Source organism: Podarcis liolepis, assembly GCF_965112155.1.
Source record: "Podarcis liolepis genome assembly, chromosome: 10".
Classification (NCBI taxonomy): Eukaryota; Metazoa; Chordata; class Lepidosauria; order Squamata; family Lacertidae; genus Podarcis; species Podarcis liolepis.
In genome coordinates this window covers 54678458-54822636 of record NC_139562.1, presented here as the reverse complement: position 1 = coordinate 54822636, position 144179 = coordinate 54678458, and the positions used below count along the sequence as shown (strand labels likewise).

Here is a 144179-nt window from a genome sequence, read left to right as displayed (position 1 = left end):
GTGGTTTCCATCAGATGGTATGCAGAGCATAGACGTCTTGGACACTGGTAGCCTTATTCTCTGTGAATTTGTCTAGCCCTCTTTCAAAGCCATTTAGGTTGGTGATCATCACTACCTCCTATGGGAACGAGTGCTATAATTTGCTCTTTTCCTTAATTTGAAGTGTAAACACATCTGCTTATTTTGGCAGCGCTTCAAGATTTATTAGCAATCTCTGTCTCCTTCTTTATGAATTTGGCAAACCACGCCCAACTTGCCCCTGTGCATAGGTGGGCTCAGCCGGTTGTGTGAAAACGTTGGCCTTCCGTGACAAAGATCAGCACACGTACTGTAAGCAAGTTACAACATGCAGAGCTGCCTGAAGATGGACAGGAATGAACAAGTTAAGAAGCGACACGTCAGGGACATTGATGTTTCTGAGAAAATTCTGTAAGAGCAAAGGACTGAAATTTAGCAACACAGTTCCTGACATTCTTTTTGTATTTTATAAAAGTGAATATTGACAGGAAGCAATGATGGGAAAACAATGGAAAATGAAAACACACACACTAAAAGATTTATTCAAAAAGAAGAAGAAAACCTTTGAGGAGAATAATTTATGACGCCAAATCAAGTATTTCCTTTTAAGATTAAAAGGCTGTGCAAATTGTCTATTCTATTTATGCTATTGTAAATCAGTCGCATATGCATATATGAAAATCATGCAAAATGGGATTATCATAACTCTCCTTCTACAAGCACAGAGCTTAACCCTGCTTATCCAAATAAGGGCAATTCATACTGTAACTGTTGGTGAACCTGCTGCAAGAGCAGACCAGGGACATTTCCTATTAGCGCCTCTTTCCAAATAACTGGGTAGAAGAAGTATAGCAGAGAGTGGGAGAAACTTGCTAAGGCACATCAGTATGTAGTTAGATCTCGAATTTTGCACTACATCCCCTTCCCACCCAAATCCAGCAGCTAGAAAGTGCAAAGTGCAATTGAAGTAAAAATAAACACTTCTGAGTCAATTGGGATTGTTACATTTTTCTCTTTCGTTCTGACATGGGAGTTTTGAGGCCTAATTACAACCTTATATGCAAATGTGAATATTTAACACCAAGGGTGGGACAGTTTTCAGCAAAGTGGCTCTGTGGATCAGGGATGGTGGGGAGGTGCTTAACCCTTTTTCTGCTTTCTGTTTTCCTGCTGTAACGCCATTTCCCCCTCAGCCACAGTATTCCATTCCTCCTACGGTGTTCCAAATGCACGCTTACATTTGCAGGCACGTTGTCTGAAGCCTTGTAATGAGAAAAGCAGGTGGGAGGTGGGGGGAGGAAATGCTGCAGAAAAGTGGGTGTGGAAAGGGGGTTAAGCACTCCTCCGCACTGCTTCTCTGTTAAAAATAAATAAATCACACCTTCCTGAAGCTGCTTATCCTTCACAAAAACAAACATGTATAAATTGTTGCTGACATTGTTTATGATAGCCATTATTAATATTATTATTATTCACATTTTAAAATGGTCTTTCAGTCAAAAGTTTCCCTAAGTGAAGTGTCACAATAAAATGCAACATAGCAAAACATTGGCATTAAAACTATTACTAAGAACAGTAAAGATTTTAGCAGAATTTGTCACCTGGTCCCTAAAATCCGGAAGGAACAGATACGTTTTAAACTGATATTTAAAACACTTATTTTCATGTAGTTTGGCTCTTAAGGGCCCTTAACATACACATGCTGGTAGCTTCGAGAACACTGTCCAACCATCTCGTCCTCTGTCGTCCCCTTCTCCTTGTGCCCTCCATCTTTCCCAACATCAGGGTCTTTTCCAGGGAATCTTCTCTTCTCATGAGGTGGCCAAAGTATTGGAGCCTCAGCTTCAGGATCTGTCCTTCCAGGCAGTGGAAGACAGGAGTGCCTGGCGTGCTCTGGTCCATGGGGTCACGAAGAGTCAGACACGACTAAACGACTAAACGACGACAACAACATACACATAGCTCAGTTGGTTAGAGTGTAGTGCTGATAACGCCAAGGTTACAGGTTTGATCCCCATACGAGACTGCTGCATATTCCTGCACTGCAGGGGGTTGGACTTTGATGATTTTCAAGCTCCCTTGCCACTCTACAGTTCTGTAATTCTAAGATTCTACTGAGTCACTTAATAAGATAATTCTTTGTAGTGGTATCTCACACATCTGTGTATGTATGAAAGAGGGAGTATTGCAAATCCAATCACATGAGTGGAGAGAGAGTATTGTACTAACAGGCATAATTTATGGGGCTTTGGTATTCACACAGACATACACACACTACAGCTGTGTTATACATCACAAAAGTGAAAAATCTCTTGTGTGGTTTGGCATGCTACGTGAAGAAAGACTTTGGGTGAAGTCCTACCACAAGCAAATGAGTAATACTTTTGAAAAGATCAAAAGAATTCTTGCTCAGCTGTAGCTATTACTATTATTTACAAATGCGAGGCACCCTCAAAGATTTTGCAATATTTGAACCTTTGGAGTTTTGTGGTCGTTTTGATTACTGGTGTCTGCACTGCTTTACAACAGCAGTTTGGGGCAAGGCAAGGATGATGGCAGAGCAAGAGAGACTATAAGATTCTCAGTACTGATGCTAAAATGTATTCTTTGCTGTTGCAGCTTTGACGAAGATGCTTTCTTTCTTAACGCAATACATTTCCAACCCGGGAACATTCTGATTTGCCGAACAAGAATTTAAGAAGCATCAGGATGCCTCTTAAATGCAGACAATGAAAACGCCTCACAAAAAGAGCAGAATGGTAGAGGTAATAACACCCTAAGAACTGAGAAAAGGATGGTGCCATGTGTTCAATCTGGATAATAATAATATATGTGGTTTGGACTGATACTTTTATGGAAAGTGCTATGGAAGGCTCAGCTGAGCTGCATGCACAGAGTCCAGATGTAACATCTGATGTTATTCCATTATCACTTCCAGAAAAGGATTATAGCTCCGTGCTGGAGCACCTAGATATGACCTGCTATAGCAGGGTTGCCATATGTCCTCTTTTTCCAGGACACGTCCTCTTTTTCATGTCGTCATAGTGATCCATAGTTAAAAAGAGGGGTTGGCAAATGTGTCCTCTTTTTTTGCTGCCCAAAATATGGCAACCCCAGCAGTGCTTTTCATTTTGGCAATCTACCAAAGAATTCAATAGCATATAATAAAATCAGGATTAAGGGGTTTTCTCAGGATGGTGGCTGGTGTGGGTCCTGTGTCCTGTTGGAGCAGTGGGGCCAATCTGCTCCTTTTTGATAGGAAATGCTTGGGGGTGAGGACAAAATGGGGGGAGTGAGGAAGATCAGTTCAAGGGGAGTAAGAAATGGCCCTATTTTCATCTGAGGAATGTTGGAGGGTATGCAGTTTGCTTATTCAGGTGCATGGAGTATCATTCTCAATGGCAGTTATATACAGTAAACATGAGCAGGAAGAATTGTTAGCAGTGAAGTCAGAGGGAAATGAAATTCAAAAGTTACAAACAGCGATCATTATGTTATTTACAGTTGCCATTGACACAAAATGGTTGCCAGTGATAACATAGACACCCTGGCATTCATACACTACTTAAGAAATGTACAGTGGTACCTCTGGTTACGAACTTAATTCGTTCAGGAGGTCCGTTCTTAACCTGAAACCGTTCTTAACCTGAGGTACCACTTTAGCTAATGGGGCCTCCCACTGCTGCCGGTGCACCATTTCTGTTCTCATCCTGAGGTAAAGTTCTTAACCCGAGGTACTACTTCCAGGTTAGCGGAGTCTGTAACCCAAAGTGTTTGTAACCTGAGGTGTTTGTAACTTGAGGTACCACTGTATTGGGGTCAAAAAGGACCTTCATCCCAATTCAAGCTGCAGGTAGTACCTTGGGTTAAGTTAGCTAATGGGGCCTCCTGCTGCCGCCACGCCGCTGCTGCGCGATTTCTGTTCTCATCCTGAAGCAAAGTTCTTAACCCAAAGTACTATTTCTGGGTTAGCGGAGTCTGTAACTTGAAGCATCTGTAACCTGAAGCATTTATAACCCGAGGTACCACTGTATTGCTGAACCTCTTGGTGATTTGTAATTCCACTGTTTCACATTGTAGTATCTTTCTTTGTTCAAGAAAGGCCACTTTAAGATTGGGTACAGAGTGGAAGGTTGAAATGTTCCTCCACAGTTCACCCCACCCCACCCCACATTTCATATTGCCATTTCTGATTTTAGATTTGTGTTGATTTATTTTTCTGCGAAGAGATTGACCTGTTTGTCCTAGGTAGAATGCAAACTGCATTACTGTCAGATGATGACAGATATCTTCTTTGGAGGATGAGCAATTAAATGAACCCTTGATGTTGTAGATAATATTATTAGGTCCTGCAATAGTGCTGCCAGAGTAGACGGTGTCTTTGGGCAAGTGAATTTTTGCTCATTGGCCAGCTGCCATCTCAGAACAAAAGTGATTAAGTCTGGAAATCCTGTTCATGTTTACCTGGGAGTAAGCACCACTAAACTCAATGTAAACATGCGTATGATAGCACTGCTATTTTGAAGTATGTTATTCATTTATTAATTTCATATCCCTCCCTTCCTCCCAAAGGAGGATTGGCACACACGTTTAGCTTTCTGTAATTAACATTCAGCAAAAGGCTGGTAAGCAATAAGTTAACTCCAGCGTCTTTGCAAACAGGCAGAGGACAATGCATTAGCTATAAACTGTCACATGCTTAATATGAGAAAAACAACACCTAAAATAAGCTAGCGATTTTTTACATTTCCAGCTGCAAAAGTAAGTGAAAATGATTCACATTGTAACCTATTTCCAAAGTGATATTGCGCCTAGTCCCATAAAACGTGAACAAGCGCTCTGCTTTCAGTCTACTGAGCAGCATTTCTTTGTAGGCAGACTGGTACAGCATGAAGTGTTATATGGTTATTTGTGTAACACACTTTTTGCTAACAGTTCTTCAAGGACGCAGAACAATATTCTTCCAGGTGTCATATGTGAATGGCTGCCCCTCGAACACTGGGTGTTATGTTGCAATTTCGCACTTACATACACAGCCTCTTCAGCTACATGTGCAAAAAGCAGGCTTAGAGAAACACCTCTGTGAAACAGGAAACCAAAAGTACAAGTTGCCTAGCTACTGAAGACAATACAAATCTGGAATGAATCTGTGAACAGAACAGAAGTCCAAGAAATCACACATGAGATATTGCAACAACTAACTGCACCAAAGAGGTGTGACAGTAATGCAGGTACAAAATTAAGTAACCCCTAACATATTTTAACCATATTTCCTTGATGAATTACAGAATTACAAGGATGGAAGTTTGTGACACTTTGATTACTTGCTTATAATAGGTTAAATAACTTGCTAGAAACAGATTCCTCAGAAGGCTTTGTGCCTTTTAAGAGCTGCAAGGCATGCGGGTGGTGCTGTAGGTTAAACCACAGAGCCTAGGACTTGCCGATCAGAAGGTTGGAGGTTCGAATCCCCACGATGGGGTGAGCTCCCGTTGCTCGCTCCCTGCTCCTGCCCACCTAGCCGTTCAAAAGCACATTGAAGTGCAAGTAGATAAATAGGTACCGCTCCGGCAGGAAAGTAAACAGCGTTTCCATGTGTTGCTCTGGTTCGCCAGAAGTGGCTTAGTCATGCTGGCCACATGACCCAGAAACTGTACGCTGGCTCCCTCGGCCAGTAGAGCAAGATGAGCACCACAACCCCAGAGTCGGTCACGATTGGACCTAATGGTCAGGGGTCCCTTTACCTTTTTAAGAATGATTATAATCTTGATTGAGGATTAATGTAAGTGAAGAGTTGGCAGAGCATGAGACTCTTAATCTCAAGGTTGGGGATTCAGGTCCCATGTTAGGCAAAAAGTATTGCATTGCATGGGGTTGGAATAGATGACCCTTGTGGTTCATTACAATTCTATGATTTGTTAAAGAATAAAAGCAAAGCAAGAGAATCCTCTAAGAATTATTTAACCGAATGCACCATTCAGTGTAAACATTAAGTGCAGAATTAAGTTCTTGAAAACACGTATGAATTTTATTTAACAAGGTCCACAAATGTATACATAAAGCCATATACCTTTTCAAAGTCCTGAACAAATGAGCTGCATGGATTTTGACACGGTTAAGATTGTTATATTTCTTTTCAGTCATCCATATTTTATATGGTTGTTTGACATGCTCTTATGTTTCGCAGACTGTTCTTTTGTTACCTTGTGTTGGAGTGCAGAGTTATGGTAAAAGCAGAATTGTTCAATTTTTCATTGACTTGTTATGGGAAGTATCGCTTGTTCTGCCTTCGTGTGTTGATTCTGTAAATAACAAAGGGGATTGTCCCATCTATCTTCTCTATGAAGTTCAAGAGTTAATAAGACAGTCAAGCATTTCCAGGTGATCTTATCAACTGAGGAATCGTATTCTGCACTGCCAAAAATGGCCAAAGGAGCCATCTTTTTCACTTCACTTTCTCACATACACAAATAGCTCCTTAACAGCTCCATCCTCACTCATCTGCTGTAGAAATGGCACATTTTAGCATGCACATTTATTTGGGGGAAAGGTGTGAGGTGTGCAAGGTGTGAGAGCCAGTGTGGTGTAGTGGTTAAGAGCGGTGGACTTGTAATCTGGTGAACCGGGTTCGCGTCTCCGCTCCTCCACATGCAACTCCTGGGTGACCTTGGGCTAGTCACACTTCAGAGAAGTCTCTCAGCCCCACTCACCTCACAGAGTGTTTGTTGTGGGGGAGGAAGGGAAAGGAGAATGTTAGCCGCTTTGAGACTCCTTCGGGTAGTGATAAAGCGGGATATCAAATCCAAACTCCTCCTCCTCCTCCTCCTCCTCCTCCTCCTCCTCTTCTTCTTCTTCTTCTTCTTCTTCTTCTTCTTCTATTATTAGAAAACAAGCTACAATTTGTGTTGTACTACAAGGAAGTCCAGTGAAATAGACATCTAGATTCTAGCTTCGTAGCATTTCCTGTTAAGGTAGTAGATTTAGGGTTAACAAGTTGTTGTTTTTTTGCAAAAAGAACACCCAAAGTTTCCCCTACAGCAGGAGTGAGGGGAACTGTAGCTTTCCAGATTTTCTTGCCCCAGTCAGCATAGTCAGTAGCCAGGGATAATGCAAGTTGTAGTGATGCAGTCCAACAACTCTGAAGGGTTACATGTTTCTCTCCCCTACCCCTACAGGCAATCATATCAGCCCCACACATTCCTGAAATCCATCCTTCTCCAGTCTGGTGCTCCTGCTATACTGGACCACAACTCCCATCAGCCTCTGCCATCACAGCCACATTGAATGAGACTGATGGGAGTTGTAGTCCGAAGCATCTAGAGAGCATCAGGCTGGGGAAGGCTGCTGTAATCACATGGGTAATGTAAATCTGTGTGGGCACAGATGCAGCTGGAAATAATTTCTGCTTTTTGTGGCAGCTGCCACAACAATTGGAATTACTTGTCACGTGCAGCCCGCTTCACATTTTCTGCATGCGATTGTAAGTATATGGACAAGAGAAGCTGCCACTTCTTTCATGCTGTAGGAAATGTGAGAATTGTTCCTTTCACTGCCCTTAACTTTCAGCAGCTGTCACTGCCAAGTAACATTGAAGCTGCTCAGGCAGAAAGATATTGCAGAGTTGACAGAGAGGGGGAGACATTTTCTGCAATGCAGCAGCTAATCCAGTCTGTGGAAGGCTTCTATGGTTTCATCATGTACAGGTTATGGGGAAGGTTTGTATGGAGGAGGAGAATACATTTGATGCATCCTCTCATGTCTTTTCTGTCTATGTATTTGCAAAATGGATGAAACAACTCTCATTTTGATTTAGTAATGTGTAACTCCAAAATTGCTAGTTTTTGCAGTTTTAAATAAGTGCAAAGATTTTGTAAGTCAATACAGTGGTACCTCAGGTTACATATGTTTCAGGTTACACACTCCGCTAACCCAGAAATAGTGCTTCAGGTTAAGAACTTTGCTTCAGGATAAGAACAGAAATCGTGCTCCGGCAGCGTGGCAGCAGCAGGAAGCCCCATTAGCTAAAGCGGTGCTTCAGGTTAAGAACAGTTTCAGGTTAAGAACAGACCTCCGGAACGAATTAAATACTTAACCTGAGGTACCACTGTATGTCAATATCAAAAGCAAGCACTCAAGAGACATTTCTTACCTTCAGTCATCCAATAGTCAAATACTAAGGTTGGCTTTAAGATTGCCTGGTAGTACATTCTTATGCATGTCTACTCTGAAGAAGTTCCACTGAGTTCAGTGGGGCTTACTCCCCGCTAAGCATGCTTGGATTGTATCCATGCAACACATACTGAAGAAGTAGAAAAGCAATCACCCAATAGTCTTTTCCCAGTAATGCCTTGTAATGCAACCCAATGTGTGTTTAATCAGATATCCTACTAAGATCTAAGGCTTTAGAATTTCAGTGTGAACTCACTTAGCTGGGTGCAAGTTTCATTCAATTCAATGTATAGGATTGTGCTGTTAGTCATTTAGTTTCTACTCCTATAATTTCATATGCATTGGCAAGAAATCAGTGGGGTCTTTTATGATATGTACTAGCTCCCAGTGGCATAGCACTGCAGGCTGTCTATCATTTTCTTGTAATTCAATTCAAGCAGTAGGAGAGAAATTTTCTGGGTTCAATGTTTATTAGCATTCAGTATTACCATTGCAAATTTGCTGCAGTGGTTTGGCTTTTGTTTCCTACAGCATCAAATAGTCCTTTTTTTGTTTCCACTGGCTAACTGGTGCTTCAGCTTGTAAAATAAGAGCAAGCTCTATCAAATCATGGCAGCGTCATAGATTTCTTTCCCTAATGAGGAGGCCAATTTCCATGTTGGAAAAGTGTACATTTTGTAACATCAGAATGAATATCTCTCTTTGCAGCTGATCTGGAATTCAGTATTTCTGTCGGCTTCTGAATCTGTGCATTAATGAGCTCATCTTTCAAATAGTACAAGATGTAAAGTTGAACAGTAGCTTGATTACTTTATAGGGGAGGGGGATGAAGTGTCAAAAATAAGCCCCTGTTCTGCCTGCCCATCTGCCTCATATGTATTTGAACCTCCAAGTTCAAGTCTAACTTGTATCTTAAACCTGCTAATAAACTCCCACTACCACAATAAGCATTTTAAATAAACACCTTCTTAAATTCACGTTTTTAAATAGTTGCCTAGTTAAGATCATATAGCTGTGAGATTGACCCATAACTGAAAAAACTTAAACAGGAACAAAAAATAATGTTTATTTTAGGGATCCATAAATGCACAAATGTTATTAATTGGAAGATTGCAGGATAATATATTGGCATAATATAAAATGCTACAACTTTAGATGTTATGCCTTGTATAAACTTGGTATCGTTAAGGAATATGGCAGTCATTTGCTTCATTAACCCTCTGTTTAAATGTAGGACCTAATTCTTCTATCTTCTTTGACCCCAGTCAGCACCCTTAGAACAGGTATGGTTTCTCGAATGAAGTTTTAGTGCTTCACGTTGACCTGTTGGATGTTTGGCCCCACAACGTCTTTCTGAACAAGTTTTTGCTTTAGTCAGGACCACCATCCTGAATACTATGGCTTCAGGTTCCCAGTTGTCTGCTTGCTGGAGCATCTCTGCTTTCCTAAGCACAACGCTTCTGGTATCCTCTGGTCGCTTGCTGTTATCTTGTGCCCCTTTCCCTTCTTTCTTCAGGCCACAAGTCTTCTGCTGAGGCTCAGCCACCTATTAGACTCCTCCTCAACTCTATCTTTCTGCTCTACCTCTTCTTCAATTTTCTGTCCACCTTTCTCGTGCACTTCTATGCCTTTCAGCTCTTAATTCCACCCCTCCACTGTTTGATCCATCCTTTAATTTTTTTAATTACCAATGGCTTTTGGTAATAAAATGTGGCCACTTCCCAGGATGTCCTTTTATTGGTCCTTATCTAATTGCCCATTAGAGTTATTTTATAGGTAAAGGCAAAGGACCTCTGAATGGTTAAGTCCAGTCAAAGGCAACTATGGGGTTGTGATGCTCATCTTGCTTTCAGGCCAAGGGAGCCGCCATTTGTCCACAGACAACTTTCCAGGTCCTGTGGCCAGCATAGCTAAACCGCTTCTGGCACAACGGGACACTGTGACTGAAACTAGAGCACACGGAAATGCCATTTACCTTCCCACCGCAGTGGTACCTATTTATCTACTGGAGTGCTTTTGAATTGCTAGGTTGGCAGGAGCTGAGACAGAGCAACGGGAGCTCACTCCGTTGTGGGGATTTGAACCGCTGACCTTCCAATCAGCAAGCCTAAGAGGCTCAGTGGTTTAGACCATAGTGCCACCCACGTCCCTGCCAGTTATTTTATACTGAACCTCGGAATACCAATTGGATCAGACGTTCCAAGTGTCCCTATTTTCCAGTGACAGTCCCAGATTTACAGAAGCCAGCCCGGTTTTTGATTTGATCCTGGAATGTCCTGTTCTTCCTTAGGACATCCCTATTTTCATCGGAGAAATGTTGGAGGGGGTTATGCCACCCCCCGAACCAAGGAGATAAGTAACTATACAACCTTTAGAAGATATCTGAAGGCAACCCTGTATAGGGAAGTTTTTTAATGTTTAATGGTGTTTCTTATATTTGTTGGAAGCTGCCCAGAGTGACTGGGGCAACCCAGTCATATGGGCAGGGTTGTGGTTGTTGTTGAATAGGATGTCCCTATTTTCATTGGAGAAATATTGGAGGGTATTGTCAGGGAACTGCCATCGGAGCATCAGGTGGTGGAGGGACTCAGGGAGGAAGAAAGAGACTCAACAGCTGAAGCAGGGACCAGCAGGGGGAGGAGTGGGTCTCTGAGGGAATGCGAGCAGGAGGGAGGGCTCAGGGACGCTTCCAGCGAGAACAGTGGGGAGGTATCTGAGTCTCCCATAGGGAGACCCACACCTCGCCGGAAACTGTCACGCCGTGAGTCCAGGAGACGCGTTTCCGTTAAGGAGCTCCTTTGCTGGAAACGCTTCCGCAGACAGCCACTGTCGGACTCTACTAGTGACTAGAGCAGACATGTCTGAGGAGCTCCGTCACACACGGAGGTTTGTGGGGTCGCACAAACTCTGAGGGAGCACGTTTTTACGCACAAGCAGCTAATCAATCCCTAACAGCAGTCCGACAGTCTCTGTACGCTGCCTGTGCAAGAGAAAGCATCATGAGCGAACCAACCGGAACCGGAGGAGCGGGGGCTGGAGCTGGTCCAAGCTTGGAAGATAGATACCGAGCGTTGGAGGTCCAACTGGCGCTGCAGACGGCGAGGCTGGAGGAGAGAAGGGCTCAGGATGCAGACAAGAAGGGGAGAGCCACTCAATTCCCCAGAAAGGTACCAGGATTGGTGCAAAAATTTGGGGGGGACCCCAAGGATTACCATGCCTTTAGGACAGAGATGCAATATGCCATTAATGTGCAGTTCGATGAGTTCCCTGATGAGGAATCGCGAGTTGCTTTCGTAATTGGGCATCTTGAGAAAGGGGCGAGAGACTGGGTTCGACCCCTAATGGCAACGCACAATGACATACTAAAGGACACGAGGAAGTTCTTTCGTGCAATGGATATCATGTTTTCCAGCGATATTGAGGAAGGGGCGGTGCGCAGACAGCTAATGGCTTGTAAGCAGGGAAGTCGATCTGTCCGTGAGTACTGGACTGAGTTTACCATGCTGATTCACAGACTGAGTTGGGATTTATCGGCGGCACCCATTCAAATGCTATTTGAAGAAGGTCTTTCTTCGGCGGTGAAAGACGAGCTGTCACGGAGCCCCAGGGCGGAGTCTATGGATCAGCTGACCAAATCTGCGCTGACCATAGGAGCGCGGCAGGAGGCAAGAGCCTTGGAGAGGCGGGAAGGGAGAGGGGAACGTTGGAAGGAGTTCCGCATTCCAGACATTCCTGAGCCAGCTTTCCCGCCGGCAGAGCCGATGGAAATCGGAACAGCGCGCGCGCGCGCATTTTCAAAAACCAGCGAGGGGGCTAAGAAGGAGGGAAAGGGCCCCCGGAAATGCTATCTCTGCCAACAGCCAGGCCACTTTGCCAGAGTCTGCCCCCAGAGGAAGGAATGGCAAGGGATGGTGGGAGCTGTTGAGGGGGGAGAACAGGGGGGAACGGAGCCGGTAAAAGCCAACGCCTGGTTGCCACAATCGGGGCTCTGCAGCCAGGCCAAAGAGCAGTGAAAGTGCCCGTGCCAGAAGCTCCTCGACCTGCTCTAGTGATTGAAGTGTCGCTAGAGCTGCAAAATGGGCACCCCCTAAAAATAAAGGCGCTATTGGACTCAGGCAGCTCCTGCAATTTTATGAGCAAGGAGTTTGCTGCTGAACACCAGATACAGACTATCCCTTTAAGCAACCCCCTGCAGGTGACCACGATTGATGGCAGGGAGTTGTTGGGAGGAGGAGTCAGCTTGCAGACTGTCCCAATGATAATGAGGGTGGCAAGGCACACAGAACTGATAGCTTTTAATGTGGCCACCCTGGGAGGCGCTCCCATTATTTTGGGAATGAGCTGGCTAGCTCTACATGATCCGCTGGTTGGCTGGCATCAAAGAGTGATGTCCTTTGGTTCAGCACATTGCTTAGAACACTGCAAAGGGGAAAAGGGTTCAGCAGGGGCCCAAGCCACCCTAGCAGGGACTGAAGTAATGGAGAAGGTGAAGGTACCACCACAGTATGCAGATCTCAGCGACGTGTTCAGCGAGAAGGAAGCTGACCAACTACCACCTCATAGACCCTTTGATTGCCAGATCAATTTACTCCCTGGAGCACAGCTTCCCGTGGGCAAGTTGTATGCCATGTCAGACAGAGAAATGCAGGAGTTGCGAGGGTTTATTGACAAGAACCTGAAGAGAGGCTTCATCAGAGAGTCCAAAGCAGCAGGGGGTAGCCCAGTGTTTTTTGTGGACAAAAAAAACGCGGACAAGCCGAGACTTGTATGTGATTTTAGGAGGTTAAATGCAGTGACTGAACCGGTGGCTTTCCCTATGCCCAGGATTGATGATATTTTGACCAGGGTGAGGAAGGGAAAGATTTTTACAAAGCTGGATCTAAGGGGGGCGTACAACCTGATACGCATAAGGAAAGGGGATGAATGGAAAACCACCATGTTTACCCCTTTGGGGGCATTTGAATACCTCGTTATGCCATTTGGATTACAAGCCGGCTCAGCGTGTTTTCAATCTTTTATGAACCACGTACTGGGCCCTTTGCTCTACAAGAATTGCGTTGCTTTCCTAGATGATGTGTTGGTGTATTCGGAGAATGAGGAGCAACATGTGAGAGACGTCAGAGAAGTGTTGAGCAGACTGCAAGCCAACAGGCTGTGGGTCAAACTGGAGAAGTGTCGGTTCCATACCAAGGAGGTGGAATTCCTGGGGTACCGCCTGTCAGACAAGGGATTGGCCATGGATCCCGGCAAGGTACAGGCAGTGCTGGAATGGAAAACACCCAAAACCAAGAAGGATGTGCAGAGGTTCCTAGGGTTTGGAAACTTTTATCGTAAGTTCATCCGCAACTTCGCCCATCTGACGGCGCCCATCACTGACTGTCTCAGCAGTAAAAAGAAGTTTGTATGGACGGCGGAGGCGGAGCGAGCGTTTGAGGAGCTGAAAAGGGCCTTCGCCTCTGAAGAACAACTTCTGCATGTGGATTTACGAAAGAAGCTAAGGGTTGAAACAGACGCATCTGACAGAGCCATAGGGGCGGTGCTTCTTCTGCAGCCGGGGAAGGAGGAGTCAGAGTGGCGACCGTGTGCCTTCTTTTCGCGAAAGCTGAACAAATCCGAGAGGAACTACACGGTGTACGACCGAGAACTTCTTGCTATTCATGAGGCGTTCCGGAGATGGAGGCATCTGCTAGTTGGTGCACAACATAAGGTGCAAGTGTGCACGGACCATAAAAATCTAGAGTATTGGAGAACTGCGCGAGTGCTCAACCAAAGGCAGTTGAGATGGGCCCAGGAGTTCTCCAAATTTAACTTTGAGATTTGTTACGTGCCAGGCCCAGAGAATGTTAGGGCGGACGCTCTCTCACGCAAGCCTGAATATTTGGAGGGGGAGGGAGCACCCGAAGAAACCCATATCATTCCAGAGGACCGCTGGGTGTGTGGGGCGACTTTGGTGGGGCAAAGGGAATTGGTAGAGGGTACGGTGCAGGATGCATACGCCCAGGACAAACTCAGGGATCTCAGGAGGGAGGAAGACAAATCCGGTGGTTTTGAGGAGAGAAACGGGGCATTGTATTATAAGGGAGCGTTATATATACCTGAAGGGGAATTGAGGGAGAAGGTACTCAAGCAGCTGCACGATAGCCCCACAGCAGGGCATTTTGGGCAACACAAGACCATGTGGCTGGTTACCAGGGAATTTTGGTGGCCCAAGGTCAGGGAAGATGTGCGGGAGTATGTGAGAGGGTGTGAACAATGCCAAAGAGCCAAGGGGGAGAGGCGGGCGCCGGCTGGTTTATTAGAACCACTGCCCACACCTGAAAGACCGTGGGAAGCAGTGGCAATAGATTTCATGACTGATCTGCCAAGGTCTAGAGGGAAAACAGCCATCATGGTTGTAGTAGACCTGTTAACTAAAATGGCCCACTTTATAGCCTGCTCACATGCGGTCACAGCAGAAGAAACAGCCAAATTGTTTGTAGAGAATGTGTTTCGGTTGCATGGCGCCCCCTTGAGGGTGGTTTCAGACCGAGGGAAACAATTTACTTCCAGGTTCTGGAGGAAGCTCATGAGCTTACTGCATGTCGAGGTTAATTTTTCAACGGCCCGTCATCCAGAAACCAACGGGCAGGCGGAAAGAGCAAATGGGGTTCTCCAACAATATTTGAGGTGTTATGTTAATGAAAGAGAGAATGATTGGGTGGAGAAGCTGGCGTTGGCAGAATTTGCCTACAACAATGCAGAGAACGTGTCCACGGGGATGAGCCCCTTTTTGGCTAATCACGGGTGCCATCCCAGAGCCTTCCCAGGGGGGGAGGGGGAGAACTGGAGCGTTCCAGCTGCAGAACAGTTCGTTGAAGAAATGGAAGCGATCCATCGCCAGCTCCAACTCAACTTAAACAGGGCTAAGGAGGAATATAAGAGGCAGGCAGACAAAAACCGAAGGGAAGGTGAAAGCATCAGGGTGGGGGACCAGGTGTGGCTGTCAACCCAAGGGTTGCCGTTCAAAGGAGGTTGTAAGAAATTAAGACCCAAAAGGCTGGGTCCGTTTGAAGTCATGCAGCAGGTCAATCCAGTGGCTTTCAGGCTCCGGTTACCGAACCACATGAAGCTGCACCCAGTTTTTCACAGGTCGTTGCTGTCACCGTATAGAGGAGACAGTGAAGGGAGGGTCACAAGGGGACCAGCAATGGAGGAGAAGGAACACAGCTACCATGTAGCGGAGATCCTCGATTCCAGGTGGAAGGGAGATCAAGTAGAGTATTTGGTAATGTGGGAAGGGGAACCGGAGTCGGAAAACACCTGGGTTAGGGCAGAGGATGTCAATGACGAAGTTTTAATAGAGACTTTTCATCAGAGGTTCCCACGTAAACCTCAGCCTGTAGCGAGGTTCCGAAGGGAATACTTTGCCACCACCGACGAGGAAGAGGAGTTGGAGGGGTTCCCAGATTCTGAAGAGGAAGAGGATTCAGCGAGCCAGGACGACGATCGATGGAGGGAATGGTTCGAGACGTCGGAAGATGAGGAAGATTCTTTTCGGGGTTTTAGCCCTTCACCTCCCAGGGGAGAGGAAATGGGAGGGGGTGAGGGGGGCCCTGGAGGGGAGGTGGATGTCAGGGAACTGCCATCGGAGCATCAGGTGGTGGAGGGACTCAGGGAGGAAGAAAGAGACTCAACAGCTGAAGCAGGGACCAGCAGGGGGAGGAGTGGGTCTCTGAGGGAATGCGAGCAGGAGGGAGGGCTCAGGGACGCTTCCAGCGAGAACAGTGGGGAGGTATCTGAGTCTCCCATAGGGAGACCCACACCTCGCCGGAAACTGTCACGCCGTGAGTCCAGGAGACGCGTTTCCGTTAAGGAGCTCCTTTGCTGGAAACGCTTCCGCAGACAGCCACTGTCGGACTCTACTAGTGACTAGAGCAGACATGTCTGAGGAGCTCCGTCACACACGGAGGTTTGTGGGGTCGCACAAACTCTGAGGGAGCACGTTTTTACGCACAAGCAGCTAATCAATCCCTAACAGGTATGTTAGATGTTCCTACTGAGTATAAATATCCAGGACATTCACTTTCTGTACCATGAGCTGCAAAAGGCGTTTCCTTCCTTAGCAACTGTAACCAAGGCTTTTGTTACCATTCTTGCTTGCACACTTGGTAACCGTCACAGAAGTCTGAGTCCTAATCAGATACAGTGGTACCTCGCAAGACGAATGCCTCGCAAGACAAAAAACTCGCTAGACGAAAGGGTTTTTTGTTTTTTGAGCTGCTTCGCAAGACGATTTTCCTTATGGGCTTGCTTCGCAAGATGGAAACGTCTTGCAAGTTTGTTTCCTTTTTCTTAACACCGTTATTACATTTGCGACTTGACTTCGAGGAGCAACTCATAGAACACAGTGTGGTAGCCTTTTTTGAGGTTTTTAAAGACTTTGGTGATTTTTGAAGCTTTTCCAAAACTTTTCCGACACCGTGCTTCGCAAGACGACAAAACTCGCGGAACGAATTAATTTCGTCTTGCAAGGCACCACTGTAGTTTTACATTATGTTTCATTGAACATGGAAGTATTCAATCACAGGACCAAAATTATATCCATTCCTAACTCTAATGGCCTGCCCTTTCACCTCAAGTAATGATGAATAGTTTCTTGCCTTGTGAAGACAACGTAAAACCATGTCTCATAGGCTTTTATCTGTAAGAATAAATGCTACACTGAATCAGTAGAGCCCAGGACATCTCCTTTAAAAAGTCCATTGAGCTTCTTATCAGATAGCTGATATGCACAATATGTTTCGTTACTCCTGAATTCTGTAAACACTTTGATATATTCATAATGGTTTTCCTAGCTGGTTGTCGAAAACGAACAAATGAAAATAATAAAAAATATCAAGATTATGCTAGACAAATAGCGGTTTCAGAAGCATCTCTACTGCTATGTGCGACAATTCCTAAGATTCAACAAAGTGCTTAAAGCTGTGTCTTATAAGGTGCCTGCAATGGCAGCATTTTCAGAAGTTGCAACAGAAAAAAGGACCCATGATGATAATTAATACCTAATGGTGTTTAAATGCTGCTGCTTCTGTCGTTGCATAGCAACTGACATATCACAGGCCTGCCAGTGTGCAATAAAAGAAAGAGGCACTAATAAAAGAAAGGAAAGAGTGAGGCACTATTCCCCTCTGCCCCTCAAACTAGCTTCCCCCTTTTGTTTTCTAACTGGACTTTTTCCCTATATGAGATCCCTCTGGAGCCCTAGCCCTGGTTTGTGGCATGGAAAAAGAAAATTAAACGGTGTGGGGAAACCTGAAAACCTATAGCTGAATTAAACAAAAAGGCTTTCTTCTTCTTCTACAAAATGTAGCTTTGGCCAGAAATCCACCAGTGATAGTATAGTTATCTTATTGTAATATTGCAGTCTTTCTCTTTTTTTTAAGGCTCCCTTCCTTTTTAAAAGAGGATTGACATTCTCTGCCCAAGGCTGGAACTGATCTTAACTCATGAGTTAAGATTATGGATTTAAGTGATAAAAAGTGTATTGATTTCTTTTGTTGTGGTTTAATGGCACTAAGCAAGACAGAGGATGTGAAAGGGTACAATTATTCCCGAAATGTGGCCTTTTCAAGCTCATAAAACCACTTAGCTCTTCATACTCTTTATTTTTTCTTTCTCCAACTATAGATGTGTTCAGGCTCTTATCTGGACATGTGAACCACGCAGTTGGGAGCAGTAGCACTCATGCAAGCTCTGCCTCCAATACCCCATGAATGCCACGCTGCCTGTTCAGTTCCCAACCATGATTGTGTTGACTGGGGACCCCGATAAAGCAAAGCCCCAAACTGTGCAAAGTGCTCATTCAAGAGAACACTAGGAGAAGCCCCCAGCATCTTGAGATCTTTCTGCAGGTCCTGCAAGACGGAACTGTTCCGCTTGGCCTTTGGGCTGGACTCAGTCTAAGCCCCCCTTACTTATTTTTTTGATGGAACCCCTTATATGGGATTTTGTATACAGTGGTACCTCGGGTTAAGTACTTAATTCGTTCCAGAGGTCCGTTCTTAACCTGAAGCCCCACTTTAGCTAATGGGGCCTCCCACTGCTGCCGCGCCGCCGGAGCACGATTTCTGTTCTCATCCTGAAGCAATGTTCTTAACCCGAGGTACTATTTCTGGGTTAGCGGAGTCTGTAACCTGAAGCCTCTGTAACCTGAAGCGTATGTAACCCAGGGTACCACTGTATAAATTTTCCCTTGGCTCTTTTTGCTGGCCCGTGTAGGACCAGCATGGATAGTTGGCCCCGGTGAATATTTGACGTTTTCTCCCCTTATGGCTTTAATCTATAGGCTACCACTAAAACGAGGCTGCATTTTAAGCTGCATTTTTAAATGTATTCTAACTTATATTTTAATCTACTGTTTGTTTTGAGGTTTTTGTTTTGTTTTTAATGTATTTATTTTTGGTGTTAGCTGCCCTTAGCCCGGTCTTGGCCAGGGAGGGTGAGGAGGGCGGGGTATAAATAAAAAAATACTATTATTATTATTATTATTATTATTATTATTATTATTATTATTTATTCGAATGAGGTTCACAAACATTTAGATGCATACATATAACTGATGTATAGATATCCATGCACATACATAATAGAATGTATTTTTCTGTTTCAAAAGCTGCCCTGGTGGATTGGTGATGTAGACCTCCTTCTGAGTGCATATTCCTTCCTCTGATTTCTGTGGCCCGGAGAAGTATGTTAGGTTCCAATGCACAAACCAAAATTATCAGACTAATTTATTTTGAAACATAGGGTCCCTTTGAACTCTACAATTCTATGTTTCTATTATTCTTCTGTAGTAAATAGATCCTAGGTTGTAGCCACTGTTTCTTGTGTTTGTGGCTGTATGCCTTCTCATGCACACAGTGTGACCGACTTCTCCATAAACATTCAAATGTTGTTGTTTTTAAATAAATTTTTATTGAAAGTTTCAAAAGTTTTTTTATCACAACAAAAACAAAACAAAACTATACAATAAACAAGACAAACATAAAAACATAAAACACATATAATTTCGAACCTTAATTTCTTGTATCTTACTTTCTCGACTTCCTCATACCTCCCCTTTCTGTATTCCAATTTCTAATTAATTGTTCAGCAAATCCTTACTTATTTTTGACTTAATTTCAATCTTACTATTTCTCTTTAACATATCCATTACCACTTATAACCATATATTTTCAAATCCAGCGTCATTTTAACATTCATTGATTTTGCAATATTTCTTTAAATAGTCCTTAAATTTTTTCCAATCTTCTTCCGCTGTTTCTCTTCCCTGGTTTCGGATTCTGCTCGTCATCTCTGCCAAGCCCATATAGTCTATCACCTTCATCTGCCATTCTTCCAAGGTGGGTAATTCTTGTGTCTTCCAGTACTTTGCGATGAGTATTCTTGCCGCTGTTGTCGTATAAACAGTTAAATGTTGCTCAACTCAAAATCTTGTTCTGGAGCTCTGTTGTACAAGCTAACAATTGAGATACTGCAGTTTCATCATTTGGGTACAAATGAACATGCAATTTTATTTTAAAGATTTATTTAAAAAGTTATTGGTGCCAGAGCCAAGGAACTCTAGAACATGATGCCATCAAGAAAACAGCTATATAGGCAGACTTCCTGGCTCACTGAGCTGCAGTCCTTTCTGTTCCTGGACTGGGATATTGTATGCTCTGGGATACATTGCCAGACCCTAAATCACGGTCAGAAGGAGGACTGAACCAAGGTTTTTGTTTCCCCGGGCAAAATTTTAAGCCTTCCTTAAGTCGCTGTTTCAGTCTTCAACTCCTTTTCTTTGTACAATACATCTATAGGTAGAGGTGGGTGGGCAAGAGAAAAGGAGAGAGAGAGAGATACAGAGAATCTAAGCTAGTGGTGTGTAGTTAGCCTGAAACCTATAGAAACGTAGTAGAAAGGGAGACTCTCTTCACATGTTCAAAGGTACTGAGCCCAAACTGTTAGATGCACAAGATTAAGGGGAGCCAGCATGGTGTAGTGGTTAAGAGTGGTGGACTCGTAATCTGGTGAACCGGGTTCGCCTCTCCGCTCCTCCACATGCAGCTGCTGGGTGACCTTGGGCCAGTCACACTTCTCTGAAGTCTCTCAGCCTCACTCACCTCACAGTGTTTGTTGTGGGGGAGGAAGGGAAAAGAGATTGTTAGCCACTTTGAGACTCCTTAAGGGGAGTGAAAGGCAGGGTATCAAGCCCAAACTACTACTACTACTACTACTACTACTCCTCCTCCTCCTCCTCCTCCTCCTCCTCCTCCTCCTCCTCCTCTTCTTCTTCTTCTTCTTCTTCTTCTTCTTCTTCTTCGGATACAATTTTAACATATTTAGGTGCAAAAGATCCTTGTTCATGCCCTGATCATGATTTGATTTGATTAGGCTAGTGGCGTAGCGTGGGTTGTCAGCACCCGGGGCAAGGCAAGTAATTTGCGCCCCCTAACCCGTGGATTTGTGCCCCCTAACCCATGGATTTGCGCACCCTAACCCTAACCCCCAGATGTTGCGCCCGCTGCGGCCGGGCCCCCCTGCACCCGCCACGCTACGCCACTGGATTAGGCCATGAAGGTCAGAACAAGCAATTACACATTTAGGATGACCCATTTGTGCCATTGCCTCAGAAATCTGGTAATGAAATATGGCAGGTTCTCTTGCTATTGAAGTCCAATATGGCCTCCACACCTCATTTTACCACACCACATGGTATGAAGGCTGTAATGGTTATATGGTTGTGTTTTATTTGGTGTTTGTTGCTTTGCTGTTCTTGGTTCATAAGATCACACCACCATTGTACAAAAGAGGCCAAGTATAAGCTCATGGGATGGGAAGGAGGACCTTTGTTGTTGAATTAATTATTATATATCCGATTAATTGATATTGATTGATTGATTGATTGATTGGTTGGTTGGTTGGTTGGTTGGTTGCATTGTTCATTAATTGATTACATTTATTACTTACCCTTCACCTAAAGACTCCAGGGCAGGTTACATCAAAAGATAAAACTAGAAAATACAATAGTTGAAATCGCAGTACAAATTACAGCAGAAGCAAATGCAAACCAGCAGAGTAGAAGGGGTGGTTCTGACTAAAATGCCATCTCACCCCACTCCTCCAAAAGCCTGGACAAAGAATGCACCTTGACCTGTTGTTGAAAGCTAAACAACAGCCTTTATCTATCTAGTATCTATCTTTATCTATCAGATGTTTTGGGCTATGTCTCCCAATAATCCCATTTAGCTCAAAACATCTGGGAGGCACCAGGTTGGCAAAGTTTGTTGTACAATGTTGGCACAAAGGGCTTCTTGGAGAAGACAGCATTCCACAACCTAGGGGGCTACCTCTGAAACTGTTTTCACAAACATTTCATTTTCACTTGTTTTATATTTTGATCTGTTACCATGTTGTGTTACACTGACTTTCATTCTGATACTTTGTGTTAATTGAGTCAATGTTTTCTGTTTTACTGTTAGCCACGTTGGACTTCCTTTGGTTAGGAAAACTGGAAGATAAGCAATAAATAAAACAAATTTTAAATCTTCGTTTAGAGAAACAAAGCCATGGAAGTGCCCAAGAAAGATGTTAAATTATTTTTGTATGCTACAACTGCTGCTCGTATTTTATTAGCTAAAAAGTGGAAAACCCAAGAATTACCAACGATAGAAGAATGGCAGATGAAGATGATGGATTTTTCAGAGCTAGCCGACCTAACCGGAAGAGTCCGTGACCAGAAGGAGGAGGAGTACCAGGAAGAATGGGAAAAAATTAATGATTATTTAATTAAATATGTAAAGTTAAATAACATGCAGATAACTACTAGGCTTAGGATTTTATGTAAGTTAAGTGATGAATCAATTTGTATAATTTCAAAAGGTAAAGATTGAAAGATGTTAAAGCTAAAGGTGCATTTTATAAGAACTGTGATTTGGAAAACCGTTAAATGGATATGCATAGAAATTCAACCAAGGGGAAGTGAGGAAGTCACTTAACAATGTTAATGAGTATAATTTCTAATAAGATTATGATTTGTGTTTGTTTGTTTGTTTGTCTTGTTTGTTTATAATTTTGTGAAAATTAATAAAAAAAAATTGGGGGGGGGAATGGAGAAACAAAGCCATGATATTAATATAATGTAACAAAACAAACAAACAAACAAACACATCCCTCTAGGCAGGGAAATATGTTGCGTATTGTCATCAACAGAGAAGCAATTGTGTTTCATGTCTTCTGGGACCTGGTCATAGCTTTCAGAGATTCAGTACAGTGCTTCATGTCAAAAATTGAATTGATCCATGATGGCTTTTGCTTTCCAGTCTTATGTGCTGGAAAAAAGGACCGTTCCCTTGTCTCATGGTTCTGTGATGGAGTTAACAACCTAGCAAAATAGTTTCATTAGGAAGTAAACCTCTCCCTGGTGAAGCATTTCTATATAGTGTTTCATTGCCAGCTCCCTAGCAGGGAGGTTTAAACCTGGACCTGAGGGAGTTAACTCTTCACTGTTAAAGAGCTCTCTTGACAGTTAAATAGATTAACTCCCCTGGATGTATTATTTTTCTTGGTAATGGAATTAACTTCGTCGCAATACAGTTTTGTATAAGGAAGATGCATCTCCACTGCATGACAAAATAGTTCTCTGAATACTTCAGTGATTGGTTCACTTCCTGGCTTAAGTATCGTTTTTAAAAAATGGGTCTTGAGGAAAAAAGGATGGCAGTTTTTTCTGTCTTTGGCAGCAAGGATATTGGCTTGCTAAGGCCATGGTTTCAAGCTAGTAGGTGGGCAGGTCAGTTATTCAATTTTGTAGTAAGAAATGTAACATTGAAGATAGGGTGGCCACATAGGTAAAGGTAAAGGGACCCCTGACCATTAGGTCCAGTAGCGGATGGCTCTGGGGTTGCGGCGCTCATCTCGCTTTACTGGCTGAGGGCGCCGGCGTACAGCTTCCGGGTCATGTGGCCAGCATGACTAAGCCGCTTCTGGCGAACCAGAGCAGCACATGGAAACGCTGTTTACCTTCCTGCCAGAGCGGTACCTATGTATCTACTTGCACTTTGATGTGCTTTCGAACTGATAGGTTGGCAGGAGCAGGGACCGAGCAATGGGAGCTCACCCCGTTGTGGGGATTTGAACCACCGACCTTCTGATCGGCAAGCGCTAGGCTCTGTGGTTTAACCCACAGCGCCACCCACTTACACATCGCCAAGAGAGAGATGACGAAAGAGGGCACAGATTTGCACAAAATCTGTGTATGCAGAGTTATATGTATAGATATAAATTTAGAAACAGTTACTTTAATTTAAACTGAAATACAATGTATCTCATCATGTCAAGATGCTGTTGATCAGCAACTTGTTCTCTCTTACATTTTTTAAAAATCTTTAAAGCAGACTTGGACTGGACAGGCCATCAAACAGCAGCCTGTTCCCTGTGAAGTCGGACACATGGGCAATTCTAGGAGTGGGGTGCACTGAACAAACATTGCTTGTTTCCTCCTCCCCACCTCCCCATACCCTGAAATTAGCTGTTCTAACATGGAACTAAATGCCATAAACTGTATGTTACATTAATGAGCACATATATGCCAGTTTAGCATTCTGTAAGGACATTCCATTCTCCCTACTCAATAGTTTCCTGCCCTCCCAATACAGCACATGCACAGTGCTTATCAGGCTTTTTTCGGGGGCGGGGTGGGTGGCGTAACCATTTTTCCCATGGTTATTATTTGTGCTTCAGCAAACCCTGGGTTTTCCTCTAGCTTGTTGATACCTTGTGTGCCTTTCTGACAACATCGTGTGGCACTCATGGCCTGAAAAATCAAAAATGGATAATTATATTTGCCAAGTTAATATGTAATCAAACTAAAGCATCTTCCTGGCTCCATTATTCTGCTCAGTGGTGCTGTCAAGAGTGGAATTTTGGGGCAGAAGGCCAGAACCCCATTCAACACAATGAGCAGGAGGACACCCGCGTCCCCAAATGCAGCAGGTTTGGCTTATGATATTCTAAAGTTAAGTGAAATACTACGCATTACCATATAAAGAGAGGGATCCTGCTCATATGACCATTAATTTCAGAGTCTAAAATTTGCAAACTGTATCACTGCCTCAGCTTCCTTCCTGGAGCTTTTTCGTGGATGGAGCCACAGTCCTATGCAGGCTAACTGAACTTCTTGGGGCTTGATTCTAAGTGAACTTGCAGAGGAGAGGATTTAAGGAAGGATCGCCATTAAAAAGTAGCAAAAGCTATACTAGTGAATGTATTGGCATGAAAATGCTTATCTTCTCCACTTCTGAATGAAAGTGTCTTTGATTATATCTGTCACAACAACATAATAAACTACTTCCAGCATTTCAATGATGCATTTGAAGCAAGTTCGCTGGGAGTGGATTTTAGCTGAAGTCCTGCTGGTTTGCCTAGTCCTTTAATACTGCTTTAGTGGAGATTTGAAAAAAGTGCCTCCCTCCCTAACAGAAATTATTTCTAAATCTGTCTTTTGTTTGGAAGAGGGAATGAATATTTAGAAGCTGACTGGAAAGTAGGGAGGCTAATCCAACATTCATTCTGGATTATGATATTGTCACGCAGTAAATCATAATTGTGAGTGCAATCCTATACCCACATACCTGGGGAGTAAACCCCACTGGATTCAACGGGGCTTTCTAAGTAGTTATATACTGTACATAGGATGGTGCCATAGTAAGACTTGTCATATCATTCTCTGAACTACAATGTATTTGGTGAGCAGTAACTATAATACAGTAAGAGAGGCACAACAGAGCAATTATTCCTGGGATTATGCAGGTAACTGAGCAATTAATATGCATATAACCAGATTACAATGACAATAGCAATGTTCTTTAAAATATGAAAGATCCAGCTAAAATAATAACAATCAAGTGGTTAAAAGTATGAATAAGGAATGTTCATGTGGCACTTTTAAAGTATTAAGAGTGGACAGCACACTTGAAGCATGGGGATATGGACAAGACTGTGACAGCATGAGTCATCATTCATTTCGCCAGTATGGACACCTGTCATATCAGTTGAGAGAGAAGCATGGTTGTGCTTTGCTTGGGAATTTGCTGCGAGTTCTATCTTCATTGTGCTAGCAGGCGATTTTGGACAAAGCATCAGAGGGGATATTTTTCTCAGGTCCACAGCAGAAAGAGGGTTAATTTCCTCATCTCCATCTGCTGCAAGCCTTATAACAATCACCTCCCATAAATGCTATTTCCTTTTTCAAAAAGTGTGCATGTTTAAATGCAAGGTATCTTCAACTCCATGTCTAGCTTGTCCCTTAGTAAAAGGCCTGAGTGGTAGCAGAGTGTTTTGCTTGGAAAGCTCAGCTCTTCAATAAAGTGACCGTGGTTTTGTTTCATTTTAAGTGAAACTGAAATGGACTGGACAAAGTATAAGGTCAGATATCCAAATGGAAGGATGGGTGATACTGTCGGCACCTAAAATACGGCTTTTCCTGTTCATAGAGGAGCGACATGGATAAGTTACTGTATTTTCTGCTGAGGTCATGGTGGCCCTGAGGTGGGAAAGTGCGGTTTTGTGCTCTGCCAAACCATGTTTGTAGAATTTAAACTTAAGGAGCATGTTGCTGATAATGCCAAGGTTGCAGGTTCGATCCCCGTATGGGACAGCTGCATATTCCAGCATTGCAGGTAGACTGGATGATCCTCAGTGTCCCTTCCACCTCTACAATTCTATGAATGGAGGGGAAGGGGAATATTATTGTTTCATGCCAGCTGCTCTGCTCTGGGTCCTTCTGGCGGGCGCGCACATGATGCGTAAAAGCCGAATCCTAGAATGCTTCAGAGAAGACCTGGTCCAGAAAAATCTGGGGAGCGCAACTAGAGTTCCTTGTCCGAGGAGAAGAAGCTAAAAAAAAACAACAACATATGGCCGCATGGGCCAAGACCAGAGCATCCCTCGCTCTTGGAGACCCGACCGGATCGCCTTCCCCGTGGAAGCGCCGACTGCAGGCAAACGGAATGGCAGGCGCGCGGCTCTTGAGGTTCCCTGGCTCCACCTCCCCGCCTGCGTTACCGCGCCCGCCCCGCTCTGGGAAGGAGGGAGGCGGGCAGGCGGAGGGGCGAAGCTGCTGCTCGGAGGGCCATCCTTGCCGGCGCCGAGGGGGTTAAGCAGCTGGGTTGTGCGGAGGCCGCCGCTCGGCTCGGCTCTGTTCTGCTGAGAGTCGGGGATCGCTCTGCCAGTGGGAAGATGGCGACGGAAGGAGCGAGCGGGGAGCCCGGCTCTGGCAACCGGGTCGATCCGGAGGCAGCGGTAGGCGAAGCGCGGGGCTTGCGGCGCGGGGCTGGAGGAGGCGGCTCCCTTATCCGCCGCCGCCGGGCTGAGCTCCGCGCTGGCTAGCTCTCGGGCTGGTGCTTTGCGCCCAAGCGGGAGAAGGCGCACCTCTCGAGGCTGGGAGAGCGGAGCGCGCCGAGCGAGCGCGGGCCCGGCGCGCGTTGTGGGGGGAAAGCGCGCATTGGGTATGGGTCTTTACGCAGAGGAAGGAGGGCGTCTTGGCTTCGGCGCCCCCGGAGAAATGGGGGCTGGAGAGCTCGGGCGCAGGCAGACCTGCAGTCCCCAGGGATCTCTCCTGCCTCGATCGCAGCCTGACGGAGAGAGAGATCGGGGAGGGGAAGCCGGACGGACCCTGGAGACGCCTGGAGAGGCGACCACGGGAGGCCCCGCCGCTCCGATCGTGCGCCCTTGGCGGGGATGGGTGGACATTGGCCGCCCCTCCGACGCCCCTCCCCTCGATCTGGGGATCTTTCGAGGAGGTCTTTGTAGAGGGAGAAGATCCCCTGCTTTTTCCAGGAGGCGGCTCCCTTTTGTTTTCGTGTGTGTGTGTGTATTGGGCTGTAGGAACGCGGGCTTTTCTCCTCGCTTGCGGGACGGGTGAAACACAAGGGTCCCCCCCCCCCACAGCCCTGGTGGGCTGGCGGCGCGTCACAGAGCATTGACAGCCACAGATCGCCCGCAACCATTTCTAAGGAGGGGGGGGGGCTCATCGCCCTGGAATTAATTCCCTCCCCTTCCATATGCGCTGCCTCCCCCGCCCCGCCAAGCCCCCGAATAACAAGCGTGGGATATTGCCAGAAGCATTATCGGGGGGTTGGGAAGGGTGCTGATGGTCACGTTTGGATTCCTACCTCTGTTGAAGACTTTATATTAGAGACATAGCTGGGTCACTTAAACTGGGAAATGTTTGGGATGCGGGTGGGCGTTGAAGATCAGGTGGTTCCCCCCCCCCCCGAGAACAATAAGCCTATTTTAATCCTCTGTTGTTCTTTCCCCCTCTTCTGCATCCAAGTGGTGGAACAAGAAAGATCTATCTTGTTCTCTTTTTTTGCTATCGTTGCTGGAGGCTCTCTCTCACGCGTGTACAAGAGCTGTTTAAATTTCCCCCAAGTAAAGACCGATTTTAGGGTTTGCCACTTCTCCTGACAGGCTGTTTGACAGCCTTTCCTAGCTAGACTCCCCTACCGCCCAACCACAGTTGTCACGGATGTGCCCTTTTGTTTTCTGATTCATAGGTCAATTTCTAGGCCACTCGCTTTTCTGATTTAATTGGGTGGCAAGTGGAAAGGCATGGAAAAATCCATGCTTTGATTATTCCCTCCGCCCCAACAGTTGCCAATCAAAATTCTCTTGTCACTTGAAGCAGCATGCAGTTGTTTGCACATAAGATCAAGATGTCACCCCTCCTCTGCTTTGCCTGCTAAGCATTTTGCGGAGGGGGCTGGCCCAAAATGAGGCCAGGGGAAGGACCCTAACCTAAGTAGCAGAGCACATGCAGAAAGTCCTACTTTCAGCTGGAAGACTCTTGTCTGGAACCCTGGAGAGCTACTGCCAATACTAAGCTAGATTGACCAATAGTCTGACTCTATAAGACATTTTCCTGTCTCTCTGCTGTAGTCCATGCAGACTGATCTGTGGTGTCATCAAAAAATTTTATATTCGAAACACTCCTTTTTTCAGGAACAACAACAAAATTTTAGGAAACTGCCATATAATTTGACTTTTGGGGGCCGGGGAGGACTTTCTGGCAACAACCTACCACATCAGAAGGAAATCTATTCTAAAGGAAATTCTGTGAAATGGGTCCAAACTGGCACTTAAGGCAGCACCACACATTGCGACTGTTATGCCAATGTTTCCTATAGCAAACTCGTAATGTGTGGGTGTAATAAATATGTATACATGTGTTGTTAAACATCTGCATGCAGGGCTCTGATGTTTAACAATACCTGGAGCTACTCAATTTAGAGTCCTGAATTTAAGCGTTCTATGTGACTTAGTGGATTTTTCAGTTGTATAGTACAAACACTTTATTAAACTCCCATTCAAACTGGTTGGAACTAATCTGCTTAAAGATCTTGAAAAGGCAAGCTGCTGAATCAGTTGGTTTTTATTGTTTAAGTATGAGAGATTCCTAAAGTAAACATGCTAATTATTGAAGAGTAAATTAATTTTTTTTATAGCTATAGTCATTGGTAATACAACTCAGAGAGATATTTTAAATGAACCTGTCAGTCATACACGCAGGGAGCCTGTATGTGACTGGTTTTATGCTTAGTATTTTTGAAAATCAGGTCACTTATTTCTATATAGGGAGTCAGAAGGCTATTTATAAGCAGCTACCCTATTAAAAAGTTGTTACTTTGAGGTTGATACGAAAGACTTTTCAAGCTGCCTAGTTGCCCCCCCCCATAAACTAACTTAACTAAAAAGAGGGAATGAGATGGGCTTCTTTTTCCAAACAGTTAGGACATTTTAGAAAAGGCTACATTAGAGTTGCAGTGTGGGGTAAACTTACCAGGGAGTAAATTCCACTGAGGCCAGGAGAACATGGTGTTGAAGTAACTAGGCTACTAAAACAACATTATTGGTTTTTCTTCTGAATAAGAAGAAAAGGTAGTATCTTTACTAAGGGATAGATTTTGGATTTTTGCCCAGATTAATTTGTAACTTGGAAGTTCAATAAGATTTCCAGAGGAGTGCTTTCAGTTGAATGTAAGCCATGCAGCTTAGTTTTTCCAGCCCTCAAAGTATAGATAGCCCAATAAACAATTTAAAAGGAACGACAATGGTTATAGAGCGGAGTTCTAATGTTACTTAACTTTCAGCATAAGGCTGCCATTTTAAGCACAACTGCCTTGAGGTATTTTATGCTAGCTGCTGTTTCCAGGACATCTTATGAAAGTGGAGGCGGGGATTGGGGGACCCAGTCACTTTCAGCAGTAATACTGGCAGGCTTCTGCAGGAAGAAGAAAAAATGCACAGAATACTATGGAAAAAAATAAGCCTGCCTTTTAATGTCAGCAAGAAATTTATGACTGAAAAAAGAAGAGACTTCTTTAATGGCCATATTTGGGAAGGAAGCCAAGATTCTTCCCATTCTCAGCTTTCCTGAACTAAACCGTAGCAGTTGGTATGTGGGGGATGCAAACCTGAGTATCTGCTTTGTTGCCATGGTAATAGGGATGAGGGGAAACTTGAAGGCAGTTGGTGTGATTCACCCCTCACACCTACATGAAGCTGAAGGAACACATAGCCAGCGAAGTCTGTGTGAAAGGCATCCTTCATGATGCAGAAGGGCCTAGCTCAGAGCAGCTGCCAAGCGTGCAAAAAGTCACAGGTTCCATGTCTGACATCTCCAGACAGGGCTGGGAGAGAATGTCTGTCTGAAACTCTGGAAAGCGACTGCAGCTAGTTGGTGTAGACCAGGGTGACCCAAGTCATCCTTCCTCCTTCATGAAGCCTGGTTGCTTTTTTCCAGCTTTGGAAAGGATGTGGGAAGGGTCTAGGGCCTGCCAGAGCCTAGCTCCTCCTTCCCCAAGTCCAGTGCCTCACTTAGCCGGCATTGGGAAGGCAGCACGAAGGCAGGCTGGGAGCGAGCAGCACATTTTGGGCTCACTCCCCACCAGTGTTAGAAACTCAGATATACCAGTTGGGCACCAAATAGCTCCTTAAACCAAGGTTACAGCTGCCATAACGGAATGTCCAGTTGCCATTTTAGGACAAGACGGCTCCAAAGTCTTATTTTTCAAACGATGGACCAAGCTTTAAAGCCCTAAACAGCCTCAGTCCTGTATACCTGAAGGAGCGTCCCCACCCCCATCGTTCAGCCTGGACACTGAGATCCAGCGCCGAGGGCCTTCTGGCGGTTCCCTCGCTGCGAGAAGTGAGGTTACAGGGAACCAGGCAGAGGGCCTTCTCGGTAGTGGCGCCTGCCCTGTGGAACGGCCTCCCATCAGATGTCAAGGAAATAAGCAGCTATCTTATTTTTAAAAGACATCTGAAGGCAGCCCTGTTTAGGGAAGTTTTTAATATTCAATGCTGTATTGTTTTTAACACTCGATTGGGAGCCGCCCAGAGTGGCTGGGGAAACTCAGCCAGATGGGCAGGGTATAAATAATAAATTATTATAATATTATTATTATTATACCTGGTTCAGATGACAACCTTGAGCTGGGTTTCATATCCCAATTAATTTGTTCATTTATTCATCTACTTTAAATATATACGCTTATGAAATGGCAGGTTGTTACAATAATCCTGCCAATGTTCTTATTTGGTTACAATTTGTCTGTAAATATTCAATAAACCATTTCCATTCTTTTATAAAAAGTTTGTTATCTTGATTTCCTTGGGGGGGGGGGTAAATTTTGCAATTTCTGCATGTTCCGTCAGTTTTTGTATCCATTCTTCCTTTGCTGGGACCTCTGCTTCTTTCCATTTGGGGGCAAGTAACATTCTTGCCGCTGTAGTAGCATACATGAATCAGTTTCTGTACAGTTTGGGTAGTTCTGTCCCTATAATTCCCAAAAGGAAAGCTTCTGGTTTTTGTTGTTGTTGTTTTTCCAAACATTATTTTAAATATCTTTTTCAATTCATTATATATCATTTCCCAGTAAACTTTAACCTTACTACAATACCACCACATATGATAAAGATAACCATCTTTCTCTTTACATTTCCAACACTTATTTGTTTTAGATTTATACATTTTTGCCAATTTACTGTTTCCATGAGACTTTCCACTGAATCAGACCAGCTGTTCCCAACCTTGCACTCTCCAGATATGGCTGAACTCCAGCTCTCATCAGCACCAGCCCATAATGCCAGTGGTCAGTGGTTCCCAGAATGCATAGCATTTGTGCACCAGTATTTCATGCTCTTTATTGGTGCCAGCAATGTTGGCATGCAAATGCTAAAGATGGTGTGCTGTACGTGTTACCAAGCCTTTCAACATGATGCTCATAGCACAGAAGGGCTTTCCTGTGGCTTGTGTTGTACCTTAATAAGACTGGCCTTAAGGACTTCATGGTCCTAAAGGCTGTTTCAATCATTATTTGTGGTGGCTGCTTTCTGGGCTCACAGGTGTGGTCTGTTCATGTGATCTGTCGGATGTAAATGCTTATGGGTTCCAAGTGCGCTAACATCCATTGTTTACAATAGTGGGGGGACAATTCTGGCCTCATTTCATGTGAGCAAGGGTGAAGGGTGGGGAAAGGAAAGAAGAAGAAGAAGAGAGAGAGGGAGAGGGGGGGGGATGCATCACCCAGTTTTAGATTTGAGTCCTGCCCGCCTGCAGGTGTGCGGCCTCTGACATATTAACCCTGAGGGAACTGTACCATTTGACAAAAACTCCTGATATATAAAGTACATTTACAGTGGAACCTTGGGTTGCAGATGCTTCAGGTTACAGGCACTTCTGGTTACAAACTCCACTAACCCAGAAATAGTACCTCACGTTAAGAACTTTGCTTCAGGATGAGAACAGAAATCGTGTGGCGGCTGTGCAGTGGCAGCGGGAGGCCCTATTAGCTAAAGTGGTACCTCGGGTTAAGAACAGTTTCAGGTTAAGAACGATTAAGTTCTTAACCCGAGGTACCACTGTATTAAGGAGCATTACAGACACCACAGGCTGCGGAGGAAGTAGCAGTTGAGATCCATTCAGACTTTTTGCCTTTCACAAACCTCTATCTACACCAGCTCATCTGTTGAGGAACCTGTGCACAATTGCCGTGAAACCCCCAGGCATTGCAAGGAATTCTGTATATAGTCTAGGGTGCACCCATAGTTCATCTGGAGCAGGGGGCTAAGGGCTGTTGAACCACACTGTTGCCAAATAAGTTAAACTGGGAGTATAACCTGCGACACATAAAGTGTTCTCCTACAGCTGCACAGGGGAAAATGATAAGTGGCGAGCAAGCTTCTTTTCACGAAGCACCCTGTTCCACTGAGGAACTCCTGATAAGCTTCCAAGATTCATTTGTACACACCATTTGAAAACTTCCACAATGCACTACCCACCCAAGTAAAACCCACTTCCTTGTGCAAAGAAAGCTTTGGAAATTAGTGTGCTGGCCCTTAGTCATGGGCCACAGGGAAAGCAGCAGTATAGCAGTCAACCTAATTTAGTAGAAAGGACAGGCTTTGGTTCTGTCTTGTTGAGGGTTTTTTTTAAAAAAAAGAAAGAAATGGGTGGTGATCCTGTATCAGTGCCAATGGACTGGTTATGGAATGGTGTTGAATGACAAAATGTACTAGGATTTTTACATATATACTGAAGACTCATGTCTTCGTTTTGCAAAAGGTGGACTTGACAGATGGTTAGCATAACACAAAATAATTATTTAAAGACATTTCATGCAAAAGCTGCCTGAGGCAGACTTGGTATCTGTTAACATTTCTGCATCACGGAAGGTAGATTCTGGTATCTCCTTTAATCAATCAAGGGAGAGATTTCTAAACTTACAAAGAAACAGCATCTGTGGAATCCTAGAGTGGCTGGGGCGAACCTGTCAGATGGGCAGGGTACAAGTAATTAACAACAACATCTTTTTTTTTTTAAATAAAGATATTTATTGAAGTTTTAAACAGTAAAGAAAGACCTTCACACAGAGAATAAAACAGAAAAATACATTGAAATACATTAAAAAAGAAAAAAGAAAAAACCTTAAAAAGATAAGAAAAAAGGCGAAAAAAGAAAAGAGCATAAAAAAGACATTAAAATCCAATTTTTTACCTGTTATTTTCATAACCCTTCTTCCTGACTTCCTCACATCTCCCTTTTTTGTGTTCCTTTTTACGCAACCAGATTCAGCAAATATCTTACCCTCTTTCAAATCTTGATCTATATTATAGATTTCAACCCAATGTGTCTCCAATTCTTCCTTTTATATCCTTTTGTTTATATTTGACACAATGTATTCTAAAAAAAAAATTTTTCACCCTTGTCTTTTGAAACTTTTGTTACCTACTCCTTTTACCTATGTCACTGATGCCACATTGTCTTAATATCTTGCATCATTTTAACATTCCAACATTTTAACATTTTAACACTCCGATATTTTACAATGTTTTTGCAAATAGTCTTTAAACTTCTTCCAGTCCTCTTCCACTGACTCTTCTCCCAGGTCTCGAATTCTGCCAGTCATTTCTGCCAATTCCATGTATTCTATCAGTTGCATCTGCCATTCTTCCAGGGTGGGTAAATCCTGTATCTTCCAGTACTTTGCGATGAGTATTCTTGCTGCTGTTGTCGCATACATAAAAAAAGTTCTGTCCTTCTTTGGCACCATTTGGCCGAGAATGCCCAGGAGGAAGGCCTCTGGTTTCTTAAGGAAGGTATATTTAAATACCTTTTTTAGTTCATTATAGATCATCTCCCAGAAGGCCTTAACCTTTGGGCATGTCCACCAAAGAACAACATCTTAAACTATGTATTCTGTACCTGAAATCCTAGGTTCAGGCTACTAATCTATACACAATTTATCTGGGATTAAGTCCCACTGAACTCATCCTGATTTAATTTGAGTCGGCACACATAACATTGTGCTGTGATTTGATTTGTTGTTGCTCGTTGCAAGACATTTGTGCTATTGTTGTTGTTGTTCAGTCGTTTAGTTGTGTCCAACTCTTCATGACCCCCTGGACCAGAGCACACCAGGCACTCCTGTCTTCCACTGCCTCCCGCAGTTTGGTCAAACTCATGCTGGTAGCTTCAAGAACACTGTCCAACCATCTCGCCCTCTGTTGTCCCCTTCTCCTTGTGCTCTCCATCTTTCCCAACACCAGGGTTTTTTCCAGGGAGCCTTCTCATCTCATGAGGTGGCCAAAGCAACAGGCATTTGTGCTATTACCATTGCACAAATGTGTTCTTATAAAACATATTCAGTATTTATCCTTATACTGTATCCATACATGCCACATCAAACTAGTAAAAACTTGTTTCCTAATTAATTGGTCATAATTAGAGCAGATTAGAATCCACCCTGCACAGTAAGCATGCCTTGAAATTCATTTGGGAACTGTTGTTGCTCAGTTGTAGAGAGCAATGGTATTGCATTTAAAAGATTCCAGGTTCAGTCCCCAGCATCTACCAGTAGGGGTGCAAATGGCCCATATCTGAAGTCCTAGAAAAGTGCTACCAATCTGTTGGTTGACTCAGTATGCTGCTTCCTAGATCTCTAAATAGGGACGCGGGTGGTGCTGTGGGTAAAGCCGATCAGAAGGTCAGCGGTTCGAATCCCCACAACGGGGTGAGCTCCCGTTGCTTGGTCCCTGCTCCTGCCAACCTAGCAGTTCAAAAGCATGGCAAAGTGCAAGTAGATAAATAGGTACCACTCCAGCGGGAAGGTAAACGGCGTTTCCGCGTGCTGCTCTGGTTCGCCAGAAGCAGCTTAGTCATGCTGGCCACATGACCCGGAAGCTGTTCGCTGGCTCCCTCGGCCAATAAAGCGAGATGAGCTCCGCAACCCCAGAGTCGGCCACGACTGGACCTAATGGTTAGGTTTCCCTTTACCTAGATATCTAAAAGGTGGGGAAAGCCCTCTTTTCTCACCTCATTGTGAATACAGCAGGGCAGCAATGATTTGTTAATGGCCAAACCTTAGTGTTAAGTGATCTTGTGTGTGCATCTCAACAGCATTCTTACTGATAGGACTTTATGGCGTTAAGTAGAAATAGCTGGAGGACAAAGATTTCTTAATGGACCTTTCAACCTGGTTTTCTTTTTTTTTTTGTCTGAAGTTTACCTGCTCTGAATATATGGTTCTCAGATTTCTTCCTTAGGTCTTCTACCAATGGAATTTTAACAGGTCTGGGACTCTCTAGGCAGCCTTACTTACTGGCTCAGATGTTGTCCTTATGTTATATCTTCCCAGTACTTGCTGCAAGCATATATATTTTTTTTTAATCAAGTAAAAAAGAAATATCAGAGAGCAAGCTTTTTAATGGGCCAGTTCAAGAGCAGAGAACAGACACTCCCATAAGAATTAAGAGCTGTTATAAATGTATCTGCTTTCCTTTTCAAGAACCTTTGATAATGCATATTTTTGGCACCATGCAAGCAGCTCCCCCCCCCCATCTCTTGAAACCCCATAGTTTGTCCAGGAAAAAAACCAAAGATGTTTGGTTAGAAGGATACTAAGAACTGTGAAAAGTATCTAATTAGAAACCAGAAGGGTTTGCTTTGCTTTTCCTTTTCCTGATGGGGTCCTATATGATTTTTCAGAACATACCTGCTGTTCTACTCCGGCAATTATTTAGATGACATATAGCCAACCCTGGAGACTTTAAAAGAGGGATAGGAAGCAAATGTCCCTCCAGCTGTTGTTTAATCCAGCTCTCATCAGCCCCAACCAGCAAGCCCAATAGTTATGGATAATGGGAGCTGGAGTCCAGCAACATCTGGAGGATCCAGAGATTTTCCACAACCATTTCAAAGTGTGCAGGTTTCCCACAAAAATATGCATTTGCACATTTTTAGTCACTCTAGTTTGGTTGAATTTGTAATTTATTAATGGTTTCATTAATGGATTAATTCATTAATGGATGAGCACTGCTTGCAGTTTGTAATTGGTGCATCCTTTTTTGAAGCTTGAACAAGTTGAGAAATGCAATCCTGCCCACCAGTCGTGGGGAACCCGTGGCCAGCCAGATGTTGCAGGACTCCCGCTAGTGATGATTGGAGTTATAGTCCAGCATCCTCAAGAGCACTTGGGTCTCTAGCTGTTTTTGGAGTACAACTCCCATCATCCCTAGCAAAGCAGGACCAGTGGTCAGGGATGATGGGAATTGTAGTCCAAAAACATTTGGAGACCCAAGTTTGGGAAACACTGCTCTAGAGGGCCATGCCCCCCCCCCCACTGCACACACTTACACTGAGGTAGAGTTGACTGAATACAATAGAATTTGTTTCTGAGTAAAAATGCACAGAACTGCACTGTTGGACAACTTTCAAAGCTTATCAGAATATATCGGTTTAATTATTTCCCCTCCAACTCTGAGTGACATATTCATTGCAGAGCATGGACAAGCCTAACTGCCACATTGGGGGGGGGGGCTGTTGTATTAAAAATATGTGTGCCTGTGTGTGTGTCTGCTGTAGGATTTAGCTATGGCATCTTTAGAGAGCATGGCATGAGGATGCTTACTGATGAAATTACAAGTTTGATGTAGTTCTTCATTTAACTCAGACATCCCCAATCTGCGGCCCTCCAGATGTTTTGGCCTACAACTCCCATGATCCCTAGCTAGCAGGACCAGTGGTCAGGGATGATGGGAATTGTAGTCCAAAACATCTGGAGGGCCGAAGGCTGGGAATGCCTGATTTAACTAGTATATTGGCTTAAGCCTCCCTGGAACTAGATTTGCTTGCAAATCTCTGCAAATTATGTTCTGATCTGCACCTCCTGGGCTAATGTGCAGATTAGAAATTAGTTATCCAATGGCTTTTGTGTCACACAAATGTTCCCATACAACTAAAAAAAACTTAGCGAAACACATTTAGAAGTGTGAAGTGTCTTCTATAAGACATGTTTAAATGGACACTTTTCATGTTGAAATTCTTTTGATAGCCACAAATGACTATGGCTGTGGTCTTGAATGGATTTAGGGGTGTATACCTGCAATAGTGGCATGGACCAGAAATAGACTGATCTGCTAGGGGACGCGGGTGGCACTGTGGGTTAAACCACAGAGCCTAGGACTTGTCGATCAGAAGGTCAGCGGTTTGAATCCCCGCGACAGGGTGAGCTCCCATTGCTCGGTCCCTGCTCCTGCCAACCTATCGGTTCGAAAGCACGTCAAAGTGCAAGTAGATAAATAGGTACCGCTCCAGCGGGAAGGTAAACGGCGTTTCTGTGCACTGCTCTGGTTCGCCAGAAGCGGCTTAGTCATGCTGGCCACATGACCCGGAAGCTGTACGCCGGCTCCCTCGGCCAATAAAGCGAGAAGAGCGCCGCAACCCCAGAGTTGCTCACGACGGGACCTAATGGTCAGGGGCCCCTTTACCTTTACCTTTTTACCCCAAGGTCTTTTGGTTTAGATGACGGTGGAGGGCAAAAGCTTGTAGTATGAAGATAAATGGGAGAGGGAAGTTGAAGACAGCACAGACTGTCCATGAGGGGAGTGGGTAGAAATTTGATGAGTTTCCAGTTGAAGTGGGTGGAGGTGAGAATGGGTGCAGGAGATTCCCTAGGTCTTTTTTTTTTAAAAAATATATTTTTATTAAAAATTTCCTTGGTTGAAAAAAGTACATGCCTTTTCTCTTTTTTCAGGTTGTACAGTCTTTCTTACAAATCAGTTGCATCTGTTGTGAGACATTAGCGTTGAGTACAGTTTAAGGGACGCGGGTGGCGCTGTGGGTAAAAGCCTCAGTGCCTAGGGCTTGCCGATCGAAAGGTTGGCGGGTCGAATCCCCGCGGCGGGGTGCGCTCCCATTGCTTGGTCCCAGCGCCTGCCAACTTAGCAGTTCAAAAGCACCCCTGGGTGCAAGTAGATAAATAGGGACCGCTTACTGGCGGGAAGGTAAACAGTGTTTCTGTGTGCTGCGCTGGCTCGCCAGATGCAGCTTTGTCACGCTGGCCATGTGACCCGGAAGTGTCTCCGGACAGCGCTGGCCCCTGCCTCTTAAGTGAGATGGGCGCACAACCCTAGAGTCTGTCAAGACTGGCCCGTACGGGCAGGGGTACCTTTACCTTTACCTTTACAGTTTAAGGTTGGGGAAGAAGAGTGGTGAGAGGACGGGTGGGGTGATGAGGTTTACAGTGGTACCTCGGGTTACATACGCTTCAGGTTACATACGCTTCAGGTTACAGACTCCGCTAACCCAGAAATAGTGCTTTAGTTTAAGAACTTTGCTTCAGGATGAGAACAGAATTTGTGCTCTGGCGGCGCAGCAGCAGCAGGAGGCCCATTAGCTAAAGTGGTGCTTCAGGTTAAGAACAGTTTCAGGTTAAGTACGGACCTCCGGAACGAATTAAGTACTTAACCTGAGGTACCACTGTATATTGTTTTGTATAGCGTATGTGTGGGGTTTGGGGTCTGTGTCAGCTGAGTAGGTTATCTTTCTATTTCTTTATTACATTTCCTTGGTAGTGAGAGGTATTGGGGGGCAGGGTGTGGTTGGTTGTCTGTGGTTGTCCACAGTGGGGTTTGTTTGTATTTGTGAGGGGGGGAGGGCTTGTTGGGTCAGGTAAACCAGACTGATTTGTATGCCGCTGGTGGATTTTTGTTGTTGTGTTGTTGGGCTGTGTATGTGATAAAGGGGAGCCATACCAGGGTGAAGGCATTCAACAACAACAACAACAACAATTTATTATTTATACGCCGCCCATCTGGCTGAGTTTCCCCAGCCACTCTGGGTGGCTCCCATTTGAGTGTTAAAAACAATACAGCATTAAATACTAAAAACTTCCCTAAACAGTGCTGCCTTCAGATGTCTTTTAAAGATAAGATAAATCTTATCTTTATCTTAATAAGATAAGATAGCTGCTTATTTCCTTCACATCTAAAGGGAGGGCATTCCACAGGGCAGGTGCCACTACCGAGAAGGCCCTCTGTCTGGTTCCCTGTAACCTCACTTCTCGAAATGAGGGGACCACCAGAAGGCCCTCGGCGCTGGACCTCAGTGTCTGGGCTGAACGATGGGGGTGGAGATGCTCCTTCAGGTATACAGGACCAAGGCCGTTTAGGGCTTTAAAGGTCAGCACCAACACTTTGAATTGTGCTCAGAAACGTACTGGGAGCCAATTTCACCATGTTAGTTTCAGTTTATTGGTTAGCTTTTCTAGTAAGGCTGTTTCCCAAACAATTTGATACCATTTGTCCATGTTTACTCCTGACAGGTCTCTCCAGTGTCTAGCTATGAGGCTTCTGGCTGCTGAGAGTAGGTGGGTTATAAGCCCTATATAATGTGAGTGGTACGTATCCCTTGTAGGACTGCTGTCCAGAAGGGTTGGATTTTAGGGCATTCCTGCCACATGTGGAGGTATGTCCCTGTGGAGGTGCAGCCTCTCCAAAATTTTGGTGAGAGATTCCCTAGTTCTGATCGCATTCATCCCAGACTTCAGTTTTTTGTGTGAATTTGTTACCAACATTCCTCAGATAAGCACTGCTGTCTGGGCAGTTGCTCGTGAAATCGTTAGTGAAACATTCTTGTCTGGGCAACTGTTAGCGTTGTCACTGTTGGTATTTTAATTTATTGGCCATCCTTCACTTTAAGATCCCAAGGGGGAGGTCACAACAGTTCAAAACACATTCAAACAAATTGCAAGCACAAGAATAGGATGAGTCCTAAGAATATACATTTTGATGTTGAAGGTCAGGTTGAAGAGATGTGTCGTCACCATACAGGGAAAACTATAGGAGGGAATTGGCGCAACAATGCTAATTTCTGTTTCTGTTAGCACAAGAAGACCGGGATACTTTAAAGCAAGACTTCAGGCTTCTCTCCAGTAGCAGGAGTTCTAGACATTTTATAAATGGCATTTTTGTGCACGGTTCTTTGACTCAAGTAACAAGAGTGTTTCAATGCAATAATATTTCCTGCTCCCTTACTTTCAAATGACACACAGCAACTACCACTTATGTGCAACTGGGTATTAAATTATACCGAGCTCACGAATTTGATAGCTGCAGGAACAAAAAATCAACTGAGAAATTGTATTTTGAATTCTTTTGTTGTCTACTCTCATGCAACAACAAAGCAGGCTCTTTAAAGTTTAAATAAAATCTCCCATGTTTAAGTTTTGCATGCCAAATGTCACCCTAGAGCAACATTTCCTTGCGTGTAGGTCATAAAACCCAGTAGAATGGAATAGCTGTGTTACGCTTGGTCCTGAAGTGGAAATACTTTACCTGGCTGTTATTGCCCATCAGGTTGAGGGGGAGTTACTAGTAAGCAACATGGTGGCAGGCAGAGAAAGATATGTTTTTCTTCTGGGTATTGTTATTTTGTTCTATTGTTCTAATGGCCAAAGGGGTTGGTTACAGAGAGTATTTTCCCCTTGCTTTTAAAGCAGGGTAACTCTTAATTTATTCAGGCAAAATGACTATCAGTGGCACTTGTGCAGCTATAATTTATTTAGTCAAATAACTTTTTGTGAAAGGCTCTATTTGCCGTTCATCTGCTCTGATTTGCGTTTTTTTTTTCCCTTTCCCGACCCCAGTTTTAAAACCTCTCAACTTACAATTAGCAAATCAACATCAATTTTTTGTTGGAAATGTAAAGAAGTAGACGACTTCTTTTACCATATGTGGTGGACATGCAGAGTGGCTAAGGACTTTTGGGAGATGATTTACAATGAGATAAAAAAGAGATTTAAGGTAACTCTCCCAAAAAGACTGGAAGTCTTTTTACTGGGCATAATGAGCAGATATCCCGCCCCCCCAATAAATCTATTTCTTTACAGCCACATGAATATTATATGCACAAAAATAGCATGATGCGACAGTACCTACCAAAGAAAATTGATAGAATATGTAGAAATGGCAAGTTTGACTTGTAAAAATTAGAGATCAAAAAAAGATTGACATTAAATAGCATTGGAAAATGTTTGTGGAATATTTAGAAACTCAGTGTAAATATTTTAAAACACAAATAGGATTTGAGTAAGAACAGCAGAGGAAGGGGAAGTTTCATTTTATTTTGTGATAAGACAAAGGTATAGAGTAACCATAATATGCAGCGTAAATTGAAATTTTGGCGGAACCATTGAGGGAGGGAGGAGAAGTTGCAGGTGGATTGATTGATTGTTAAATTTGAAATGTTGCTGAATTTTTTATGTTTAAAAATTCACAAATAAAGTTGTTAAAAACTCTCTTAACTTACTAGTCTGTCAATTTTGCTTCTATGTATTTGAAGCAAGTTAATGTCAGCTCATTAAGCTTGCTTTTACTGTCAGGTAGGGCTGGGTTTTCAATACAGTTGTACCTCGGAAGTCGAACGGAATCCGTTCTGGAAGTCCGTTCGACTTCCAAAACATTCAGAAACTAAGACATGGCTTCTGATTGGCTGCAGGAAGTTCCTGTAGCCAATCGGAAGCCATGGAACCCACGTCGGACGTTCAGGTTCCAAAGAATGTTCGCAAACGAGAAAACTTCCTTCTGGGTTTGCGGCGTTTGGGAGCCAAAACGTTCAAGTCGCAAGGTGTTCGACTTCCGAGGTACGACTGCATTTTCTGGTTTTCAACATCGCAATATAGCACCAGCTAAACATCGCAATATACTGATATCATAACGTCTGAAATAAGGATGGATCTATGTAGATGCATTGGCTGGCTTCATGGCTTTCCTCACACTGTGATTTTTGCATAGCACACAAACACACATCATGATTTGCGATATATTGCCAGGTCAAAAGCTATGAAACTGAAACCCAGCCCTAACACACACCATGCTGGCAAACACATGGATGCTGTTGTTGGTGCTTATTGGCCATGATGCAAACGCATTTGTTCCTATTCTCATGGGAAGCATCAAGCCTTTAAACTAAAATTAAAGAACTACGGGTACTTTTTTTTTTTTTTACTTTCCTGCTGCATTAGGTGACTTTCTGACTTGTGTACATTGTTTTAATCATTGCTTTTCCTTCATTTTGCAGAAAAGAGAGTTTGATGTGGACAATCTCAGCAAATCAGAACTGCGGATGCTCTTGAGTGTTCTAGAAGGGGAGTTGGAAGCACAAGATCTTGTGATTGAAGCTTTAAGGGTATGTTCCTGTTGTTAAATATATAGAAATTTTACATCCGTAAAGAAAAATAACATTATTATTATTATTATTTCTATACTGCTCTTCATCCAAGGATACATAATATAGTAACAAACAAACAAACCCCACAGTTTAAAAGGCCATAGATGGTTTAATAAGCCAAAGGTCTGAGAAAAAAAAGGAATGTTTTTTCCTGGTGCCTAAAGAGGTAACAAAGACACCAAATTGTGTTTGTTTTGTTGCTACAGTCGTACATTGGTTTCCAAACAGCTTAGTTCTCGGACGTTTTGGCTCCCAAACACTGCAAACCCAGAAGTGACTGTTCCCGTTTGCGAACTATTTTTGGAAGCCAAACATCCAACGGGGCTTACGGGGCTTCCGATTGGAGCTTCCTGCAGTCAATCAGAAGCCGTGCTTTGGTTTTCAAACATTTTAGAAGTCGAATGGACTTACAGAACAGATTCCGTTTGACTTCCAAGGTACTATTGTATATGATATTTTTGCCATGTTCAAAGGAGATTCTCATAAAAAGCAGGAGGAATCTCTCTCTCTCTCTCTCTCTCTCTCTCTCTCACACACACACACACACACACAAAAAAGGTATGCATTTTTAAATAAAACAAATCAGTAGCATGCTAGTACCAACTTTTAAAAGTCATACGTAGTGGAAAAAACAGTAATGTGAAGAAGTTCACCCAATACTAAGATAATCATAGTAGATAACAGAAGTTGGATAACATGCTTATTCCTGCAACTTCACAACTGGGCTGATCTATATTTAAACTAGTTTTCTGTAACTGAAGGGAAATAAAGGTATTTATAAGCAGCTCTTTCTTCATAAACTTATGTGAGGAGTCGCACAATGCATCCACATGAACTTTCTTTCACAAAAGGATGTTCTCAAAGAGAATACCAGTGCTTAGATACCAGAAGAGATGCGTTTCTTTCTAATACATCACTTCCTAGGGGAATCTTGCACTTTGTGGCTGTAAAATATTTAGCCTTAAGTCCCTGTATGTTTTACATTGGTATTGGTTTGAAAGACTGAGAGATTTCAAATCCCGTTAGAGTTCCCTCCCACACACTTCGTGTTAATTTAAGGAGAAAATAATGGAGGGGGAAACTACCCAATATGACACGTAGCCATTTGTTCTCTCTATATATACATTGCTGGGATTTGCCTGTCCTCCTTTACAGGCTATATAATGTTACACTTGCCATAAGCAGACAGATTTTGTAGTACTGAACGCTGTGGAGAAAGAGCATCGAAGCATGAAAAAATCCAGTGTCCCTAAGCTTTGATTCCAAGAAAGGAATTACTCAGAATTACTCCCCCAAAGTCCAGCCATATTAGACTTTTGCAGCAAAAATAACAGAGTCTAGTGGCACTCGTAAAGACTTACAGATTTTTATTGCATTAACTTTTGTGCACCATAGTCTACATGCCAAATACAAAAACAAATCAACTAGGTCAGACTACTACTCAGTAATAATCTGCTACAGGACAAACCTAGAAGAATAAAATGACCGGACACCACTTGTCACTTAAAGTTTCCAGCGGAAGCTACTCAAACTTAGCACCTATGCTCTATAGTCCATTCTGAACAATGGCATTTCCATGTCACAGGCCTTGAATAGTAGGCCTTGTACGTCCTTACATACAGTGGTGCCTCGCAAGACGAAATTAATCCGTTCCGCGAGTCTCTTCGTCTAGCGGTTTTTTCGTCTTGCGAAGCAACCCTATTAGCGGCTTAGCGGATTAGCGCTATTAAAGGCTTAGCGGCTATTAAAGGCTTAGCAGCTATTAAAGGCTTAGCGGATTAGCTGCTAAAAGGCTATTAGCGGCTTAGCGGCTTAGAAAAAGGGGGGGAAGCAGAAAAAAATCGGAACACTCGCAAGACGTTTTCGTTTTGCAAAGCAAGCCCATAGGGAAAATCGTCTTGCGAAGCAGCTCAAAAACGGAAAACCCTTTCGTCTATCGGGTTTTCCGTCTTGCGAGGCATTCGTCTTGCGGGGCACCACTGTACAGATCTCACACCTTAAATAGCTGCTCACCAGTAACAGCGGGGCATATAACAAAGTTATGGACACAGGGACAGCTCCTGTGATAGATCTAGATGCCAGCTCTGTCCACATAACTACACTGGCAACAAGTATTAGAAGACCTAATAATGCCATTCGTGGTATCGGGTTCATTCATCTTCCAATGTGATATATGCCATCATCTGCCAGCAATGCCCTTCTGCATTCTACAAAGCACAAGCAGGCTAGTCTCTATGCAGAAGAATAAATAGACACCAATCTGACATCAGAAATGGCAATATTCAAAAGCCAGTAGGAGAACCATCCAGGACACACTGCAAATTACTTTAAAATGGCCCCCCTGGAGCTAAAGAACTCCAAAGAGAGACAGCAATGTCATTCTAAATTTGTTAGTCTTTTAAGACACCACGAGACTTGTAGTTGTTTTTACTCAAAATTAAGTGCACGAACCCAGCCAAAGCTACTGAGCCTGGCAGTTTGTATAAAATGAGTCGCGTTAAAATATTGATCCATCACAGTTTGTTATTCATGGCAGCAATTCTCTGATGGTAGCAGATGACAAGTAAAACGTTGCCTAAATGCGACCAGGTGAAATGGACTGTGGGATGGGTGGTTGTCGTTTTTCCTTGGATCAATATTGTTCCACAAGTGACTAAGACAGGTATGTTTAGATCAGCTGGGCCAGTAAATATTTTTGCACACTGATGAACTTTGAGGATTTACTAGCATGGTTATGTCAAGCAAAGCTCGACCAGAAGCCAGTGTGTTATGATATTGAGGGTAGATTGTCAAACCAAATCCCAAATTCAAACCCCCACTCAGCCCATGAAGTTTGTTGGATCACCGTGGGCCAGACACCTGTATAGCTCAGCCTAATCTACCTCATGAGGTGTTTTGAGGATAAAATGACTGGGAAAAGAGCTATGCATGCAGCCTTAAGTGTCTGTGAGGAAAGGTGAGATGAAAATAGAATTAGATAGTAAAAATAATATGCTAGATTTCCCCAGCCCTTCAATTCCTTTTTGCCCATTGTGTTGTGTATTGTTCTCTTTTCTCTCTCTCTCTCACATGGATCGTATCCACTGTGGATGTAATGGGGGCAGAGAGCAGCTTGTATAACTCCTAACAAATGCCTGTCCGTATCAGGAGCCCTCTCCTGTATTCTGTGAACTTTAGATCTAACATTTAAAAAAACACATTCAAAAAGTACAAGCATCAAAGTTTGTAGGGACTGTTTGTGTGGGGTTTATTTCGGTGGGGAAAGATGCACACACCAATAAGACATTTTCCAAATCACATTTGAAAACATGCGAAATGTAGTTTTTATTGGCAGCAGGAGTGCATAGTATACTTGTTACATATTTTATTATTGTGATTAATTCTTATATCCCACCTTTTATAGCAGTACGAACGAATGCATTGTTGTTTATTCAAACGTTTACAAACCATGTTGCAATTTAGATGTTATTAAATGTTCAACTATATTATTAACCAGCTGTGATTAGTTCAGGACCTGTTTCTAACAATGCCAAGTCCTGGATTGGGTATTAACATTACAGAGTGGTCCATCAGTCCCGTACAGTCCTCCCATCATTCCAAAGATTCAGAGATGTTTGGAGAACTTGTTGCCCTCACATTGAATTCATTAGCTTCCACCTTCTGTCTATGTGAAGATTTAAACATACGTCTTTCATACTGGTAGATGTTCACATGCAGTAACATTTTGAGAGCTTGATCAAGTTCACTGTGGTCTCAGCAGCTGTTCACAGAATAATCCCTGTACAGTAGAGACAGGCGGTCCAGATGTTGGACTGCAACTCCATCATGGCCAAACCAGAGCAATAATGGGGGTTGTAGTCCCAACAATATCTGGGGGCACACCCCTGTAGAAGTGTATTACAGAAGCCAAGCCCACCCTCCCATGGTACTGAGTATCAATAGGCTGGGAAGCCACCTAGATTTTTAGGAAGACCCCAAAATGATGTGTATATCCTGGATTCTGCTGTTCTCTATGGGATCCCTCCACAAAGAAGTGCTATTTGCTTATGGGACTAGATCAACCCCTTTGTTTTGATGTTTATCTAAGTCATTAGCTGCTCAAGTTTTTAATATCCATTTTAGCTCGGACTGTTTGTTTATTTCCAATTTCTCTTTCCCCTTTTTAAAACACTGCAGGTGGTAAACGAGTATTTGCCTATGAAAATAAATTTAGATTTCACCTCATGCTCTGCCATGCAGATAATTAGAAATAGAGGAGAAAGATTGCTCTGGATACTTTTTTAATATATGGAAGCACTTGAGCTTAGAATAATTCATTTCAAGTTCTAGGAAGTCACGTGATTTGATATTTATTGCAAATTTAACACCAGGGGAGTGCTTAAAAGCAGACTTCGGTGTCTATTGCCTTTTGGAAATGAGAATCTGATTTTTAGAAGGTAATATGTAGTGCTGAGGAGAAAAATAATAAAGCTGTTCATAAACAAGAAAGACAAAGAAGTTTAAATCTTCATGGCTCCAATTCAGCGTTAGTCACGCTCAATAGCTTGTGGTTCCAGATGGGGATGTGCTTTCATATTTGCATCAAAAAGTGTATCCAGCCAATCTAGTGGAGCCCAAGTGAGGATTCAAATGCATTTGTAGATTTGTACGCAAATTCACAGCTTAATCCATGTTCTATTCACAGTTGACCTTCCAGCTTGCCATCTGAATTATGGCATTGTGTGTATGTGTCAAGGATCTCCTGTTTTGGACCCTAGATCCCCCCCCCTTACACTAGATTCTCTAATAAAATTTACTGTCTTGAATTGGAACAGACTGGAAACCATTCAAGATAACTGGATGTGAATGATAACGCTTTTAAAAAAATGCACGCAAGCTGTGAGTTAAGATACTGGGAAATAAAGACTTCTGAAGATCAGATCTGAAGTAGCTGAGCAGATATTAAAACCAAGCCTTTTGACTGTTTAGAGATCCGAATCAGAATTGCAGGTTCAGAGGCTATAAAAGTCGGCAGGAGGATCTCTTGCTGAGAATATAGCCTTAAAAAGACAAACAACTGTTAAAAATTAATCTGAACTGTTACAGTGCTGATTCAGCTTTGCACAGAAGGATAAAGATGGTCTTTAACAAATGCAGTGTGTTCCATATTTGGCTATGTTTCTCTGATGTGACATGTGTATAACTTTCAGAGTGAACTAGGGATCTGTAAGTGGAAAACGGACTGTATACATAAGACATTGTGTGTATACAATATGCTCTCTCTGTATATGGTATGCTCTGTGTTTTACAACTAGCTTGCATTATGTTTAGTTTTAAGTGCCATATGAACTAGAAAATTGTTGATAGAACTGGTAGAAAGAGATTTGGCAAGAAAAAAAAATGTTTTATGACTGTAGTGGTACAAATAATGGGAATATTGAATTAAGTTTTCGTGTTATCTTTGTTTAGGTTAGTTTTTCATCTTATGCCTTCTGTCCGTAATATTGGTATCTAGGTTCATCCACAGCATGATCAGGGTTTGCCTTCCATAACAAAGCAGAATCTAATTCCATAAACAGAGATAACAGAGACCACGCTTTATCAGAACTAAGAAGCTTCCAGGTTAGCACTGCTGCAGAATCTCTGGGTAATCATCATAGCAGTTTAGGGTGCGTGCATGAAAATGATCCACAGATACAGCCCTACCTTGGAAGGGTAAAGGCATACATTTTAATTTTTAACACCAAAATTATATCCAGAAGTTTGTCCAGTACTGATAATGCAGGTTTCCTATAAACCATAGTTTGTGAATCAGAATGCAGTCACAGAAACAAGTCTTCCCTTAGCTGGAAAGAACTTTTCATTGCATTTATATATGGGATCCTCCTATTGGAGGGTCCTGGTTGCGCACGGGCGCCTGGGACTTACCCCATAGGGGTAGAATGGGTGGGGGAAGTAGCAAAAGCCTTGGCCACAGCCCCTGGATCACGCCAGGCTGTTTTAGCTAATCCCCAGAGGGTGGCATGATCCAAGGGGCTTTAAAAGCGGCAGCGTGACGCAGTGGCATAGCGTGGGGGGTGCAAGGGGGGCCGGCCGCACCGGGTGCAACATCTGGGGGGGGCGCTCGCCGCCTCCGAAGTCACTGAAGAGCCTCGGGCGCAGGCTGTAGCAGAGCCCCATGTCTCGCGGAACCAACGAGCTGGCAGCGGCTCTCAGCGCTCGCCGCGGTCCCCACGTGTCAGGGCCGCGGAGGGCGCGCCAGGCAGCACCTCCTCACAGTCCCCCCGCCGCCGCTGCTGCGGCAGCTGCTGGGCCATGTTGCATTTTCCTCGCCTCTCTGCCCTCCTCCTCCGGGCAAGCCGAGTCGTTTGGGCGGCAGCGCCAGCGGCAACTCGCCTCAGATCACCTGACGTGGCAGGTTAGGGGTTAGGGGGCGCAAATTACTTGCCTTGCCCCGGGTTAGGGGGCGCAAATTACTTGCCTTGCCCCGGGTTAGGGGGCGCAAATTACTTGCCTTGCCCCGGGTGCTGACAACCCACGCTACGCCGCTGGCGTGACGGAAGTAGGGGCACTCACGTCAAGTTGCCGAACACCCACCCTCCCTCCCTAGAGTTAGGTAGTTTCATCTGGCCTTGCTTTGGTTTGGGTCACCTGTTTTGGAACAGGGGCTGGGTAGGAATTTTTTCCAATTGGCATATTGGCTCTAGCCACTTGGTTTTTGCCTACCCCTTAGCAATTGCCACAACTTGTAAGGTGGCGGTTAGGCACTGGCCCGGTTGGATTGTGGGGAGGGGAGGTGTGGCCATCACCTGCCCCTCTAGGAACGGGGTATTCCATTAAAGGAATCTGGGGGTCCTTGATCTCGTCCAAAGCCTGCTTGAGGGGCTAGGGCCATGACAGGACCACAGGAACCCCGGGGTGAGCTTCGGTTGGTCCGCATCAATGTTGCTCCTTCATTTGGTTTACCCCTTTAGGCTGCCACCCAGAGAGGTGGAGTCAGTTATAGTCGGGAGACAATGCCTAAGCCAATACTGCTCACAAAATTGTAATTCAATAAAGTTGTGGCCAAAAATTTGCCCAAAGACTTAAAACTAAAATATGTGTCCGAGTGAAGTTATTTTCAGGGTGGGTCCTGGGGGCCTTGAGGCGCAACTCACATTTTCCTCCAATGAGCTAAAGGCAGTGTGCATGGTTCTCCCTCATGTCATTTAATCCCCACAACAACCCTGTGAGGTAGGGTAGGCTAAGAGGCAATGACTGTCCCAAAGTCATCCATTGAGCGAGCAGGCATTTGAAGCCTGATCTACGAGGTCCTACTCTGACACTCTAGCCACAACACCACACTGGCACTGATTTTTCCCTTTGCCAGTCTTAACCAGTGACAACTTAGGTAACCATAGAGGCTGGAAAATATGCATCCATTATCTTGGAGCTGCTGCAAACTGCAGCCACAATCTAACTAACATGCTATATTTGAGCAAATGTGAAAATTGTCAGGCGCATGGATGGGAGTAGAAAGTGCATTGCCAGAATTGACCCCCATTCTTCGTATCAAAGTATACCACACACGTGGTCACTGGAGCAATACTCCAGTGCCCATAATATTGCGTCTTAATTTGCCCCTCTCCCTTAAAGATACCAAAGATGTTAGACAACTTTGGCCACCTTGTCAATAATTGCGTTTTCCCACAGCAGGTGGATTTGTTGTTAATTGCAATTATGCCTGCTTCGGTTGTTTTTTGAACGAGGCCTAAGTTGTTAAAATGCATGGCGTGTGCACAGAACAGATTTCTTCAAAACTCAAACTGAAAAGCAATCTCTCAGGAAACAGCTCAGAGGTAGAATTGAGTTCTAAAAAGGTTACAGCAACCACCAAGGGAAATTACTTGGCAATTTTTTTGTTCGATTTCTAAAATTGAAAGCTCTCACCTGAGAAGTGTCCTGTTGCCTGTGCATTTGAGTACATTGACCTTGGTTCAGCATATTTAGTAGCTAGAAATCGAACCAGCAATAAAGAGAAAGTCTGATGGCTCCCTATGCAGATAGGTTTGTTTGAAAACAGGAGAGATTTGCAAAGAAAACCTGCGCATGAATTCTAATGTAGTTCTGTAGAATGGCACCAAGCAAGTCCTTGCCTCCGGGAGCTATAGGAGCTCTCAAAGGAGAGTCAATATGACGTAGTGGTTAGATTGTTGGACTAGGATGTGGGAAACTAGAGTTCATATCTCCACTCAGCCATGAAGCTCACTGGGAAACTTCAAACCAGTCACAATCTGTCAGACACAGAGGGTTATGTACACTAGGGGTCAGCAACCTTTGTCAGCCATGGGCCGGTCCACCACCCCTCAGACCATGTGGTGGGCCATGGTCTATGGGACTATATTTTTTGGGGGGGGGGGGGATGAATGAATTCCTATGCCCCACAAATAACCCAGAGATTAATTTTAAATAAAATGAACACATTTTACTCATGTGAAAACACGCTGCTTCCCAGACCGTCTGCGGGCCAGATTGAGAAGGCGTTTGGGCCGCATCTGGCCCCCGGTCCTTAGGTTGCCTACTCCTGATGTACACCATCTTGAGGTTCTTGGAGGAAAGGAGGGATGCAGATGTAACAATAAATAAATACGTATTGTTGTGTGGACCATTGTATCTTGGAAACTTTCTCCCTTTCCTAGGAACCCTTGCAGTGGGCATTTGTAACCACTCTGATAGGATAGCTCCAGGCTCCATGAATATATTAAAGCAACTGCTTTCACTGCAGTTGGTAATTGCTTTTATGAAAAAGCTCCTCAAGCACAGAAGAACATCTCAAGGTCACCTAGATTTCCGAACAGGTTCCCCCCCCCCTTTGTCTTGGCCAGTCTGTTGCGGTGAGACCGAGATAGCTGTCAGAGAAAGAAAGCGTCATTTCCTGGCTCAGCGTCACCAAGCTTAAAAGCTGTCTCAGCCAGTGTTGTCTACCTAAGGCAGTTAACTTAGAGCCATTCAGATGTTGCTGAAGTATAATCTCTCACCACAGCCCGTGTTGGCAGAGATTGATGGGGGCTGGAGGCAAATAACCACAGGAAAAGCCACTGGTTCCCCACCTCTGGTCTGTACTGACAATCTTCTGCAGGCCTGTTTAGAGACGCAGGAGGTTGAACCTAGGCCTTATTCATCCAGAGGATGCCCTCTGCTATGCATTTATGTTCATTTCACAGCTGTGGATGTTTAACCTTGTTTTGCGCGGAGAAGCGCTTAAAATTGGTGAGTGTAAAAAGGCTCAACTTTATTTTCTTGGGTGAAAGTCTTCCAGGAGCAAGTTTTTATTTTTTCCTGGAACAGAGAATGGTGGGAGAAGTTTGTGTCTTTCCACACTTGCCATTTATAGTGGCATAGTTTCATTTAACTAATCTGAGCGGTGTTTTAGGCAAGGAAATGTGCCCGTATGTCTTACAAAGCTTTCATGAAAACCGTCCACATGCTATGTCCCAAGTATAAAGCTATACTTTCTATAGCAAAGTTTGTAAGACACCTGCTGTAATATAATCTGTAATATAACTTTGCCTTTGCCCCACACCACAACTCACTTTTGCCCTTTGACAAAGGAAACCACACAGTGAATGAAAAAGGTTGTGCAGTCACAATGTGGAACTTTGCACATATAGCTATGCATATTAAACATTTTTCTCAATGTTGCTATCTGTCTCTCACTTTATGCCAGCAATATTATTTGACCAGAGGTAAATTCTAGACTCTGGGGGCAGTAGTCAGCTAAGAGTATACCCAGTGAAATAAATGAACATGACTAAGGCCCCTAAATTTCAGTGGGTCTACGCTAAGTAAAATTTAATTGAATACCACCCTATGTTAGGATGGCAGCGTACATTAGTTGTACTTCAACCTAACCACACTTAGCTGGGAGTAATCCCTATCGAATTCAATAGGATGTACGTCTATTCTGAGTAGACATGGTTAGGCTTGTGCTGTAAGTCTAGATCCAACCTATAGTTTGTAGCATTATCCCTAAACTGGTGGCGACTGACTGGGGAAAAGACCTTCAGGCCATGATGGCTAAGCGAAAACAGGTTGCAATCCCATACCTGGGAGTATGTACCACTGAACTAAATGGGGCTTTCTTCTGAGTAGACATGCATAGAATTGCCCGGTCAGTGCATAATGAGGATGCAGATTCCATGCTGAAGAGTATGGTTAACATAATAAGGCCCTTATCCATGCTGCCATGGCTGTTGTGTATATAGTTTTGGCTGCTGCATCCCCCAAAGGAATTTGTAGACCTTGGAAAGGTACAGGGAAGGGAGACCAAAATGGGCACGAATGTCTTTTCTCTGAGTGAAAATATCTGTGGCTATTTAACTTAGAATAAAAGAATGGGAATATAATTTAGGTTTATAAAACGGCATGATGTAAATAGACATTTTTCTGTTACAATGCCAGAACTTAGGGTCGTCCACTAAACTTGAACGGTAGAAGTTCCAAGGTTTGTACTTTTTATGCACTTCCTTACACAAAGCACATTTGATTGGTGGAATTTTCTGCCACAAGATGTGTTGATAGTGGACTTAGCTGCTGGAGAGGGGGTGGAATTGTGGAGCTCAGGTCTACCGCTGGCTTCTAGCCATGACAGCAGGGTGGAACTTGCAGGTTCAGAGACAGTAGACTTATGAATTCCTGTTTCTGGGTGGTCAGTTAGCAAGGGAGCCCTGTTGCCTTCACGCTCTGCTTCCCAAAAGCCTCTGGCTGATCCAGTTGTTGGACTAAGTCAGAGGTAACCAATGTAGTTCCCTTCTGATGTTGCTGGACTCCAGCTCCCATAATTTCTGACTGTCGGCCATCTTGGCTGCACACGATGAGTGGTGGAATCCAACAACATCTGGAGCATACTGTGTTTCTTACCCCTGCAGCCTCCCCAGTGTGTCTGGGATGAACAGTAGGTACTACTGCTTTTCAACATCTGCTTATGGGAGTGATAACTCTCTCACCATTAAAAGAAAACAGAACTACAATAGTACCTCAGATTAAGAACTTAATTCATTCTGGAGGTATGTTCTTAACCTGAAACTGTTCTTAACCTGAGGTACCACTTTAGCTAATGGGGCCTCCCGCTGCCGCCATGCCACCGCCGCACAATTTCTGTTCTCATCCTGAAGCAGAAGAAGAAGAAGAAGAAGAAGAAGAAGAAGAAGAAGAAGAAGAGGAGGAGTAGTTTGGATTTGATATCCCGCCTTTCACTCCCCTTCAGGAGTCTCAAAGCGGCTAACATTCCCCTTTCCCTTCCTCCCCCACAACAAACACTCTGTGAGGTGAGTGGGGCTGAGAGACTTCAGAGAAGTGTGACTGGCCCAAGGTCACCCAGCAGCTGCATGTGGAGGAGCGGAGACGCGAACCCGGTTCCCCAGATTACGAGACTACCGCTCTTAACCACTACACCACACTGGCTCTCTTAACCTGAGGTACTATTTCTGAAGCGTCTGTAACCTGAGGTACCACTGTATTATTATTATTATTATTATTATTATTATTATTATTATTATTATTATTACAATTTATAGGTAAAGGTACCCCTGCCCGTACGGGCCAGTCTTGACAGACTCTAGGGTTGTGCGCTCATCTCACTCTAGAGGCCGGGAGCCAGCGCTGTCCGCAGACACTTCCGGGTCACGTGGCCAGCGTGATGAAGCTGCTCCGGCGAACCAGCACCAGAGCAGCACACAGAAACGCTGTTTACCTTCCCGCTATAAAGCGGTACCTATTTATCTACTTGCACTTAAGAGTGCTTTCGAACTGCTAGGTGGGCAGGAGCTGGGACCGAGCAACGGGAGCTCACCCTGCCGCGGGGATTCGAACTGCCGACCATGCGATCGGCAAGTCCTAGGCGCTGAGGTTTTACGCCACCCGCGTCCCTTACAATTACAATTTATATACTACCCTTTATCAAAAGATCCCAGGGTGGTATACAATATCAAAAACATATCAATGATAAAAACATAATAAAGCACATACTGACAGGCAGCCTGATAATAAAATAGTCATCATAATAACACTCCTCTCTCCCACACTTTCACAGGTCATTATTTAATAACCATAGGCCCTGCGTAAAGAGGAATGTTTTTGTCTGGAGCCTAAAGACATGCAATGGTGGTGCCAGGCAAGCTTCTCTGGGGAGAGCATTCCACAGACAGGGAGCCTGCGCTCTTGTTGCCAGCCTCTGAACCTCTCCAGGATGGGGAACATAGAGAAGAGCCTCAAATGACAAGAGCAGGGTCTGGGGCGGTTCGTTTGGGGAGAGGCGGTCCTTAAGGTACAGTAGTACCTCGGGTTACAGACGTTTCAGGTTACATAAGCTTCAGGTTACAGACTCTGCTAACCCAGAAATAGTACCTCAGGTTAAGAACTTTTCTTTAGGATGAGAACAGAAATCATGCAGTGGTGGCTCGGTGGGCAGCAGGGGGCCCCATTAGCTAAAGTGGTGTCTCAGGTTAAGAACAGTTTCAGGTTAAGAACAGACCTCGGGAACGAATTAAGTTCTTAACCCGAGGCACCACTGTACTGAGGTCCTGAGCCATGTAAAGCTTTCTAGACCAACACCAGCACTTTGAAGTGGGCCTGGAAACTAATCGGCAGCCAGTACAGTTGTACCAGTGTGGTGTAGTGGTTAAGAGCGATAGACTTGTAATCTGGGGAACCGGGTTCGCGTCTCCGCTCCTCCACATGCAGCTGCTGGGTGACCTTGGGCCAGTCACACTTCTTTGAAGTCTCTCAGCCTCACTCACCTCACAGAGTGTTTGTTGTGGGGGAGGAAGGGAAAGAAGAATGTTAGCTGCTTTGAGACTCCTTAAAGGGAGTGAAAGGCGGGATATCAAATCCAAACTCTTCTTCTTCTTCTTACCAGGATTGGTGTTTTATGTCTTTCCTGTTGTATCTTCCCCCTCTGGGTATCAAGCAGACTGTGTAGTTTGCCACAGCAACCACCCTAAGGTAGTAAGTAACATATACTCAGTTTGGTGTCATGAGGTTTTATATGTACACTTTATAGTGGGTTGAGAGAATGCTGGCAATTCTTCTCCTGAAATGTCAGGCACGCATGTGAACCTTTCCACTTCAGATGAATACTGTACACATAAATCAGTCAGTGTTTATCTTCAGTGTTCTCTGCAGTGCAGGTCGAAATTGCTTCCCAAGAAAACATGGTATCAGGAGAGCAACTCGTAAGTATTTTTTTAAGGTTTACTATCTCAGGAAGAACAATGTAATTTCAGTATCTGAATGCACCTCACTGTTGAGTGTCACTCATAAGTGCTCTAAATAATAATAAAAAATGGAACTGCTGACATTTTAAGCTAGGTAGCTAATGTGGTGTAGTGAATAGCAGATCACCACTGCTTTGGTTTCCTTCTTGTGCTCTTAGTACTGTTTTGTCAAGTAGATATTCAGCAGTTGTAGCTTTTCCTGGCATGGAGAAGCAGTGATGGGGAAACAAAAGCCCTATTAGTTGCAACCCTAGTGGCTAAGGTTGGAACAGCCTAGAGCAGGCCTAGGCAAACTCGGCCCTCCAGATGTTTTCGGCCTAGAACTCCCATGATCCCTAGCTAACAGGACCGGTGGTCAGGGATGATGGGAATTGTAGTCCCAAAACATCTGGAGGGCCGAGTTTGCCTATGCCTGGCTTAGAGTTAATCTGGACAAGACTTGTGAACCTCACTGGATCACCTTTGCCAAGTCTTCCTTACATAGCAGAGATAATGTGGAGATAATTTAAGATTAGGATATACAGTAGTCTGCTGAGAAGTGTTGGACTGTCTTTGGAGAATCAGATGTAGGATGTCAGGATAGGCAGAGCAAGCGAGCAGAAAAACTGGTAAAGGGGGAAGGTATTCAGAGCAAAATACAGTTGGCTGTTAGTTTATCCTCTTCATGCATCATTTTTATTTTAAAGAGAGATTGGCTGTTTGGAGACTGGTGTCAGTAAGACCATGGCGGCCGCTTTAGTCTAAGTCATGCTTTATTCAGAGGGTAAGAGAACAATATGCCTCCAGATATTTGCTTTTGGGAGTCTTGGGGCAGATCAGGAAACATGAGTGTCTGCAGCCATTTTCAGGCTGGTTCCCCAGCTGCGTTCTTGTAATGCAAACAAGGCGAGGAAACATGATGTCAGAAGCAGATCCCTACTGCAATAACTTACCCTGCAAGGGGGGGGGGGGAGATAGAAGCGCACGCCGTTCTCCATGAACGTAGCTTTTCACAGTAACTAGTATTTAGGTAGCAGGTGGCCTCATAATATCACCTTAGCTAAACTTCTTACTCGGCTGCCTGCAGTCTCTGTTAGAACAGTAGAGTTGAGTATAGTGGTCACAAGTACTTGGCTCCCCGGGGCAAGACTTGATGACTTTAAATTCTATTCAGGTTGCAGACAATAAGTAGGTTCACTTTTAATTGACCTTCAGGGGTTGCAGTGGGCTCTGCTGCCAAACATTTGCAAGTCCTTGCCAAGTCCTGTGGTTAACAAGGTTCTCCAACTCATTGAGCAGTTGCCAGTGTGTGTGTCTCCTTCCACTTATCCCAGTCCTGTTTCAACTGTTGATCATTCCACCCCTTTAGGAGGACGAGGGGAAGAGGGGAAGAGAGGGAAAATCAAGGGCATATTTTTATTTCCCTGTTTCAAATCACTTTCCAAAAGCCTTTTAACATACAGAGCAATGGAATAAAGCTTTTTTTAAAGAGAGTTTTTGGTAATCCAAGCAAACGAATCAAGCGAAGTTGCCTCTTTATTTATAATGGCTTCATTCTCTTGGCATTTCTTTTATCTGAACAAAGATGGATTGCTTAAAACCACAAAGTCAAGCCCCGATTTTGGCTTGAACAGTGGGGCCACGACCATAGTCACTTATTATACATTAGCTTTTTCAAATTAGCATCAGCTTCCAATCCATAAAATCCTTGCCATAATGAATGCCTGCATAATGGTTGAGATCCTGCTGATAAGTAAAGACAAATGAGATCTGCAACAAAATGTTGTAATGTATTATTTCCACCTCCTTATATTGGAGTATTCTTGTTCATGGTTCCAGCCATCCACATCCTCCTTCAGCAAGCCATTCCATACTCAAATCACTACCCCCTTTTCCATTTTTATCTTCCTCAATGGGTTTGCCTTTTCCAGATTTTCTTTGTATTTCTGCAAATCCTGGGGTTCCCCTGAGCATGCTAATGCTTTCATTTCTTTCTCAATGGTCTCATTTTGCCTTCATTTCTCTTGGCACTCATCACCTGATTTTGCTAGAAATGTCCTCCAGCAGGAGGACATTTCTTGCAAATATTTCCCATGATATTTGTTAGCTCACTTACCCATATTCGCCACCACTGCCTAAAATAAAGAAGACACCCAACTTTTGCAAAAAATTAATCTCTGTTCGCCCAGGAAGCCATTAATACCTTAGATGACCAGGTGATTAGCTGGTTTTAAACTTGCAGTGGCAATAGTCAATTTAAACCAAGTAGGTAGTGATCATTATGGATTCATTAGAATGTGACAATGTAGTTTTTTAAATGTGGCATTATTCACTGAATTAGCTCTTCATGACTCTCAATGGAAGGACTACCTTCTGTTTAGTAATTAGTGCTTGAGAAAGTCAGTCTTTCACTCCCCTGTGTTCTTGCTCGCCATCTGGAATCCCACTAAATAACTTAGACCTGTGAAATATTTTTTGTTTCTTATTTATTCCATCATACTCCAGTGTCTTCCCTCAGTGCTTCCCTCAACACAGCTCAGACTGATCTATGTTGCGTCTTGACCCTGAAGGGCTGGAGAGCTATTTGCATACAATCTCCCATATGTAATTTAAATAATGCTGCTTGATTATGGCCAACCAAACTGGGGTGTGTGTGTGTGTGGTGCTTTAGAATGCTTATGGTTTGTGACTTTTTGTTAGAAAGAGTCTAACATCTCTTGCAGTCTTTGTATCCATGCCGGGTTATATTAATACCTAGAACATTGGTAGGCAAACTAAGGCCTGGGGGCCGGATCCGGCCCAATCGCCTTCTAAATCCGGCCCGCGGACGGTCCAGGAATCAGCATGTTTTTACATGAGTAGAACGTGTCCTTTTATTTAAAATGAATCTCTGGGTTATTTGTGGGGTCTGCCTGGTGTTTTTACATGAGTAGAATGTGTGCTTTTATTTAAAATGCATCCCTGGGTTATTTGTGGGGCAAAGGAATTCGTTCATTATTATTTTAAAAAATATAGTCCGGCCCCCCACAAGGTCTGAGGGACAGTGGACCGGCCCCCTGCTGAAAATGTTTGCTGACCCCTGACCTAGAATATGGGACTTTGGCTAGTTGAGATGCTCCAGGGCACATACAGAGTTTGGGTTCTTCTCTCATTTCAGTATTAGAGAGTGTTGCATGTAGATTACGCACACAGAGCAATCTGTCGTTGGAATCAATGAAGCAGCTGCTGTTTACCCAGAACTCCACAGCTGCAATCTACAATTCGTCTGGCCCTGGCAGGATTTTGGATGGTGACTGAAGTCTAACATGCCGTGAGCCTATGAGGTCACTAGACCAGTGAGTTTAAGCCTACCACAGAAGGCAAAAGTATTACATTACTTATGATAATAACTTATTACTTAATAATTATTATATTACAAAAGATCTCACAGAAAAACAAAACAAGAGCAAATGTCTGATTATTGTTATTAATCCTTCTACTTAAACAACAACAACAACAACAACAACACATGATGGAACAGAATATTTTTCTTTGGCAACCTCAATATTTTTCTTTGGCAACCTCAATTTGCCAGTTGTCGTGATTGCCTGTTTGTAGCAACAGTTTGTTGCTATGGAAATCAGTTTGTTAAAACATTCATTTGTGGATCTTGATAGAGGAACTTAAAGTTTTCAATATTTTCATATTGAAAATATTTTTTTGGGGGGGGGACTCCTCCCTTAAGGAATATACATTTTAAAATAAAATATATTAATCAATTGAGTTAGTGTTTCAATTGCAACTGGAAAACTGCAACCTAGTTGAAATCTTTGGTTGGCTACCTTAGAGATATATTTTCTTCAACAACAAAAAAGCCAGCTTCATTCCATTGCTTCATCTGTAAAAGTTTGTTGACTTAGCCTCATCTGGAGAAAATGTTTTGAGATAACAGTACAAGGCCTAGTTCAAATAAATTAAAAAATTGTCCAGTAGCACCTTAGAGACCAATTTTTTTATTTATTTTGACTGAGCCAGACCAACACGGCTACCTACCTGAAGCTAAAGGCCTAGTTCAGACAATCAGTTAAAACAGGGTTTCCTAAACTGGGGTCTCCAGCTGTTTTCAGACTACAATTCCCATCATCCTTAGCTAGCAAGAACAGGGGTCAGGGATGATGGTAATTGTAGTCCAAAAGCAGCTGGAGACCCAAGTTTGGGGAACCCTGACTTAAAACTAAACCATGGATTTAGGTGATTAAGGAGAAGTTGCGGGCAAGTTGCTCATGCACTCTCTCTTATTGTTCCTTATTGGCTTCAACTAACTTTAATTGAAGGAAGCCACCATTCTCTAGGTTTGGACATAAAGTGGAGCTCTCTTTTGTTTTAAAGTGAAATAAGAAAATCTTACTCTCCTCATGCACGAAAGAATTGGGTGAGGAGAGATGAAAACGAGAGCTTGAAGCTTGCCACAGCTTCTTCCAGATTCCCTAAAACCATGGGCTCTAGATGGCCTTGCCTGTTTTGAGATCTTTTTGGCCAATGTATTTGGAGAACGTTTCAACTTCTATGGAATGCAAAATCTGCACAAATTTTATTGGAAAGATCTGTGAACAGGAAGGATTCCCATCTCCAGCTTGTAAATCCTTATGGCAAAAGGCGATGTTCTATTCTGACATAATGTTTTTCAGATGGATGTCTGCATTATCAGTTTAATATGCAAAGACTCTGCTCAGCTCATATAACTTTTACTTATAAGAGCAGACTTTAAGATGTGGGAGTGAGGAGGGAACTTATTAAAAACACACAGCAACACAGCAATTTCTGATTTTAAGAGCTGAGTGCTTTGAATGTCTATGTGTTGGACTGAGGGAAGAAGAGACAAGCCCAACTCCTTAACCTAGTACCCAACAGAAGTTGCCACACTATAATTCCTATCAACCCTCTTCATTGGTGATGCTGTATGTGGAAGGTGGGAATTGTCCCAAACCGATGGAGGGCACTATATTGAGGAAGTCTGCCATGAATCAGACAGCTTCTGAGGGAATTAAGACATCTTACCTTACTCCTGGGACGTGGGTGGCGCTGTGGGCTAAACCACAGAGCCTAGGACCTGCCGATCGGAAGGTTGGCGGTTCGAATCCCCACAACAGGGTGAGCTCCCATTGCTTGGTCCCTGCTCCTGCCAACCTAGCAGTTTGAAAGCGCATCAAAGGGCAAGTAGATAAATAGGTACCGCTCCAGCAGGAAGGTAAACGGCGTTTCTGTGCGCTGCTCTGGTTTGCCAGAAGCAGCTTAGTCATGCTGGCCACATGACCCGGAAGCTGTACGCCAGCTCCCTCAGCCAATAAAGCGAGACGAGCGCCACAACCCCAGAGTCGGCCACTACTGGACCTAATGGTCAGGGGTCCCTTTACCTTTACCTTACTCCTTGCCATAGTCTCATGGGCTTGCCCCATATCAGGCAGAGTGAGGCAGTAGCACCATGTAGCAAATGCCTTGAGACAGGGGGCTGTCAACTTTCCCCATCCTCTCTAAGCTATTCTGCTGCCCCCAGGTCCAGTAGAGAATACTGTCCCATGACCAGTGTGTTCAGTGGCACGTGGTGAAATTTTTCATAAGGGAACAGTTAGGGCCAGAGGCAAGGGAGAGTGGGGGAAAGGGACGATCTAGTGTTGCACGCGTCAGCATTGCGACTCTGTCCCTAAGCTGGGCAGAAACTTCCTGGGCTTCGGGAAGGAGGTGCCAGGGGAACATTTAGGGCACTAACCTAGTTCCCCAAATCCACTGACCACACACCGCTGAGTGTGTTCAGTCTCCAGTCTGGTTGGATACTATATGTGGACTAGGGGGTTCTCCATCTCAGGGAGCAATATGCCTTAAGTCAGTCCTTCTTGGTCAGGAAACAGTTATGATTATGAGTGAAGTGAGAAGTTTACACCTTGAGTCAAGGAACATTATTAAGAGAAATGTGCTATGTTTGGCTGATCTTTGCTTCTCTTTTATGTTGCCAAATCATACATATTTTAGCCCCTGGCTGAAATACTTCTCAAATGCCCAGCGTTGTGTGTGTTTGCCCATACAGACTAAATATGCACATGTGCACTTATAAATGTCATGACCTTTTGACATACTGTACTGCTGGTCACACTCCCATACAGTGCGCTTGGCAAGTATGTTGGGGATCGGATTGGCATGCTTGGGTGGTGAGGAAAGTTTTGGATTTTAGAAACGCCAGGTGTCTGTGAGTCATATAAAACTGGCTTTCTCTAGAGCCCAGCCAAAGGTATCATTGCTATAAAAAGACAAAATCAACATGTTTTCACTAGAAAATGTTCCTTTGGCTATTTGTAGTGGTGACGTTTAAGGAAACTTCCACTGGCTTCTTCTAAACTTGTCTGTTGGCCTCGAAGGGAAATACTGTGTCTGGATCTTGGCATTCAAAAAAAAGGAATGTTTGAGTCGTTTTAAAAAGAGAATGCACTTTTCTTTCTCCATGCAAAAGCTCTGTGAATTATTTTTTTAAAAAATGTAATGTGCTTTTTGCTTGTGACTTTAAAAAAGAATCAAGGAAATGTTACACTCTTTACCATATGTTAAGTGATGAAATCTGCAGAGTGCTGTAAAAATGTGTTAGTTTCGTTTCTATACGCAGATGCCAGCAGTGCATGATTTTCTCTTTGAGGTCATTAAGAACTTCCTGCGCTTCTGGTTTATCACTGTAGCACCCAGCTGTGAATGTGAGATGCTTTTCAGGAAAGATGGATATCTGTATTGCCCAGGTTACTCCAAAAGTTGCTATAGGGTGTACAATCCCCATTTTTCTTGTCGTGCTAATAGCACCTGTAGGGTTCAAAGTAAGATCTGGTGGGAAGCAGTCTGTAGCAGAGGATGACTAGCAACAGGCTGTAGGTCTTGGATGCTAGTAAGTCCTAATGAATACTGGATACCACAAGCTTTGGGAGAATTCTCAGGGCTAGCAAGAGTTTATCCTACAAAGTCCCAAGCATAATCCTATGCATATTTACTCAGCAGTTAAGTACCTTTTTTGTAATGTACACAACATCTCCTTCCCCCCCCCCACGTAGTTGCTACTTCTTGTTTCTTCTTTTTTGTGTCTTATCTTATTCTGTGCACTTGTAATTTCGTATTTTTTTATTTTTCAACAAAGAATATAAAATGTAATTATCGCAAAAGAGTCCCATGGTCTTCCATTGGATTTATTTCCATGCAAGTGTGCATGGGATTTCACTTTGAGTTCTAATATCCTGAAGTAGATCAATGGATCTTGACCAGAGCTGTGTCTCTCAAGAGAAGTTACAAGAAATTTGAAGACATGGAGCTACGGTGTGGAGTCTCATATTATAGCTCAAACAAGGTTCGAAATAGCAGAGGAACCTACAATCGTAGATTTTGCTTCTCTCTACAGATGTGCTCTACAGATGTTCGACAGAGGCATGATGGTAGGGATGGGGCCAATGGTTGGAAGCCACTGTTGGAACCCTTGTTGTTGATGTCGGATAATGCCTGAATAGAACTCAATTAACTATGGAATGGCCTGCTTCCTCTTAGCACTACCTTTCCTTCATGCTGACATTTCTAAAACGATGAGTTTCTCATCATTTGGCCTGTTTTTGAAGCCACCTGCTTTTCAGGACTTGAAAGAAGGCAAAAATAATTAATGCTTCTTTTCCACTTCCCATAATATCTTTTGGATTTCACGCTTAATCATCACTCTTACCTTCAGTTTGTGAGGCTATTTGTGATAGCATTTGGCTTCTTTTTAAAGCTGCATGTCTATTTTTGAGCCATGATTCATTCTTCGGTTAGATGCCGCCCAACTCTAGGGGGAGGGTTTTAAAGTTACTGTAACTTTCACCTGCCCCCAATATTAGGGATTATCAGCTGCCGCAGGAAACTACTGGTGCTTTCATGACTTCCGCACCCAGAATGCCTCACTCGAGAAGGACACCCCCCCCCCCATCGGTCCTTTCTAGAGTGAGACAGGGAGGTGGAGGCAGGGCTTCTCTCCTAAAGCACCATCACAATGAAGAGAAGAGGCACAGCAGAGACAAGGGAGATGCAAAAAAGGGGTTTCAGCAGTGCAATATCTTGTGCCAGCCCTAAATTAAGAAGGCTGATCCCTGAAGAATTGATGCTTTTGAATTATGGTGCTGGAGGAGACTCTTGAGAGTCCCATGGACTGCAAGAAGATCAAACCTATCCATTCTTAAGGAAATCAGCCCTGAGTGCTCACTGGAAGGACAGATCCTGAAGCTGAGGCTCCAATACTTTGGCCACCTCATGAGAAGAGAAGACTCCCTGGAAAAGACCCTGATGTTGGGAAAGATGGAGGGCACAAGGAGAAGGGGGCGACAGAGGACGAGATGGTTGGACAGTGTTCTTGAAGCTACCAGCATGAGTTTGACTAAACTGCGGCAGGCAGTGGAAGACAGGAGTGCCTGGCGTGCTCTGATCCATGGGGTCGGACACGACTAAATGACTAAACAACAACAACAACAAGGTGACAGGTGACATTTCCCTCCAAAGCAATCAGGCTTTTTGCAAGCATTGCCTTCAGGAACTTCCAGCACTTTGACGGGGTTTGTAACTACTTAAAAGGAAGGGGAGTAAAAAACAAAACACACAGCATCCTTTATTTTTGAACATAACAGTCTTATGATAACTGTTTGTGTTGACTTTCTCAAATGATGTTCATTTCCCACGTTTCTGATGATAGGTTTGGTAACAAGCAACAAAACATCTACATAACCTTTATAGTTGTGTGTAGCAGCAGCAAAGAGAGAACTCTGGGAGATGGGAAGAAAGCTAAAATGGCCACATCTTATTAACTGCACTTAATAAACCTAAATCTTAAATAATTGATTTCTCTCAGGCATATATAAAGGCCATAAATATATTATTTATTTTGTGGTGTTACTTGGAAATAAGATTTAATTTAGATCGCTGGCATAAAACATGGCTATTCTCAAAATGCATTGGCTTATGTATTGTTAAAAATACTGAAGTAATCTGCTGAACGTGTGACTGTTTATTTCCCAGTTGTTCTACGTATAGCGCTGTTGTGTGTGTTAACATTTCATTTAACTGTTCTCTAGTGATTCTTTTTGTTTATCTCTCTGTTTAGGCACGGAGGAAGGAGGTCTTTATCCAGGAGCGGTATGGGAGATTTAATCTTAGTGACCCATTTCTGGCTCTGCAGCGAGACTATGAGTCAGGTGCTGGTGATAAAGACAAGAAGTCCATTTGTACCAACCCACTCTCCATCTTAGAAGCTGTTATGGCTCACTGCAGAAAAATGCAAGAGAGGATGGCAGCTCAGTTGGTTGCTGCTGAAAACAGACAAAAGAAGGTACCACATCAACTCCCCCCCCTTTGACTTGCTCTTTCCTTCCCCCCCCTTTTTTGTTTGCTCACCACATCTCCAAAAGAATGTATTCCCTCTCATTTTTATGACTTAAAATAATTAGGAATCAATTTTGTGTGTGTGTGTGATTCTAGAGTGGCCGTATTATTTGTATTTTATCATTAGTGACACATTTCTGGTGGATAGTTTTCAATTAATACAATGGAAGAGTATTCCTTTTTACATAATAATAAGAGCATCCCTTGTCAGTTTTGGAATGTCCTTCCCAGAACACCAGGGATGTCATGGGCTCTGTCAGCTTACCTGTGTCTTTGGTCATCAGGAGAACCAGGTCCTCATCATCCAGGGGCCCAGCATGACAACTGGATACAGTCCTGAGGCTAAAGAATGGCCATTCTGAAGAAATGCAAACCTTCAGCTAGGGCTGCAACATTTAATTGATCAATTGGTTAGATCATGGGTAGCAGATGTGGTGCCTTCCCAGTGTTGGGTGGACTACAGCTCACATCAGCCCCAGCCTACGTGGCCAATGATCAGGAAAAAGGGGAGTTGTAATCCGACAAATATTTGGAGGGCACTATGTAGGGTACTCCTGTTTTAGATCAATTGATTAGTGTCAGGGACTGGGCAGAGGAGGAATGGTAGCAAGCCCTATACGGCCTAGGACCCTCGTACCTACAGGACTGCCTTTCCTGGTATGTCCCATGGAGGACCTTACGGTCTTCAAACAAAAACATCTTGGAGGTCCCAGGCCACAGGGAGGTTAGGCTGGCCTCATGCAGAGCCAGGGCTTTTTCGGCTGTGGCTCCAATCTGGTGGAACGCTCTGTCACAGGAGACTAGGGCCCTGTGGGACTTGACATTTTTTCTCAGGGCCTGCAAGACAGAGCTGTTCCACCAGTCCTTTGGCCTGACCCCCTCCTTTGGCAATCCTCACAGAACTCTAGCCCAATGGTTGCCATTAATTTGATTTGAACTGATTTTATAATGAAATGATTTTAGAATGTTGTATTATTTTATTCTTGTTAGCCGCTCTGAGCCCGGCTTCGGCTGGGGAGGGTGGGATATAAAATATTATTATTGTTGTTATTATTATTATTATTATTATTATTATTATTATTGACCACCTCCCCAGCTTGACCCATCCAGAGAAGAGTAAGAGAGTTCAGAATTACAACAGGGCTTTGAGGGAGGTCACAGCTCAGAGGCAGATGAGGGGAAAAGTTATGAAATAATGGAAAAGGAGCAAGAGGCAGAAGCGGAGCAGCAACTGGCTGGCACGTTGTCACTAGAAAGCATTCCAGACCCACCTTCTCCCAGAACCCGGCGAGCCTTAAAAATAGGAGAGCAAAGAGCTTGAAGACAGAGGGCACTTAGCGTCTCCTGTACAGGAGGTGATGATGATGACAAATAAGGAAGTGGGAGAGAAAGGGGGGGGGGTGTAAATTCGCTCAGGACAACGCCATTATCCAAGAGGCTGTCTTCCAAAGCCTGCCTTTGTGAATATTGAATAAAAAGTGGATGGTAAGAAACTTTTCCTTGTCTTTGTACGTTCCTGGAAACCGGCCGTGGGAGTTGCTTGCAGGCCGCTTGGCAATTAGATGTATTTAATCAGCTGAAATGGTGCACCCAGTTAATTGGGTAGCAGATGTAAAAAAATGTTTCTTTAAATCAAAGGGCAAGTTCCATCATTAAAAGAGACGTTCTCCCTTCACTTGCACCCAGGAGGGAGTGGCTGTGTTAAGATTATGTCTGATTTTGACGTGTGTGGGTGTCTAAAACTAAACCAAATAAACCTTTATTTTCACTGCGGAAATAATATTTTTGACCAACAGATAGATGAACTGTCTAAACACTCAAAAGATAACTCAATTGCAGTTTCTCTGATCAGATGGCAACCCAGCAGAACAAGATCTGAATGTGGGGCAAAGTTGCTAGTTTCCCAAACGTGGCTGAGAGAATACCTTTACTATAAGCTAAGAACTAACAATAGCTCAATATCTCCAATATAGCCGCTGCTGGCTGACAACTCAACGTAATTGGATCAACTGCATGACACCTGAAACCAAACCCTCCTTTGGACTTTATTTACATACATTTTGCCAAGTAATTAAAGATAAACATGCTTCGTACAGTGATTCATACTCTTGGAGACAGATGCATTACAGTATTACTAGGAGGTCAAGTGGTTTGACTTCTTTTTTAACCCTATGATAGAGGGGTAGCCAAACATGGTGCTGTTTGGATGGTTTGGACTCCTATTAAGACCCAGCAAGCATGGTTAATGGTTAGCAGATAATGGGAGCTGTAATCCAACAACATCCAGAGGATATTATGCTGGGTACCCATGTCCTGATGAGTTTCGTCTGATCAGAGAGAGAATACTCATATAGATTTTGTCTAGTTTTGCAGGAGCTGAAGGCAGCATCTCTGAGTCTCAGCTGACCATGAGAGGCTAGCTTAAGAGAACTAGAGCTGGGTTTGGCAAACAGTTTGATGTTGGGATAGGATTCTGTGTTGACAGGAAGCATGGATAGGCAGTACAAGAAAATCAGAAGGTATGTGTAGGCAAGATGGGATCTAGCGGCCTAGATGGACATGAAAATCTGAGACATGAAGGAACAAATTGGGAGCAGGTTCCATAAGAGTATTGGGGCAAAGAAGTGGAAAGGTAGGTAGCTTAGTCAGGTTGACTCATCTAGAAAACAAACATATTATAAAGCACATATGCAACATGAGGGAACGGCCCACCCTGCTTCCTTTAGCAGAATCTGCTATAGGGAGCGGATGGCATAATCTGAAATGTACACATCTGGAATCATTTCGAATTTGAATATATTCACAGTAGGGAGAGGTTGAAGGGAGATAACAAACCATTTAGCTAGTTTTATTTATTTATTTATTTATTTATTTATTTATTTATTTGCATTTCTGTGGTGTACATGAAAACAGTGCACAGGAAACGAGACAATAAAGCAAAAGAAGTTCATCATAAAACCAAACAGTTCCACATACATTATCTGTTTTATTTATCTTTCAAAACATGTAGTCTACTTTTCCTCTCCAATTAAAAAAAGAGCAGCTTATCCTTAGAGAAGCTGACAAAACCATTTATACCATTAGTGGTATAAAAATGCCACTAATCCATTTTTTAAAAAATAAAATAAAAATAAAATAAAATCTTAAATAACGATACAATAAAAAGTCAGCTGAAAAAGTCAGTTAAAGGTACTATAGACAAGATAAAATCACACTGCCTATCGAGCCCACCACTGCAAAGGCCTCCCTGCCCCTTTCACCTATCTTAACTTTATTTTGTAAACAAATCAAAATAACACTAAAAATAAAAAGTTACCTGCTCTATTTTTATCACCCCTGCTTCCTTCCCAGTCACTACTTTGTCAATTTGACAATCTGTGGAAGGAATTATAATGTGAAAATTGTATATGCTTAACATGGATTAGCATACCCAAGGTAGAAACATATATATATTGCCACTCTGGGAAAAGGGGCAAATGTGTTTTCCATCACCCAGAATTATACTTAATTAATGTTTAAAAGAAGGCTGGGTTCTTCTGCGGTTCTGGAAAATATCCTGACAGTGCGAATGCATTCCAATTTGCATGGAGGAGTTTGTTATTGCTGTAGCTGCTGTGATTTGGAGTGCAATTAGAATTGGTCATTTTGGGAAACCACCCTGAGGAATGTGGGAGCAGAAATACAACAAATGAATGCATAACCTGGGACTATTACTTGGCCACTGTCGTGGATATGCGGAGCAGTTGTAGCTATTCAGAGTTCTTCCCCTGAAAAGCACCCCTTGTTTGCCAAGGCAGATAATACACATGGTTCTAAACCACATTTCATTTCTCATTATATTGCGTCATATCTGAATCAATTACTTGGCTCATATTTTGAGGCCTAGTCAAGAACGTGCGCTTGAGATAACCGCCATGATGCTGCTTCACATGCTCCCTTGTCCTTCATTATCCAAAGTATTTTGCTATTAGCTCTTTCCAGTCGCTTATTCAAGACAATTTTGTGATTGACGCTGTAATTCAGTGACTCTGGGGGATGTGTGTTGCTGGATATAAAGCAGAAATATCCTCTTCCAATATTTGTCCTGCCACACCATTCTCCTCCCAGATCTTAGAAAATAACGTATTTTTGCTCCATAAGACGCACCAGACCACAAGACGCACCTAGTTTTTGGAGGAGGAAAACAAGAAAAAAAATATTCTGAATCTCAGAAGCCAGAACAGCAAGAGGGATCACTGCGCAGCGAAAGCAGCAATCCCTCTTGCTGTTCTGGCTTCTGGGATAGCTGCACAGCCTGCATTCGCTCCATAAGACACACACACATTTCCCCTTACTTTTTAGGAGGGGGAAAGTGAGTCTTATAGAGCAAAAAATACAGTAAATGAAGAGTTTTAAGATTGCAGATCCAACATGCCATCATTATAGCTAACTTTTATTGACTTGAAGTATAAATCCCTGGAATTTTAGCAAACGTTTTCTCGTTTTTCAAGCACATCCAAGCACCAGGCAGTCTGTAGAGTTAGCTTCTTCTCTTTTTTGGATATGCAGTATTATTCCCTTGCTGCTTCACTTTCAGAGTGATTCCTGTTTTACTTATGCTAAGCATAAAAGACGTATTATTCAGAGTGGGTGGGGAGGACAGCAAAGCTGCTGTTAATTCCTTGTTTATAAAGTTTTCGAAGAAACAAAGCAGAAGCTGTCTTATTAGAAAAAGGGAGTGTAGGCAAATAACAACAACATTCTTTGGAGGAGCTGTCCAACAGACTATCAGTTTTCCTCCCTGCTGGAGGGAGGACACAGAATCCTATTGGTGAACAGCAGGCCACTCAGAAGTCACCAGTTCGTAATGACTTTCCTCTCGCTAGCAACCAAAGCCAAAATTGAACCACTGACCTAGAGATGAAATGCTCCATCTCCTGTTACCAATCCGCTGGGCCATCTGGTTCCCCAGATTACAGCATACATGAAATATACTCACCATACAGTATCTTCTTACAACTCTGAAATTAGTATGATTTTAGCATCTAGAGGAATGTAAAACCCTCCCCGCCTCTGTAGTAATCGCAAATGCTGGACTGCAACCATTTTATCTGCTTTCTCTTATCAGCTTACAGACTAACCCTGTGTGCAATTATTTTATAGGGGGAGTGGGGTGGGGGAGAGGGGATGCCTGTGGTTAGAATGAAGATCACATTTCATTACACTGATTATTACATGCAACTAAGCCCTTCCCCTTACATGTTCTTGAATTGTACAGTGGTACCTTGGGTTACATACGCTTCAGGTTACAGACTCCGCTTACCCAGAAATAGTACCTCGGGTTAAGAACTTTGCTTCAGGACGAGAACAGAAATTGTGCTACGGCAGCAGCGGGAGGCCCCATTAGCTAAAGTGGTACCTCAGGTTAAGAACAGTTTCAGGTTAAGAATGAACCTCCGGAACGAATTGAGTACTTAACCCGAGGGACCACTGTATAATGATCCTCAGTCAAGAGTCGTAAGTTTGAGCCTTTTCAGTTTCACGGACATCCAGCTCTGAAATTGCTACCAGGCAGGAAACAGGTATTTTTCTCCTTCTAAGAGGGAATAAATCTTGGCCCTACGAGCATGGAAATAGAAGGAACATTCTGTCCTACCTATTTCAGAATTCCAAGTTTGCTGATCGGTATATATGAGCATCAGAGTTTCTGGTACACCGTAGTTGCTGATCCATGTTCAGCATGCTGGTGATGTTATTTGGCACCCTAAAGTCTTGATGAGACTTTAGCTAGCATTCTCTAGTCCCACTCATTCCTTTCGGCATGGCCGTCTCCCAATACACATACACTTGCCCTCATTTTGTTTTTGTTCACAGATGACTTCTCATAGAATTGTTGAGTTGGACGGCACCCCAAGTGTCATCTAGTCCAAGCCCCTGCAATGCAGTTATCCTGTCCCTGAGGTGGGATTGAACCACCAACCTTTTGGTTAACAGCCAGATGCACAAATCCATTGAGCCACCTGTGCGTGATGCTTTTGATTCTTGCAAATAGGGAAAGTTCTTGATTACCATAAAATAGTTTTAATTTGATGCCTCTTTTGTGGGATGTCTGATACAGATGATTTTGTTGAAATTATGGTACCCTTTAAAAAAATACTCAAATGAACAACTGTCTGATGACTGGCACCCACCAATCACACATATAGGTTTAATAGTCAATCCCTTTTCCCAGGGAACTCTGGGAATAGTAGCTTTGTGAAGGGAAATAGGGTCAACTCGCTTACTACTACACAAGCTAGACTTTTCAGTATTCTTTGAGGGAAGCCATGTCTGTTTGAAGTTACATAATACTGCTTTGTGTATATATATACTGCAGATGAGTCCATTGACACTGTGTCAGTTGCGAAAAGCATAGTTCTGATATTTGCTGAAACAAAGTAGTTGTTCCCATTAACAATAAACAAAAAGTGAGCAGTTTGTATTTTCCTGTAAAATCAAGACAACGAAATATGAGTTTAGTTTTCATTTAACCTGTTTGGAAAACAGAGACACAGCAACATTTTGGCTCAAATCACTTAGCCCAGAAAATGTCTAATTCAGGTCCCATTAAAGATAGTTTTTTATCATTTTAATAACATAAAATACAGCTGATTTCTGTTATTTGAGACTAAAAAAAAAAAAAGGAAAGCCCAACCCTTATGGTAATGAGAATATTGTTCTGCATTTCTTTGTAGCTGGAAATGGAGAAATCGCAGTTGCAAGAGCTCGAAATGGAACATAAGAAGCTATGTGCTCGTCTTGAGGAGGAGCGTGGCAAGAATAAACAAGTTGTATTGATGTTAGTGAAAGAATGTAAACAGCTCTCCAGTCGAATAGTCGAAGAGGCCCAGAAGCTGGAAGATGTCATGGCAAAATTCGAGGAAGAAAAGAAGAAAGCCGGCGAATTGGAGGAATCTCTTGCTGTTGAGAAGCAGCGGAGTGCGCAGATGGAAGCCCAAATGGAAAAGCAGCTTTCTGACTTTGACACCGAAAGGGAGCAACTTCATGCCAGGCTTGGCAGAGAGGAAGCGCACACCTATGACCTCCGAGAAGAGAGGGAGAGGATGAGAAAAATGATTGAGCAGCTGAAAAAGGAGAACGACAGTAAGTTGCGCCTTTCCCTCCCGCGTAAGAACAAAGATAGAGGTTCCGCTTCTGTATCTGTCGGAACAGAGGGACCGGCTTTGAGAACGCTTGCCTGCCAGACAGACGCGGCGTTGCTAGATGGTGGAAGCGAAAGTGTTAGGAAGTTGCCTTTAACTGTTCCGGTAAAGCCTTCGGCTGCCAACCCTTTGCTCTCTGGCCACACAAAGATGAATGTATGCTCCAATGCAGGCTTTGTGAAGCCAGTCATGGACAGGCATTCTTCTTGCAATGACCTGCTCCTGTCCCCCTCAACTCCCATTCTGACTCAAGGCCAAAGCAGAATTGAGGAGAACGGACCAAATGCAACGCCTGACTTAACCAATCTACCTTCTTCCCCCTTCCCAAATAACATTGCACCCTCTCCAGCACCCAGCATAGCACCTCAGAGCTACCTGCAAGCGTCGTCTATGCACTCTCTGCATTCTCCATCCGCCGGCAGTACCGGGCATCAAGGTCTGAATCCACGCGTCCAGGCAGCTAGGTTTAGATTCCAAACCAATGCTAACGACCAAGACCAAAACGGAAACACTACCCAAAGCCCTCCGTCGAGAGACGTGTCGCCCACGAGTCGAGACAACCTAGTTGCCAAGCAGCTAGCTCGGAATACCGTCACCCAGGTCCTGTCAAGATTCACAAGTCCTCAGGGTGCTCCGCCTGGACGGCCGGGAATGTCACATTCGATAGACGTTGGCACGTATCCTCCCCCAGTCGGTAGAATGGGTTTAAAGACTCCCAGTGTGTCGAGGATTGACAGAGGAAACCCTCCGCCCATTCCTCCCAAAAAGCCAGGCCTTTCACAGACTCCATCTCCACCGCACCCACAGCTTAAAGTCCTTATGGATAGTGGTCGCTCCCCTAATATAGGTGCCAAAACTGACAGCAAAACCCTAGTCTCACCTCCTTCCAGTTCACCTCAAGGAATCAGGGTAATAAATGAGGAGGTCATTTCTAAGTCCTCACCTCAGCTGCCACCAAAACCAACACTAGATATATCTGTGGCATCTGCAGGCTGTGCCATACCAGCCATGGCCACGTCTCAGGTGGGTGCCTGGCCTCCCCAATCCCCTGGACTGAACCAACCTGCATGTTCAGAAAGTTCCTTTGTCATTCCCACCACCATTGCCTGTAGCTCCTCCATAAACCCTGTTAGTGCTTCATCCTGTAGACCATGTGATTCAGACAGCCTACTGGTAACAGCATCAGGTAAAGGGATTGTCAATATACTCCTAAACTTGTTGCTACTTTGCCATATTTTTTCCATAGCTTTCCTTTTCCCTAAGCCTGTTCTTTCCCTTTTTTTGCTTCTTCCTTAAAGTTGAAATTTCCACGTGCGGTTTCTTTTCAGTTTCAGGGGTATGGGAAATCCATTTCATGGGACCATAACATAGTTTCCCCCACACAAGGAATTTGTGTATTTCCTCCCAAGATGGAAACCCTAAAGTCTAGAATAATTTTTAAGGGTGAACTTGATGTTATATGTAGTTCCATGACTCCTCTCCCCTCCCTTCTCTCTCTTTTTTAATCAGGTAAAGCAGAAGATGGGTGTTCATGCTTGTTTAACCATTTACTTCCCGGCTGCTTGTTCACTCAAAGTTGCTCTCCCCCAGACTACTTTTCTCCCCAAAGATATAAAAGGCACAGGCCTCTGTATTTTTAAAATCCATGTCTGGGAAAGAAAGAGTTAAACAGCCCCCCACCCCTTCCCCTCACCAGTCCCATGTTCCATCTTTTATCAGAGGTTTTACCTGATAATAAAAGAGCCTTCAGAGAAAAGACTTCAGGAACTAGACATGATGTGTAGTTTTGCACGCACAGCCACGGGTGAGAGGCTGCAGCCTCGAGCTCATCTAGGAACGAGGATATTCAATTACCTTGAAAATCTCAGTGAACTATTTAAGAACTGCTTCTGTGTTACATTCCTTTAGGGGTTTTGGCCACTTAGCTTTTGAGAGCACTCCAGGAGTGACTTCCCAATGCCTCCCTTGTGAAACCAAAGGACTGGAGCTGATTTTTTTTTATAAAAAAAGATTGGCCCAGTTTTAGCTTTTTTTATATGACTGGATATATTTTATTGGCTTTATTTGTGGAGGGTTTTCTCCCCGCCCCTCTAACGCCACTGGATTTGGTTTTTGTGTTCCACAGCCCAGTTGGGTATGGGTCAACAACAAGGTTTTGCGCTAGAAGCGGCAAGGCTTAGTTCATGTTCAGCCCAGGTGTCCTTACTGCCCTGAAGCATTCCTGAAAGACACTCAGGACATCTGAAGTTTTAATTTCCTTCAAATGGGCTTTACATTGAATCCTGCTTCACACTTTGGGCAAGGCCTTAGTAGAATTATGTGCCTCCATATTTAATGATAGTGGCCATGCCAGAAAGCCTGCCTTCTCTTTGAACAGAGAGTTGGGTTTGGGTCTCCCTTAACACTGACTGTGCCCATCTTAGCTGTGAATGTTAGTTCTCATCCTGAAAAGGACAGCACGTTTCCAGAAAAAACAACTTATGCTAAGACATTGAGGAAGCAGGCCTTTCTTATATATGTCAATAGCGTGGTGATGCATTAGGAAAAAATTAGTCAAAGTGGATTGCATCATATACCTAAAGCTTCCAAGGTTTATCCTCACTTCACATGCAGCTTCTGATATTTGGGGTGCCAAAGCGATAGGCATTCTGGGATCCAAAATGTACTTTCTCTGCTTAAGAACAGCAAGGAGATTTTGAGCTCTGAGGATAAGAATCTAGGGTTTGGGGAGAACAGTGGTCCATGAATGATATGGGGAAGAGTGCCTGGAGTCTCAGACATGCTTAAAGGCAGTAGAGGTGGGTGTTGTGGAGTTGCCCTCCCAGCACTGGTATTGCTGCTTCACGCTTGGGTAGGGTGTCAACAGGGCAACATGTTTGCGCCAGCAGGGTACCACCAGCTGATCCAGTGGTCCAGACAGTGCACTCATGTGACTTCAACCTCACCAGCCCCATCCAGGAACAACTTGGTTGCCAGCTTGACTCCGTAGCTTCATAACACCACAAGTACCACCACTGCTTAGAAGATAAGCCTTTGTCCATAGAAACATAGAGTTAGAAGGGACCACGAGGGTCATCTAGTCCAACCCCCCGCAATGCAGGGATCTTTCCCCCAACACGGGGCTCGAACCCACAACCCTGAGATTAAGAGTCTCGTGCTCTACCGACTGAGCTACCCAGAGTGCCTTGCAATCTCTAAAATCACTCAGGACCACATGTAATTAAACCTTGCCACCATTTTAGAAGTATTGTAAGACATTTCTGTATGGACTGGATTTTGGGCATTGGGTTCGAGCTGCTGAAGGATTTTATTTTTCAGCATTTGGTAAGCAGTTTTGCTTGGGGTTTTTTAAACAAAATTTGTGGGATTTAAAAAATATTTTATATGTTTATTTTTATATTTTATATTTTTTGTAGGACTAATAGTCAAACACATCCCTTGCATGTAGACGATCCCAGATTCAATCCCTGAATTTCTCTAAGTAGGACTGGGGGAGACTCCTGTCTGAAACCCTGGGGAGCTATTGCCAGACTAGTTAATAAATAATGTCATGCTTTATTAGAACTGCCTGGCCCTTTGGAGATTGAGATAGGTGGCATGAAGAGTCCCTGAGTGACAATATTCAACAAAAAAATCCAAATCAAAATGATATTTATGGTTTACAAGCTATTATAACAGAATTGAGGTACATTGGTACGCAGGGAAGTGTTCTAATGGATGTAGTTAATCACCTTGCTCATTGTATTCCTGTTCCTTCCTTTTTTTCTTTTTTTGTTAAGTGTACTATATTCTGGGGAAACACTGCTCACCACAGTATTCAGGTATCTGAAAAATTCTGGCGAGTGGGCCAGTTATTAGAAATAATAGCAGGCTTACCTTCAGCAAAGTGCAATTAGTACTGTATTTCAGTCTCAAATGGCAAGACTTGACAATTCAATTCCAAATTGTTCATTGAAACTCAGCATGCAGTTCTTAACGTTTAATTAAATGCCAAGTGCTGGTCGATTGAATATACATTTGTTAATCATGTTGAAAAGAACCACCAGGTGTATTAGAAAGCGGTTCAAAAATTGATTTGGATTCTGGTTGCAGTAGGCTTTTCACATTTCATAACAGACAGTGAATGCAAAAGGTATTTATCTGGGAATTCACCTCCCACTTTTTGATGATAAGATCAAACACAAGGCAGCTTTAAGTTTGCTTTGGTTCGATATAACTTGGAGACAGTAACCTAACTGTTCCTCTTTTTCAATCAATAATAAAATGGTTCACCCATTAACTAGGGATCTGGTCTTATGGGGCAGCAATGTTTTATTGTCCTAGTAACATATCACTCTTTCCTGTAATGATGTATTCTCATTCCACAAAAGACTACGGTAATTATTATAATGGCAATAAAAAGAGATTAAAATGCTTAAGGAGCACCTATCATACATCCTATTGAATCAACTTGGCAACACATTTGCTTTTAAATTATTCTTCCCCTTTTTTCTCTTCATTCTAAGTGACATGTTACTGTTGCTTCTGTAATTCAATTGGCAAGAAATCCCTAGGATACTTTTCTGTAGGCAACCTACATTAAAGTAACATAGCTTGCATCTTGGCTGCCTCTAAGAAGCATGTCATCCTTGCAGTAGCATCAACATAGAATCCCCTTCATATGATCCCTTTCTCCATGTGCTTGAGGTATGAGCAAAGACCATGGGAAGCGACCTTAAAACATGTCATACCTTTTGTCCATCTAGCCAATTATCATCTGCTTTGACCACCTGGCTGGGACTCTGCAAGCTGTCTGCCAAGTTACCTGCTACCAGATAATTTTAGCAGGATATGCCAGAGATTGAACATGAGACCATCCACATGCAAAGAATGTGCTCTATCATTGAGCTATGGCACCTCCCATACTCTTGTGTGAAGTAGAAGCACAAGTATATAAGGCTATGGGATAAGACAGAGCTACAGTGAATAAGGATTACATTGAGGGTTGCAGCCTGTGACTTCCCAAAAGGTACAAGTGTGCCAACATCAGCACAATTGCTGTGTATTCATGTAATTCTGGTTATCGTGAGAATTGTGCATGGTCACAGATAGACAGGACCAAGCTCAAGGACAGTCATCAGGAAAGAATGCAAAAACATTGCCACACGGGCAGTGGCATAGCTAGGGTTGCCAGTGCCCCGGTGGGGTGGGTGGGAGGAAAACAGACAGAGAACGCATGTGCATTTAGCTGCCTAATGGCACCTGCGTCACCCAGGAGATCGTAGCCGCAGATATAAGAAAAGAAGAGCTGTTCCATTGTCTAGAAATTTCACTTCCTGGTTTCACGTGGAGAATATTTTTCAATGGACCCCAGCAACAGAAGCACACAGCTATATTGAGGTAGCACTGGGTGTTGAAATTTTGTGCTGCTGACAATTTTGCGCCCTGTCCCCACGCAATGCCACTGCACATGTGTAAACAGGCCTGAGTGTTTTTACCATGCAATTCAAACGGAAGTTTTAACATGCTGCTGTCACACAGCAGGTTTGTGCAGTACAGCCAGGTCTGAGTTTCAGGTGTATTTATCATGAAAAGTGCTGTGCAATCAATCCAAAGATTTTTCTAAATGTCTAGAGTCCCATGTTGAAGATTCCTAGATCCAATCCACCCCACATACTCGCCATGAGCTCCCCCAAGTTGCCTGCCAGTTGTCACTTGAGTACAATTGAGCTTGTTCCATAGGTGTTTTAAGTGAGGCTGTACAATCCTATTTAAGATGGCAGCAGATGTAGCCTACCAGAACTGAGGGTCGCTACCGAGTTGGGGGTTGCTGCCTTTGCTCTTTGTGCCTGATGAACGTGACCAGCTACATTTAGCATGATTCCCATCATAGAGATATCTTAAAAAGTATACATCAAATTAGGCAAGACTGGTTATATCTGCTGCCTGGCCACCTTACCATTACCAAATTCATTCTATATGTCAGTGCAGGTCTCTTGTGCGTCTTCATACTTTTGTCAAGTATGAAATGTCAACTGAGTCCCTATTAGCTGTGGGCCACTTTGTAAGACCTCTGTAAGTAGTCTTCATGATTCAGCTCTCTTAATGCCAACGAATAGCCTTCATGATTCAGCCAATGAATATCAACTAATTTTACAACTCAGACTGGGGGGGGGGAGTAGCATAAATATTAAAATGGCTCTAAGCAATTGAATTTCCCATGCCCTTGGGATTATCCATTCTTTTTAGATTTGCTCTCATTTATTTATTTATTTATTTAAATCACTTTTCAATCAACATTGTTTTTATTTGGTTCATTCAGATCTGATTCATCTTTTTGTGATGTGGTTTGCTCATAACGTGAATGGGGTGCAGGAGAGGTTGGTAATAGACTCCGAAATTAATCATCTCCACAATCTGAAGCTGATGCCAGAAGCTGTTCCCCCCCCCCCATTCCTTTCATTCTCCCATCACTGCATGTCCAGCACGCTTTCCCAGATGCTTCGTATTTGCTAACTTCTTGCATATGAAACCACAAAGCTTACTCATGTCTCCGAATTTTGTTATGCATTTTCCTGAATGAATACAAACCTGTGGTTCTTCTTGCTTGCCAACTCTTAAAAATCGGTGCCGATTCAATGTTACGTTAACAGTGGGATTTGCATACGAAATATGCAATGCAGTTATTATTGCTTAGTTTGTATATGCTATGTTTTGGAAGGCTTTCTCATGCTCCTGCTTCATATGTTAATCCTACATGGACTTCCTCTTCCAATACTCATACATGCAGTGGTGTGTGTGTGTGTGTGTGCGTGCGTGTGATTGCTGCATGCAGTAATCTTCATGTGTGTTTCAGGCTCTTGCCTGGAATTGCTTTCCATGCTGGGACCCTGTTAATTTGTAAAGCAGTTCACCAAGAAGATAAAATTTAAGCTCTGCCGGGAAGGTGAATGCAATATTAATAATATCCGGATCTGCTATAGTGCACAGTAAACCTACTTTATCTAATATCTATATGACGGAAAAGATATTGCACTCATTTAAAAAGCTAAGATGGAATTCAAAAGCTTTTTCTGAAAATGGCTTTCGCCTGTGTTTGTAGCCATGGCCAAAAATCTCTTTAACCTTCCCTCTCTACCCACATCTGAACAACAGTTACAAATGGCATCCCAACATTTGATTGCTACCATTCCTAAATAAGTGCTAAATCAAGTACTTATTGCTGGAAGCTCCATTTTGTTCCTCCACACTCTCTCTCTACCAGCCCGACACCCAAAGGAAAATAAACCAAATAATCATGATTGTCTAACAGGTTCAGTAAAAGGGCTCCTTGAATTAGGCCTGCGACAGGGTGCATCTTCCTGCCAGTGCTTCTGGACCTGGTTGTTGTTGTTTAGTCGTGTCCGACTCTTCGTGACCCCATGGGCCAGAGCACATCAGGCACTCCTGTCTTCCACTGCCTCCCGCAGCTTGGTCAATCTCATGTTGGTAGCTTCGAGAACACTGTCCAACCATCTCGTCCTCTGTCGTCCCCTTCTCCTTGTGCCCTCCATCTTTCCCAACATCAGGGTCTTTTCCAGGGAGTCTTCTCATCAAATGGCCAAAGTATTGGAAGCTCAGCTTCAGGATCTGTCCTTCCAGTGAGCACTCGGGGATGATTTCCTTCAGAATGGGTAGGCTTGATCTTCTTGCAGTCCATGGGACTCTCAAGAGCTCTCAAGACCTGATTAGCTTAACATTATAAACATACACAAATGAGGTTTGCTTCCATACTAGCAGGAATTCCCCATTCATCGTTCACTTCTAAAGAGACATCCAGTAATGCCATAGTCAGCCCATTGTATTCCAGCAGTTTTAATGTTCCCTCCCCCAATGGGTTTTGTGGTAATTTCCGGGGGGGGGGGTAAACAAATGCAACTGCAAAACCAACCTGACCAGTGTGAATAAGCAAAACACCATTGAGGCTTTTAATGGTCCTGGTAGTTAGTGATGAATAACCTCTTAAATTCACCATGAATAGCCTCTCTTTAATTGTCCCAGTATCCCTTCTAGTCTTGCAAATGGGCCAGAAAAAGAATTACTGGTTTATGCTAATTATTTTTCTTTTCATATTTTATATAGCGAGAACACACTATTTTCTAGTTTGAGAGAAAAGCAGTAATTAACCCTCTTCCCAAATGGGAACCAAAAAAGGCATTGAGACTGCAGTTCTATACATGTTTAGCTGAGAATAAGTCCCCTTGAACTCAGTGGATTTTACTTCTGAGTAGACATGCATAGGATTGTGCTGTGACAAATTCAAGGGGCAATTAAGAGGCTGTTCACCACCATTCCTGCACCCATGCCCATCAAGGAAGAATAAAATGGGTTGGCCTCCAGTGAAGAAACTTAATTAAAATTGCTAGAAACCTATGCTGTTTTTGCTTGTCTGGAATGCCCATTTTTATTCTTCCAGCTAATTGGGGAAAAGCAAAGCCACAGCAATGTTAAAGGACTCTAATGTGGAAGCAATCTAGTTAAAATATAAAGGTTTCTTTCATCTAGATTTTATCCGTTTTTTTCTGCTAGGTCTTTCTTTCTTTCTTTCTTTCTTTCTTTCTTTCTTTCTTTCTTTGTAAGGCAAAGTTTAGATGATATTCCCAACTTTCTGTGATGAATTGTAGTTCATTAAATAGAAAGGAAATCATTAAAACTATATAAAAAACTCTTTTCTTTTCTCTCAGTCTTCCCTTTTTTCCTATTTCTTCCTTTCCTTTATTGAACATTCACAACTTCCTATAATAGCCTGCCATTCATGAACCTGATGAAATGGATTCTTCATCATACACACACACACACACACACACACACACACACACACACACACACACACTTGAGAGTCCCATGGAGTGCAAGAAGATCAAACCTATCCATTCTGAAGGAAATCAGCCCTGAGTGCTCACTGGAAGGACAGATCCTGAAGCTGGGGCTCCAATACTTTGACCACCTCATGAGAAGAGAAGACTTCCTGGGAAAGACCCTGATGTTGGGAAAGATGGAGGGCACAAGGAGAAGGGGACTACAGAGGACGAGATGGTTGGACAGTGTTCTCGAAGCTACCAGCTAAGTTTGACCAAACTGCGGGAGGCAGTGGAAGACAGGAGTGCCTGGCGTGCTCTGGTCCATGGGGTCACGAAGAGTTGTACACAACTAGACAACTAAACAACAACAATATATAACAACGCCATGTGTTTATGTTCAATCAAAGCCAACCTTTCTGTTAAGGATCCATTGTAGTTGATCATTGGTGCTGCAAGCAACTAAGCAACTTCCTTGGGCTACCAAGAATTCTAAGTTTGGCTCCTTTTGCCTGCTGGGCTAGGGGTGATAGTGGGGACATCTCTAATAAGAGAGGCTGACCTTGAAACTCTATTGGAGTTTCCTAGAGAGAGTTTTCTCCCTACTTCCATCCTGTCCACCCCTTCTGTGCTGTCCACCCCTGAACTGTTTAGTGGCAAAGTGGTATCGGTCAAGGAGGGGGAAATTGATGTTGTCATTAGTGGCAACCGAATAACCCCAAGGTAAGTACCTCCAGGGAGATAAGCAGAGCTGTTATTCTATTGCCTATTGCCTGCACTTAACCTTTGTGCCCATCCAATCCTCTGACTCCTTTTGGTCCATCATCTTCTGCCATTAGTTAGCTTTGTCCCCCAGTCTGTTAGTGCCTTCCATTAACCTTCTCATTGGCTAGTAGCTGCCCACTTAATATAGTGTCCAAGACCAATGAGACCCATTGCAGTTCTGCTATGGCCCATTTTCTGTATTTTTCTTTTAAATTCAGTTAATACATTTATGATTATTTTCCATGGCATAAATGATTGTTTTCTGTTACGAGAAAAATCTCTCCTCTTTTAAACACCGTCTTTATTGAGACGTGTAATGTTTATGAGTCGGTTTGCTTATACTTCATGGCAGCTTTTAAAATTTTTGGAGATAGCCAAACCCTATAATAGTTGGAAATAGATAACTTAATGAATGGCTGTTAAGTTGAGAAAAACAAGAGTAGAATACTTTCTACATCAGGGAGGCCATAGAAATTACTGTATTTTTTGCTCTATAAGACTCACTTTTTTCCTCCTAAAAAGTAAGGGGAAATGTGTGTGCATCTTATGGAGTGAATGTAGGCCTCGCAACTATTCCAGAAGCCAGAACAACAAGAGGGATTGCTGCTTTCACTGCGCAGCGATCCCTCTTGCTGTTCTGGCTTCTGAGATTCAGAATATTTTTTTTCTTGTTTTCCTCCTCCAAAAACTAGGTGCGTCTTGTGGTCTGGTGTATCTTATGGAGCGAAAAATATGGTATAGTTTACAATACAAATATTACCAAGCCTGGTGTTTAAAATTCATGATCTTTCCAACTTATAGCAAGGATGGGGAACCTGTGACCTTCCAGATATCATTGGATTCTAATTCCAGTTAGTCCTGGCCAGCATGGCCAATGGTCAGAGATGTAGTTCAACTACATTTGGAAAGCCTCAAATTCCTCATGCCTGGCTTATAGTGTGGGCAGTTGTTATAACCTGATTATAACCCGAACCTCAATAAAGGTTGGAAATCCCTTTGGAATTTCTCCTTTGTCAATCGGCAGTCCACAGTTGCAAGAAGCGATATCTATTTTCAAATCCCCTTTCTATTTCCTTTTGCAGCCTTTTGATCAAGGAAGAGTTCACAAAGTCTTCCGCACCCTATACAGCAGACTTCATGCCCTTAATAAACTCTCCTCTAAAGCTGCTAACGTCTGATACCTGGAATGTCTATCCAAGATAACTCCTATAATTTCCTAAAATTCTGTTCTGTTGCTTGCGTTTCTTACTGGGCGATGTGGAAGCTTTTGCCAGGCATTTTGATGTAATTAATTAATTGCTGCTCTTTAGTCCTTACTGTAAAACACAAAGGAAGTTGCGGTGCTGCTGCCACATTTTAGATGGCTCTATGCAGTGTTTAGGCCAGCTGAGTAACAAGCAGGCTTAGACAGTAGGCACCGGTGTGAGATTTAAATGTACTTTCAACTAAAATGCCTGTCATATTTTGCATAGATTTAAGCAGATTTTCTTAAGAGAATACTGATAAAAATGACTCTTTAAAATCATATGTAACTTTAAACCTATGCAAAGTTTATCTCAATCCTCTTTTTAATTTTTTTTTGCTAAATTTAAACCAAATTACCTTGAGCTAGCTTTTCAACTAAAACATAATCTTTTTTTAAAAAAACCAAAATCTAGGCAATGGCACCGTACCAAAAGTGGATGGAGTGTTTCCTTGAGCTTACCTAAATAATAAATTGTTTCAGTTAGCATGTGTGTGATTTGAAGCTATCTTTGGATCCAGGATTTATTTATTTTTTAAAAAATTGTGCTAATTTTTTTATATGTGCTGAAACGGCAGTATCTGTTTTCATTTGTAGAACTTTTGAAATAGCTTTCAAAGTGTGCAGCTTTAACTTCTTCATGTGTGTTCTCTCTAATTGATGTTGCTTTTAACTCGCAGGCTGGTCTCCCTCCCTAACCCCTTTATTAATGAGTGGTGGTCCTGTCCCCCTGGGTGGCAGGCCCACCCTTCTTCACCAAGCTGCTGCCCAGGGAAATGTAACTTTATTGTCAATGCTGCTTAATGAAGAAGGTCTGGACATTAATGACTCCTGTGAAGATGGCTATTCTGCCTTGTATTCTGCTGCTATGAATGGACATACAGGTATGGATTTTGTCCGTGCCCTGACTTTACTATCTGCTGTGTTTATATGTGCTTTTGTAGTTCAGGGGAGGAATTCCACAGTGCGCTAAGGTGATTGTTCCACCAGCATTTTGGCTTCCCAGAGAGAACAATCCCCACTCTCCTTTCTCTAGGCTTCCCCTAACAACCCACTGAGCCCATTTTTGGGAGTGTGGGAAGATAGGGGGAAGCCCCCGTTGCACAACCAGAAGTCCTCTTGCAGGACTTCCACCAATAGGACTCATTAATTGAATCCCACCCTGCGTACTTAACAGTGACATCCTAAACATGGCTATGGAGAAGCAAGTCCCCTTGATTTCAGTGGGGTTTATTCCCATGCATACGAGGGCAGGGTTGCCTAAGGTTACAGCACCAGACACCAGGGGTGAGAAACTGGTCAGGTCAGTGCGCCTACCTCTTGGCCAAATTTTGGACAGGTGGGCAGTTAATCGCTTGATGCCACCGTGACATCAGGTGATGATTGTCAGGATTTCAAAGCAGTATCACACACATGTAAAGTCAGGTGTGGAGCAGGTGGATTTGCTTGGGGGCAAATGGCTAACTGGAACCAGGGTCAAATTTGGCTTGCGAGGCAAAAGTTTCCCACTCCTTCTATGCACACTTACCTAGGGGTTTGTCTCACTGGACTGTTGTGGGGAGCCGGGCTTTTTAGTAGACATGTATAGTTAAACCACATAGCTTAGGACTTGCTAATCAGAAGGTCGGCGGTTCGAATCCCCGTGATGGGGTGAGCTCCCGTTGCTCGGTCCCTGCTCCTCCCAACCTGGCAGTTCGAAAGCACGTCAAAGTGCAAGTAGATAAATAGGTACTGCTCCGGCGGGAAGGTAAACAGCGTTTCTGTGCGCTGCTCTGTTTCGCCAGAAGTGGCTTAGTCATGCTGGCCACATGACCCGGAAGCTGTACGCCAGCTCCTTCGGCCAATAAAGTGAGATGAGCTCCGCAACCCCAGAGCCGGCCACGACTGGACCTAACGGTCAGGGGTCCCTTTACCTTTTTATAGGATTCCATACCCTCCAACATTTCTCCAATGAAAATAGGAACATCCTTTTCCATAACAATAAATAATAATTTTATCATTTATACCCCACCCATCTGACTAGGTTACCCCAGCAACTCTTGGCAGCTTCCAACATATATAAACATAATAAAACATTAAACATTTTTTTAAAAAATCCTTTAGATGCCTTTAAATTTCTTTTAAAGGTTACGTATCTCCTTGGCTTAGGGGGGTCACATAACTCCACACCCTCCAACATTTCTCTGATGAAAATAGGGGCATCCTGCCATACCCTTCAACATTTCTCCACTGAAAATAGGGCTGTCGTAAGGAAAACCATGACATTCCATGATCAAATCAGAAACCAGGACAGCTTCTGTAGATCCAGGACTATCCCTGGAAAATAGGTACACTTGGAGAATTTGGGATTCCACTGTTATTGGCAGCATGCCCTTGATCTTTCATTCTGAAATTATATGGAGAAAACAGTATTAACATCAAAGTATTGCTGAGACATTTCAACACAGTTTAAGCAAATGGAAAGCTTTTATGGTCAAATAATTTTTATCACTCCTGGTGAATATTCAAGACTTGTATATGTTGGAAGGAAGGCAAAACAGTCTACTGAGAAACTAGTACAATTTGGACAGAAACTTGATAGCTGTGTTTCTTCTGCCTAAAACAAAGAATGAAAGCGATCACAGGGGGACACACTCACCTCACAAAGTGTTTGTTGTGGGGGAGGAAAGGAAAGGAGAATGTTAGCCGCTTTGAGACTCCTTCGGGTAGTGATAAAGTGGGATATCAAATCCAAACTCCAAATTCTGGGGTCTGGTTTCAGCCCTTCTACACTCGTCTCCTTCCCCTGTAGACATAGATGTGTCTACACTTGGGTCAGGATGGGACACTTACAGCCTCAGAATCCTATAAGCACTTCATCAGATTTGAGCAAGAGATAGCATAGAAAGCCGTTGGGGTGGGGGTACAGTAAGGAAGGCAGTGATTGCAAGGGAATCTTGGAGGTACATAAGAAGAATCCTTTTGGATTAGACCAACGTTTCAGTTGCCAGTTTTCCAGTGTGGCCAGTCACAAGTCTCCCACAAGCTAGACATGAAGGTAGTAGACCTCTCCCATCAATTCTTCTTGGCAAATGACATTTTGCCTCTGAATGGGGATCGTGAATGTAGCCATCATGACTTGTAGCAATAGACATCTCCTCTGTGGATTTTTCTTATCCATGTACTAAGTCATCTTAAGCTGGCGGCCATCACCTAATCTTGTGACAGCAAAATCCAAAGTTGGAAAATTTCCAGTATAGTCTAAAGCATTAAAAGGCTCAGAAAGGTTTTTCTTTCTGTATTGGCTGCCTGTTTGTGGAGTGTTCTCCCCAGGGAAGTTCACCTGGTGCCTTCATTATGTATTTTTAGGTGAAAACGTTTCTTTTCAATAATATTCTGCGGCCTTTTAAATGTGTCTGTGGGAAGAGGAGGTTATTGTTTTGCTTCTTTTGTTTTAATTTTTTACTTGCTTTTATCCTGTATTTCATTCTGTGAAGCACCCTGAGACCTTATGAAGAAGGGCATTATATAAATCTAATAAATAAAATAAAAATAAAAAAGAACTTGGTGAATGGGAAGACTTTGTTAATTTGCTCTCTCTCTATATGAGAGATAAGTTTGCCTTGCCCAGGTGTCCTAGCAAGCTGGCATCACAATACAGAATATTGCCTTTGGTAGATAAGAACATACGAAGACCCATCTAGTCCAGCGCTCTGTTTCAACAGTTGGACAACCAGTTATCCAAAGGAGCTTTTATGGTTACACAGGGGCGCCGACTTATAAAAAATATTGGGGGAGCCCGCGAAAGCTCAGGAATAATAAATAAGCTCATGAATATGCAGATAAAGTGGCGCCGCCTCCTCGTGAGCGAATAGGGGAGAGCGTGCTGCGCCTATTAATCAGCTCTGAAGGAAATTGGGTGGAGCTTTTGCTCGGGAGGGAGGGCAGGAGGCATGCAGCCCGACCCTGTGCATTTTGGGCTGGGGGAGGGGCAGCGGTGGCGCTCTGCTGGAGGGGCGCCCGAGATTATTCGGGGGCGGAGCCCCCCCAAACGAATTTTTGAGGGGGCTCGGGCCCCCTCAGGCCCCATGGAGTCAGCGCCTATGTGGTTACATACTGTAGATGCACAATTTCTGAGGAATGCACTCTGGTTTTCAGACCCCACCACTTCCCTCTTATATATCAATATGCCTTTGTGTTTTCCAACTCCTAGATTGTGTAAGATTGCTGCTGACTTCAGAAGCTCAAGTTGATCCTGTTGATAAAAATGGCTTTACACCCTTGTGTTCAGCAGTTGCTCAGGGACATTGCAAGTAAGTAACGTGGAATTCTGTGTTTCTCCAGACACAGAATTCCTTGTAATCTTTTAAGTATTGGGGTGCACAAGCCGCAAGAGAAAAACATACTCAATTAAAGACTTATTCCTGCCTATAATCCTCAGTTGTAATATTATTATGAGATTTTCTGTTAGAAGTAGAGATGTTTGGGGATTTTTAAAAAAGCTCTCGAGTTTCTATGATTTAAAATAAAGCCATGCTGCAAAAAAGGTTTCGCTTTCATACTTCATACTGCAACATTTTAAGTTATATATTTGTATTTTTATGTTGTAAACCTTCATGTGGTCTTCAGATGAAGGGCAGTCTATAAATTTAATAAATAATAGTGTTCTTTCAAATGGGAAAAATGGGTCTTGGCTTCTAAAAATGCATCTCTTAATGGGAGCTCTGGACGGATTTATGGTCAAGCTTTTACTGAAAGCCTTATCAGCCATTTCTTTGAGCACAAAAATTAAATGAAAAGCATGTGCTGGCAGCTGATGGGGAAATTGCGTTCATTGATATTTTGCCTTTGATCCTTCAAAAAGTGGTCTGCCTACAGAAAAAGCCCCCTCAGTTGGGGTATAATATGTCAAAGAGCAAGGATGTTTCATTTAACGCAGTGCCTGAGGAAACGGAATAAAGGCACACTTTTGTAGGACTTTGATGGTAACTGACTGAAGCAATACATTACAATTTTGAAAAGCTGCTTTCTTGTGAGAAATATCTGTGTATTTCTATATATTTAACCATGGAAGGATATAATTTTTTTGGGGGGGGGGTCAGTTGGGATTGGCCGGTAAGGTGAGGAAGCTGAAGTTATCCGCAAATCAGTTCCTCACTGTTATCAAGGTGTGAGAATCTGTTTAAATATCCTCAGAAATAGGAGAAGTATAGTATTGTGAGCTAGATTCTCTAATGTGAGCCTATCTCAGAGCTTTCACACTTATAATTGAAAAAGGGGTAACAGACCTTCCTTTAACAGTCTGCTTAAAGAGATTTGCTGAATTCATGTTTCCTCCTCCTCCTCTTTCTTCTCAGCAAACTAGTGATCTGATATCCTCCCCCTCACCAAAAAAATAAAAAATAAAACTTAGAACCTTACTACTCTTACTTGAATGTAAGTCTGATTAGTTGGCTCTAAGAAAACATGCTGAAATTTGTAGCCTTTTGGCATTTTATTCTGGGTTTAGTGCCATTTCCTATCCTGGGAGCTTACACTCAAGACCCTCCTCTATATAAAAAAATAGTTTGTGTGCATTGGGTGGGTTATCGTATTTTTCACTCCATAGGAGCACTCCGCAGGCTTGCAGATAGCTGCCTGAAGCCTGGAGAGCGAGAGGGGTTGGTGCGCACCGACCCCTTTCACTCTCCAGGCTTCAGCGAAAGCCTGCATTCGCTCCATAGGACGCACACACATTTCCCCTTCATTTTTGGAGGGGAAAAAGTGCATCCTACAGAGCAAAAAATACGGTACTTTGGCCTACAAGAAAGATAATGTGAATGCCAAATCATGTAGTCATTAATGGGCATACCCATGTCTGACATGAATATCCTTCCCACATTACAATTTTTGTGATAAGAGAATGTTGAGGAGGCTTGTGGTTTGTTGATTGCATCATTGCATGCAAATAAGCATGGACCTGGCATGTTCTGGTCGGGTCGGGTTTAGTCGGACACGACTAAACGACTAAACAACAAATGCAAATAAGCTGATACTAGTTTTTATTTGTTCCGTTTGTACTACCAGAGCCTTTGCAGCGATAATTCAATTGTTTTATGTTTATATCCCTTTTCATTTTGAAGGCTCTGAGCAGTAAGAATGTGGGGTAGTATAATGGGACAAGTATGCATGTTGTTGTGAGAGGAGCAAGTGACTTTCAAGATATGCCTTTCATAGCTGCTGGATACTTCACATTTCTTGCTAAATGAAACTCTTTCACTATTCTATGAAAGATTGTAGAAAAACAGAGCTGATATCAGCTCTTTTCAGGTAATCTTGTATCCATCCATCCTCTCATGACTTGAATAGGATTAATTCTAATAGTACTGCAGAGATCCATATTTTACTGATGATTTGATTGTGTCTATGAGTGTATTCAATCTTATGGATGGTATCTCCTGCAAATTTTGCTGTTCTGTTTTCCTAGGGTTGCCAAAAAAGTAAAAACCAGGGTACCCCGAAAGTTGTCGAGCTTTTGTTTAACAAAATCACAATTTTGCGATTGGCTTGCCTAAGATCTAGGACAAAGTGCCGCCTTTCGTAAATTCCCCCTGGATGTCAGTTCCAGCTTTCAGATTCAGACATATGGCAGCCCTATTTTTCCTTGCCACCCTAGCAGATACTGTTGCCGCCCCAGATATCTGGCATTTAAATGACTGAGATGCTATTTATATTGGCTAGAACTCCACATAGTTCAGACAGGTGTGGTGCAGGTTTTCCTGTGGGGCTGTCAATCAGACTGATTCCTGACCTGAGGCAACCCTGTTATTCCAGTTACAGATAACATCCTTTCAGTGGAAAGTGTCACTTCTGCCATCTCGTCTGGTGGCTTGTCAGATTTTGCCCCAGAGTTCAGCACTCTGTTGAGAGGAGACTTGGAATTGATCTCAACTTCCTGCCATTTGGAGAGCAATGTGCTCTCTTGTGACCATAAACTATAACCCCTGTTCATTTACATACATTTCAAGTCTTTCTGCAGCTTTTGCTCTCATCTTCATTTCCTTTTAATCTCAGACAGCCCTGTCCTTATTTCCTCCTGCTCTCCCTCCCACCAGTCTGAAGGATTCTTATGCTTCTGTTCTTTAAATGTTTTGATGCTTCTCATTTTTCCTCCTATTTATCAGTCCCTCTTCATTTTTCTAACACTTTGCCTCTTGTTTTCCTCCTCTCCTTGCCTAAATATTTTCTTACCATACCTCTCTTGTTGCATATCTGTTCTGCTTGTCCTGACACCCCAGTTTTGGGCACCCCAGTTTTGCAAACGCCTAGTTCTCCCCCCCCTTCCCTCAGTCTCTATCAAAAAATGAGGTCTTAAAAAGGAATAAGATGCATTCTACATATACAGGTAACTCGCAACATATGTACTTTTAACTTGCGCAATTTCAGCTTTAAGTGCTTTACCTACTAGCCAGCTGAAATCACACAAACTAAACACAGGCAAGGCGGGGAGCTTAAAAGCTCTTTCTGCACCAGGTTTACCTGCTGCAGAAAGAGTGCTTAAGCTCTCTGCTTTGTGAAGGCAAGTCCTGCTCAGCACACCAGCTTCAGAAAGGTAGGGATGCTCGCACAGGGACAGTTCCAGGATTGTTTTGACTATACACGATTTCAGCTTTGCGTGCAATCTCCAGAACATAACCCCTGTGAATTACCTGTATATTACCGTAAATTTCGCTCCAAAACACGCACTTTTTTGCTCCGAGAAAGTAAGGGAAAATGCCTGTGCGTGTTAAGGAGCGAATGCACGGATCAGAGCCATGGCTGCCGTCAGTCAGGCAAAGCGGGAGCCACTTACACGCTCTACGAGGCTCTCACTTTGCTTTCTTTAAAGCGACCTGGAGCCAGGAAGGAGGGAGGGAAGGAGAGCCATAGCAGCAAAGCCGGCAGCAGCCGCTTACACGGGAGGGAGAGACGCTTGCAAAGGTCTGCGCTCTCTCTAAACAGAGCAATGAGGCTGCAGAGAGACGGCAGGAAAGATAAAATTTAAGCAACCAGCAGCAAAATAAAACCAACCTCTAGCTCTGAGCCACGCAGTGAAAACCAGGAAGTAAAAAAAAAGGCTGGGGAGGGCATGAGGGAGAGGGGAAAACTTCGCAAATCTCCGCGTCTCAGCTGATCGGCTGGGATGGAGCAGCTTGTTTTCAAGCAGGATAGATTTGAGCAATGTCTGGGTCCTAGTGCCCCTACCGCTTTTTTGTGCTCCATTATATTGCTGCTGATGGCTGCTTATCACTCAGGCTGCAAAGAGGAGCACTTTTACACAGCTAATGGCGAATCCCCTCACTTGCTCAAATCTATTCCGCCTCAAAACAAGAAGCGGAAGGAAAAGGCTGCAAACTGTTAAATGAAAAAAAAACCCAGGCACAGGGCAAATACCTTAAGTATACCTTTAAAGCAACAGTGCTCTTTCCCTCCCTCCTCCCCGCGGAAAAGCTCCTTGTCCCTTGAGTTCTTTTCCTTCCCTCCCCACTTAAAACGTGGTTACAAAGCACGGATCCACATGGATCCTCAGGATTTTTGCATTGGGCTATCCCAAACTCACTGTCAGATCACATGTCTGTGGCCACAGCATGAACCATAAAAATCATACATCCACTGTTTCATTTAGAATATTTTTTCCTCGTTTTCCTCCTCTAAAAACTACATGCGTGTTATGGTCAGATGCGTGTTATAGAGCGAAAAATACGGTATATTGCAGTGAAGCCATTTAGATTTAAGGCGATTGCTGCCTACCAGAATGAACAGTGCCAAATGTGCTGTTCTTAAACAAAGGTTTCTAATTACCTGAAGTATAAAATTCAATAAAATGTTTTCCTAGAATCCAGAAGGAGCAAAGGCAAGAGTGGATGCATTTATTATATATAGGAAATCTGAATTCTATCCGGCTGTGACAAGTTCAGGGTCAGAAGATGAGGGAGTTGGGTTGCAACCAAAACCAGGTGTTGGCTAGCGTGAGTGGAATTTCCATTGGGAAGACATGATTTTGACCCTGTAACCTGTGCTTTTATTGCTTTGATCATCAGATGCTTGTACCAAAAGCTTTTAACATTCCACACATCCCGACTATACTGTGTTCATGAAAGAAGCTGCCATGTTAAACCCTGTCACATGCGGACTTGCACACTTCACAGACTCTTGAACACACATGGCCACTATCTCAAAGGCCTTCCTGTTTAGCTAGGCCTCATTGCATCTCTTTGGAAATCCAGTTATCAATTTGATATCTGGAGTTTGTGCTTCTGTTACTTGCTGGGACCGGGAGCATGCTTCCTGTCATAGGAGCCAGCTCCTAGAGGCCATGGGGGCTTCACCCCTCCTCAGTAAAATATTTGAGGGGGCCGGGCCCCCACAAAGTTATGGGCATTCCCATTCAAATGGTGTGTGCGCTCTGCATCATATGATTGATTATGCGGGGCAGAGCTTACCTGCTCCCCCACAATATTTTATTGGCACCTCTGCTTCCTGCCCTTGAATTTTCCTTGCATTGGTACAAGTGACTGCCTTGCCCATATGCAGCTGCCCAAGATTTGCAATTGGCATCCGGTGCCTTGTTCCCTGATCCTCAGAGAGCTATTAGATGGATGAATACTAGTGTCAGGTATAGTGGTCACTTATCTGTGGAATTCCCTTTGCAGAGAAATATGCATAGATTCCTCTCTGTTGGCTTTTAGAAGAGACCTTATTTTATTTTTATCAACAAAAAATGCAGCCTTGTTTTACAGCACTGTGGTCCATTCTACTGCTGCTAATTTAATGTTGTTGTTTCCTGTTTTTATTGTTTTAATTGCTAGTAATCATAACACGTGCTAATTGCTTGGAAGAGCGAACACCCTAAAAAGGCAGGACTTTATGAAATCTGTTTAAATAAATAAAACAAATAAATAATGCCATATTAATAAGCTAAGGAGACATGTGCGAACACAAATTGACCAGTTTGCTTGTTATAATTCAAATATTCTGCAACATTAGCTGAAGTCTCCACAAATAACTGGATGAGAGAATTTGCCTATTTTCAGTGTCCAGGCACCAATTTTGGATTTAATATGTGTCCCTGATCATAATGGTTTTAAGCCAATTACCTTTGTTGATGCAGTATAATCGAAATATATGTTTGGAGAAGGTATTGTAGCTGAATGGCATTTTAAAGGTCATGTCTTTTCCAGGTCAGGTGTTCTTCTAACATGTCCAATGCTTCTGTCCCTAGATGTGCAGAATTATTAATCATGTATCATGCTGACATTAATCACGCTGCTGAAAAGGGAGAGACACCTCTCTACTTGGCCTGTAGAAATGGAAATAATGAATGTGTCAAACTCTTGTTGGAAGCTGGAGCAGACAGAAGTGCAGAAACCTGTGTAAGTCTTAAAAGCCCATTTTTCAAAGTCAACATATCAAGAAGAGCAGGAGTGAGCTGCTTCAGAATGGTTTCGGTTGAGGCATATATTAATAACCCTAACGGCTGCATTGCTGTGTGTCAAAATGGCTTCTGTTGAGGCATTTGTTCATAATCTTAACTGCTGTAGCGCATGAAATCCTTCGGAATTAATGGAAGGTTTCACATTTATATGGTTGTGTGCCGTTGTAAAATGCCTTCAACTGCATTCAATTATTTATTTCCCCATAAGATTTCTGAAATAATTATCTTTCCTGTCATCCTGCCTCACAGACTTGAAATCTGAAGCAGTTGTTACTCACATCCTGTTCCTATAAGCTCTTGTTTTCCATGATGTCAACTTCAATAGAGATTTTTCTTGTCTCTGATTCAAAAGCTCGGACACCTTGCTTTTAGGAGAAGATTGCTTTTGTTCTTCCTGCAGAGGAAACAGTCTACAAAGGGGTGGTAAAAAAAACTGAGGATTCTTTTGGGTTTTTAAAAAAGGAACTTCTGAGAGAGTAATAGTTCAGACTAAATAAGGAAGATTCTTATTCTATCTTTGAAATTAACATACAACAAATGAATATAAAGAAACTGACATCTCACTGTTGTTTTTAAAAAATGTTTGGACTTTGGAAGATGCAGAAATATGTAAAAAATATAGGAGCAGAAATATTATGTTCCTAGTAACAAAGAAGCAGATAAATCATCCCAATTTATTACCACCCACCATCCCTATATCCATATATCAAATTACGTTTCCTGCTAAGGACTCATTCATATGTTTTTAAAGTAACTATTTCAGTGCATGAATATTATATAGCAGTGGTTTTTAAACACTGTACTGTTAGGGCGTTTGTTGCACAACTCCTACAAATTTTGCTGGAGAGTTCAGGATGTACTCTTGGTTCATATCGTCCTTAGCTATCATCCCCTGAAAACTAGGCAGATATCTTAAAACATGCCCAGTACTATTTCTGTGCTTCTGGGGGAGTGGTGGACGTGTTGGCAGCATTTGGACGTAAGAGTTCCTTTTGGTGTATTTTGACAGGAAAAAATCTAGCCTCCCCCATTGCCTCTTCTCCTCTAGTGCAGCCACAAGAAGGAGATGGGAACCTTCACTTCCCATTTGGATTAACCACAGTTTAGTGATATAAACCTTAAACTGTGGCGAATCTTACCTATGGTTTATTGAAAGAAGCCAGCTTTGTAAACAACAGTTTGCAGGGCTCTGATGAAATGGCAAGCTGTGATTAATCAAAACAGAAGCACAAACATCTGGATTGCTACAGAGGAGGCTGGGGCATGGCGGCACACAAGCTTGGGGTGTATCATGTGGCCTCTATCTCCCAAGAAGTTAGTCTACCATTATCCTTATTCTATCAAGAAACATTTGCTAAGTTTCCAGTAACACAGTTTGAAATTCAAAGCTATAGGCGCATAAATTACTCTTGTTGCTGATGTGACAACATACTATGCTTGTTCAAATTATATTTAATGTATTTTTAATCTTTTATTGGAAGCAGCCCAGAGTGGCTGGAGAAACCCAGCCAGATGGGCAGGGTATAAATTATTATTATTATTATTATTATTATTATTATTATTATTATTATTATTATTTGCCCATTACATTCAATGGAGCATACTATACGAAAAATTTGGGGTAATATTTCCAATGTGTCTCTCAATACTGACTGAACTGTCCAGTGTTAGGTAGGATGGGTTGTTGCTCTGTCACTATAAGTATCTTCGTATATTGAGTGAAGCATTTGTTTCCACTCAAAGACGTGGTAGAAGATCACAGCAGAAATCAGAGAGAGAAATAGAAATGTGAAATGGAACAGAAGCAGAACAGGTTCTGTATCAAAGGCATCGTGGCTTTGGATTCATTTGCATAAGGCTGAAGATCTCCGGTTTGTAAATGCAGCTTTTATCAGAGTCCTTGATAATTTTGTGAACGATTTCATCCAGAAATGGTTCAGAAACGTATCTATCACTCATTGTGCCATTTAATAAGCAAAGGTCCCTAGACATGCCTTGCTTAACAAGACAGATTTGGTTGGTTTGGAAATGATCTGTGGAACAGGTGGTTCAAAGATGTTTATACATGCCAGCCCTAGGGCTGCCTTCAGAGAGCACTTTATTCTGTTTCCTCACCTGATATTTTTAGGCTTTATGTGATCTTTCACATGTTGTAACAGCCACTTCTGGAAAACTAGTGGAATCTCGTGGACATTTAGCTCTCATATGTTAATTGCTTCCAGAGAAAAATCTGTTTGCAATCACAGTAATCTAGAAAATCACAGAAGTTTTGCATTTCCCCAGTATTCATGGATCTCACCACTGCTGCTCACATGATGAAATTTGGGGCAGTATCCCAGCATACAGTTCTTTCCTGTTGTTTTAATGGGGAAGAGCAGTGCACATGTGCTTAAAGTGGCGGGGGGTTGCGGTTTCAGGATGATAAATTCAACGATGTCCTCTGGTGTCAATAAATTTTAGCTCAACCTGGTTGTAGATCTATCAGAAAGGCCCAGTTCCGTAACACAGCAGGTCATGCAGTGCAAAAGGAACATTAGATACTGGGAGAGAAGTGCTAGCATTATAACCAGGAAAACTAATGCAATAATCCCCATGTCTGAAGTCCCATGTGGTCCTCTGTGTCCATTCCTACATCTGGGCGATCCTAGGTTGGCTCCAAAAGTTGGTCTTTTTCATATACAGTGGTACCGCGGGTTACATACGCTTCAGGTTACATATGCTTCAGGTTACAGACTCCACTAACCCAGAAATATTACCTCGGGTTAAGAACTTTGCTTCAGGATAAGAACAGAAATTGTGCTCCGGCGGCGCAGCAGCAGCAGGAGGCTCCATTAGCTAAAGTGGTGCTTCAGGTTAAGAACAGTTTTAGGTTAAGAACGGACCTCCGGAACAAATTAAGTACTTAACCTGAGGTACCACTGTACAGTGGTGCCTCGCAAGACGAAATTAATCCATTTCGCGAGTCTCTTCGTCTAGCGGTTTTTTCGTCTTGTGAAGCAACCCTATTAGCGGCTTAGCGGATTAGCGCTATTAGCGGTTTAGCGGCTATTAAAGGCTTAGCGGATTAGCGGCTAAAAGGCTATTAGCGGCTTAGCGGCTTAGAAAAGGGGGGGAGTGAAAAAAATTCGGAACACTAGCAAGACGTTTTCGTCTTGCAAAGCAAGCCCATAGGGAAAATCGTCTTGCGAAGCAGCTCAAAAACGGAAAACCCTTTCGTCTAGCGGGTTTTCCGTCTTGCGAGACATTCGTCTTGTGGGGCACCACTGTACTGGGTAAGCAGCAGTGCTGTTTTCTGGAGAGCTGGGATAAAACTGGATGTTGAAAATATTACAGAAGGCCTTATAATAAGCCTGAATACAGTGGTACCTCAGGTACCTCAGCTAATGGGGCCTCCTGCTGCCGCTGCGCTGCCGGAGCACAATTTCTGTTCTTATCCTGAAGCAAAGTTCCTAACCCAAGGTACTATTTCTGGGTTAGTGGAGTCTGTAACCTGAAGCGCATGTAACCTGAAGCATATGTAACCCGAGGTACCACTGTAATTGTGTTTCATTTTATACGTATGAGGATCTTTGCAACACTCTGACACTGCAGTCCTGTACCTGTTTTCCTGTTCATGTTTGTTTCAGTTGAACAACTGGTAGGAATACTTCTGAGTAAGCATGTGTGGGATTATACTCTTGAGTCTGCTGCCTAGGGAATTTGACTGACGGATGCTACAGGGGTTAAGTCATCCGTGTTAAATTAATGTCATAATTTCAATCTGTGTCCAAGTTAAATTGATTGTGGGTCGGTAGTTCATTTCTCGAACCATGGATCAATAAGTTCTAAGCTGCAGGCCTTGGAAGGTGATCTATTCAGAAGCAATGCCTCAGAAAGAGCTCTCAGAAATCTCTGATCCAAGCAGGTGTAATGCAGTTGATAACAACCCAGCTGCCCTCTCTCTAAATAGTCCAGTTCCACTCTTCTCTTTCAGACTGCTGATTTCTTAACTGGTGTGTGGCCCCTGCTCACCACCCCCTTTCAGTTCCTTGCTTTGCTTTATGTGAAATCGCCTGTGATGCGACACTTATTTACACAAAATATACGTCTTGCCAGAATGCAGGCCAATTTCCACGGGCAGGATTTCATGGCCATATGCCAGGGCTACTCCTGCCATTAGAAAGAGGGAAGCTTCCGCCTCAGGCAGTTGATTCTGGCTGTCATGTAAGGACAGCATACTGCTCGTTATTTAATTTATTATTATTGATTTTTTTTACTGCCAGAGGGTGGGAGAGGCTTTTGGAGAGTTCTCTGCCACAGATGCCAAAATACATTGTCAAGCCTTAAGTACTGTGCACCACGGTTTGGTGGGGGTGAGGTGTCTGCACAGAGTTTGAAACCCTCATTGTTCTAGGTGCATTTTGTGACAGGGAATTTCATTAGCGCCAGCAGTTTCTGAGCTCTGGGCGCAGTGCTGCGCCTAAGATTTCAGATTAAAACTGCAGAGTGGAAGGAAAGGGGGAACCTTTTCTGCCTCCCCACTTCCAGCCACCCTTTGAAGACTAGAGATGAGACCCTCTTAAGAATATTAGGTGAGTAGGCAAGGGAGGGACTAGACCATGTGAAAAATGAACATAATATTTTAGCTGCAGTTCATTCATTTTCAACTTTGTATTATTGTTGTTTTTTTTTTAAAAAAAGCGCTAGACATTCTATTGTTGTGCCCATAACCTAGGTTTAAGGTGCCATTTAGCTCCTAGCTTTCATATCTCAGTTTCAAACACTGTGTCTGCACCATTTAGTGGTCCCCTGTAAAATTTCTTGGGCTAGCCTTGCTGTAAAGCAGGGCTCAGCAAACTTTTTCAGCCATGGGCCAGTCCACACTCCCTCAGACCTCCCCCTCAGTGGGGAGCCGGACTATATTTCGGGAAAAAATAACGAACCAATTCTTATGCCCCACAAATAACACAGAGGTGCATTTTAAATAAAAGCACACATTCTACTCCTGTAAAAACACGCTGATTCCCGGACTGTCCGCAGGCCGGATACAGAAGGCGATTGGGCCCCGGGCCTTAGTTTGCCTACCCATGCTGTAAAGGATGGCAGAGAGGAATGAGAGTGATGTGTTTTCCTTTCATTAACATTTGGTCAAATGGGGCAGTGAACAATTGAACCCATTACTACTTACTTTTGTTTGAAACCAAGACCCACAAGGCCGTAAGGAGCTGGTCTGAAAGAGTATAGATGTAGATATATGAATTTTTTTACTACTTTCTTCTGTGTTTAGAATTGGGTTCCCCAAAAGCAGGGAAATGCATTAGCAAAATGATATTCTCATTGACCCTGTAGGGGCTGGGGAGAGAACTAATACTATATATACTTTCAAAATAAGGAATATTGGAAGTAAGGCACGTGCTTACAATTTGTTTTGTAGTTAAATGAAGCGGGAGGGGGGACTGTATAGTGAGCTCAAATGTAATGATAACTTAGAGGGGGAAATAATAATAAGAAAAAGATACAAGTTTGGATGTTGGTGATTCGAAATAAATACATCAAAAGAAATTAAGGACTGAAAATGCTTTTGCAGAGCAGCTGTGCTCGCTTTGTTATGCTAATGTAGGAAAGACTTAATACCGCACAGAGCTAAAGAGGTGTGCTTATATAAAACTGTACAGATTTGCTAAGAAAGGAATAAGACATCTGAGAAAACTCCAGTAACAGTTACATCAGCCTTCTCTGTCAGGGTCTTTTTATGTTTTGGTATCATGCTGCTAAAAGCATCCTTTGGAAAGGATTGACCCCACTTCTTTCGCCTCCCATTTGTGAACCCTCTCAGTCTAGAAGCAGGAACATCCACCAGCACTGTTCAGAGGAAGAGCTGAAGTACTTCACACCCCTTTTTTCATTATGTACCAGTACATACAGTTGTCTGAGGATATAACAGATGGGCTGCCTTTGTCAAAACATTTACAGCCAGACACTATTGACTGCTTCAGATAGATAGCAGGCAGCAGGTTTTGCAAAACACATAAATTTCGTAAATATCCATTCGGCAGGCTGAAGTTGTTTCTGAGCTCCCCCCGTTTTTTCTGTTTCTGCAGGATGGCTGGACACCCTTTCATGCTGCTGTCGATGCTGATAATGTTGACTGCCTAAGATTTCTTATGTACTACGGAAAGCCGGAAGATGGAAACTTTGTGAATGGAGCAGATGCTAATTCGTGCCTCTTTGACTTGGAGTGTGGGGTTGACAGCTGTAACCGTAAAGCAAAGCCCATTGTTTCTGCAGATCTCATCAATCACGCTGACAAAGACGGCTGGACTGCAGCCCACATAGCAGCGTCAAAAGGCTTTAAGGTCAGTCAGCCTGCCTAATAGATTGTTAAGTGCGACGTGGTATCAAGACTAAGTCACTGTTCCACTGGCTGTGTGTGCGCGACTGATACAGTCAATACTGTGTTTTTCACATTCGTCAAGAAGTTTATAAAACAATGAGGAAAGGGCTGATAAAGCTTTTTTTTTAATAGACTGCATAGCAGGTGAGGAAGCTATGAAAGATGTTCCTAGAATACGAGCACTGGAAATATTAATAAACAATAAACTAAAAACAGTTGAGATCATTCCATTAGATTGTTTGCCAAAAGTTTCAGAACAAGCACATAGAAGTTCTTTTTTCTGACAGTACACGATTAACATATGAAAGTCATTGTCACAGGAGATGGTTATGGCCCACGAAAATAGACCCAGACCAGATGTTCGCATTGAGGCCATTGTAAAACTACACTCTCAAGGTTGACTCCATTTGTTGCATTGGTACCAGTGCCAGATTAAACCCTGTGGAGGCCCCTAGGCAGTCGAAATCTCGGGTGTGGGGGTCGCAAATTACCGTATTTTTTGCTTTATAAGACTCACTTTTTCCCTCCTAAAAACTAAGGGGAAATGTGTGTGCGTCTTATGGAGCGAATGTAGGCTGTGCAACTATCCCAGAAGCCAGAACAACAAGAGGGATTGCTGCTTTCACTGCGCAGTGATCCCTCTTGCTGTTCTGGCTTCTGAGATTCAGAATATTTTTTTTCTTGTTTTCCTCCTCCAAAAACTAGGTGCGTCTTGTGGTCTGGTGCATTTTATAGAGCGAAAAATACAGTACCTCCAATACGTTTTTGTAAATTTCTCTCAGGATCAGATCAATATTATTTAGATCCGTTGCTTCAGGGTGTCAGGCTTTGAGGAACCTGACCTCTCCCATGGTGGCAGCCAAGAATCAGAGAAACGATATAAATTCTTACCAAGCAATTTATTCAATAATTCACAGAGAGCGACAAGCAATGCAGCCTTCCCTAAATAATGGCATAACTCCAAGTAAAGTCCCACCCCCCTATGTCTCCCCTATTCTACGTCACCCCTGCGTTGGCTAATCTGAGCTTTCTGCTGCTGAGCTCTCTGTTCTACTACCCTCAATGAAAGCATGGTCCTGAGGGGGCGGGGTAAGGAATGCTTCCCAAAACACTGAGTCTGTCAGCTATATCTCCCCGGTGCTTCTTCTTCTTGCTGTTCCTCTTCCAGTATTTCCCAGCTTCTGCCCTCTGCAGCCTCTGAACTGTGCCCTTCTGCAAACCACTGTTCTAAATCTATGTTGTCCTCCTGTCCTTGAGAAGGTTCAGGAGAAGGGGCGGCAATCCCCACCATTCCTCCTCTGTCTACATCATGTGAGAACCTTCACGTCAAGATGTCTCCTCCATTAGGGTTGATGGCAGTCAGTGCTATTTTTCTAGACAAGACATGCCGGAACTCACCATGAGCGCCTCCCTCATTATCTTAGAATGGCAGTGGTGCCTACCTGAGAATTCCAGTGAGTCCCCACTATAAAAAGGGCCCTATGGTGGCAGTGGTGAGGGCAGTGACCATCACAGATTGTGAAACATATGCTGCAAAGGATTGGACCTTGGGTGATTTTGGAAAGGTTTACACAAACCCAAGGTAGATAACAACAACTTTATGGAAGATATATCAATGGATATTGATAGCTCTTAACCATAAGAAGCAAAAATGTGACACACACACACACTCAGAATGTCTGGGTCTCAGATGCTGGGATTATTACCACCACCATGCCTTGGTACTTAACTTCACATGCCTATCAGGAGAAAGTTCTTAGGTGAACGCTGTTGAAAACAAAACTCTAGATTATATTGACCTTTGGATATGATTTAGCTGATTTAGCATTGTTTTTAGCTGTCCACTACAGCTGGCATCACGTGATATCTTTGGGGGAAAAGACACCTGATAACAGAAGCCGATTTTGCAGATTTTACAGTTTGCAGCAGATGGCACAGTTCTTGTGGCCAGTGGGAAGCTTCTAGCTATGATTTAAGTTAATAAATTTAGATCAGATTTATAACCATGAACTGGTTTTCATTAAGTGGATAATTCAATTATAGGCACTAAGCACTTGGAAAGGAGAAACATGCGTAGGGAACCCCATCATTCTCACTTCGGAGACATCCACATAGAGCTGGGGGAATCATTTTCAGCCTGAGCACCACATCCCCTTCTTGAGAACTTTCCAGGGCCCACATGCCTATGGTGGGCAGGGCAGAAGCAGAAGCAGGCAAAGCAATACTGTACTTGTGGGTTTCACCTTTGCCCAGTAGGCTCATTTCTTCATATGGCTCTCTATCCTCCCTCCAGGTGAGCAAGAAGCTTTATAAGAGTTCAGCGGCACATTCTGGCCAGGCAAAAACATTCTAGGCAGGGTACACAGCAGGGCAGGTGAGGGTGTGGCTGAGGACGGTGACTTCCATAGTACCAAAAACATGGCTGGGTGCATTAGGCATTTCAGCCATGCCCCATCGGAAGATTACAGTTGCAAGGCATGAATTTTATAAGGGCAAGGCAGTCCCTTAGGCTACCCGGTTTACCTTTAAATGCTCAACTTGACCTGCATCCAGGAGCATTTTAGCAGCCAGTGCAAGCTCCCTCAACAGATGTTTTATATGATGTTGATGGGATACCTCCGCCAACAACCTAGCTGCATTTTGCACCAGTTGCAGCTTCCAGGTGAAACTCGGTGGAAGCCTGGTATAGAGCATATTGCAGTAATCCAGTCTTGAGCTTGCCAATGCAAATAGTAGCCAAGCTCTCTTGGGCCAGGAAAAGCCTAAGCTATCTTCTCAACTGAAGCTGATAAAAGGCATTCCTATCCACCGAGACCACCTGCACCTCCAGACACAAAACACCCCCACACTTCATACTTGCTCCTCTAGAGGAAGTGCAATCCTATCTAGAACAGCTGACTATATAGTGGTACCTCGGGTTAAGTACTTAATTCGTTCCGGAGGTCCGTACTTAACCTGAAACTGTTCTTAATCTGAAGCACCACTTTAGCTGATGGGGCCTCCTGCTGCTGCCGCGCTGCCGGAGCACGATTTCTGTTCTCATCCTGAAGCAAAGTTCTTAACCTGAAGCACTATTTCTGGGCTAGCGGAGTCTGTAAACGTAAGTGTATGTAACCTGTATGTATTTTAAGGGCTGAAATGAGGACACTATAAAAGCTACATCCAGGTAATAACTTCATTTCAGCTCAAGCTAATTCATTGAAACCCTCCTGCTCTTATCTTCCCAGAGTTGCCTAGAAGTCTTGTGTAGCCATGGGGAACTAGAGGCTGAGAGGGAAGATAAATGCAACCAAACCCTGCACGATGTTGCCACCGATGACTGCAAGCAGCTTCTAGAGAATCTGAGTGAGTAACAGCTAAGTCATGAATACGTGGAAATTTCTGGAAAAGCAGCAGATTCTCTGCGGCGGCCAAGCATTGCTGAAAAGCCCATTGCTGTAAATTGTATATTGTTGCGTAGTTGTATGTTGCTGATTCTCGGGTATACTGGGGTATGTGTGTGACAGAGAGATGTAACCGTGGCTGAATATCAATTTACTGCCATGGAGACTACATCTGAATTGGAGACTGCTCCTAAACAGACAGGCAAAATGGAGTCTGCTTTTGTAAATGGGAGCTAAAATTCCCTACTGCCACATGGCTCTTTCGATTGGGTCCCACATCATCCAGAAGGAATCTGCCTTCTCAAAGTTTTATAGTGTTACCTTGGCATCACTTTCAGGCAAATATAGTGCAGGCTGACTTTTTTTATTGTTGCTGTTGTTGCTATTATTTACCGTATTTTTCGCCCCATAGGACACACTTTTTCCCCTCCAAAAATGAAGGGGAAATGTGTGTGCGTCCTATGGGGCGAATGCAGGCTTTCGCTGAAGCCTGGAGAGCGAGAGGCATCGGTGTGCACCGACCCCTCTCGCTCTCCAGGCTTCAGGAACACATCCGCAAGCCTTGCAAGCCCGGCGGGAGTTCCCGCGGGCTCACAAGGCTTGCGGGCAGCAGCCTGCAGCCCGAAGCATGGGGAGCCCTCCGGAGGGCGCCCCGTGCTTCGGGCGGGTGTCCACAAGGCCGCGGCTGGGGGGGGAATAATTTTTTTTATTCATTCCCCCCCCAAAAAAACCGAGGTGCGTCCTATGGGCCGGTGCGCCCTATAGGACGAAAAATACGGTACCACTTTTGACCATTCTCTACATTTAGTACAGCATGCTGCTGTTAGGTCCATTAAATCGTGTGTCACCATTAAATCCCATTAGGTTGAGATTATTTCATTTGTCATATATTCAGAAGCAGCTCACCAGGTGGAACTGAACCACTGACTACACCACCTTTTGGGAAAGTGCAAAGGTGGTGGGGATGTTGGCTTGGTGGAACGCAACAGCAGAGCCAAGCCACCTGCCATACCTATTTCACTGCTAAAATGACCCAATGGGATTCTACAGCGCAGAGTTAACAGCAACTCATAGTCCTTTGCGCAAGGCCTCTCATTGAGATCACACTGAAGCTGGAATCCAAAGTAAACTTTTCCAGTGTTATCCACTGAACTGGATCGCTAGGGCAATTCTGCCTGGTGTCTCCCATTCAGTTTGTAATGCTAACACTTAACTTTTTTAAAAATATGCTTTTCATTAGTTTTACTTAACAAACACACGCAAGAAATTAACAAAAATGATAAAATAATAACAAAAAAACCATCTATACATCCATATATCCATAGGTACTTACAAAAGAACTTATGCCACCATGTTCTTATTTCCCAATTCCTTATCTTCCCCATTAGACTTCCGTTTTCCTTAAAGTAGGTCTGTCTTATTCTCTGTTTAATAAACTGCTTCTTTAATCATTTCGCCATTTCTTCTGTTACTTAGAATCCATATTGTGGTTTGCAAAAATTGATCAAAGCATGTCCAGGTTTTAACTTGAGGGCACTGGTTTTATATATTATATATACTTTATAAATTTCCCACTCCTTTTTGAACTTTCGGGTTGGCTGTCTCCTAATTGCCCTCATCATTTTTGCCAGTTCGAGATATTCAGATAATTTATCCTGCCATTCCTCTTGTGTCGGTACTAATTCTGCTTTCCAATTTTTGGCAATTAATATTCTTGCTTCTGTTGTAGCATATCATTCTTAAAACTTAACTGTGAGCATGTGACATCTCTCTGGAAAAGGCAGGCACTTCTCGCTCCACCAGGGGGGTCCCTTATGTTGAAAGCGAAAGCCCATTATGTATATACCAGTCCCGCTTTGGTCCCTGTCAGCTGTGTGGTTTGGCTGTGCACCAGAAAGAATTTCTGTGCCATATTTATGCCGTGGAGATTGGATATGCTGAGGCAGCTTATCTGGAGCCCTAAATTAGCACCTACATGGATGTGTCCCCAGGGTTGGATCTCACATGGAACTTTAAATGGAAGTGTTAATAGAGTTGTACCCTTTAACATCAGTTGAGGAGCATGGAAGTAGATTGTTTTCCGCCACTGAAGCAGGAAGAAGAGTGGATTTTGCAACACAGGGGTCTGTGCTGGAGAAGACCGCTTAAGAGAGCTTTTTCTCTGATAGGCTTTCCACCTTCCTGTCTTAAACCGTAGGCATTTGGCATCCCATCCCACTTCACAGCACAGCAAGATTTGGAAAACAAAATATTACCATTAGAGGTGGGAGTCAATTTCCCCTTTTGTTCCTTTGTTTTTGTTTCTGCCTTTTTGTATTGGTTTTTGCCACTATTTATTTATTTATACCATACCCATCTGGCTGGGTTTCCCCAGCCACTCTGGGCGGCTTTCAGCAAAAGGTTTAAAATACATTAAAACATCAGTCATTAAAAACTTCCCTAAACAGGGCTGCCTTCAGATGTCTTCTAAAAGTTTGGTAGTTATTTTTCTTTGACATCTGGTGGGAGGGCGTTCCACAGGACGGGTGCCACTACTGAGAAGGCCCTCTGCCTGGTTCCCTGTAACCTCACTTCTCGCAATGAGGGAACTGCCAGAAGGCCCTCGGAGCTGGACCTCAGATGGGGGTGGAAATGCTCCTTCAGGTATACTGGGCTGAGGCTGTTTAGGGCTTTAAAGGTCAGCACCAATGCTTTGAATTGTGCTCGGAAACATACTGGGAGCCAATGTAGGTCTTTCAAGACCTGTGTTATGTGGTCTCGGCAGCCGCTCCCAGTCACCAGTCTAGCTGCCGCATTCTGGATTAGTTGTAGTTTCCTGCCCAGTAAGAAGTAACAAGAAAAAAAGCCATTATTTTATTTAACATAATAACTCTGAATTGAAGGAAACAAAGTTTAAAGCTTGCCTTCTGGTTCCATGTAAAAATAACTTTTGCAATTGTTATGCAACTTATAGTATACCTTTAGTTATTCATGGTAGCAACCATGAAAACATACTTCTTCCTGTGTGGTCCCAAATTGAAAACAACATTTTTTCAAACATCTGCACTTCGATCTCTTGAGTACAGTTCACAGGAGACCCTTCAGATTTCAGGATGGAAAAAAGATTTCAGCACTGTTTGGAGTGTGCAAAAGCCTACTCTTGGAATCACAGAAGATAAAATGCGAACCAGCAGTATATTTTAATACTATTTTGTTGTGAATACCGGATGCCTTTTTATACTTCATAATAACTATAGCATTGAGATCAGAACAGAACAAAGGGACACATCATATTTCTACCTTACTGCATGTATAACTAGTACTTAGGCATTATACTCAAGCCATTCAGAATGTTGAACCTGCGATTTGGCCAGAGTATAACATAATTATAAGCTAGAGCCACCCGCAAATGGCTTCTCAAAATTGTCCACCCTATTTGTGGGCAAAGAAACCGAGAAGAGCTTTTCAGCAAATCTCTCCAGAGAGAGGGAGAAATATCCAAACAGTTTATTGAGGTTTGGGGCTCATTAGCACAGCTTTTCCTTATATATTTCTTATTTTTCACATCTCGTAAGGCGATGGAAGAGGGGTAAAGTCAAACTGTTGGAGGGTTACAGCACCTGCTGTGGCTGTAGAGGCCGCTGTGGGAGAGATACTGTACGTTTTATTGCAGGTGAGGCAGATGAAGGCATCCAGTTTTGATGGTGATTGTGTGTGTGTGTGTGTGTGTGTGTGTGTGTGTGTGTGTGTTTACATGTCTTTGCTGCATTGGCAACTTGTCCACCTTGCACCTAGCATCATTCGTGTGTGTGCGTGTGTGTGTGTGTAAAATGGTAGAAAACCTTCCAAGAACATTTTTCAAAATGGCTTTTTTCTTCTAGAAGGGCGTGAAAAAGAAAAACCTTAGCTTTTTCCTCCAACGATGACTTATGAGAAATTTCAGCTCAGCTCTAGTATAGTTGTATGTGGGCTAAAACACAGCCCAGAGGAGAGACTGCCTCCCTGCTTTCCCTGTTGTAAAGATGATGAATGCCCAGAATACAAAGAATATGAAAGAAGGTAGAAAGAATAGGTAAAGAACTGGCAAAAGATGAAAGCAGGGCTGGACATATTAATGGCTCTCAAAATGCGTAACAAGGTGTCAGAAGTGGGGATTTTTCTTCCCACATATGGAAACAAGGCCAAGAACTAGTGGAATTCACCAGACAGGTTTTTAATTAAATGTTAGAACAACAGTCCTAGCAGTTTCAGAAGTTGAATAAGTGATTGTGGAATCATTCAAGATTTTTAACTGAGGCATTACTCTTCATGAAGGTTGTTCGGAGTTATTTAGGTACCGGGGTATGATGTGTTTGAACTGGCAGTTAGAGCAGTCATGCCCAGGTGGTCCCTTTATAAGTTGTTGGCATTTCCACAGGTGGTGCAGAAATAGTTATTTAAATGCCATCTGTCTCCATGACAACCATGCTAACAGCAACGTTATGGACTGCATCGCCTTTCTGAATTGGGAAAACCACATGTGCAGGAAGGGAGCCCAGTACCAGCAGTTCAAACGCAAGTCCATTAATTGGCAGTCATCACACCATATCAAACATAATCTAAATCTACCTGTACCATCAATCAAATTTAAAATGAGATCAGCATGGAATATACTCAATAACAGGCATTCTGAAGTGCTGTGGGAAAGGTTAAAATACTCCCCTATGAGGTTCAGACCTCATGGAAATCAAAAGGTGGACACAATTGTTCTGTCGTCACACATGATGGTCATTATGCAAGCCACAAACTTTCGTACATCAAAGCCTTTTCTGTGTGTGATGTATTGATTCCATCACATTTGAAGTGGCTGTCAGACATTTTTGGAGTTTTCCCTACAGCTAGATCAAATGATAAAAAAAAAAATTGGCTATACAGGAAACGAACTTGGATTTATATTCTCTTCTATCTGATGGAGCTACCAACTGTACCCTGGGATATTGTTTTTGAGATGTGTGGATGAATACTCATATTTTTCTTTTATTTATTGTAATTGTGTCATTGCATCTAGATTTTGCTACATTCAAGTTCTCCCATTCTATTTAAACAGATGCTCTGAAGATACCTTTATGGATTGCACTTAGCCAGGTGGAGCCAGCCCATTGTGGTACAGATGATCTCGAAATGGAAAACACCATATGCGTGCTAAACATCCGCAAGCAGACAGCATGGGATGATTTTTCAAAAGCAGTGAGCCAGGCAGTGGCAAACCATTTCCAAGCAATCACTTCTGATGGATGGAAGAGCCTAGAAGACTTGACACTTAATAACACCACGGAATCCACCATTGGCCTCACTGCAAGCAGTATATTATCCATCAAACTTGGTATCTATTAGCAGTCTTAGCTCTGTAGAAAAAGAAAATTCCTCTATGTTTTGGGTTACATGGTATGCAGCAAGTATCTTGGCTAAGAGCGTTGTACTGAACTCGTGGTGTATTATGCAATTGAGGGGATGTGGGTGGCGCTGTGATCCACTGAGTCTCTTGGGCTTGCCAATCAGAAGGTCGGCGGTTCGAATCCCCGCAGCAGGGTGAGCTCCCGTTGCTCTGTCCCAGCTCCTGCCAACCTAGCAGTTTGGAAGCACACCAGTGCAAGTAGATAAATAGGTATTGCTGTGGTGGGAAGGTAAACGCCGTTTCTGTGTGCTCTGGTTTCTGTCACGGTGTCCCGTTGCACCAGAAGCGGCTTAGTCATGCTGGCCACATGACCCAGAAAGCTGTCTGTGGACAAACGCCAGCTCCCTCGGCCTGAAAGCAAGATGAGCGCCGCACCCCATAGTTGCCTTTGACCGGACTTAATCATTCAGGGGTCCTTTACCTTTTCTTTTTTACCTTATGCGATGGACTGATGGAATATAAAGAAACACAATTGTTCTCTGTATATACTTACCCAAAGTCCAAAATCGAGCCATGATTAAACAAGTAAATGCCAATACATTAACTCTGTGCCCTCCAGATGTTTCATTATGATATTAGTATAGTGGTACCTCGGGTTACATACACTTCAGGTTACATACGCTTCAGGTTACAGACTCCGCTAACCCAGAAATAGTGCTTCAGGTTAAGAACTTTGCTTCAGGATAAGAACAGAAATTCCCTTAGGCTACATCTGATCTGTTTGGATACTCTGCGCAACGTAGAAAAGGGCAGTGGACCTTCTGTTGATGTTCGTCCCTGGCATATTGGCCACACTCTGGAGCCAACTCTAGACTTTCAGCATAAGCTTATTTTTCTTAGTCCCCTATGTCATGGTAGCTTTTAAACATTACAGAATAAGAAAGGTGCCATATTGTACAACATTGGTAGGTAAAGCCAGAAGTGGAGTGAATCTTGTGTCCTTAGTTTGAGATACGACATTTCCAGGAATCCAAACGAATTGCAAATTCCTTTTTTAAAAAAAGAGTAGACATTACATTATTGTTTAATAATAATGATGATAATGATTATTTTTGTACCCCATCCATCTGACTGTGTTGCCCAAAGCACTCTGGGGCACTATATAAAGCTTTTTAAAACACTAACGGTTTATATTTCCATTAAATATTCGTTAAAACTAACCAAATTTAAATTCATGTGACATGGCATATACAAGTGTCTTCAAATATAGATGTGTTGTGTTTGTGTATATAAGTATGACCGATTTCATGTTCTTCTTAACAGGCAATGTTTCGTGGTCAATAGGTCAGGCATTTCCTCAACCACCTTGGGAATTTTTGAAAAGGAATCAGGTGGAACATATAATCATATTTTTGCTTGGTAAGTATGTCTGCTCCTACTTTGGCTTCACATATTTCCGTAAATGTTTATTGTGATGGATAGCCAATGGTTTGCTGACAGTTGTCATCTTAAGTAGTTACATGCTACATTCTTATTAAGCTTTGAAGTTCAGTGAATAGAGAAGCTTTGCTTCAATATGTTCAAAAGGGAAAACCTGAACAACAAGGAAAGCAGGGAAGTTTATAGCCACAAAATAGTCTTGCCTAGTGAAAATATTAGAATAATATTTGTGATCCATATTTTTAAAAATGCCCTTCACAATATGCAGTTTCACAACTCTCAGCAAAACACGCACACATTATTATTATTATTATTAGTCAGCCTGGATAAACAAAAAGCAAATACTCTGAGCATGTGCAGTTTCACATTATTTTTGCTCACTTCCTGACTTTGGTTACTCTTGCCCACTCACATGACTGCTGTGAAGATATAGAAAGAGGCATAAAATGGCTGCAAAAGGAGACTTAGAGCTTGTATCATAGGCATTAAATTTTGGGTCGTTTAACCAGACTGATTCACCTTTGTATTATAAGGGGCCATGTCTTTCCCTCCCCACCCCAATATGCAAATTAGCATAGCTTCAAGTCTTCAACCAGCCTTATTGTGGTCTGAATAAGTCCCACTTATGCTCAATCGAGCTTAATCCCAGGTTAGTGTGCACAGTCGATTAATTCCCAAAAGGAGTTAATTTAGGCCTCTAACCACTGTGGAAAGCAGAGTGATCGGCTTTCGTTTTTAAAATGGTGTTGCTTTTGTAGTTCACCATTTTTGCCATTAAAAAGGTAAAGGGACCCCTGACCATTAGGTCCAGTCGTGGCCGACTCTGGGGTTGCGGCGCTCATCTCGCTTTATTGGCCGAGGGAGCCGGCGTACAGCTTCCGGGTCATGTGGCCAACATGACTAAGTCGCTTCTGGCAAACCAGAGCAGCGCATGGAAATGCCGTTTACCTTCCCGCCGGAGCGGTACCTATTTATCTACTTGCACTTTGACGTGCTTTCGAACTGCTAGGTTGGCAGGAGCAGGGACTGAGCAACGGGAGCTCACCCCGTCACGGGGATTCAAACCGCCGACCTTCTGATTGGCAAGTCCTAGGCTCTGTGGTTTAACCCACAGCGCTTAAGAAAAAAGCACAAAGTCATTTTGTTTCCTTATTGCTCCAGCTGGCATTGTGTGCCACTTAACCTGGGACTAGGCTCCATTAAGCACAAATATATTTACTTCTGAGTAGACATGTGCAAAAACCACAGCAGAATTAAATGTCTGTGCCTCTTTCTGAAGTCTGCACAATTTGCATCTGGCCAGGCTGAGAGGACTCTTGAACGCTTGTATTTATTGTGCGGCAGTAATTTCAGAAAATAGCTTCTCGGGAATACCTGATCTGGGGAGTCCAACCACTGGAAAGATTCATCATGGTTGGTAGGATGAAAGAAAGGGCAAATTGCAGAGATTCCAAGGGCAAGAAAATGAGACAGAAGCAGGGAATGAAAGTACAGTAAGCTGGGGAAAGCAGAACCTCTTTAGGACTGCAGGGATCCCTATAGTCTGGTGTCCAAAAAACGTGCTCATTTATCACAGCTCTGGCTCTGTTCAGCTTAACCCCCCACAGAGCTCAGGGTTGTTTTCATGTGTATCCTTTCCTTTAAAGGTCCTCAAGAAGGCTGTCTGCACAGTGTGACTTATACATCTATGATCCATCTTCAGACGCTGCAGAATTACCTCAGGCTGGTAAGGATCAGCTTAGTTCTGCCTTAGCAACGTTCCTCTCTCTCCACCACAATTGTTTTGTAAAAATTAACAAACTTCTTGTGTTTTCTAACTGTTTGGGGGACACTCTCCTGAGCTGTGCCCTTCTACAGTACTCTCTAGAAGGGAGCCAGTGCTCGAACCTCTGCAACATACAGAATTTTTTTCCACATTTGTCTTCTCTGCCAAGAGCCAAATATGTTATGGACTGATTCAGATAACCAAGTTTCTCATGGATCTTACCATGATGACAGAACCCATGTTGAAATGGGAGTAAAATAGTTGTGTGACTGCACCCTCAGTCCTCTTCTTGAGGTCTTTTAAACTACAGTGGTGCCTCGGGTTACATACGCTTCAGGTTACAGACGCTTCAGGTTGCAGACTCCGCTAACCCAGAAATATTACCTCAGGTTAAGAACTTTGCTTCAGGATGAGAACAGAAATCGTGTGGCGGCGGCGCAGCGGCAGCGGGAGACCCCATTAGCTAAAGTGGTGCTTCAGGTTAAGAACAGTTTCAGGTTACGAATTAAGTACGTAACCAGAGGTACCACTGTAATTGGCTCCTGGTTGCTTTTGAGCAATTGGAATCTTTTGTGGCTATGTCCCCACCACGACAAGTGGTTCCATTCTGCTGCTCTGAAAAATGAATTAGCGAAGCAGCCACTCTAGAAAGGCACAAAACAGTGTTAGCACAGAATATTTTCTCCCGGTCTATGGGCTTTGAAGAATGCAAGTCTTAACTCTTATTATCTTGCTGGTTTTCTCTACCTGTGCCAGAATGCTACTGCTTTCTTAAGGCTATAAAGAGAGCCTTGCTGGATCAGTTCCAAGGTCCACTTTGATCCGGCACCCTGTTCCCAAAAGGTTGCCCGGGTGCAAAGTCCACAGACGAGCTGTGATGGCAACCAGCCCTCCCATACCAGCAAATGTGATTCAGAGGAGCATTGCCTCTGAACATGGGTGCTTCATTTACCATATTTTTCGCTCTATAAGACGCACTTTTTCCCCTTCAAAAATTAAGGGGAAAGGTGTGTCCGTCTTATGGAGCGAATGCAGGTTCCTTAGCTTCAGCGATAGCAACGCGAAGCCTACGAAGCGCAGAGGGAGAGCTCCCCCCGCACTCTGGAGGCTTCGCGTTGCTTTCGCTGAAGCCGCCTGAAGCGCCCGGAGTGCATCGCGAGCTCCCGCTGTGCTCCGGGGGCTTCAGGCAGCTATCAGCAAGCCTTCAGAGTGGAGCAGGAGTTCCCGCTGCGCTCCGAAGGCTTGCGGATAGCCGCCTGAAGCCTGGAGAGTGAGAGGGGGCGGTGCACACCAGGCTTCGCTTCGCTGGAGAGGCGCTGCACAGTTTTCCCTCTCTGCGCAGCGCCCCTTCAGCGAAGCAGGAAGAGAAATGGAAGGGGCTCCGTTTCTCCTGCCGCTTCGCTGAAGGGGCGCTGAGCAGAGAGGGGGAGAATTTTTCCCCCCCTGTTCTCCCCCTCCTATGGTCCGGTGCGTCCTATAGAGCGAAAAATATGGTAACTATCAGGGCAACAGAACTGTCATGTAACAGCAAGATGGGGAACTAATTCTCAGACCCAAGGGCTACATTTCTGACCCCCCTGGACTGCATCATCCCATTGCCTCCTTCACCAGCCCTTCACATGCTTTTGCCAGGCTGGAACGAGTCACATTATAACATTGTGAGTTGCATTTGTTGCGCTCTCTCTCTCTCTCTCTCTCTCTCTCTCTCCTTTCACCTCTAATTCCCCACCTACTGCTGACAGGTTGTCCTTGAGGGAATGCAGACCTCAGCCTGCAAACAGCTCACCCTTCCCTGCTATAAAGCTTCACTAAAGTTTCGTACACCGAGTTCACTTACTATAAAGTTCCTTTTACTATCCGTTTCCACTTAAAAGCAAGGAAGCAAAATTCTCAGGAGTGGCAAGTTAGCCTTCAAAGGACATGGCTATTACAGTGGTAGAGAGCTAATTTAGTCCTCTTGGAATTCAATTTGTAAACTTATCTTCAGAACCCTTTACAGGTAGTTACGTTGCTAGGAAACTGAGACACGAGCGTTAGATTTCGTTCCGGGAATAGCAGCACAGGAAACGCAGAATACTTGAAAAGCCCTCCTCTGTAGTTATTCTATCCAGATACATAGATTTTTTTTAAAAAAAACCACCTAAATCATGCTCACAGTCCAAAGAATTGCACGGTTCATTCTGCGCAAGGGGATTCTCAAATAGCAGGACTGCGCGTCATTGTTTTTGACACTTGGTAAAATGTCACAGGGATCTACTGGTTAAAGGGGAGAAAATACAACAACTCTGCTGAGCAAGTCCTTGGATGAACCCAAAGTAGCACTTTACATCCTGGCATTTGATATTAAATGGCATTTTGATTTTCTGTTTCAGGGGTAATAACTGACTGGTGTCTTTGTTAACATTCACTCCAGTTAATACATTATACAGTACAGTGGTACCCCGGTTTAAGAACAGCCCTGTTTACAAATGATTCGGTTTATGAACTCTGCAAAACCGGAAGTAGTGTCCCGGTTCGCGAACTTTACCTCGGTCTAAGAATGGAAGCCGAACGGTGGAAGGGCACCAGCAGCGGGGGCCTCATTAGGGAAAGGGTGCCTCGGTTTAAGGATGGTTTTGGTTTAAGAACGGACTGAGGTACGACTGTACCTCAGGTTACAGATGCTTCAGGTTACAGACGCCTCAGGTTACAGACTCCGAAACCCGGAAGTAGTACGTCTGGTTAAGAACTTTACCTCAGGATGAGAACAGAAATCGTGTGGCAGTGCAGTGGCGCAGTGGCAGCGGGAGGCACCATTAGCTAAAGTGGTACCTCAGGTTAAGAATGGACCTCCGGAACGAGTTAAGTTCTTAACCCGAGGTACCACTGTACTAAGAATCAAAAGCATCATTATAGGGGCACTCATCCTTCCAGACTTGTGATGTAGGGATGGTAGAATGGTCCTTAATGCTTTTATGAACCCTGAATAGAAACAGAGCAATTAACTGTTACCATTTTATAAGCTGCTGGCTGTGAGCATTCCCCCCCCCCCCCCGCATTGAAATGGGTACCAGGTGGCCACCCATGTTCTAATTACATTTTTAAAAATCTGTAAGGCTGCAATCCTACATAGCAGGTTCTTGGGAGCAAAGTCCCTTTTAATTCAGTGGGACTTGCTTTTGAGTAGACATCTATGTGATTGCACTATAAGCAATGTCTAAAGAACAATAAACACCTCTTTTCATTCATTTTAAAACAGGCCTGTGAAAGTACATATAAATATTACTGTGTTTATCTATAGGTGGAACAGTACCGCAATATCATCTTCCATGGTCCAGAAGGAAGCTTGCAAGATTATGTGGCGTACCAAATAGCCCTCTGTATGAAGGTAAGAAGATAAAACTATACAACATTTTGGCAGGGGGCATGGAGGGTGGGTAGAAAGAGCCTATTATTCACCTTTGCTGAATTTGTGAACTTTTAACACAGCACAAGCAACTGGCTGCAGGATTCAGCTGTGAAATTGTCAAAGTGAAGATAGATTCTGATTTCTCTAAGGAGCACCTTGCAGAATTATTCATCAACAGCGGTAAGATGATTTTAATAAATCAGCGGAGGCTGGGATTAAAAAAAAGAAGGCTTACTTGGAATGATGTTTACAAAGGAAATAGTACACCGAAGCACTATGGCATATTTTTAATCTAACTTTTCAGAAACTCCAGAGACAAAAATTGATGTTGTGAAAAAGAGACAGAGCCTAAACTGAAGACAAAATTTAATGCCAAGCTTTGAATAGTTTTATTTTATATCTCTCCTGACAGATGTGAGGATAGGTCTGGGATTTAAAAATACCCCCCCCCCAAAAATACAATTATTATTCATGATTTGGAAATATTTAATTCATATGAATAGCATGAAATGAAATGAAATGAAGGTAAATTAAAGTTGTTTTATAGGTATTATAAGGGATAGGCAGAATTCTCTCAAGATTTCATTCCCATACTGAACCTCATGCATCTACATCCCTCAGGATTCACCCAGAGTGTTTCCACCTCTAAATCATTCTTCACCAATGATTGTAGGAAAAACACTCCCAAGAGATTTACAGGCATCTCATACGTCTGTCTAGCACAGGCATAGGCAAACCCGGCCCTCCAGATGTTTTGAGACTACAATTCCCATCATCCGTGACCACTGGTCCTGTTAGCTAGGGATGGTGGGAGTTGTAGTCCCAAAACATCTGGAGGGCTGAGTTTGCCTATGCCTGGTCTAGCAAAATGAAATAAAGAACAAATGATGATGACGTGACGCCCAGCAAGTTCATCCCTGACTACAGTGGGGCCTCCTGCTGCCACCGTGCCGCCAGAGCATGATTTCTGTTCTTATCCTGAAGCAAAGTTCTTAACCTGAGGTACTATTTCTGGGTTAGCGGAGTCTGTAACCTGAAGCGTGTGTAACCTGAAGGCCCCATTAGCTAAAGTGGTGCTTCAGGTTCAGAACAGTTTCAGGTTAAGAACAGACCTCCAGAACGAATTAAGTTCTTAACCCGAGGTACCACTGTATTTTGATTGGGCTGGTCTAACAGTCTAACTTGTCTGTAACAAACAAGTGAAACTTTTTCAAAATAACTAAGTTAGCTGTTTCAGTTTAAAAGTTAGGTTTATAAATGTCAGGCTTCAAGGAATCGACTTCCTTCCCTCCACCCCCCTGGCAGTAGATAAACAGAACATACTGAGCGGAGTCTTCTTACCAGTTAGAATTCTTTAATAATCACAGCAAGGGATAACGAACATCTCCCTTTAAGAATTGTGGTGTTTTCAATTAAGGCTACACTCCGCCCCGCCTGTCCCTCTCTCAATCCACATCACCTCCACGTCTGGTACCCTGATCTTGAAATCTCTTTGCTTTCTATTCAGCAACTTTCTCAGCTCTCCTAGAACGTGGGGAGGGGGGAAGGGGGATGTTGTCCAGCGACTGTGAATCTGTTAACCCTCTCTCTTCCAATGTGTTTCTTCTCCTAGCGGCTCTTCATCTGGTATTTCCTAGCTTTTCCCTTCTGAGCTATGCCCCTCTGCAAACCACTGTTCTAAATCTATACTGCCCTGCTGCTCCTGGAGAGATTCAGGGTCAGGGGGAAAAGGAGGCGGCACCCACAATGGCTCCTCGTTGTAACCCCCCTCAGCACTGTCCCTGACAATAAGCAAAGTTGTCAAAAGTGTGCATCTGTTTTGCCGGACACAAAGGCTGGAGACAGAAAATGTATTTGTTTAGTTAAGAGAGTTGAGAGGAGTTCCCATTCACTGTTGCCTCTGCTCAATCAGAGGTGGGCAGAACCTAGTATCCTGGGGGAGATGCACATTGCCCCCTTTTCGGTCAACCGAACAATCATTTAGTAAGCAGAGAAAAACCGATAACCTTCCCTCTGCTGATCTGCGGAGGGAGGGGCTGTGTGCTTCTGTGTGTGTGAGAGAGGGGGCACTATTCTCACTTTTGGTTAGACTAGGGTTACCAGACGTACCTGGGGACAGTTCCCAAATTTGCAAATCTGTCCCCGGACAAATTCTGTCTCCGGAATGTCCCCAGATTTGCAAATCTGTCCCCGGGAAATGTGGCAGCAGCAGCCTCAGCAGCCCAGAGCCAGCCTGTTAGCGCTGCTCGCTACTGTGGCGCCCGCCATTTTTCCTGCGCCACGGCAGCGAGCATCTCCTGAAGCCAGCCAGAGCAAACTGCACTACCAGGCTGGCCCCTCCTGGGCAACGGTCGCCTGCCCATGACTTCTGAGCCTCCCCTGTTCTGTCAGAACAAAGGGGGAAGGGGGAAGGAGATCGGGGAAGGCTCGGGCACGCCATTGCCCAGTTTTTGAAAAAACTCTGCGCATTTATGTTTCACAGGGTGCGAAAGAAGGGCTTTGCACATTTATACAATATGCATGTGTGCTTGGGCCCAGGGTCTTTTGCCTCGCCATTCCCACTACTGACTCCCTGTTGCTACTTAGCTTAAAAAAAGAAGAAGAAAAAGAAGTGTCCCCGGATTCATTGAAAAAAATCTGGTAACCATAGGTTAGACTCCCAACTGCTAGCATGTGGCCCTTGGAGAGATAGCCAAGAGGGAATGTGGCCCTTGAGCCAAGGAAGGTTGGTCACCCCTTCCCTGAGATATTTGGGGGGCAAAGGGGGGTGGACAAAAGCAGCATCAAAGTTCCTACATGCTCTAGATGTGTTCTTATTATGAAAACTGCACGTTGTAAATTGAGAGAGGGAGGTCTCCCTATGCCAGCCACAATAAGCTCTTTGTATCCACAGGTTGCCTGATCCCCGTGAAACAGCCTTCTGTAAACAACAGAACCATTGTAATTTTAGAGAATTTGGAAAAAGCGACATTATTGGAATTACTGGGGGAGTTTCTCCAACCTCTTGAAAACCGTGGCTCTGAGAACCCCTACACGATGAAGAAAGGTACAGAAATGTTTTTTTTGTTTCTCTGGGATTCACTACTATGGAAAACACACTTTTAAAGTACCTGAAGACGTGTGCATGCACACGAAAGCTCATACCAATAACAAACTTAGTTGGTCTCTAAGGTGCTACTGGAAGGATTTTTTTTATTTTGTTTTAAAGAGCAGAGTTTTCTTTGGAAGTTTGCCCTTGACACAGGCTTAGCACAAACACACAAACATGCCGGCCTGCAGCTGACTCCTCCCTGATCTCTCTGCAGTGCATTGCACTGAGCTAAGCCTTAGCAGGACACCTGAACCCAGGCTCATGGATTAGCTCTCTCCAGAGAAACCACAAGCTATAAGCAAGGTTCATCGTATGGTTTGAGGCTTAGCTCAGTACAGAATGACAGGGGAGTCGCATACGAACCCTGCCACAGTAATCCATTTAAATGAGCTTCCATTTCGACTCTGGTTCTTTATTAGCTCTATCACCTGGATGTTTTATTTTGAGTTTTTCTTCTCTATTGGTTGTTTTGTTTTGGTTTTGTTTAGCCAATGGTGCGTCTGAAGCTTATTACTTCCACGAGAATTGTTTTCTTATGGGGACCATTGCAAAATCTCGGCTTCAAGGCTCCGACCTGATGGTTCAGCAACATTTCCTCTGGGTTCAGCTAAGATGGGACGGAGAACCGATCCATGGCCTCCTGCAAAGGTTCTTAAGAAGGAAGGTTTTAAGCAAGGTAGGAGCATGCCTGCTTGAGTTTCAGGTCACTGTTCACTACAAAAGGTGTTTGGCGTTACTAGAACCAAATAAATTAATAAGAGAACTAAAGCTCTTCCATTTTGGAGGACAAAGAAGTGAGCCTTTGTAAACAGCTCAATAAGCTTCTGCGATTTAGTTTATGAATTGAGATACAGTTAAACCTCTCTACATTGTTGAATGTAATTCGTTCTGGAAGTCCGTTCCGAAACATTCGACAACCGAGGCGAATTGGTTGCAAGAGCTTCCTGCACTCAAGCGGAAGCCACGTCAGATGTTCAGCTTCCAAAAAACATTCAAAAACCGGAGCATTTACTTCCGGGTTTTCGGCCTTTGGGAGCTGAAAAGTTTGAAAACAGAGCCATTCGGGAGCCGAGGTTTGACTGTATATATTTATAAATACACAGATGGAACTTCATCATCATTCCTACGTACCATCAACAAACCAGTAACTTTCGTGCATAAGCTTTTCTTAAATCAAATTGCAGAATTGCTTTTGAGCGGTCTTGGCTTATTGGTAGTCAATTACATCACCAATACGTGTTACAGAGGCATTTTCTGCCTGCTGTAACTGCTACCATTTAAGACTTCAATAGAGGTGCAGTGTGTATTGGATGTACTGGTAAAGTTAAATGTTATTAGTAATATGTAAACGGATCTTAATTGATGTATAGTAAAGTTTATTTTAAAAAAAGAAAGAAAAAGAAAAATCCACCCAACTGTACTGCAGGAGTGTTGAGTTGTTGCCTAATGATAAGCTCTCATCCTTCAGGTTTGTCACAGACACATAATAAATAATAATAATAATAATAATAATAATAATAATAATAATAATTTATTTATACCCTGCCCTTCTGGCTGAGTTTCCCCAGCCACTCTGGGCGGCTCCCAATTGAGTGTTAAAAATAATACGTAAGGGATGGAAACCACTTCAGGTCGGTTTTTAATAATAATAATAATAATAATAATAATAATAATAATAATAATAATAATTTATTATTTGTACCCCGCCCATCTGGCTGGGTTTCCCCAGCCACTCTGGGCGGCTTCCACAGAAACCAAAAAACACTAAAATATCATACATTAAAAGCTTCCCTGAATAGGGCCGCCTTAAGATGTCTTCTGAATGTCAGGTAGTTGTCCATCACCTTGACATCCGATGGGAGGGCATTCCACAGGGCGGGCACTGTTTTTAAAAGCAGTGACACCTCTCTACACACTGCACATATTACAACATAAACACACCAAACACACCCGTGACACTAACTTCCTATTCTTTTCATTGTGCTATTTTACATTTGTTAACCTATACACATTTCATTATTATTAATTTCCATTTCTTCCAATTGGTTTTATTATATACTTTCTTTATATTTCATGATTCATTCTACGTCTGCCCAGAGGTTAGCATTATCACAGTAATTTCTATTATATTCTTCAAAAGTTATTCAATCTTTATTAACTTTTTGTATTGAGTTTCTTCTTATTCTTCCTTTCATCTTTGCGAGTTGTAGATATTCAATCATTCTCATTTGCCAGTCTGTTTTGGTGGGGATGTTGTCACTTTTCAAATTCTTACCTATTAGAATCCTAGCCGCTGTGGTTGGAGTATAAAAGAATAAGAGAATTTTCGGATATCATATATAATGAAATTAAGAAGATTCTTTAATTTTCATTCCGCAAAAAACCTGAAGCCTACTTCTTCTTCTTCTTTTTCTTTTTCTTCTTCTTCTTTTTCTTCTCCTCCTCCTCTTCCTCCTCCTCCTCCTCTTCCTCTGATTGTAGGTCTCCTGGCAGCATGGAGAGCTTCAAATCCTAGTTAGCAATGGATGGTTTATCATCCTACTCCCTTTGAAATGAAGTCATAAATCATTGCTGCTTAGTGAAACTGGTGTTTGTCAGGAGCTAGCTTTAAGTGATTTTTCTTGAGCCCATGGTGGCGGAGAGCTGATCTCGAGAATATATGGCAGAGAGAAATTTAGCAGGTGTGACTTCTTCCGCAAGCAGCACCTGAGAGACAGTTCTTTGACAGTTCTTCTAGGAGACCCAGAAGCCAACGTGGATTAAGAGATTGAAACCTCAAGGATGTGAGCCCATTGTAAATGAAAGCAAGCTATACATTGCTGCTTTGATATTTAGATATGTTGGGTTTGTTGTGTTCTTTCCACGTTCAAGGCACACCACATACATCATCACAGTAATATTTGTATAAGGTATACTGTAGTCTATAGAGCTATAGCTGCACAGTAGTTAGTGATGTCACTGAAATTTTTGTATTTTGACTCTCAAAAATACAGTCGTACCTTGGAAGTCGAATGGAATCCATTCGACTTCCAAAACGTTCAAAACCCAAATTGCAGCTTCTGATCGGCTGCAGGATGCTCCTGCAGCCAATCAGAAGTCATGGAAGCCCCATCAGATATTTGGGTTCCAAAAGAACGTTTGCAAACTGGAACAGTCACTTCCAGGTTTGCGCCATTCAGGAGCCAAAACGTCCGAGTTCCAGGGCGTTTGGGATCCAAGGTACGACTGTACAAGCATCCAGGACTCATAACGTCTGTCTCAATAGAAGATGAACATTGCAGTGTTATAATTCTTCTTGGGCTTGGATTTTTATTTGAGCTAAAAAAGATCTCAGCTTCTTCCACCCCACACATCAACCCAGTTCTCTTCCAGCCTCCTCTTCCCTTTCCTTCCTCTTCCCTAAACTACCTTCTTCTGCTGTTCCAGCGGGAGATAGGTCGAATAATGAACCAAGCAAGGGATTCATAAGGTATCAGGTAATCGTGATGAAATTCCTCCCTCCCACTTGGTGCTTATGAAACAGCAGCAACCATGTAAAAAACAACAGGGAGGGAGGGGGAGTTCTGGGGCTTTTAGTGCATTCCTAGAAAAGGGGACGCGGGTGGCGCTGTGGGTAAAACCTCAGCGCCTAGGACTTGCCGATCGCATGGTCGGCGGTTCGAATCCCCACGGTGGGGTGAGCTCCCGTCGTTCAGTCCCAGCTCCTGCCCACCTAGCAGTTCGAAAGCACCCCTAAGTGCAAGTAGATAAATAGGTACCGCTTTATAGCGGGAAGGTAAACGGCGTTTCCGTGCGCTACGCTGGTGCCGGTTCGCCAGAGCAGCTTCATCACGCTGGCCACGTGACCCGGAAGTGTCTGCAGACAGCGCTGGCTCCCGGCCTCTAGAGTGAGATGAGCGCACAACCCTAGAGTCTGTCAAGACTGGCCTGTACGGGCAGGGGTACCTTTACCTAGAAAGGATTCATATAGGAGCCAAGTTTTATCTTGGGGATTTTGGAGAAAGCTCATGTAAGGTGTGCTTTCCGTGATGAACTTCCAGAGAGCACTCATCACCCGTAATAGCTGCCACTCCACATATGAACTGAAACAGCAAAGTATTGTGGTAGTATTCAATGTTGGTTTGGAAATGCAAAACATTTCCCTGTGGTGAGAGCAAGATGAATATATAGTGGAATCTTATATGTCTATGCAGAAGCAAGTCTCGCTGAGTTCGATGGGATTTACTCCCAGATAAGTAGGTATAGGATTGCAGATTTACATTATTCAAAATAAGCCAATAATGTATACAGGGTGGTGAATTAGGGTTACCTTGGTGCAGAGGTCTGTGCATTTTATACTAATATATACACAACCCTCATCGTGATATTCCCTTTTAAAATTAATTTCAATTAAATGTCCACAACAGAACTATGAAAGCAGTGCTGTAGAAAACAAAACAAAATGGTATCTTTCCACAGCTGGTCTGACTGCACACCAGAAAGCCCTGCTTCTAATGAGATTAGGAAGAGCATGAGTTATTTCTTATGAAAGGATTTCCTTTTTAGCTCTTGCCTCAAAGCAAGGCATTATCCCTTAACTGAATACTTGTGTATGGTTCTTTTGTCGTTTCCTGATCTCTGCCTCTATCTTTGTTAAATGCCTGGACTGCTCCCCATTGTCTACAAGTGTTTTTTAATTGAAAACGAGCAAAATGGAAGCAAGGGCATAAATGCGCCAAAATAGCTTCAGCAAATGAGCAAACCAGCACAATGAGAACTGAAGGAATAATTTGAAATTTGCAGTCATTGATAGCAGTAGGCCTCCGCTGTGCGAGAGAGCCTTAGTACTTGGCCCTTTCTTTTTACAGTTGTTATAAAACAAGAGAGACCTCTTTTTTGTGAGAGGTGCAAGATTATTTACATTGAAACAAAACAAAGCTCTGGGTGCAAGTTTTTTCTTTTTTTATAATAATATTTATTAGCATTTTCATTTTCAACAAACACCATACAATTTCTTATCATCACCTATATTTTGACTCTCTTGAGTCATCAACTTACCCCCAGCCCTCCAAACTGACTTTCTAGCTTCCAATCATAATTTCATCTGCATTTCTCATTCCCCCTATCTGCCTTTCTTTTTGCTTTGATATTCATTTTAATTGTAAACAAGCTTCTACTTTTGACTAGCAAACCTTTAATTCAGTCCTGTTAGTGTTGTTAAATGTTTACAATGCTCTTTCAAATACGTAATAAATTTACTCCAGTCTTTTTCAAATCGTTGGTCTCGCTGGTCTCAGATTTTCCCGGACCGTTTTGCCAGTTCTGCATATTCAATCATCTTATTTTGCCATTCTTCTACTGTCGGAATTTCTTGCTGCTTCCATTTCCGGGCTAAAAGAATCCTTGCTGCTGTTGTAGCGTATAAAAATAGAGTATAGTCTTTCTTGGGAATCTCTTCTCCTAGAATACCTATCAGGAAAGCTTCTGTTTTCTTATGAAAAGTGTTCTTAAAGACTTTCTTAAGTTCATTATATATCATATCCCAGTATGCTTTCACCTTGGGACAAGTCCAACTATCTGTCTTCTTTGGCGATCACTTGTAGCCGAGTAAGAGTGTCTTCCATAAACACGGTTTTGGTTTTGGAAGATGCCTGTGCGTGAATTTGTTTTTTGTGTGTAGATCAGTGCACGCTGACCAACGCACAGTCTTCGCAGTAAGACTCTATTCCGATGGCATGAGTACCACAACGACTGATAGATTCCTATCTGCTGCAGCCTTCACCCACCTTCACAGCTGTTGTAACATACCACTTATCGCCCGCCTGTTCTGCCATTGAGGACTTTTTGGATCATCCTTTGTCAAGCTCCTCCCCTTTGACCTTACCGCCTTGGGTGACCCTGCTAGGAGTACGAGACTCCTGATGGCTTTGCTCACAAGGGTCATAGGAACGTGCAAGCCCACTCACCATGACAAGGTGATGATCCAGTGAATGAGTTCTCCATCAGTAGACCCTAGTGGGCTTATTTGGTGGTGAAGCAGTGCCCAGTGTCTGCATCTCGGGCCCCTTAGCAATGCTACCACAATGGCATTGTGGGAAATTGAAATGATGAATAGACTTAAAGCATTGCTGACAGGACTGATACATTTTCGCCTTCCTAGATCGAGACTTTTCACCACCAATGTGCTGGTCGGAACTTGTGCCCAGGTAGCATTAAATGTTAATTGGGAGAAAAGTTACAGCCCCAAAGGCTTCATTTGTTCCTTTGTAACATTAGATGTGCAGCAGTCATATTCCCCAAGCTTGTCCTGGCAAGATGGCGTAAGCGACAGCATCTGCACACTGCTGGCGACACCGTTGTTTCTTGCTATATGTAATGTTATGCCTTGTTCCCTCTTGAGGTGGTGATGATATGCCAGTTGAAGGCAGACTGCATAGCCAATATCTCTGTAATGCTTCTACTGGGACTTAAGTGTGAATGCTTCATATAGAATTAGGCTTTATTCATCTATTGGGATGTTCTTCTTTTTTTAAAAAAAGCCCCATTAGAATGTACAAGTGTACAACCCTTGTCCATTATTATAGGGCTTGCTCAAGAAATCAGTTGATGTTACTATCACTGGAAGGGCGAAATAAAACCCTCCATAGTTTCAAATATTAAAATTTTGGTTCATATTAGAAGGTGGAGCATCCTACTGACTTTGCATCTTCTTGCTTACATTTAGATGTGCTTTGGAGTTTCTGGCCACTGCCTGTGTTGTTTCAAAAGAACTCAAATGTTTTCATCTTTCTGAGTTTGGAAATCATTCACACATGCCTGTACACCATTTGATATCTTATTGCTTGGTCACTCAACACAATGACTTTCTTTTTTACCATCTTATTTCCTCCCAAACATTGCATACAACAACACACATATGTGCAGACACCCACACACCCACACCCACACACAAAATGATAATAATGAAAGTAAATATTTTTCCCCTTTTATCTTCCAAAATCTTTTCTTCAACTTTGACTTCCTGTCAAATCCCTTTGCATATATTTTATCTTACATTTGAATGTACACAAAACAATAAACCTTTCTATATAATTTTTCTAATACATTCTGAAAACATAATAAATCCTTAATTGTTATCCACCTCCTTTAGTTCCTTTATCACTCGAATGCTAGCATGGAGTCAAAACTATTATTGTATTTTTGAACATATCTTCTATAACCATCCCATTTTCCCACAAATTTTTGCTTTGAGTTTCCTCTGAGTTTACTAGTCAATTGAGCCGTCTCCACCAATTCCTGTAATTTGATTTGCCAATCTGTTATTTTTGGAGCCTCGTGATCTTTCCATCCCTTGGCCACAAGTATATGAGCCGCTGCGGTTGCATACAAGAATACCTCTCCTAGATTTTTTGGGATCTCTTTATCTATAATACTTAATAGAAATGCCTCCGGTTTTTTAGTAAAAGTTTTTAGTAAAAGAATTCAAATGTTTTCATCTTTCCGAGTTTGGAAATAATTCACACATGCCTGTACACCATTTGATATCTTATTGCTTGGTCACTCAACACAATGACTTTCAGCTCTGAAAGCTCCATCGAAAAGCACTTGTATTTATGGTGATGAGAAGTGAGAAGGACAGGTGTCTTGGTGGTATCTGATCCATGGTGGGTTTTTCACACGAGCAGTGATTGCTTGATGCTGCGGTTATCAAGGAATGAGCATGCAGGTGTTCGTTTTAGTGAAACCTACTGCTTATGTACAGCATGTTGCGTTGTGAAGTTGCTTTCCTTCTTCTAAGTGGTCCGAAACCAATCATCTGTGCTCTCTCCAGTTCAAAGGGAAAATGCCTCCTCCGTGTGATCCAGTGTGCAAGATCATAGATTGGATTCTCGCAGTCTGGCACCAACTCAATTCATGTTTATCACGGCTTGGTGCACCTGAAGCACTTGTGGGACCGAAGCATTTTCTGTTTTGTCCGGTGGTACCTGGTCACAGCCACACAACAGTGAAGTAAGTCTTGCTGTTTAATCTTCATTAATGATACAGTGCAGCAGTGACATCCTTAAAATACTTACTTCTCCAGTACATCACTGTAATCTGTTCTAGAGCGACTAATTCACATTTATAGAGTTTCCCAGTCTTTCTCCCATGGCTGCACTCTCTCTAATTTTGTGTTACACCATGCCTTCTTGGCAGCCATTTTGCGACTGGCACCCACAGCTCTTTCTCAAAATTCAAAATGTACCTGCTGCTTCAAAAAGGTTGGCAAGCCCTGATGTACTGCTTAATTACAATCACGTACAACACACAGCAGAATAACTTATTTCTTTTTTTAAAAAAAATAGTTGCAGCACCACTGTGTAGACATGTACTTGGTTACAGATGCTGAATTTATTATTCTTTTACTTTTTATTTCATTCCGACAATCATGATGGTGCTATGATGTAAATGAGTTCCTTAAATGTTCGTGGGTATTTTCTCTTCTTTTTTTTTATTAGAGCTAGCAAACTCTTTGGTTAGTTAGTTTTTTGATATAACATATCAGGAATATATAAGGAGTTGCAAAGCATGCAATGGCAGTAGTGGGGAAAAGTAATTGTGTGCTTCACAACTGCAGTAATACACACTGGGCCTCCATTAGACTATTAAATCCAGGGGCTAAAATTACATTTTATATCTTTGATTATGATTACATGACACACTTGTCACATAGAAAGGGAGGTGCAAGTTCTTGGAAGTGCTTGTACAGCCCAAGTACAATTGTACCTTGGTTCTTGAACGCCTTGGTACTCGGATGTTTTGGCTCCCAAACGCTGTAAACCTGGAAGTGAGTGTCCCAGTTTGCAAACGTTTTTTCGGAAGCCAGACATCTGACGCGGCTTCCATGGCTTCCAATTGAGTGCAGGAAGCTCCTACAGCCAATCGGAAGCCGCGCCTTGGTTTTCGAACCATTTTGTGAGTCGAACGGATTCCCAGAATGGATTAAGTTCAACAACCAAGGTACAACTGTTCAAGACAGCAATGGTTTGCTGTCCAGGTGTCTTTCTCAGGATTTGTAGGAGCTCTCTGTGGTCTCAGGAAGAGCTGTTTTATATCACCTGATATTATTTTTTTACCAACATGCAAGGGACTGAATATAGGATCTTCCGAACTCAAAGCACGCACTCTGCCTCTAAACTATTGCCCTATACCAGAAGAGGGAATTTCAACAGCTTCTCATGCAAGGATGAAAAAAACTGTAGCTACAATGTTCATGCCTTAGTGCTATTTCTTTTCCCTCTGTACTCAAAGGTGGATGTCCAAGTTATGGAATTCTGTCATTGCTCCCCGAGTTCAAGAAGCAATTCTCTCCAGAGCTTCTCTGAAAAGACCATCCGCACTGGGACAGATGGCAGTCAAGAAAAGTCCGAGCCAAGGGCAACAGGCTGTGGTGAAAGCTGCGCTCAGCATCCTCTTAAATAAAGCTGTTCTGCATGGATGTCCTCTTCCTAGAGCAGGTGGGAAATAGTCACTGGGTTGATTGCTAGACTTAAAAGTCCAGGAAGGAAACTGAAGGCTATAACCCAGCAATCCTAGAAGACACTGATAGCACCCACTAACTACCGCATCTCAGGCATGGTTTCAAGAAACGTGCTTTGGAGTGATCAGAATATCTTAAGCAAGTCAAAAGCAAACTGCTGTTGCTCGCCTGTCTGATCTGGGGAAAATTCATTCTTGACCACAAAACTATGAAGATCACTGATCACGTAATGTTAAACTAGAGTTGAGGGAGACATTTCTCCATGAGTTCATCTCTCGGCACTGTTATGTTGTGAACTGCCCTGAGATGTACAGATGAAGAGTGGTATATTTCTTCTTCTTCTTATCATCATCATTATTATTATTATGTGCTACAACCACATAGGTATGGTCAATTGCATGGGTCTTTCCCATTGAGTTTGAGCACTAGATATTTTTATTTTGCAAGGAGTCTGACATGTTCACATATGTAGATAAATTCTCTATTTTTCTTATTTTTGTTGTGGCCAAGTAGTAATAATAATAATAATAATAATAATAATAATAATAATAATAATTTATTATTTATACCCCGCCCATCTGGCTGGGCCTCCCCAGCCACTCTGGGCGGCTTCCATAGAAACCAAAAATACACTAAAATATCACACGTTAAAAACTTCCCTGAATGTCAGGTAGTTGTTTATCGCTTTGACATCTCGTGGGAGGGCGTTCCACAGGGCGGGCGCCACTACCGAGAAGGCCCTCTGCCTGGTTCCCTGTAACTTGGCTTCTCGCAGTGAGGGAACCGCCAGAAGGCCCTCGGTGCTGGATCTCAGTGTCCGGGCAGAACGATGGGGGTGGAGACGTTCCTTCAGGTATACTGGACCGAGGCCGTTTAGGGCTTTAAAGGTCAGCACCAACACTTTGAATTGTGCTCGGAAACATACTGGAAGCCAATGTAGGTCTTTCAAGACCGGTGTTATATGGTCTCGGCGGGCGCCCCAGTCACCAGTCTAGCTGCCGCATTCTGGATTAGTTGTAGTTTCCGAGTCACCTTCAAAGGTAGCCCCACGTAGAGCGCATTGCAGTAGTCCAAGCGGGAGATAACCAGAGCATGCACCAGTCTGGCGAGACAGTCCGCAGGCAGATAGGGTCTCAGCCTACGTACCAGATGGAGCTGGTAAACAGCTGCCCTGGACACAGATTTGACCTGTGCCTCCATGGACAACTGTGAGTCCAAAATGACTCCCAGGCTGCGCACCTGGTCCTTCAGGGGCACAGTTACCCCATTCAGGACCAGGGAATCCTCCACACCTGCCCGCCTCCTGTCCCCCAAAAACAGTACTTCTGTCTTGTCAGGATTTAACCTCAATCTGTTAGCCGCCATCCATCCTCCAACCGCCTCCAGACACTCACACAGGACCTTCACCGCCTTCACTGGTTCTGATTTAAAAGAGAGGTAGAGCTGGGTATCATCCGCATACTGATGAACACCCAGCCCAAACCTCCTGATGATCTCTCCCAGCGGCTGCATGTAAATGTTGAAAAGCTTGGGGGAGAGGACAGAAACCTGAGGCACCCCACAAGTGAGAGCCCAGGGGTCTGAACACTCATCCCCCACCACCACTTTCTGAACACCGCCCAGGAGGAAGGAGCGGAACCACTGTATGACAGTGCCCCCAGCTCCCAGCCCCTCAAGACGGTCCAGAAGGATGTTATGGTCGATGGTATCAAACGCCGCTGAGAGATCCAGCAGAACTAGGAAACAGCTCTCACCTTTGTTTGAATATATTGCTCATAGTTCTCTTTATTGGTCCAGGCACTGCAGCTCTCTCCTTTCTGGCTACGAGGGCCTGAATCTCTATTTTTGCATTCATCTCGTCTCTTTCTCTCTCATGCAATCATCACACACACAGTTTCTGCCCCTGGTGCTTCCTGTGTCATTTACTTGTGTGTTTCTTTGTGAAACCAGAGGTAGTTCATTTTTACATTGGGGCCCATGATTTATTTCTGGTTGAGCAATTAGGTAACCCACGATTGTAACAGATCTAGTGCTTACTGCTGAGCCCACAAACCAATCAATTAAGTCTCAAAAACCTATAACATTTCATTGTTCGACCTCTTTATTCATCCTTGCAATCACAGCAAATCTTCCAGTTCCATAAAACCATGGTGGTTTTTTTTTAAAAAAAAAGCTTAGCTGATGCACTTTTAGACAAAGGCATTTGGCATCACATTATAATATTTCAGGTCTTGAATTATCACCACCACGGCTTATTTTGTTCTCAATGTTTCAGAGCTGGATCGGTACATTGCTGATTTCAAAGGAGGAAACTTCCCCCTCTCTATGGTGTCAAACTACAAGAATTGCCCCAAGAAAAGAGGAGAAAGCATCGCTTGGAGAAAAGTGAGCACCAGTCCTCGTAAGAAATCAGGCCACTTGTCAGCCCAGTCCTGGAGCAGAAAAGAGGAGAATGCAGAAGGTAATGGCTAATGGGAATGAAAGGCCCTGGGGACCTCATAGGAACTGCAGAGATGGGCCAGGAAATTCTGTTTAATGTGAATGTACTGTCCTTTAACCGTTCAGTCAAGGGTCTTTCATTTCTGAGTTGTTGTTGTTGTTGTTGTTTACCAACGATATGCATAATCCACTCACCACTGCTGAAGTGCAACTTCTCTTTAACCCTGCTAAAACAGATACAGTGGACGCTCGGGTTGCAAACATGATCGACGCGGGATGCACTTTCGCAACCCGCAGCATTTGCAACCTGCAGCAGCACATCTGCACACACGCGGGTTGCGATTCGGCATTTCTGTGCATGCGCAACCGCGAAACCCGGAAGTAACCCGTTCTGGTACTTCTGGGTTTCGGCGGGTGCATAACCCAAAAAAAACGCAACCTGAAGCGCCTGTAACCCGCGGTATGACTGTACAGTGTTACCTCGGGTTACAGACGCTTCAGGTTACAGACTCCGATAACCCAGAAATAGTACCTCGGGTTAAGAACTTTGCTTCAGGATGAGAACAGAAATCACGTGGCAGCGGCAGGAGGCCCCATTAGCTAAAGTGGTGCTTCAGGTTAAGAACAGTTTTAGGTTAAGAACGGACCTCCAGAACGAATTAAGTTCTTAACCCGAGGTACCACTGTACAGGATTGGCACCACTGGTGCTTCATGGATTACTCCCACCGACTGTATGTGTGTGTCAATACTTCTCATCCTTCGTCTTGTGTAGGTGTCAAGTCAAAGAACATATTGCAGGAAAATGGGAACAAAATGGCTTCTCTAACAAAAAAGTAAGTTGCTTTCAGAGGGGGACTGGAAAATTATTAGGCAATGATAAAATTAAATAACTGAATTCTGTAATAACCCAGTACTGTACATTTTTATGTGGCTTTGTCCCGGTCCGTTTTCTAGGAAATTTTAGATAATTGTTTGCCCTGGGGTCAGCAAGCCTGTCGTGTGAGATGAGCTGAGCATCATTGCCCTCCCCTCCCCCAACTACATAGGAAATGGGAGAATATGTAGACAATAATATTCACCTTAAATTACTGTGGCTGGATGCCATAGCCAAAATATCAAACCACGTGCAGATGGCAAACACAAAGCTGCCAATTCACAACCTGCCAAAATGCCACAAAGGTTGGAAAGAACTGCAGGTTCTTTGCTACCGGTTGTCGTAGCCTCAACATGTTTTGTTAAAAAGATAAAAGTGGTTGAGAGCAATGTGCAGGGTTGGTGCACCCATGAGGCAAGGTGAGGCAACCGCTTCAGGTCACAAGGGTCCACCACGGCAGCAGATCCCAATGTCGATCTTTCTCCCCTCTGCCCCTCGTTCCTGATGTTCCTGATCATCCATCACCCCATTTTTCCTGAATGGGAGGGAGGTGCCTCAGGTGTCAAAATGTCTTGAGCTGGTCCTGGCAATGTGCATGTGAGTGCTACTGGACACATGCCTGGTCTTCAGGAACATTCTATAACGTTCCTGGCTTATATGAAACAGAACAGCCTACCCACTTGCTTTTGAATAGTTCACAGGAATGAATTCCCATCTGTTTTAGTTTGCAGAATGGCAGTCCTTAAGCCAGTGTGATAGTTTCTAAAAATTCTGCTGTCCATTCTATATACTGTTGAGCAAATGGTCAAAGGCACAGATTAACTGAATGAGACTCAAGTCAAGTTTAGTTTTACTTCTCCAGAGGATTTGCAGCTTTGGGAGAACACTTTACATATATACATTATCTGTTGTTTCAACAGATTGTGACTCAATCCTATGTAAATGTTTGAAATGCCTCTGTTAAAAAAATATTGTGCTTGCATTTATGTTTGATGATACGAAAGGTCTGTCTGCAGTGTTTAATGGTTGCCATCGTTTAATGTTGCATGTGTGAACTTGCTCGCACATTGTACTAGAAAAGGCCATTTCTCCCTTGTAGATTAGTAAGGAAATGCCCGTGTAGCAGGGAAGGTTAATTAAACCACTCATAGAATTAATATTCAACCCAGATATATTTTGAGTAGACCCTAAACTCTCAATTTTAAAATCTCACCTTTACTAGGGAACAGTGTCAAGAATGATTTTTTTAATGAGCTTGTAGAATAAATTAAATTGGCTTTTGTTTTGTTTTCATAGACGTCTAGAAGATGACCCACTAAGTGTGTTAAACCTGGAGCAGAGGCTATCGGTTGGTTCTGATGATGAAGTAGACCTTGTGCAGGAGCTTCAGAGCATATGTTTAAGCAAATCAGAATCTGACATAAGCAAGGTAACTGCAGTCTACATCTCTTCACAATGTAATCAGCTTGTCCATTTCCTCTGGTTCCATCCATGCTTCATTCCAACACGTCACAATTTTCTCCCGTTCTCAGGAAAACATTCATAGACTCATCCATCTTTCTAAGTGCCTTCCTTTTCTGTTTCTACCCGGTGTTGTCTCCAAATTCCTTCAGTCGACTGCTTACTCCTACTTTTCATTTATTTATTCCATTTCAAAATTTTAAAATGCTTATAATTACATAAATAAAAAATAAGTCTGGATTTAAATAGAGCACTTGCAGAATTACAGTTTCAAAATATCTGCAACATGGCTTATTCTCACTTCTTTCTCCTCCTGCTCTCTATTTAAAGTGCCCTCAGCAGATGATTTCCTAATGGCCAAATTCAAAGGTCTCTGTCCTCATCTTGCCAGATTCCCTTCTTGCCCTAGTTTCTGTCCTCAACTGGGTCTCTTCCTACCTGACCATTCTCTCGTTTCTCTGTTCCCTGTTTCCATTAGAATCTGTCTCAGTGATATATTGTTGTTCCCAATCCTAGGTTATTTCATCAGATCCCATGGTTTTCATATTGCCTATATGCTGGTACCCAATTTTGTCTCCCTATCCCAGACCAAGATCCCCCTCCATTCATTCATCAGTTCTTAAGTACTTCTCTGACATTGCTGCTTATATGTTCCATCGCCTTCTCAAACTCATTCCTATGTTTCCTTTCCTCATATACTCTGTATTAGAGGTTTGCATCTCTGTGTCCATTGAGAATATCACCACCTACCTCACTGGATAGACACATCTCTTCCACACTGCCACCAAGTCACTTCATTTTCAACTGTTTTGACATTGTCAAAATACAGCCTTTCTTTTCTGCTTTGTCAGCAAATATTCTGATTTGTAGTCTTGTCAGCTCCCATTCTGAAAGCTGCAACCTTCTCCCCCCTCTTCCTACACCCACCCTATACCAATGCTCTACCACCAAACAAGTCATCTGTTTTATTGCTCAGACCACCTGACAGCTGTCCTTAATTCCTACACTGTCTTTCAGCCTGGGATCCATCACAAAAATCTTAATCTCTACTTTCAAAATTCCTTATGGCTTTGCGTCCTCTTATCCTGGCCACCTTTGCATCCCAATACTCCTGCTGGTGTTCAGGTCCATCATCTGTCTGAACATCTCCTTCCCTTTCCCTTTCTCACCCTGCCCCTTATGTCTGAAACTTGTTTTCAAAAATGGCTGCAGGTTGTTGCCTCTCTCTTCCATTAACTCTCTCCTTGAAACTCACATTTTCCATGAAGTTTTTGGTGCATGCCCTTATTTATTTGTACAAATATTTATAGACCACTATTTCATAGTGGAGTAACTCATTATGTAGAAGTTCCATCATCATATGGAAAGTTCCCTTGCTGCCTCCAATAAAGTCCAGTTGGTGTCCTGTAGACATTCTTGGATGTACCATGGTGCTGCATAAATTGTATCTAATCACAGAAGACATAGTGTATAGACTGCAGCTTGGCAACACTCTTTTCAACTCTGAAAACCTTTATAATATGTTTACAGAGTGTATTACCAAGCTTTAAGAGGTTTACCAAAGCAGATTAACAATGATACACAGAGCATTGCTTAAAAACATATATCAGTTTTTGTATATGCGAGTGAGATTTCCCTCTGACTTCATAATCTTATCTCTGTTGTCGCTATCAGTCTATTGATCATGGGAAGCTAGTGTAGACTTAACGAGGGGTATAGGCATATCCCTGTTTTGACTTCTAACGCTTGACTTTTTCCATCCCTCCTTCCTCACCAAACCTTATACAGATAGTAGATTCAAAGGATGAGCTGGTGATGATGATTAATGCTTCTCAGAAGGATCCTGTATTTTCAGCAAACGTCATAAAGTCCAAAACTTCAGCATCACAGCAGGTTTGTGACGAGTTGTGATAATGTGGCATAAGGATGTCTTTGTATGTCCGTAACCTAAGCCTAGAGTTGTTTGTTAGATTCAGGGCATACTGAGCACAATCACTGCATGGTTGCCAAGGCTCTTTATATTGTGTTGTCCTTGTGGAAGTGAAGTTTCACCATGAGAGAAGGCAGAGAACAACAGAGACAGGCACAAGATGGGCAAGAGAGACTGATGCGCATGAAATATGAACACAAAGGTGTGGAGAGAGAGAGAGAGAATGAAGCAGATATGCAGGCTAGACATTATATTATGGACCACTGGTTGCCATGGAAAGATGTTAAAATATTTTAGATTTTTGAAAACAAAAATCAGAAGAGGTGTTGTGTTTGACAACTCCATTGTCCAGAAATTCAATTTTGCTTTTGCATTCGTGTTAGTTTTATTTTTGTTGAGCTACCTGGTCATTTACAGAAATAGTGAATACATACTTATGCATTTATTTAAAGCGTTTTTGCCCTGCTCTTTGGCCAAAAAGGCTCCCAGAGCAGTTTACAAGATCAGAGAGAAGATAGCCCTTGCCTTCAGGATGATAATCTAAAAACACCACACACTTGGAAAAGGGGATGGCGAGGGAGGAGGAGGAGAATGGCAAGCTCAGACATTACAATGACCATGTGGGATGAGAATAGTTTCAGAAGCCTAATGAAATGGCTGCTGCTAAGGAGAACCGAAGGCAGCTGGCATCTCAACGGAGGCAACAGCCTTGCTTCACCCCTCTCTCTCTCTCTGCTGTGCAGCTTGATAGAATTATACAACTTTTTACTGCGGCTATTTATCATTTATGAAGAAGTTCCAGTGTGCACAGGATTTCAAAGTCTCTTGCTTTATTCATATAAACATCCTCCGAAGTAAGGAGAAAAATTAAAAATTGAGCCCTGCAAATGGGATGTGTCGCCCAAAGGACCCAGTGAGAATAGATCCTTCCCCCAGTCGGATGTGCTGTCTCCAGTTAAGCGTTTTACGTTGCAATCCCATATTTACTTATTTAAGAACCGTGGAAGCCAGTTGGGCTTTCTTCTGTGTACAGGTTCATACTGTTGTTCTCCTACAGTGCACAAACAGAAGTGGTAAGCTATCAACGATACACCATGGAAAACCCCAAAAGATTGTTGCTTACTCCCCTGCTGCACAATCTGAAAATCTTTGTGGTTTCCCAGCCTATTGATGCTCAGTGGTGCTGTAGGTTAAACCACAGAGCCTAGGACTTGCCGATCAGAAGGTTGGCGGTTTGAATCCCTGCGATGGGGTGAGCTCCCGTTGCTCGGTTCCAGCTCCTGCCAACCTAGCAGTTCGAAAGCACGTCAAAGTGCAAGTAGATAAACAGGTACCGCTCCAGTGGGAAGGTAAACGGCATTTCCGTGCACTGCTGTGGTTCGCCAGAAGCAGCTCAGTCATGCTGGCCACATGACCCAGAAGCTGTATGCCAGCTCCCTCGGCCAATAAAGCGAGATGAGCGCTGCAACCCCAAAGTCGTCCGCAACTGGATCTAACGGTCGGGGTCCCCTTTACCTTTACCATGGATGAGGGGCAAAGTTTCTTAAATGTCTGGCAACCAGGTTGGGCACATTGAAAGAGCACATTTAGTTGTTTTATTTTCCTAATTTATGAATATTATTTCACACGAGTCTCAAGGCGATTCGCAAACATGCCGTAACACAGCTTGCCATACGGAAACCCGACAAAAGATGGGTTTATGTAACCTTTTCCTTCAGCTGGAAAAGCGTACCATATACCATATCAGATTACAGCGGAAGTGGTCATATGACTGATATTTTTAAATCTATTCTTGTACAGCCGTACCTTGGAAGTCAAATGGAATCCGTTCGACTTCCAAAACATTCAGAAGCCAAAGTGCGACTTCTGATAGGCTGCAGAAAGCTCCTGCAGCCAATCAGAAGCCGCAGAAGCCCCGCCGGATGTTTGGCTTCCAAAAAAAATTCACAAACCGGAACAGTCACTTCTGGGTTTGTGGCGTTCGGGAACCAAAACATTCGGGAATTGAGCTGTTCCAAAATGAAGATACGACTGTACTTGCATGTTATTGGGGGTTGGGATTTACATCATCAGGGGAAGCCCCTTGCAAGGACTTCCATTTGCACCATGGTGCTTAAATCCATCTCTACACTGCCCCATGCACTACCCAATTGGCTTGGGGTAAGTGGTCATAAAACCCCCAGAACAGCACACAGGGCAGGGAGAGCGGGAATCAACCTCTCTGTCAACCTGGAATGCTCATGCAGACAGAAAAATTGGAAGAGCACAACACAGCACTGTATAAATCTTTTTGACTTCTCCCCCATTGCCACATTTTCAGAAGGATATGAACAGAGGCCTAGGGAGCGGGTGGGCTGTGTTGAATTGGTGGGTGGGCTGAGTGAATTGCTGAGCTATTAACACGAGTGAAACCTCCCTCGACCCATATTGCTATGTGCCTTTAGCACTGGGGATTGTGTGTACTTGTTTGTGTGCTGCTATCCCATACCGATTCGTGACTTGCCTTTCAGTGGTATAATAATCAAAAGGAAGTACTTTCTCTGGCATTTTAAATGAGCCCCATGCCCTAGAAGATTTTTTTTCTTAAAAAAAAAAAAGTTTTGTGACACCTACACAAAGCACAGCCCACTCTGAGGAAAAATAATTGAGAAATTCAGACTAGCCAGCACTAGGATGAGAGACCATTTGGCTTTAGCCATTCATGACCAGGCCCAGAGACCATGAACCCTCCAGATGGTTGTCGTTACCATGGAAACTCAAAAACACAGAGGTAGTGGCTGACTAAAATGGTACCCAGGGGGGAGGGTTGTTTGGAAGTGACAATTAGAAATGTTCAGTTGCTTTAAAGGATTATTTTTCTCTTCCTCTGAGTTGTAAGAGGCCGTTGCCTTCTTATCATGTGAAATAGGAAAGAGGGAAGAAGGTCTGCAAAGCATCTCAGAATGTACACAAAGATAATCACATGGAGGCCTGTCTGGGAACATCACTTGTGATGAGTTTGTACATCAGCCCGTATGCTTTCTCTCAGTAGGAAAGTGGCAGCTACCTGGAGAAGTGGGGGGTTAGATATTTAAGCAGACCAAGTGACAGTAGAGCATGAGACTCTTCACCTCAGGGTTGTGGCTTCATGCCCCACATTGGGCGAAAGGTGGACTAGATGACCCTCGCGATCCCTTCCAACATTATGGTCTGTCCACAAAGCTGTAGCTACATCTGCACTGCAGATCCTGCACTGAGCAAGGGTGTGGGGTGGATGATCTCCAAAGGCCCTTCCAATTAGCTCTATACAGTGGTACCTCGGGTTACATATGCTTCAGGTTACAGACTCCACTAACCCAGAAATAGTACCTCGGGTTAAGAACTTTGCTTCAGGGTGAGAACAGAAATTGTGCTCCAGCGGCGCGGTGGCAGCAGGAGGCCCCATTAGCTAAAGTGGTGCTTCAGAACGAATTATGTACTTAACCCGAGGTACCACTGTACGTGTGTTCAAAACAATGTTTGCAATTCAGTTTAAAAATAATCATAATACATATATGCATATATGTGCCTTTAGGTCAGCACATTTAGGTCGGCACAGTTTTATTGGACCCTACTGATTCAGTCAGTCACTGATGGGGAATATATATATATATAAAAAATTTAGGTGCCTCCACAACGCTTGGAAAGTTGAAGCCTGCTATATATATGGCCCTACACACCTTGATTAAGTCAGAAAAAGACAACATTTCTTATTTCTTTCCTTTGAAACTCAATTTGAGGGGGGGCTCATTTCCAGTGGCAAGTATATTTCAATTAATTCATGAGTGAAAAATGGCATCAAATGAGCGCCGTGGCTTGATCAGTTCCATCTTTGTGGTATAGTTGCCAGCAGTTGCTGGTTATAAGAAGCAAACGTGTAGCAGGGAACAAACAGGGTGTGTATTATATACAGATCAGCCTTCCAACTTGCATTTGTTAAATTGTCTCATTATAATATGGTTTGTGGCAAATATATAACTACTGCAGTAGAGATTTTTACTGATTTAGATAAAAGGTAGTACTGAAGTTGTCAGGGAACTGACATCGGAGCAGGAGGCGAAGGGGAGGCTCCCAGATGATGCTGACGAAGGACCCAGCAGCAGGGGGAGAAACAGCTCAGTAGAGGGGGAAGCCAATCAGCGCAACACCAGGAATAAAGGGGGGCAGATGGGGGAAGTGGAGAGAGGGCTCCAGGACTCTTCACTGGACATCAGTGAGGAGAGCCCAGGTCCTCCGCTACCCACGCCTTCCCTGCGCAGAAGACTCCCGCGCAGTGAGAGGAGGAGGAGACTGGGTGTCAAACAACTTTTATGTTGGAAAAGGTTCAAGAAACGCCCACTGACGGATTCCGCCAGTGACTGAGGCAGCCGCAATGAGAAGGGGCTGCGCAGTCAGAAAGTTTTAACAAGGCAAATTAGCCGAGAAAGGCACCAGTTTATGCACGAGTAACTCATACCCATTACAGAAGTGAAAAAAGAATAGTTGGTCAGAGCATGGTGCTGATAACGCCAAGGTTGCAGGTTCGATTCCCGTACAGGACAGCTGCATGTTCTGGCCATAGCTGTCAATGTTTCCCATTTTTTAAGGGAAATTCCCTTATTCCAAATAGGATTCCTCGCAAGAAAAGTGGAAAGTTGACAGCTATGGTTCCAGCATTGCAGAGGGTTGGACTAGATGACCCTTAGGGTCCCTTGTATGAAATATGGTGAGATGTTGTCCCCTGCCTTCCCTGTATCCACACCTTGAGCATTGTTTTCCCCCATTTGGGGGGAGGGGAATGGAAGATAGATTTTACTTTGGCCAGAAGTGTGCATAAAAATCTCTGCAGCATTTAGATGGTTTCGGTCTCCTCTACAGAGGTCATGCATTTATCAGCGGGTTTTATGTTATCCAGATGAGAACCCACCAGGCTTGCAGAAAGAGCAGGTGGCTGTACCCAGATATGCCTACGGCTCTTTCTTCTTGCTGCTTGGTGTAGCTTCTGGAATCGTAAGATGCGGTGGGGGAAGGGAGGGAAGCAGAAAATAGGAGAAGACAAGACATGCATTTAAAAATAGAAACAGGGATATTGTAGGAATAGAAAAAACGTCCAGATATGGTGGTGGGCATAGAATCTATTTAGTCTTAAAAGGCATGTAGGCAGCTGCCTTCTGTAATCACAGGCTCTTTTCATCCAAAAATACACACTGCAAATGCCACCAGCCATACTGTTTTGAGGCCCGAGGAAAATAATCTAGTATAAGCCTCTACACAGGAAACTATTTAATATGCAAAACGTTTGCTTTCTCAACAGTTGGAGGGTGGAAATTTTCTGGCATGTTTTCATACATAAAGTGGTAGGAGCCGGTATATATTTTGAGAAGGGAAAGTGGGGGAACAAAGGAGGTGGATCGAGTTTTGTGTACATAGTGATTCCTCGTGAAGGAGAAATATTTCGTTGTCAATTTTATTTACAAATCGAGCACAATTTCATGCAGTTTCGACACACTTTTGGCTGTGCAAAATTAACAGCGGAGCAAATGATTATTCTGACTAGCTAAATAAACTCAAGTAGCGCTGTAAAATGGTGCTATTTCTTACTCAGGGAGCTGTAACTCAGTGCATAATAGGTAGCCCAACTTGTCTCATGCCTTAAAGCCCAACTTTAAAGCCCAACTCATGTCTCAAGCCCAACTTGTCTCATGCCCTGCTCCTTCATGTTTCACATTACAGCAGCGGGGGGGCGGGAGGAGCATTCTGTGGTTCACCTCAGGTGCCAAAATGTCTTGGACTGACCCTGGAAATGCTGTGGTCCCAAACCATTTACATCAAGACTAGCACTTCAAATTAAGCCCAGGAACAATTTGGTAACAACGCAATCAGGTATTACACATTCTAAATCAGGGGTCAGCAAACTTTTTCAGCAGGGGGCCAGTCCAGTGTCCCTCAGACCCTGTGGGGGGCCGGACTATATTTTGAAAAATAATAATGAACATATTCCTATGCCCCACAATTAATCCAGAGGTGCATTTTAAATAAAAGCACACATTCTACTCATGTAAAAGCACGCTGATTCCCGGATCATCCGTGGGCTGGATTTAGAAGGCGATTGGACCAGATCCGGCCCCCGGGCCTTAGTTTGCCTACCCATGTTCTAAAATGTTAGCTGCAGCAGTTGATGATTCCAAACAGTTTCTTATGCCAGGCCCATGTTGAGCATGTCACACTAGCCTCATATGGATGTAACCCGGGCATGTTAAACTGGGGAAGGCCCTCCTTTCTCCCTCTGATGGCTAGAAGACAGGCTAGATGGAGCAGCAACAGGAGAGTTTTACGGGAAAACAATATGGTGGACTAAATGGACCAATCAGGAGGGCTCCTCTTAAATTCCGAACATACAGTTGTACCTTGGATCTCGAACGACTTGTGAGTCGAATGTTTTGGGTGCCAAACGCCGCAAACCCGGAAGTGATTGTTCCGGTTTGTGAACGTTCTTTAATAATAATAATAATAATAATAATAATTTATTTATTTATACCCTGTCCATCTGGCTGAGTTTCCCCAGCCACTCTGGGCGGCTCGCAATTGAGTGTTAAAAACAATACAGCATTTTAAATATTAAAAACTTCCCTAAACAGGGCTGGCTTCATATGTCTTTTAAAGATAGGATAGCTGCTTATTTCCTTCACATCTGAAGGGAGGGCGTTCCACAGGGCGGGCGCCACCACCGAGAAGGCCCTCTGCCTGGTTCCCTGTAACCTCGCTTCTCGCAATGAGGGAACCGCCAGAAGGCCCTCGGCGCTGGATCTCAGTGTCCGGGCTGGACGATGGGGGTGGAGACGCTCCTTCAGGTTCTTTGGAACCCAAACGTCCACCGCAGCTCCCGATTGGCTGCAGGAGCTTCCTGCAGCCAATTGGAAGCCGTGCCTTGGTTTCCAAACCATTTTGGAAGTCAAACGGACTTCCAGAACGGATTCCGTTCGACTTCCAAGGTACGACTGTACTTGTTAGGAAGTCAGCCCCATGGAACACACAGGGCCTCACTTCGAAGTAAAAATGCCTAGGGTCGCCCCGCACAATAACAGAGAAAGGCCGGTGAAGGAATCCAAAGACATGGCTTGCATACCACAAAGCAGAGCTGCTGCGATAGTCAGCACAGTGCATTCACCCCCTCAGTGTATCTGTAACTGCTGGCAGCAGAAGCTTGGTGTAAGCTCAGGGTTCTTGATCCCAGACAATTTTTGCTTCTTTGTTCTTTATTCCTTTTGCTTCGGTCAGGAGTGAAATCACTGATGATATATAATGCTGTTCTGTCGGCAGGATGGGAATTCTGGGATGTGTCCTCTCAGCAGCGGTCCAACTGTGCAACGCAGCAACACGAAGTCAAAAACTGAATCTTTCAAGAGTGGTGTTTCCAGAGTGAAATCTTTTCTTCCCGTTCCCAGAAATAAAGTCAGCCAGTCTTCTCAGAACACTAAATGAAGCAGCAGCAGCAGCAGCAGCAATACAAGGCAAATAGAGGCAGTCAAGGACTCGAAAGAAGAAATTTGGAACATGCACACAAGAATACAACTTGAGAAATGCGAATAAATCTACCAGTCTGCCATTCATCCCCCGCCTCCCCCCTTCGGCCTTTGCGTAATCTTAGTTACCTTTGGAGAACAAATTTATTTACGAGTGTAAATAATTTTTAAATATGTTTTCTCGGTTGTATCTATGGGACCACAGTTTAATTTCTGTGTAAATAAGCTGTTTATAATGGGGAAAAAATATTAGATTATATTAAATTGAACTTTAGAAAGTGAGAGAGCTTCACAGATGATTTTCTAATCTGAAAACGTTTTATTGTTTAATTATATTCAGGGGTATCGCTACAAAGAGTGTAAATAATACATGCATAGGCACACACACACACACACTATATATATATATATATATATGAGAGACTTCATCCAGAGATATCTGTGTACAAAAGAGCTAGTACCACGTGTGATGTCTTGGTGGAGAGATGTGTTCTCCATTGCATTAAGATGCAGGTAGCAAATTCAGAAGGATTGACTGACTATCTGTACAGCAAAGTCAGTGTGTCATTTGCTGTTTACTCATCACTTGCAATCAGAGACTCTCCTGGAGTTCCACTCTGCTAGTATGCAGTGGGATTCCCATGCAACAGGATCCTATGTGAAAAACTAAGCAGTGGATCTGCTTTCGTTTCCTGTGTATACCGGGATCCTACAGGGGGTTACCTTAAAATGCTATTCTGTGTGTAATATCCCTAACTGCCTGTAGAACAGGATCATTGGATATGGATGATAACCTTTATATATAGTTATATATACTGAAGTTTCCTGTGTTCTATTTCATACATTGGGTTGCACAATTCTGTACAGCACTGGCTTAAAGCTAATAATATACATGTGTTTTCAAGGCAAAAAAGAAAAAAAGTTCACTTTCTGAAAAGTGAATGGAATGTGGCAATAATGGGAAGAATTGGGAATACTCCCCAGTTTCTTTCAGTTATAAACTGCATTAAATATTTCAATTGCCCATATTATTGGGTAGTTTGGTTTATTTCTTGTCTCAAACTCCTTTGTCGCTTCTCTTTTGCATTCCAGGTTCCTGTATGACTGATGATTTGTGCAGACTTTGTTTTTTCTGTTCAAAACAAGAACTCCAAAGCCATCATAATAAGCAGTCTGTTGTCATTTGTCTCATGCTGCTTTTTATCACTAAATAAAGAAAGCATTTAATTACGTAAATTATTATTATATATGCCTACGCTATAAAAACTCCTGCCCCCCTCTACTTTTCTCATTTTTGACACATGCTAGAAATTTAGGGCATTTTACATTCAAAGATCGTTTTTCTTAAAAGGACAGCACTTGATTAGCACGCAGTGGTCGTCAGGAGAAAAAGCAACAGCAATAAATTGGGCAATGTGACCCATTTGTGTATCCTGTCTAAAATAATGCTTTAACCGCTATTTCTTCCATCCTACATCCTTTTCGCTTGCAGAAGACTGTACCCTTTCAGTGTTCACACTGGGCACAGTTCCAAGACCCTGTCTTGAGATGACACTTTCAGTAAATGAATCGGTACAGATTACTTAAGAAAAACAGGCAACATAGCCAGCTGGTGAATTGCTAGGCACTTGCTGTGATAGTGCTATGAAGATGTGCAATCCAACATCTCTGCAAGAGAGTTTGTAAAAGTAAAGTCAGCAGTTACGTTAAATGTTCTCCTGGAATTTCATCTGTCATGCCAATAAAACCCTTTTGTACTGCAATTTCTGCAAATATGTTTGTTTCTGTCTTACGTGTGTGTGTGTGTGTGTGTGTGTGTGTGTGTGTGTGTTTGTAGTTTTATGTGTATTATCTGTGTGCATGTGCTGCAAAAACTGGAACCTGGAACTTCGTTTCCTACCTACTATTGCTTCCATGCTTTACATCACATCTTTAAGAGTACCAGGACCCGGGTCTTATTTAAGAGTACCAGGACCCAAGGCCTCTTATTCTTGGTTTTCCCCACTTCTCACTTGTCTTTTAAATTCTGTTACTAAAATCTTGGCACAAGACAAATACAGTTTTAGAATAGGGAGAAAACGTGTATGATATATTTTTGCAAATATTAGTATTTTGTTCAACTCAACACTGAGTTGAGAATGGGATTCAAAAGTTATTAGCAACTTAACCCAGTGTGATCATTAACTGTGTGAATTTTAAGGAATTATTCAGCCACTAACAGTGCAATGATTTTCTTTCCTTTTTTTGCAAGTCTGCTTCACAAATCTGTAGTGGAACTCACTCTCAAGTTAGTGTGTATGTAGCATTGCAGCCTTGAAGTTCTTAAATGTTTGTT

General features: G+C 43.3%; 1 protein-coding gene across 1 annotated transcript; it reads left to right on the top strand.

Annotated features, from left to right (window-relative positions):
- Window positions 1-26065: 26065 nt before the first annotated feature.
- CTTNBP2 (cortactin binding protein 2) lies at window positions 26066-143607 on the top strand. Its single transcript, XM_083463269.1, is given in 24 exon segments — window positions 26066-26508; window positions 42128-42235; window positions 64613-64837; window positions 71604-73257; window positions 83576-83779; window positions 87088-87187; window positions 93115-93265; window positions 99408-99662; window positions 102928-103045; window positions 108149-108424; window positions 109760-109855; window positions 111523-111602; window positions 114922-115008; window positions 115110-115209; window positions 117923-118075; window positions 118609-118796; window positions 125931-126109; window positions 127391-127596; window positions 129895-130080; window positions 130832-130892; window positions 132230-132362; window positions 134183-134287; window positions 141642-141800; window positions 141803-143607. Coding segments are annotated over 24 exon segments (4983 nt in total). The 5' UTR covers window positions 26066-26445; the 3' UTR covers window positions 141899-143607.
- The last annotated feature ends 572 nt before the right edge of the window (window positions 143608-144179 follow it).